Below are 144,179 nucleotides of genomic sequence, written 5' to 3' on the forward strand. Positions count from 1 at the left end.
TTTTATATTTGTGGGAAGATGCAACTAAACATGCATCACGTGAAGTATACACAATTAGACTGAGACGGCATGACCGTTTCAAAGGAAGCCTGCAAACTCTTTTCTTTTTCGTGTCTCAGTTTCACTGGCCACATGATATCTCAATGCCTAGGACCATCAATCTAACTGTAGTTTTCTTTGATTATTAGGCCCAACAGGGTTCATACACACGCCCTCTCGTGAAGCACGGAGTTACACATGCCGACTCGCATCAGCATACGACATGGCCGGCCATCCTCTTGATTGTCGTGGTGACGGTCTAAGGTGGGAATCCATCCCAGATGTCCACTAGCGCCACTCCGGCCTAGCTTGAAGCACTAGCTGGTGTGACTTCCGAAAGATTCATCATCAATATGGCGATTGTAACATTGCTTCACGTCCAGGGTAAAAAGCTTTGTCGAACTGTTTCTATCACCCCAACACAGGATCTACCACATTTGTCTTTTCTCACTAAATAGTAGGTTTCAGTACGAAAAGAGCAAGCAAAAATTTAAAATGCGTAGGGAAGTTCGGATGAGTCGACCCTTAGTGCGGTGTGATTGGTTTTACTTACTACGGAATATTTACTTTTGTAAAGTCTGTGCCACGTGCCATACCATGACCGCCGCTATGTAGTCAAAATACCAAGTTGAGAGAGGGCTTTGGAAGTCATATTTATGAATTGCCTTCCATCAAACCTGTCAAATTGCCCAGAGCCCTCACCAGGTCACCGTGTTTCAACGTATACATCACCACCGACAGCCAGCCTCCATGCTTCTGGCTCTTGAATATTGTAAAGATGTTCCGACATCTCCTTCGGGTGCGAGAGTCCAAACACACCTTACATATTACATGCAATAAATGTGTTCTTCCGGATTGTAACAAATTCTTGGTTGAACACATAAGCTCTATCGTTTTCTGATATACACGCACACACATACACACATGGTCTTCACATTTTTGTGTGGAAAAGTTTTCACATTTTCCCCAAGTAATACTGAACCGTAGGTTACGCACTTCACAAGTAACTAAGCTATTTGATTTGAAATCTAGAAGCTCTTATATTTTTTGAGAATGACAAGGGGTATAAACCCCACTGGTTGTTATATTACTCGCAGGCAGGACATGGCAGTCATACAATGTTTTTTTGGCCAGGAAGTCATACAGTGTTTTCAATGTTTTCATCCAACTGATAAAAACAACAAGGTAAAATTGCTGAGAAAAAAGAGGGAGAATATTTGCCATGCTAGATCATGGCATCGAGGAAAAAGGAGCGAACATCCATGAGCTCATCGTGTTGGGGATGTCAAAGTACTTGCCCCGGATGAGGGTGTCGCGGGCCGCCCTCCAAAGAATGTCGGAAGCACTCCAATTCGTCGTGAACTCGCGGTAGTACATATATTTCGTTGGTTATTAATTCTCTCACGGGCATGCCTCCACATGGGGCCCACCACTCCCATCGTTTCAATCCTCCCCCTCATCTTCTTATCCATTCCCCGCAGCCGCTTACTCCCTTCTCTCTCCCACCGTCCCAAAGCACGTCCAGACCCCAGATCTCCGCCGGTCCTTTTTCCTTTGGTCCATTGCCGCTCCGCAACCAGCAACTTCCTCCGGCAACCCCCTACCCACGCGAGGTGGCGCTAGCCTTCTCTCCCGCATAGCACATTGGCCTCGCCACTCCCTGTGTGTGTGTGTGTCTCCCACGAGCTACGAGGCCGATGTTGCGAGCCTCCATCGGCCGCGCTTGCGAGCCTCCATCGGCCGCGCTTGCGAGCCGGGAACCGACGCGAGAGCGCGAACTGCGGTGATGTGACCTGCACTCTACGGAGCTGCGGGCGACAACATTTTCTCGGATCAGCCGGTGAAAGTGCTGGAACCGACATGCATTAGTGTTGCGACCAGCAGGCATCATGGCGAGCTACAACCGACGATGACATTTTTTAGGCAACAATCATTGCTGCCTGCTACGAGCGGCGACGTAAATTGTTGCGTTGGCATGGCGGGATGCTGACGGGCGAGCTATAACCGATGTTGCGAACTCAGCCGCAACATGCTGGAAATGGCTATGTAGTGTTTTGGAACCGTTCGGCAATAATGCTACTCCATTCGTTCACTATTATAAGATGTCCTAACTTTTTCCTGATTCAGATGTATATATAATCGCGCCAATCAGACAGTGCACGTGCAACCGGCCGATCCCTAGTGCCGGTCGGCTGACGCCTAGCAGTGGCCTATTTCGTTTGCCTTTGCATTACATAATCTTGCAGGGTTAGTCATCCAATTTCAGAAGGCAGACCAATTTCGGATTTCAAAGTACTCGTAGTACGTAGTACAAAGCTTTTCATATATGTATGTATTCGACCACACCAGTCCGCGAATGTTCGGCTCATCTATGTGCTAAGAATGCTTGCACATTGCATGTGACAGAGAGTTCGCACGATCTCCTCGCTCAGAAGACGCAATTCCCCCACCAAACCCCTAAACCTTAGAGCCGCGGTCCACGTCCTACAGGCCACGCCATGAATGATTGATGAGGTACTCGATCGCGCCCTAGGATGATGGTGAATTCAAGATCACGACTGCTTTGGATGAGATTTCTCTGCTCCCCCTCACCCATCGTGATAGGATTGTTCAATTTGGTTCTGGAATAATCGGCAACGCTACAAAGATGGTTTCTGGGGGAGTCACTCCTAAGATTATGAGGTGCAATGGGCGCACTGAATTCTCCAATGTAAGAAGATATGACCGAGCCTGTTTGTTCCTAATTTGTTGTCCAACTATCGTGCAAAGATTTATCCTCTAAGCATGTGTTGTAGAGGCCATTAGAATTTCTTGTTTTAGGAACACGTGCTAGATAATTTCGCAGCAACCAGAGGAATTAATTTGTGGTCTGAACTACCTATGAAAGTATGAATTTATGAATATAGCCATTCAGTAACTAAAAGGATCCATAATTTCGCAGCAACCAGAGGAGGAAGATAGACTCAGCATGCTGATGGATGCCATTTTACTGTCCATCTTGTGGAGAGTCGATCTAAGCACAGCTGCAAGGACGAGCTCGTTGTCTACACAGTGGAGGCGCCTTCCTTGGTTGTTGTCTGAGATCAACATTGATGCCAAAAGTTCCCTACCAATTCCATGCCCCAACCCTATTAAGGCAAATGATATAGAGGAAGCAATGACCTCTCTAACTAAGGCAACCAGGAGTTTCTTGGTTAAGCGACATGGAGAATCCAGCATCTCAACTCTGCACCTTAGGATCTACCTCAGCAACTCTTCCTTGAGCAAAGTTGGCCCACTAGTAGGTGATGCAGTAGAGAGTGGTTTTGTGAAAGATTTGGACCTTGCCATTCTTTACAGGAGTAATATCTGGGATTGTGATGAGGAGGGTATGCTACGGCGAGGTCAAGCAATAGATGGTTTTTTCAGTGCCTATCCAAATGTGCTCCATTGCCTCACAAGGCTCTCTCTATACACTGTACACTTTGAGAAATCGGACATGCACCATGTCCTGTTTGACTGCTGCAAGCAACTGAAGCATCTAGCCCTTTACCATTGTGATATTGGTGCTAACTCTGTGTTTAAGATTGATGCGCCCAATTCAAAGCTCCTTGTTCTCGAACTCACCAATTGTCGTTTTGAGCTACTTGAGTTGGTCTGCCTTCCGAAATTGGAGAAGCTTACATGTAGCACTTGGGTATCTCGCCATGCTCCTTTGGCCTTTGATTTTGTCCGGTCTCTTGGGGAACTAGCACGCTCATGCGATGCGATACCTTGTCAAAATGAATTTAAATTAAGTGAGCTTCTGCACGGAACTACTTGCATACATACTCTCAAATTGTGTTTCAAAGGAGAAAATGTAAGTTGTAGTTTATTTCCATCAAGTATTCACATTCTTTTTTTTCCTTTTTGTAGTCACTACTTTCAGATATACACTGTATATGTATTTATCCAAGATAAATAATCAATATAGATTTATTTTATTATCTCTAACCACAGATTTATTTGATAATCTGATCAATATAATTGTGAACTATACGTTCTTATTTCTTAAATTTCTTTATCATATGATCAGCTTTGGATGCAACCTGAAATGAAGCAACTCCTCCCCGCATTCTGTAAGCTAAGGAAGCTTTCCGTGCATGGTATCTTTGTTGAATTCGACCTTTTATGGACGACAACACTTGTTTTGGCGGCTCCATGCATCGAAATATTGCATATTGAGGTGATATCTTTGTCAGTATTGTTCTCCTTAATTATATTGCCTTCTTTCCTTCTCAGCATTCAGAGCCCTATTGTAGTTCTTCATATATTTTGGTGGAAATATGTTTAAAACTTACATATGTATTGAATTGGCCACACAAACACAGGTTTGAGAACATATATGTGATGCGGATGACAAGTCCAGAAAGCTGTACACCGAGAGAAGGACCCCTCAATGGGAAATGCACTTTGACGGCCCTAAGAACAGGTTTTTGAAAGAGCTAGAATTTTCTGGCTTTAGGTCACTTGAACAACAATTTACGTTTATAAAATCCATGCTGGAGCAAGCTCCGAATTTGCAGACAATAATTCTGAAAGGAGATGAGCGATGCGATTCCTGTGATGCTCTTGATACACCTCGTCCATTGAAATTTCCAAAGAAGGATAAGCAACAAATGGTGGTCAGACGAATTCGAGATGGCATATTCTCACCACGGATAATTTTCGATGAATAAGTACTGAACTAGTTAAAGAGGGGCATATCTTAGGTGTAATGATATTCAATATTTAAGTAGTAGAAACATCATGTATGCTCCAGTTATGCAAATAAATTCTCTTTTTACCGAAAAGATGCAACTAAACACACGTGCAAAATGCGCACATGGAGAAACCACTAGTTGATTGCCCCGCAAAAATGAAAAGAAATGAGCAGTTGATTGTGTACAAAACGATTCACTAAGCCATCGAACTGGGAGCTGGACACGTGTCTGCAAAACCTTTATTTTCATGTCTCAGTTTCTTCAGGTGACTTAGGCCCGGTTTGGTTCATAAGTCCTAGTACTTTTTTTTAGTCCTAACTTATAAGTCCCAAGTCCCTAAAAAGTCCCTATCTATTTGGTTCCTGGGACTTAACATGGACTAAAAGACCATATTACAACTATAAGTCCCTATATGTCCCTCCTTGAGAGTCTTATTTCATAAGTCTCAAATGCCCACTTTAAGTCCCTATAAGTCCCTCCTGTTTGGTTTAGATGGGACTTATAAGGACTTTTTTAAGTCCCTGAGGGCATCTCCAGCCGTTGGCCCCCCAGGACGCATAAAAATTGCCCCCTGGGGGTGAGCCGGTGATACAATCAGCGCTGGGGGTGGTTTTGCGCCCAGTCGTCGCCCCCAACTCGCCCCCAGGCGCCGAAATTGGCCCACTTTGCAGCCCAAATTCGGCGAATAAACGGCCCATATGGGCGAGAATAGGCCCATATTCGGCGTGGTTTCGCCGTGTCTCGGCGTTCAATTATCAACACAATTATTTCTTATCACATATTTCATCACAGAAAAATCAAATACTTCAACAAAATAGTACAACAACAAATAGTTCAATACAAATTATATAGTTCAACAAATAAAAACTCGCATTTCATCACACGGCGTCCCCCTTGAGCCTCCATAGGTGCTCAATCAGATCTTTCTGCAGTTGATGATGCACCTGTGGGTCTCGGATCTCCTGACGCATACAGAGATAGGCAGTCCAAGTTGCCGGTAGCTGGTGATCAACTTCGGCTAGAGGACCCTGCCTGTAGTATGGTTCAGTGTCAAACACTGGGTCTTCTTGCTCGCTCTCGATGATCATGTTGTGCAAGATGACACCGCAAGTCATAATCTCCCACATTTGATCTTTGGACCAGGTCTGAGCGGGGTACCGAACAACAGCAAATCGAGATTGGAGCACACCAAATGCCCGCTCGACATCCTTCCTGCAAGCCTCCTGAAGCTTCGCAAACCAAACGTTCTTGCCTCCTGCCACAGGTTTTGAGATCGTCTTCACAAATGTCGACCATCTCAGATAGATGCCGTCAGCTAGATAGTACCCCTTGTTGTATTGGTGCCCATTGATCTCGAAGTTCACCGGAGGAGAATGGCCCTCAACGAGCTTGGCAAAAACAGGAGAGCACTGCAGCACGTTGATGTCATTGTGAGTTCCTGGCATACCAAAGAAGGAGTGCCAAATCCAAAGGTCCTGTGTGGCTACCGCCTCAAGCACCACACTGCAACCGCCTTTGACGCCTTTGTACATCCCCTGCCAACCAAATGGGCAATTCTTCCATTTCCAATGCATGCTGTCGATGCTTCCAAGCATCCCAGGAAACACTCTATATGCAAGCATCCTCAAGCACCACTAGCTAGATCCGAGCAGTGTCTTCCGCATTGGGTGTTCTCAAGTATTGTGGCCCAAACAGTGCCACCACTGCCCGACAGAACTTGTAGAAACACTCTATGCTGGTGGACTCGGCCATGCGCCCATAGTCGTCGAGTGAATCACTGGGAGCTCCATATGCAAGCATCCTCATTGCTGTCGTGCACTTCTGGATGGAGGTGAATCCAAGAGCGCCAGTGCAGTCCATCTTGCACTTGAAGTAGTTGTCGAACTCCCGGATGGAATTCACAATCCTGAGGAAGAGCTTTCGGCTCATCCGATAATGGCGCCGAAATGTTCTCTCGCCATGAAGTGGAGCATCGGCGAAGTAGTCGGAGTAGAGCATGCAGTAGCCTTGGAGACGATGCCGGTTCTTTGCTTTCATCCGCCCCAGCGCCGAGCCACCTCGCCGCGGCTTTTCATTGCTCGCCAGCAGTTGGGCGAGGGCGGCGAGCACCATGAGATGCTCTTCTTCCTGGGCGTCCATCGCCGAGACAGGAAAAACGCCGAACACCTTGCGCTCGATGGGCGTGTACCCGCCGTTAAACCGCGCCTCCGCGGCCGGAAACGGTGGCCGGAAACGCCCAGCTGCTGTAGGAGGGGCTGCCGCGGCGAAGCGCTGCTATTTTCCAGTGGGGAATGGCTATCTAGCGGAGTAGGGCGGCGGCCGTCGCCGGGATATAGCTAGTGGTGGCCGAGGACGCGGGGGGTGCGAGACGAGTCGGGGGAAGAAAACCTTGTCTTTTCCCCTGTCGGTGTGGGCCAGGCGTGCTTTTCCCTAGCGCCGGAGCCCCCAACTGCTCCCCAGCACGCCGGGCGGAAAAAAGGTCCGAACCAATGATTTTCGGCGTCCTGGGGGCGCGACTGGGCCGTTTTTTCGGCGCCGGCGCCGAAAAAGTGGCCTGGGGAGGCCTGTTGGGGGCGCGGCTGGAGATGCCCTAAATCAATAAGTCCCTGGAAACAAACACCCTCTTAATTGAGGCGTGATCCCCGTGTGTTCAGTACATGTTCTGAAGTTGTATTAAAAAGACATGTTCTGAAGTGCTAGCAGACATCAATTTTTTTAATGTATTTATAGTTTCTTGAGACTACATAGCTTGACTTGAATTGATTAGCAAAAAGCCTTGTAGGCTGCATGAAATGGCATTCATGACGTAAGAAGTCGCATGGCAATCATGCAATCAAGGCAAACATTAATCCTCCAGTTGACATTGAGTCGTTGTTTGGAACGTGGTTAGCTGGGGTTGAACATACTCTTGCAGCTCGTATTCGGATCGGAATACGTGCGCTTTTGTGGGTTATATGAACTGTCGGAATGATTTTATTTTTAACAGACAATACAATTTAACCTTTTTGCAGGTCATCTTCAGAGCTATCGCTTGGATCCGTATGTGGTCTTTACTCACTCCTATGGACTCCAGGGAGCTTTTGGTTACTAAGTGCAACCAGTGGGAGATGGTAGCACGGGCTATATTCAACCGGTTCGAGGCCAACAACAGTTTCGTACCGGTTGTGATTGTCAGCATGTACTTTTCTATTTTTCCATTTGCTTCGCTCCACTTGCGAGCTGTAAGACTTTGATGACTTTATGCTACTTTGCGAACTTTTAATAAGATGGCTGCATGCATCTTTATAATGCAGAGGCCGGGGGTAAACCTCCATTTCAAAAAAAAAAATGGCAATCGGGCAAACGAGGCCAACAACAGTTTCATAAAACGATTTCTTTTGATTGTATATTTGCTATAGTTCGTTGACTAAAGTACATTTTTAGACCCTCATCCAACCGTAAAGTGTGGTTCTCGTGAGTTTCCGTCCTTGATTGTTTTTTGGGTGCAATCTCTGTCCCTCAACTCTTAATACAAGGTAGATTTCGTCGTGTCAACGATATTCGTCCACCTAACCCTGTTTTGACTTCACGCGAAATGGTTTTGGCCACATCATGACTCTAAGTTGGCATAGGCTCTCTCTGCCCTCTGTCATCGACCTGACGACGCTCCAGCTCCCCCCACTTTAGATGTGCATCCGAACACGGGGGTCAAGGCTATTAAACAACTCCAAAATCATGCACATCCACTTTCATCCCCTTCCCTAGCCACCGAGCCCTCCACCTGAACTCCCCCGAGCGTGGCTCCCTTCATGTGCCTTGCCGTTGGGTCATGGACGCCCGCTGTTAGGTACTCTCAGGTAGGCAGCAGGATTTACTCAGCATATGGAGGTTTGAATCGAAGTACAGCCACTGGATACAAGCACAAGTGTGCTAATTAAAATGGAAGAAGCACCGCGTGACAAATGTTGTAAGTAATTCAAACTAATCCAAAAAAAATGGAAGAAGCAAGAAGAGGAAGGATCAAGAGCCGGCCGGGGGTGGGAGAGAAGGAGCCGCCGTGCCGTTTCAGGCCTGATCCTCTCGATAGTTTGCTCATTTTGTTCTTCCTCATATATGTAGTCCAAGTGTCGCTAGGGCCGGCGGTGGGTTTGGCCTTGGTCTGCTGCTGGGATGCCAAAAGGGAAGGTCCAGTTCAACAACTTTGCAAGACGGCGAAGTCCAGGCCGCCACGTCTAGCCCGATTTGTCCCACGAGACACGTTAACCCACCAGAAGAGCATCATTCGGCCGATTGGCTTCATCTAATAAGAGAGGAAAAAACCTGTTTCGAGATTGCCGAGTGTGTCATCACCAACATATATAGTCATATATAACACTCATTAATTTAGTCGTCCTGATTGTAAAAATTCCCCGGTGGATCAAGCAAGCTCTATCACTTTTCACAAAATATACTAGTATATTATTTCATGGTCTTCGCGTTTTCCCAAACAATAATGATCTAGGTTATGCAGTTCAAAAGTACCCAGGCTATTTAAATTGAAACCTATAATAAGTTCATAAAAATCATTTGTGTTTGAATTACATAGCCTTACAGGGTCGAATACGCAAATCAAATTACCTATCTTTGGAACTACAAGTACGTAGCACAAAGCTTTTAATATTTACCGATGTAAAGAAAAGCTTTTCATATTTACACTCCTCGTAAGATAGAGACCTCGCTTCTCGTTCCCCTCCGTTTCTTCTCCGACTATTTTTCAGCGCTCAAGGCGTCCTCCACCACCCACGCGCTGCCGCCTCGTCCAGCGACTACTCCCCTCCTCGTCCAAACCCTAAACCTTAGAGCCGCGCTCGACCTCCTCCACACCATCACGACTGCTTTGGATGAGATTTCTCTGCTTCCCCTGATCCATCCTGCTTGGATCGTTCTACTGTTCAACCTGGTTCTGGAATAATCGGCAAACGCTGCGAAGATGGCTTCCGGGGGAGTCCCTCCTAAGATTAGGAGGTGCAATGGGCGTACTGGATTCTCCAAGGTAAGAATATAATCATGGCCCCTTCTTGTTTCCGCTATCATCAGTTATTCTGCCATCAATGAGATCTTATTGTCCTCTTTCGTATTTGCAGGTTCACATGTCAAAATCATTGCAGGTACTACTTCAATTCAAATTTTCCTTATGCTACACTTTTTTTTGGAACAAAAAAATGTATCTGCTACAGATAAATTATTTAGCTATTCTCACTCCTACATTCTCTTATCCACATTAAATCTGTAAGCTACGGCTTTCTATCATAAGACAATGTGCTGACTACCTGTACACTGTATTTATGCAGCTACATCATCAGGGGGTGCCTTTGTTGTTCTTGTGTTGATGGTGGCTACCGCACTCTATCTTTCACTGAAGACAAGATATAACAGAGAGATACATTTGAAGGTTGAAATGTTTCTCAATACACATGGAAAATCAAAAACCACAAGGTACACTTTCGCTGAAGTTAAGAAGATGGCGAGACGGTTCAAGGTTAACTTAGGACGTGGTGGATATGGAAGTGTATACAAAGGCGAGCTACCAAATGGAGTTCCTGTAGCTGTCAAGATGCTAGAGAACTCTATAGGAGAGGGACAGGAATTCATCAATGAAGTTGCAACTATTGGACTAATCCACCATACAAATATTGTCCGCCTCCTGGGATATTGCTATGAAGGAACAAGACGGGCTCTTATTTATGAATTCATGCCTAACGAGTCACTGGAGAAATACATATTCTCTCGCGACTCTAATATTTTTCAGACTCTCTTAGTACCTGAAAAAATGCTAGATATTGCTTTAGGCATTGCACGAGGAATGGAATATCTACATCAAGGATGCAACCAGCGCATTCTCCACTTTGACATCAAGCCTCACAACATCTTGCTGGACTACAACTTCAATCCAAAGATTTCAGACTTTGGCCTAGCAAAGCTGTGTGCCAGGGACCAAAGCATCATTACATTAACTGCAGCAAGAGGCACAATGGGCTATATTGCACCGGAGCTATATTCCCGGAACTTTGGGGGCATATCCCACAAGTCAGACGTGTACAGTTTTGGCATGCTGGTGTTGGAGATGGTGAGTGGTAGGAGGAACTCAGACCCAAGGACTGGGAGCCAGAACGAGGTATACCTCCCGGAATGCATCTATGAGGAAGTTATCGCTGGCCAGGACTTGGCGCTTACAGGGGACACGGCAGAAGAAGAGAAAGAAAAGGTTAGAAAACTAGCCACAGTGGCACTGTGGTGCATCCAGTGGAACCCAAAGAACCGTCCCTCGATGACAAAGGTGGTAAACATGTTGACAGGGAGGTTCCAGAATCTACAGATGCCCCCAAGGCCTTATGTCCCATCCGAAAACCATGCTATCCCTTAAAAAACATGGAGAAAAGCATCACCATGATTTTAGTCTACATGTTGGTTGGTATTGGACAGCACAAGCATGCACCTTATTTCTATCTGTCTACTCTAGAACCTGTTGTACCAATAATCAGTTGTGACCATGTCGTAGTTGAAACATATGTGATTCATATTGAACTTATTCAGTAGTATGGTTGCTTGTCACTGTGCATGTATGCCATAGTTCTATCCTGACAGCTGAGATACAAAAAATCTGTCGATTACCTTATATTCTGTAGTTTCAGTGATATGGTAATCCCCCACATCCAATTTTTCTGCAGTGCAGTCATCCCCATGAAGAAGATGAAGGCATGACCTCGTCACTCCGGAATCTACAAAACCAAAATTCTCCCGATATAAGAAAATGTTAAGGCTGCACATGCTTTGCCTCCAAGAATACACACCTTCCGTCCCTACAATTTTTGGATCTGTAAATAAATGACACTGTAGTTTTCTAGTACTAGATCCGTACCAAACTAATACACTCTCATGGTTTGTAAAAATGGGTTTTATTGCCACCTAGTATAATAGAGCAAATTATCAGAGACTTGCCTTAGTTGTGCCCAGGCTGGCATTTCACCGAACACCTGAAGGGCGCATCGCACAGGCACAGGAGCAGAGCGGATTGATTCCCCTCGACCTCGTGCGTCGGCCGGACCCAGGGTCCGCGCGGCCTACACCGGCGGTGCCGAGTGTCGACCGGGAGGAGCGCTTGGTGCCGGAGATCATGCCGGCAACAACTACTTGAGACGGCAGCGAACGAGAGAGCTCTCTGTGTGTCGGCTCTGTTGCTGCGAGAGAGGGACGGAGTTAGGCGTACTTCAGGAATGCGCCTCCACTACTATAAGGCGTCGTCTCCCGCTGCAATAGGTGTGCAATACGTTACTACCCTTGAGATCCAGGCCTCCTAGGTCCTAGCTAGGATACTCAACAGAGCCACACTCTATCATGTATGGACTTTTTCTTGAGGAAGGAAAGTTTTGTCCATTTTAGACTACATGGACTTTTTGTTTGCGAAATATTAGGAGCTCATATCGGAATCTCTAAAAAATATTATATTTAGAAACGGATGGATGGAGTAGTTTATTTCTGCCAAGTGTTCACGTTATTTTTTTCCTTTTAGTATTATTCACTATATTGTCATAACTTTCAGACATACATTGTATATGCATTTATGCATGATAAAGAATACCCATACACGTATTTATTAGATAATCTCATTAATGCGATTGCTAACTACACATTCTTCTTTTTCTGAATTTATTTATCCTGTGATCAGCTTTGCATACAACCTGAAAGTTAGCAACTCCTCCCCGCGTTCTGTAAGCTAAGGAAGCTCAACATGCGTGGTATCTTTCTTGAATTCGACCTTTTATGGATGACAACGTTTCTTCTGGCGGCACCATGCACCGAAATATTGCATATTGAGGTGATGTCTTTCTTAGTATTTTTCTCCTTACTTATATTGCCTTTCTTTCCTTTTCAACATTTAGAGCTCAATGTAGGTTTGGGAACATATATGTGATGTGGATGACAAATCCAGACAACTGTACCCCAAAAGAAGGACCCCTCAATGGGAAATTCACTTTGACGACCCTAAGAACAGCTTTTTGAAAGAGCTAGAATTTACTGGACCTAGGTCACTAAAACAACAATTTACATTTATAAGATCCATGCTGGAGCGAGCTCTGAATTTGCAAACGATAATTCTGAAAGGAGATGAGCGATGCGAGTGCTGGCATGCTCTTGATACACCTCGACCTTCGAAATTTCCGAAGAAGGATGAGCAAGAAATGGTGGTTCAACAAATTCGAGATGGCATATTCTCAAAACAGGCTTTCGCCCCACTTTATAAAGAAATCAACAACCAAACAAAGTAAATGGTTTAAAGATACAAGATGGTGAGGTAGTCCTCTTACAAAGTTGATCCCAGGATAAACAGAAGACGCAGACAACTAGGGACTACGAGACCGAAAGATAATACATGAAGATATGAGAACCCCGCACACAACACCCTAGAACACCTAAGCTGCACGACAACGCCCTCAAGAGAGGGAAAGGCGTCAGGCGTCGCCGCCATCAAGTCCAATGGACAAGGGTTTTCACCCGAAACCCAGACACGGAGCAGAGTACCATGACAACGTCTTCAAGAAAATAACGACGCCCACAAGCGTCGCCGTCATCGACGGCCAAGCGCAGAGCTTTCACTCGGTAGCTCCCCATGCCACCATGAGGTCTTAAAGAGCGGCGTGGCGAGTCTAGATCCCCAACTCCAGTTTGGAGCGCTTCCACTACAGAAGACAAATGGTCCACCTGAGCCATCCGCCGGTACACCTCTTATTGCCCACATGACCAAGAAGTATAGCCACAACCACTGCCATGGTGCCCGCCGAAAGGCCAAGCAAGCGGACCACCTTCCAGGGCCGCCGCTCCAGCTTCCAAGCCATGAGACCCCACCCACCGTCCGCTTCACAGTGCACTAACTGCGGCAAGAGAAGCCCGGCATCACCCACCGAGCCAGGGTCAGTGCCACCATCGTCAGGGCGCCCACGCCTGCATTCCCTCCAATCCTGATGGACCGGAGGGACGTGACCCAATGGCTGCCAACAACCATCATTGAGCAACCAACTCAGACGACGCCAAGTCCGTGGCAAGAGGCACCGATCCAACCATCGACACACGGAAGCCCCGACCACCACTACCATGGACCTCCGCCGATGTTATAACGTGAGGACACCTCTCTACGGACCACAAGAACCCACCTTGGCATAGCCAGAGGCTCGTCCACGGCGCCAGTGCACTGCCAGCACACACCACAGTGAAGGCGGTCACCGGCCCAACCTATGGGGGCTGCACATGGCGGGTGGCAACTCCGGCCACCTAGCAGCCATTCCGGCAACCCCACCCCACTGCGGCTCTGCGCATAAGGTCTAGTCACCGCCGCCCACACCCAGGCCACCACCAGCCAACCACAGCCCCGGCCGCGTCCACGCTCGCGGCGAGACTCCGTAGCACTGTTGGAGTTGTGTCGAATATAGTGTACAAGTTAGGTTATAGTTGGACTCTGAGTTGTATTATGTTTAAATAGGATATGGAATCGTGTCCTACTAGGACACTTGTATCCTAGGCCTCTCATATATAGCGGCGCTAGACACACGATGTAACCTATGCCAACATAATAGCAGCGGAACGCAGGGGAAGCCGGCGGCATGTGCCGGTGTCCAGGGCGACCGGGTGCAGAATTGTAGCGGTGTCATTGGAAGGAGCGCCCATAGTCAGGCCCCGGGGATGTAGCCATATCGGTGAACCTCGTTAACAAATTTCTGTGTCGTGCTCGTGTGATTGCTTGGTCCTCGAGTGATCGACGGAGTGCCTCAGATTTATCCTAACAAGTGGTATCATGAGCTAGGTTGTTCGGAGGTCGCATTGTATGGATCTAGAGGATGAAGAAGCAGTCACGTGGTTGAATGTCTTGGCGCCGGCAAGTTGCGGGCTTTTGAGCAGCAGGTTGTTTGGTCGATTCGGTGGATCCGACGAGTTCTTGGTGAGATCGATTAATCGATTCAGGCATGGACTCGGTGTGATGCAATCGGCGGCGGCGGCGTGTCGCGCGCAGGCAGGGCAGCAGGTCGATTGATCGATCGGGGGTGCTGGCTACGCCCAAAGGCGTGTGCGTGAGCAGCGACCCAGCTAGCGGAAGCCGCAAGGCTGCAGGCGGCGAGTGGACCAAGCGGCAGATCATGCACTGGATCCGGTTGCGTACAACAGGAAAGAGCGGTCAAACTTGAGATTTGTTTTGTACACCAAAAAAAGAGGACCAAGTCCTCATGTACGTCACGGCAACAGGTAGATTTGACCGGAAGGAAAATCCATCAGACGTGATACGGCAGTACATCGGAAAGCACACACAAGGCAAAGCAATAGCAGCATCGGGAGATGAGCCAGGAGCCATCACGTGAAGACCAAAGCAATGTATTGGTTAAATTTGCTAGTACTAGTATATGTGTTTGAAGTACTTGGGCATTGCGTTTAGAAGCTCGGTTATTTTTTAAGGTCAGCCATACGAAGAATCGTGACCCCATCGGGCATCCGGTTTGAGGTGGAGAAGTTCAACAGAACTGGAACCTTGGGTTATGGCAGATATGGTTGAAAGATTGTGGGCACAACAGAGATGCTTGAAGGCGTTGCAGGAAGTCATGTGAGCTAAGATGGAATTATCATGTGATGGATGGAAATTCGTAAAACGGTTTGGGAGCCTTGAGTGTGTCGTACAATCGAACGAGTTCGGCTGGGTCGGACTAGGCAGTCTGACGGATCGACATAAGTCGGTTGGTACAGAAGACGGTGGTGAGATCGGCGACGATGACGTAGGAGCGTGATGCTGATGGTGACCGACTTCTGAGTGTGGAAACACGTGGCGCAGGCCCCGAGGGTTTGTGTGGCTTCGACAAGACTATGGCGCGGGGTTGATTCAAGACGGTGCACATGAGAGCTTGGAGTCGACGGGGCGCGGGGTGGCACGTACAACCACCATGAAGTCATGTTGAAGGTGGAGCTGGAGTCTGAAAGACTTCACTCGGTGCTGATTGAGGGGCTAAGGCGTAAGTCGACAGAGAGTCGAAGCCTATTCAGCGGGAAAAGCGAGTGACATGCAGTTCGGACTGGAGCCCAGTGGTCTGATGGAAGCGTGAAACTTGTCATCGGTCGGTGATGATCAGTGGTACTCTGCAGCGGGGTTGAGTGGTGTGGTTTCACGACCCCTGAGACTCGACCGGGACAGCGGAGGCTTGACGCGGTAATAGCGGCAAGGCGTGCGGTACGCACGGGTACCGCACGGGGCATGGAGACGGGCCAGGGCTCTGGTGGTCATACATATGGTGAGACAACTGCGAATTTGACTCGGGATGACTACACGCAATGGTGAAATTCCTTCAAGTTTCAGACAGGCGGTCAAGAAAGGAGCGGTGATGTTGAGTTCAGATAACTCTTATGTGTGACACCCAATATGTGAGTTGTTCACTTTCACGCAGATCAGTGATCAGTGTGTGATGCCGTTGGACGGATAATCTGGAAGTTGGAAGCACAAATCGAGTAACAAGGAATTTAATTTTGCTCGAGTGTTGACTGTGGTCAGGAAAAGAAGGGACTACAAGTTGCAGGTGGAGTCACATGGAGTCTTTGGAGTAGCAGCGGTACTCATGGGATAAGCTCAAGTTCAATGTACATGGAAGTTTGACGCATGGACAAATCCAGGGTGTTGGAGTATATTCGCCAAGGTGGAGTTTGTTGGAGTTGTGTCGAATATAGTGTACAAGTTAGGTTACAGTTGGACTCTGAGTTATATTGTGTTTACATAGGATATAGAGTCGTGTCCTAGTAGGACACTTGTATCCTAGGCCTCTGATATATAGCGGAGCAAGACACACGATGTAACCTATGCCAACATAATAGCAGGGGAACGCAGGGGAAGCCGGCGGCATGTGCCGGTGTCCAGGGCGACCGGGTACGGTATTGTAGCGGTGTCATGGGGAGGAGCACCCATAGTCAGGCCACGGGGATGTAGCCATATCAGTGAACCTCGTTAACAAATTTCGATGTCGTGCTCGTGTGATTGTTTTTTTTTGAGAAATCTCGCCTTCTTTACTGCTCAATAATTAAAGGTACAATGTTTTGGTCATGAGGAGACCCCAACCAAACATGACGACCTACACCTAAATTACAACCAAACTTGGCGAGATTATGCACTTCGAAATTAAAAACTCTACGTTCATGAGTGAAAGTACATGAAATCATATCATTTTTCCTAGCAATTATTTCCTGGATGATGGCACCATGATATCCTCCCGACCCTTGCTTAATGTCCTTCAACACTTCCTCACAATCTGAAGCAACGTGCATCATCTGAATTCCCAGGTCCTCTGCAAGTGCAAGAGCTTCTCTACACGCAAATGCTTCGAGAAGAGTCGGGTCAATAATATATACCTGCATACACAACAAGAGAAGAGCCCAGGTAAAGCCCGGTGCTATCCCTGCATATTGCTGCTGCCACTCCACAATGGCCATGCCGACCTACAGCTCCGTCGACATTGATCTTTGCTTTGTCCCCCATCGGAGGTAGCCACCTCTGGACTTCTACCACCCTAGGACCCGAGCTCGCACCAGGAACCCTGCTTGTTGCTGGTTTATGCAGTCCTCGCAAATCCATCAAATATGAGTTAATGAATGAATTTGTTTGACTTGGGCTCTGAAAAATAGCTTCATAGACTGCTTTCCGTCTTGTGTACCAGATAGACCATAGGGTAACAACCATAGTTGTAAACTGGTCATGGCTCAACGACTCCTGCATGTCGAAGAGAAAGTTCTTGGCACCCGGCTCCTGATTATCTCCCATACGCTGCACCACCTCTAAATCTGACAAGGCCCAAATACAACGCGCCATGGTGCAACTGATTAGTGCGTGTCTCCAAGAGTCTTCCCTCCCACACAAAGGGCATGCATCAACCGTAGACATGTTCCGTTTCTTTAGCACATCTGTTGTCGGCAGTGAGTGGTGTGCGAGTCTCCACAAGAATATTTTCACTTTAGATGGAACCGAGAACCTCCAAAGTGTAGTCCAATCTTCCTCCTGTCTTGAGTTATTCGACGCACCACTTCTCCCTTCAAGCCAGTCTTCCCGCTGCATTTTGGTTTTGATAATGAATTTGTATGCAGAGCTAACAGAGAAAACACCCTTCCTATCTGGGTGCCACGCCCAAAAATCCTCCATATTCCGTGTGCACACCGGAATTTTCAAAATAGTGTCCGCATCGACAGGCAGAAATACACTACGGATGTAGTTCACATTCCATTGTGCTGTAGCTGGAATTAACAACTCTGAAACTTTAGATGGAGGATCAGCCACACGACATAAAATTGGTCTTAGTGATGATTCTTTTGCTAGCCAATTATCTGTCCAAATATCTGTTGATTGCCCATTGCCAATCCTCTTGATGATACCTTGTTTCAAGATTTCTCTGCCATCAAGAATTGCCCGCCAAATTTGAGAGGGACGGGAACCAAGTTCTGCCGACAGAATAGACCCTTCTGGATAGTAGCCCGCCTTGAGAATCCTAGCACTCAATGATGTAGGCTCCTGCAACAACCTCCACGCCTGTCGTGATAATAATGCAAGGTTAAAAAGTTCCAAATCTCGGAAACCTAGCCCTCCCAAATACTTGGGTCTCGTCATCACTTCCCAAGAAACCCATGCAGGTTTTCTTTTTTCCTTGCTTACATCCCCACCAAAATTTCCTGATAATGCTGTTAATATGTTTGCATAGTCCCCGTGGCAACCTAAAACATGACATAGAATATACCGGGATCGCCTGTGCAACTGATTTAATCAAAACATCTTTGCCACCTGCCGATAATATCTTACCCATCCATCCTTTGACTTTATCCCAGATGCGATCACTTATATATTTGAAAGTATCCTTTTTTGAATGACCTACATCAGTGGGCATACCCAAATATTTGTCACTTAAAGATTCATTTGGTACTTGCAAATGCCCCTTCGACGCATCACGAACAATCTGTGGACAGCCTTTACTGAAAAATATAGAAGATTTTTCTCTATTCACCCTCTGTCCTGATGCCAAACAATATGTTTCCAGTAGGTTTGATACCTCCTCCGCTCCATTAACACTTGCCCTGAAAAACAGCAGGCTGTCATCCGCGAATAAAAGATGGTTCACCGACGGAGCCGATGGGGCCACCTTGATTCCACTGAGCTGTGATGACTGATTTTGAGATTTCAATAGGCACGAAAGGCCCTCCGCTGCTAACAAGAAAAGATATGGAGAGATAGGATCTCCCTGCCGAATTCCGCGAGATGGCTTAAACTCTTCTAATTTAGTTCCGTTGAACATAACAGAAAAAGAAACAGAGCTCACCAGACTCATAACAACAGAAATCAAGGGTGCAGCAAAGCCAAGTTTCTCCATCATTGCCCTCAAATAGCTCCACTCAACCCTGTCGTATGCCTTCATCATGTCCAACTTGAGTGCACAGTAGCTGTTGTTTTTCGCCCTACTTCTCTTCATAAAATGTAAGCACTCATAAGCCGAGATAATATTGTCCGTGATCATCCTCCCCAGGACAAAGGCCGACTGTTCCTCAGAAACTATTTCAGGCAAAATCTCTTTCAAGCGATTAGCCAACACCTTTGATGCTATTTTGTAGAATACATTACAAAGACTAATGGGACGAAATTGAGATAAAAGTGTTGGGTTGGATACCTTCGGGATTAGGACCAGGAGTGTGTCATTAAGCATTCCGCACTTTCCTCTCCCCGAAGAATACCAAGAATAGCATCAGTGACAGAAACGCCACAAACATCCCAGTGTCTCTGAAAGAAGTGCAGCGGGAAGCCGTCCGGCCCCGGTGATTTTGTAGGGAACATCTGAAACAAAGCTTTTTTCACCTCTTCCCGTTCATATGGCGCTGTCAACATCTCGTTCATCTCTGTCGTCACTTTAACCGGGACATGATTCAAGACCTCTCGAACTCCTTGCACTCCTTCTGACGTATAGAGCACCTTGTAAAAATCAAGTGCTAGGGCCTGCATCTCTGTCGGGTCTTCAGTCAATTGTCCGTCCGGTCCGGTGGAAAATGCACTTCGATGGATCCAGGAACTCTCTTTTGAAAGAGCTATAATTTATTGGCTTTAGGTCACTACAACATCAATTTACGTTTATAAGATCCATTCTAGAGCGAGCCCCCAACGTGCAGAGGATAGTTCTGAAAGGAGACGAGCAATGCGGATATTGTGATGCTCTTGACACGCCACCTCGTCTTTCAAAATATCCGAAGAAGAATGATGAGCAAGAAATAGTGGTTAAGCGAATTCGAGATGGCATATTCTCACCGCAGATATTTTTTGATGAATAAGAAGATGCTATAAATAGTTAAAGATGGCATATTTTCTAGCAAAAAATATTTTATATTTAGGCTGTAATAAACTCCATGTCAGGGTGGTATCATATGGTAGTGAATCCCCAAAATTTCCTGGTGTGAATTTGATTTTATATTTGTGGGAAGATGCAACTAAACATGCATCACGTGAAGTATACACAATTAGACTGAGACGGCATGACCGTTTCAAAGGAAGCCTGCAAACTCTTTTCTTTTTCGTGTCTCAGTTTCACTGGCCACATGATATCTCAATGCCTAGGACCATCAATCTAACTGTAGTTTTCTTTGATTATTAGGCCCAACAGGGTTCATACACACGCCCTCTCGTGAAGCACGGAGTTACACATGCCGACTCGCATCAGCATACGACATGGCCGGCCATCCTCTTGATTGTCGTGGTGACGGTCTAAGGTGGGAATCCATCCCAGATGTCCACTAGCGCCACTCCGGCCTAGCTTGAAGCACTAGCTGGTGTGACTTCCGAAAGATTCATCATCAATATGGCGATTGTAACATTGCTTCACGTCCAGGGTAAAAAGCTTTGTCGAACTGTTTCTATCACCCCAACACAGGATCTACCACATTTGTCTTTTCTCACTAAATAGTAGGTTTCAGTACGAAAAGAGCAAGCAAAAATTTAAAATGCGTAGGGATGTTCGGATGAGTCGACCCTTAGTGCGGTGTGATTGGTTTTACTTACTACGGAATATTTACTTTTGTAAAGTCTGTGCCACGTGCCATACCATGACCGCCGCTATGTAGTCAAAATACCAAGTTGAGAGAGGGCTTTGGAAGTCATATTTATGAATTGCCTTCCATCAAACCTGTCAAATTGCCCAGAGCCCTCACCAGGTCACCGTGTTTCAACGTATACATCACCACCGACAGCCAGCCTCCATGCTTCTGGCTCTTGAATATTGTAAAGATGTTCCGACATCTCCTTCGGGCGCGAGAGTCCAAACACACCTTACATATTACATGCAATAAATGTGTTCTTCCGGATTGTAACAAATTCTTGGTTGAACACATAAGCTCTATCGTTTTCTGATATACACGCACACACATACACACATGGTCTTCACATTTTTGTGTGGAAAAGTTTTCACATTTTCCCCAAGTAATACTGAACCGTAGGTTACGCACTTCACAAGTAACTAAGCTATTTGATTTGAAATCTAGAAGCTCTTATATTTTTTGAGAATGACAAGGGGTATAAACCCCACTGGTTGTTATATTACTCGCAGGCAGGACATGGCAGTCATACAATGTTTTTTTGGCCAGGAAGTCATACAGTGTTTTCAATGTTTTCATCCAACTGATAAAAACAACAAGGTAAAATTGCTGAGAAAAAAGAGGGAGAATATTTGCCATGCTAGATCATGGCATCGAGGAAAAAGGAGCGAACATCCATGAGCTCATCGTGTTGGGGATGTCAAAGTACTTGCCCCGGATGAGGGTGTCGCGGGCCGCCCTCCAAAGAATGTCGGAAGCACTCCAATTCGTCGTGAACTCGTGGTAGTACATATATTTCGTTGGTTATTAATTCTCTCACGGGCATGCCTCCACATGGGGCCCACCACTCCCATCGTTTCAATCCTCCCCCTCATCTTCTTATCCATTCCCCGCAGCCGCTTACTCCCTTCTCTCTCCCACCGTCCCAAAGCACGTCCAGACCCCAGATCTCCGCCGGTCCTTTTTCCTTTGGTCCATTGCCGCTCCGCAACCAGCAACTTCCTCCGGCAACCCCCTACCCACGCGAGGTGGCGCTAGCCTTCTCTCCCGCATAGCACATTGGCCTCGCCACTCCCTGTGTGTGTGTGTGTCTCCCACGAGCTACGAGGCCGATGTTGCGAGCCTCCATCGGCCGCGCTTGCGAGCCGGGAACCGACGCGAGAGCGCGAACTGCGGTGATGTGACCTGCACTCTACGGAGCTGCGGGCGACAACATTTTCTCGGATCAGCCGGTGAAAGTGCTGGAACCGACATGCATTAGTGTTGCGACCAGCAGGCATCATGGCGAGCTACAACCGACGATGACATTTTTTAGGCAACAATCATTGCTGCCTGCTACGAGCGGCGACGTAAATTGTTGCGTTGGCATGGCGGGATGCTGACGGGCGAGCTATAACCGATGTTGCGAACTCAGCTGCAACATGCTGGAAATGGCTATGTAGTGTTTTGGAACCGTTCGGCAATAATGCTACTCCATTCGTTCACTATTATAAGATGTCCTAACTTTTTCCTGATTCAGATGTATATATAATCGCGCCAATCAGACAGTGCACGTGCAACCGGCCGATCCCTAGTGCCGGTCGGCTGACGCCTAGCAGTGGCCTATTTCGTTTGCCTTTGCATTACATAATCTTGCAGGGTTAGTCATCCAATTTCAGAAGGCAGACCAATTTCGGATTTCAAAGTACTCGTAGTACGTAGTACAAAGCTTTTCATATATGTATGTATTCGACCACACCAGTCCGCGAATGTTCGGCTCATCTATGTGCTAAGAATGCTTGCACATTGCATGTGACAGAGAGTTCGCACGATCTCCTCGCTCAGAAGACGCAATTCCCCCACCAAACCCCTAAACCTTAGAGCCGCGGTCCACGTCCTACAGGCCACGCCATGAATGATTGATGAGGTACTCGATCGCGCCCTAGGATGATGGTGAATTCAAGATCACGACTGCTTTGGATGAGATTTCTCTGCTCCCCCTCACCCATCGTGATAGGATTGTTCAATTTGGTTCTGGAATAATCGGCAACGCTACAAAGATGGTTTCTGGGGGAGTCACTCCTAAGATTATGAGGTGCAATGGGCGCACTGAATTCTCCAATGTAAGAAGATATGACCGAGCCTGTTTGTTCCTAATTTGTTGTCCAACTATCGTGCAAAGATTTATCCTCTAAGCATGTGTTGTAGAGGCCATTAGAATTTCTTGTTTTAGGAACACGTGCTAGATAATTTCGCAGCAACCAGAGGAATTAATTTGTGGTCTGAACTACCTATGAAAGTATGAATTTATGAATATAGCCATTCAGTAACTAAAAGGATCCATAATTTCGCAGCAACCAGAGGAGGAAGATAGACTCAGCATGCTGATGGATGCCATTTTACTGTCCATCTTGTGGAGAGTCGATCTAAGCACAGCTGCAAGGACGAGCTCGTTGTCTACACAGTGGAGGCGCCTTCCTTGGTTGTTGTCTGAGATCAACATTGATGCCAAAAGTTCCCTACCAATTCCATGCCCCAACCCTATTAAGGCAAATGATATAGAGGAAGCAATGACCTCTCTAACTAAGGCAACCAGGAGTTTCTTGGTTAAGCGACATGGAGAATCCAGCATCTCAACTCTGCACCTTAGGATCTACCTCAGCAACTCTTCCTTGAGCAAAGTTGGCCCACTAGTAGGTGATGCAGTAGAGAGTGGTTTTGTGAAAGATTTGGACCTTGCCATTCTTTACAGGAGTAATATCTGGGATTGTGATGAGGAGGGTATGCTACGGCGAGGTCAAGCAATAGATGGTTTTTTCAGTGCCTATCCAAATGTGCTCCATTGCCTCACAAGGCTCTCTCTATACACTGTACACTTTGAGAAATCGGACATGCACCATGTCCTGTTTGACTGCTGCAAGCAACTGAAGCATCTAGCCCTTTACCATTGTGATATTGGTGCTAACTCTGTGTTTAAGATTGATGCGCCCAATTCAAAGCTCCTTGTTCTCGAACTCACCTATTGTCGTTTTGAGCTACTTGAGTTGGTCTGCCTTCCGAAATTGGAGAAGCTTACATGTAGCACTTGGGTATCTCGCCATGCTCCTTTGGCCTTTGATTTTGTCCGGTCTCTTGGGGAACTAGCACGCTCATGCGATGCGATACCTTGTCAAAATGAATTTAAATTAAGTGAGCTTCTGCACGGAACTACTTGCATACATACTCTCAAATTGTGTTTCAAAGGAGAAAATGTAAGTTGTAGTTTATTTCCACCAAGTATTCACATTCTTTTTTTTCCTTTTTGTAGTCACTACTTTCAGATATACACTGTATATGTATTTATCCAAGATAAATAATCAATATAGATTTATTTTATTATCTCTAACCACAGATTTATTTGATAATCTGATCAATATAATTGTGAACTATACGTTCTTATTTCTTAAATTTCTTTATCATATGATCAGCTTTGGATGCAACCTGAAATGAAGCAACTCCTCCCCGCATTCTGTAAGCTAAGGAAGCTTTCCGTGCATGGTATCTTTGTTGAACTCGACCTTTTATGGACGACAACACTTGTTTTGGCGGCTCCATGCATCGAAATATTGCATATTGAGGTGATATCTTTGTCAGTATTGTTCTCCTTAATTATATTGCCTTCTTTCCTTCTCAGCATTCAGAGCCCTATTGTAGTTCTTCATATATTTTGGTGGAAATATGTTTAAAACTTACATATGTATTGAATTGGCCACACAAACACAGGTTTGAGAACATATATGTGATGCGGATGACAAGTCCAGAAAGCTGTACACCGAGAGAAGGACCCCTCAATGGGAAATGCACTTTGACGGCCCTAAGAACAGGTTTTTGAAAGAGCTAGAATTTTCTGGCTTTAGGTCACTTGAACAACAATTTACGTTTATAAAATCCATGCTGGAGCAAGCTCCGAATTTGCAGACAATAATTCTGAAAGGAGATGAGCGATGCGATTCCTGTGATGCTCTTGATACACCTCGTCCATTGAAATTTCCAAAGAAGGATAAGCAACAAATGGTGGTCAGACGAATTCGAGATGGCATATTCTCACCACGGATAATTTTCGATGAATAAGTACTGAACTAGTTAAAGAGGGGCATATCTTAGGTGTAATGATATTCAATATTTAAGTAGTAGAAACATCATGTATGCTCCAGTTATGCAAATAAATTCTCTTTTTACCGAAAAGATGCAACTAAACACACGTGCAAAATGCGCACATGGAGAAACCACTAGTTGATTGCCCCGCAAAAATGAAAAGAAATGAGCAGTTGATTGTGTACAAAACGATTCACTAAGCCATCGAACTGGGAGCTGGACACGTGTCTGCAAAACCTTTATTTTCATGTCTCAGTTTCTTCAGGTGACTTAGGCCCGGTTTGGTTCATAAGTCCTAGTACTTTTTTTTAGTCCTAACTTATAAGTCCCAAGTCCCTAAAAAGTCCCTATCTATTTGGTTCCTGGGACTTAACATGGACTAAAAGACCATATTACAACTATAAGTCCCTATATGTCCCTCCTTGAGAGTCTTATTTCATAAGTCTCAAATGCCCACTTTAAGTCCCTATAAGTCCCTCCTGTTTGGTTTAGATGGGACTTATAAGGACTTTTTTAAGTCCCTGAGGGCATCTCCAGCCGTTGGCCCCCCAGGACGCATAAAAATTGCCCCCTGGGGGTGAGCCGGTGATACAATCAGCGCTGGGGGTGGTTTTGCGCCCAGTCGTCGCCCCCAACTCGCCCCCAGGCGCCGAAATTGGCCCACTTTGCAGCCCAAATTCGGCGAATAAACGGCCCATATGGGCGAGAATAGGCCCATATTCGGCGTGGTTTCGCCGTGTCTCGGCGTTCAATTATCAACACAATTATTTCTTATCACATATTTCATCACAGAAAAATCAAATACTTCAACAAAATAGTACAACAACAAATAGTTCAATACAAATTATATAGTTCAACAAATAAAAACTCGCATTTCATCACACGACGTCCCCCTTGAGCCTCCATAGGTGCTCAATCAGATCTTTCTGCAGTTGATGATGCACCTGTGGGTCTCGGATCTCCTGACGCATACTGAGATAGGCAGTCCAAGTTGCCGGTAGCTGGTGATCAACTTCGGCTAGAGGACCCTGCCTGTAGTATGGTTCAGTGTCAAACACTGGGTCTTCTTGCTCGCTCTCGATGATCATGTTGTGCAAGATGACACAGCAAGTCATAATCTCCCACATTTGATCTTTGGACCAGGTCTGAGCGGGGTACCGAACAACAGCAAATCGAGATTGGAGCACACCAAATGCCCGCTCGACATCCTTCCTGCAAGCCTCCTGAAGCTTCGCAAACCAGACGTTCTTGCCTCCTGCCACAGGTTTTGAGATCGTCTTCACAAATGTCGACCATCTCAGATAGATGCCGTCAGCTAGATAGTACCCCTTGTTGTATTGGTGCCCATTGATCTCGAAGTTCACCGGAGGAGAATGGCCCTCAACGAGCTTGGCAAAAACAGGAGAGCACTGCAGCACGTTGATGTCATTGTGAGTTCCTGGCATACCAAAGAAGGAGTGCCAAATCCAAAGGTCCTGTGTGGCTACCGCCTCAAGCACCACACTGCAACCGCCTTTGACGCCTTTGTACATCCCCTGCCAACCAAATGGGCAATTCTTCCATTTCCAATGCATGCTGTCGATGCTTCCAAGCATCCCAGGAAACACTCTATATGCAAGCATCCTCAAGCACCACTAGCTAGATCCGAGCAGTGTCTTCCGCATTGGGTGTTCTCAAGTATTGTGGCCCAAACAGTGCCACCACTGCCCGACAGAACTTGTAGAAACACTCTATGCTGGTGGACTAGGCCATGCGCCCATAGTCGTCGAGTGAATCACTGGGAGCTCCATATGCAAGCATCCTCATTGCTGTCGTGCACTTCTGGATGGAGGTGAATCCAAGAGCGCCAGCGCAGTCCATCTTGCACTTGAAGTAGTTGTCGAACTCCCGGATGGAATTCACAATCCTGAGGAAGAGCTTTCGGCTCATCCGATAATGGCGCCGAAATGTTCTCTCGCCATGAAGTGGAGCATCGGCGAAGTAGTCGGAGTAGAGCATGCAGTAGCCTTGGAGACGATGCCGGTTCTTTGCTTTCATCCGCCCCAGCGCCGAGCCACCTCGCCGCGGCTTTTCATTGCTCGCCAGCAGCTGGGCGAGGGCGGCGAGCACCATGAGATGCTCTTCTTCCTGGACGTCGGCCGCGGCTTCCTCCTCCAGCAGCGCGGCGAGCTCTTCCTCCTCATCCGAGTCCATCGCCGAGACACGAAAAACGCCGAACACCTTGCGCTCGATGGGCGTGTACCCGCCGTTAAACCGCGCCTCCGCGGCCGGAAACGGCGGCCGGAAACGCCCAGCTGCTGTAGGAGGGGCTGTCGCGGCGAAGCGCTGCTATTTTCCAGTGGGGAATGGCTATCTAGCGGAGTAGGGCGGCGGCCGTCGCCGGGATATAGCTAGTGGTGGCCGAGGACGCGGGGGGTGCGAGACGAGTCGGGGGAAGAAAACCTTGTCTTTTCCCCTGTCGGTGTGGGCCAGGCGTGCTTTTCCCTAGCGCCGGAGCCCCCAACTGCTCCCCAGCACGCCGGGCGGAAAAAAGGTCCGAACCAATGATTTTCGGCGTCCTGGGGGCGCGACTGGGCCGTTTTTTCGGCGCCGGCGCCGAAAAAGTGGCCTGGGGAGGCCTGTTGGGGGCGCGGCTGGAGATGCCCTAAATCAATAAGTCCCTGGAAACAAACACCCTCTTAATTGAGGCGTGATCCCCGTGTGTTCAGTACATGTTCTGAAGTTGTATTAAAAAGACATGTTCTGAAGTGCTAGCAGACATCAATTTTTTTAATGTATTTATAGTTTCTTGAGACTACATAGCTTGACTTGAATTGATTAGCAAAAAGCCTTGTAGGCTGCATGAAATGGCATTCATGACGTAAGAAGTCGCATGGCAATCATGCAATCAAGGCAAACATTAATCCTCCAGTTGACATTGAGTCGTTGTTTGGAACGTGGTTAGCTGGGGTTGAACATACTCTTGCAGCTCGTATTCGGATCGGAATACGTGCGCTTTTGTGGGTTATATGAACTGTCGGAATGATTTTATTTTTAACAGACAATACAATTTAACCTTTTTGCAGGTCATCTTCAGAGCTATCGCTTGGATCCGTATGTGGTCTTTACTCACTCCTATGGACTCCAGGGAGCTTTTGGTTACTAAGTGCAACCAGTGGGAGATGGTAGCACGGGCTATATTCAACCGGTTCGAGGCCAACAACAGTTTCGTACCGGTTGTGATTGTCAGCATGTACTTTTCTATTTTTCCATTTGCTTCGCTCCACTTGCGAGCTGTAAGACTTTGATGACTTTATGCTACTTTGCGAACTTTTAATAAGATGGCTGCATGCATCTTTATAATGCAGAGGCCGGGGGTAAACCTCCATTTCAAAAAAAAAAATGGCAATCGGGCAAACGAGGCCAACAACAGTTTCATAAAACGATTTCTTTTGATTGTATATTTGCTATAGTTCGTTGACTAAAGTACATTTTTAGACCCTCATCCAACCGTAAAGTGTGGTTCTCGTGAGTTTCCGTCCTTGATTGTTTTTTGGGTGCAATCTCTGTCCCTCAACTCTTAATACAAGGTAGATTTCGTCGTGTCAACGATATTCGTCCACCTAACCCTGTTTTGACTTCACGCGAAATGGTTTTGGCCACATCATGACTCTAAGTTGGCATAGGCTCTCTCTGCCCTCTGTCATCGACCTGACGACGCTCCAGCTCCCCCCACTTTAGATGTGCATCCGAACACGGGGGTCAAGGCTATTAAACAACTCCAAAATCATGCACATCCACTTTCATCCCCTTCCCTAGCCACCGAGCCCTCCACCTGAACTCCCCCGAGCGTGGCTCCCTTCATGTGCCTTGCCGTTGGGTCATGGACGCCCGCTGTTAGGTACTCTCAGGTAGGCAGCAGGATTTACTCAGCATATGGAGGTTTGAATCGAAGTACAGCCACTGGATACAAGCACAAGTGTGCTAATTAAAATGGAAGAAGCACCGCGTGACAAATGTTGTAAGTAATTCAAACTAATCCAAAAAAAATGGAAGAAGCAAGAAGAGGAAGGATCAAGAGCCGGCCGGGGGTGGGAGAGAAGGAGCCGCCGTGCCGTTTCAGGCCTGATCCTCTCGATAGTTTGCTCATTTTGTTCTTCCTCATATATGTAGTCCAAGTGTCGCTAGGGCCGGCGGTGGGTTTGGCCTTGGTCTGCTGCTGGGATGCCAAAAGGGAAGGTCCAGTTCAACAACTTTGCAAGACGGCGAAGTCCAGGCCGCCACGTCTAGCCCGATTTGTCCCACGAGACACGTTAACCCACCAGAAGAGCATCATTCGGCCGATTGGCTTCATCTAATAAGAGAGGAAAAAACCTGTTTCGAGATTGCCGAGTGTGTCATCACCAACATATATAGTCATATCTAACACTCATTAATTTAGTCGTCCTGATTGTAAAAATTCCCCGGTGGATCAAGCAAGCTCTATCACTTTTCACAAAATATACTAGTATATTATTTCATGGTCTTCGCGTTTTCCCAAACAATAATGATCTAGGTTATGCAGTTCAAAAGTACCCAGGCTATTTAAATTGAAACCTATAATAAGTTCATAAAAATCATTTGTGTTTGAATTACATAGCCTTACAGGGTCGAATACGCAAATCAAATTACCTATCTTTGGAACTACAAGTACGTAGCACAAAGCTTTTAATATTTACCGATGTAAAGAAAAGCTTTTCATATTTACACTCCTCGTAAGATAGAGACCTCGCTTCTCGTTCCCCTCCGTTTCTTCTCCGACTATTTTTCAGCGCTCAAGGCGTCCTCCACCACCCACGCGCTGCCGCCTCGTCCAGCGACTACTCCCCTCCTCGTCCAAACCCTAAACCTTAGAGCCGCGCTCGACCTCCTCCACACCATCACGACTGCTTTGGATGAGATTTCTCTGCTTCCCCTGATCCATCCTGCTTGGATCGTTCTACTGTTCAACCTGGTTCTGGAATAATCGGCAAACGCTGCGAAGATGGCTTCCGGGGGAGTCCCTCCTAAGATTAGGAGGTGCAATGGGCGTACTGGATTCTCCAAGGTAAGAATATAATCATGGCCCCTTCTTGTTTCCGCTATCATCAGTTATTCTGCCATCAATGAGATCTTATTGTCCTCTTTCGTATTTGCAGGTTCACATGTCAAAATCATTGCAGGTACTACTTCAATTCAAATTTTCCTTATGCTACACTTTTTTTTGGAACAAAAAAATGTATCTGCTACAGATAAATTATTTAGCTATTCTCACTCCTACATTCTCTTATCCACATTAAATCTGTAAGCTACGGCTTTCTATCATAAGACAATGTGCTGACTACCTGTACACTGTATTTATGCAGCTACATCATCAGGGGGTGCCTTTGTTGTTCTTGTGTTGATGGTGGCTACCGCACTCTATCTTTCACTGAAGACAAGATATAACAGAGAGATACATTTGAAGGTTGAAATGTTTCTCAATACACATGGAAAATCAAAAACCACAAGGTACACTTTCGCTGAAGTTAAGAAGATGGCGAGACGGTTCAAGGTTAACTTAGGACGTGGTGGATATGGAAGTGTATACAAAGGCGAGCTACCAAATGGAGTTCCTGTAGCTGTCAAGATGCTAGAGAACTCTATAGGAGAGGGACAGGAATTCATCAATGAAGTTGCAACTATTGGACTAATCCACCATACAAATATTGTCCGCCTCCTGGGATATTGCTATGAAGGAACAAGACGGGCTCTTATTTATGAATTCATGCCTAACGAGTCACTGGAGAAATACATATTCTCTCGCGACTCTAATATTTTTCAGACTCTCTTAGTACCTGAAAAAATGCTAGATATTGCTTTAGGCATTGCACGAGGAATGGAATATCTACATCAAGGATGCAACCAGCGCATTCTCCACTTTGACATCAAGCCTCACAACATCTTGCTGGACTACAACTTCAATCCAAAGATTTCAGACTTTGGCCTAGCAAAGCTGTGTGCCAGGGACCAAAGCATCATTACATTAACTGCAGCAAGAGGCACAATGGGCTATATTGCACCGGAGCTATATTCCCGGAACTTTGGGGGCATATCCCACAAGTCAGACGTGTACAGTTTTGGCATGCTGGTGTTGGAGATGGTGAGTGGTAGGAGGAACTCAGACCCAAGGACTGGGAGCCAGAACGAGGTATACCTCCCGGAATGCATCTATGAGGAAGTTATCGCTGGCCAGGACTTGGCGCTTACAGGGGACACGGCAGAAGAAGAGAAAGAAAAGGTTAGAAAACTAGCCACAGTGGCACTGTGGTGCATCCAGTGGAACCCAAAGAACCGTCCCTCGATGACAAAGGTGGTAAACATGTTGACAGGGAGGTTCCAGAATCTACAGATGCCCCCAAGGCCTTATGTCCCATCCGAAAACCATGCTATCCCTTAAAAAACATGGAGAAAAGCATCACCATGATTTTAGTCTACATGTTGGTTGGTATTGGACAGCACAAGCATGCACCTTATTTCTATCTGTCTACTCTAGAACCTGTTGTACCAATAATCAGTTGTGACCATGTCGTAGTTGAAACATATGTGATTCATATTGAACTTATTCAGTAGTATGGTTGCTTGTCACTGTGCATGTATGCCATAGTTCTATCCTGACAGCTGAGATACAAAAAATCTGTCGATTACCTTATATTCTGTAGTTTCAGTGATATGGTAATCCCCCACATCCAATTTTTCTGCAGTGCAGTCATCCCCATGAAGAAGATGAAGGCATGACCTCGTCACTCCGGAATCTACAAAACCAAAATTCTCCCGATATAAGAAAATGTTAAGGCTGCACATGCTTTGCCTCCAAGAATACACACCTTCCGTCCCTACAATTTTTGGATCTGTAAATAAATGACACTGTAGTTTTCTAGTACTAGATCCGTACCAAACTAATACACTCTCATGGTTTGTAAAAATGGGTTTTATTGCCACCTAGTATAATAGAGCAAATTATCAGAGACTTGCCTTAGTTGTGCCCAGGCTGGCATTTCACCGAACACCTGAAGGGCGCATCGCACAGGCACAGGAGCAGAGCGGATTGATTCCCCTCGACCTCGTGCGTCGGCCGGACCCAGGGTCCGCGCGGCCTACACCGGCGGTGCCGAGTGTCGACCGGGAGGAGCGCTTGGTGCCGGAGATCATGCCGGCAACAACTACTTGAGACGGCAGCGAACGAGAGAGCTCTCTGTGTGTCGGCTCTGTTGCTGCGAGAGAGGGACGGAGTTAGGCGTACTTCAGGAATGCGCCTCCACTACTATAAGGCGTCGTCTCCCGCTGCAATAGGTGTGCAATACGTTACTACCCTTGAGATCCAGGCCTCCTAGGTCCTAGCTAGGATACTCAACAGAGCCACACTCTATCATGTATGGACTTTTTCTTGAGGAAGGAAAGTTTTGTCCATTTTAGACTACATGGACTTTTTGTTTGCGAAATATTAGGAGCTCATATCGGAATCTCTAAAAAATATTATATTTAGAAACGGATGGATGGAGTAGTTTATTTCTGCCAAGTGTTCACGTTATTTTTTCCTTTTAGTATTATTCACTATATTGTCATAACTTTCAGACATACATTGTATATGCATTTATGCATGATAAAGAATACCCATACACGTATTTATTAGATAATCTCATTAATGCGATTGCTAACTACACATTCTTCTTTTTCTGAATTTATTTATCCTGTGATCAGCTTTGCATACAACCTGAAAGTTAGCAACTCCTCCCCGCGTTCTGTAAGCTAAGGAAGCTCAACATGCGTGGTATCTTTCTTGAATTCGACCTTTTATGGATGACAACGTTTCTTCTGGCGGCACCATGCACCGAAATATTGCATATTGAGGTGATGTCTTTCTTAGTATTTTTCTCCTTACTTATATTGCCTTTCTTTCCTTTTCAACATTTAGAGCTCAATGTAGGTTTGGGAACATATATGTGATGTGGATGACAAATCCAGACAACTGTACCCCAAAAGAAGGACCCCTCAATGGGAAATTCACTTTGACGACCCTAAGAACAGCTTTTTGAAAGAGCTAGAATTTACTGGACCTAGGTCACTAAAACAACAATTTACATTTATAAGATCCATGCTGGAGCGAGCTCTGAATTTGCAAACGATAATTCTGAAAGGAGATGAGCGATGCGAGTGCTGGCATGCTCTTGATACACCTCGACCTTCGAAATTTCCGAAGAAGGATGAGCAAGAAATGGTGGTTCAACAAATTCGAGATGGCATATTCTCAAAACAGGCTTTCGCCCCACTTTATAAAGAAATCAACAACCAAACAAAGTAAATGGTTTAAAGATACAAGATGGTGAGGTAGTCCTCTTACAAAGTTGATCCCAGGATAAACAGAAGACGCAGACAACTAGGGACTACGAGACCGAAAGATAATACATGAAGATATGAGAACCCCGCACACAACACCCTAGAACACCTAAGCTGCACGACAACGCCCTCAAGAGAGGGAAAGGCGTCAGGCGTCGCCGCCATCAAGTCCAATGGACAAGGGTTTTCACCCGAAACCCAGACACGGAGCAGAGTACCATGACAACGTCTTCAAGAAAATAACGACGCCCACAAGCGTCGCCGTCATCGACGGCCAAGCGCAGAGCTTTCACTCGGTAGCTCCCCATGCCACCATGAGGTCTTAAAGAGCGGCGTGGCGAGTCTAGATCCCCAACTCCAGTTTGGAGCGCTTCCACTACAGAAGACAAATGGTCCACCTGAGCCATCCGCCGGTACACCTCTTATTGCCCACATGACCAAGAAGTATAGCCACAACCACTGCCATGGTGCCCGCCGAAAGGCCAAGCAAGCGGACCACCTTCCAGGGCCGCCGCTCCAGCTTCCAAGCCATGAGACCCCACCCACCGTCCGCTTCACAGTGCACTAACTGCGGCAAGAGAAGCCCGGCATCACCCACCGAGCCAGGGTCAGTGCCACCATCGTCAGGGCGCCCACGCCTGCATTCCCTCCAATCCTGATGGACCGGAGGGACGTGACCCAATGGCTGCCAACAACCATCATTGAGCAACCAACTCAGACGACGCCAAGTCCGTGGCAAGAGGCACCGATCCAACCATCGACACACGGAAGCCCCGACCACCACTACCATGGACCTCCGCCGATGTTATAACGTGAGGACACCTCTCTACGGACCACAAGAACCCACCTTGGCATAGCCAGAGGCTCGTCCACGGCGCCAGTGCACTGCCAGCACACACCACAGTGAAGGCGGTCACCGGCCCAACCTATGGGGGCTGCACATGGCGGGTGGCAACTCCGGCCACCTAGCAGCCATTCCGGCAACCCCACCCCACTGCGGCTCTGCGCATAAGGTCTAGTCACCGCCGCCCACACCCAGGCCACCACCAGCCAACCACAGCCCCGGCCGCGTCCACGCTCGCGGCGAGACTCCGTAGCACTGTTGGAGTTGTGTCGAATATAGTGTACAAGTTAGGTTATAGTTGGACTCTGAGTTGTATTATGTTTAAATAGGATATGGAATCGTGTCCTACTAGGACACTTGTATCCTAGGCCTCTCATATATAGCGGCGCTAGACACACGATGTAACCTATGCCAACATAATAGCAGCGGAACGCAGGGGAAGCCGGCGGCATGTGCCGGTGTCCAGGGCGACCGGGTGCAGAATTGTAGCGGTGTCATTGGAAGGAGCGCCCATAGTCAGGCCCCGGGGATGTAGCCATATCGGTGAACCTCGTTAACAAATTTCTGTGTCGTGCTCGTGTGATTGCTTGGTCCTCGAGTGATCGACGGAGTGCCTCAGATTTATCCTAACAAGTGGTATCATGAGCTAGGTTGTTCGGAGGTCGCATTGTATGGATCTAGAGGATGAAGAAGCAGTCACGTGGTTGAATGTCTTGGCGCCGGCAAGTTGCGGGCTTTTGAGCAGCAGGTTGTTTGGTCGATTCGGTGGATCCGACGAGTTCTTGGTGAGATCGATTAATCGATTCAGGCATGGACTCGGTGTGATGCAATCGGCGGCGGCGGCGTGTCGCGCGCAGGCAGGGCAGCAGGTCGATTGATCGATCGGGGGTGCTGGCTACGCCCAAAGGCGTGTGCGTGAGCAGCGACCCAGCTAGCGGAAGCCGCAAGGCTGCAGGCGGCGAGTGGACCAAGCGGCAGATCATGCACTGGATCCGGTTGCGTACAACAGGAAAGAGCGGTCAAACTTGAGATTTGTTTTGTACACCAAAAAAAGAGGACCAAGTCCTCATGTACGTCACGGCAACAGGTAGATTTGACCGGAAGGAAAATCCATCAGACGTGATACGGCAGTACATCGGAAAGCACACACAAGGCAAAGCAATAGCAGCATCGGGAGATGAGCCAGGAGCCATCACGTGAAGACCAAAGCAATGTATTGGTTAAATTTGCTAGTACTAGTATATGTGTTTGAAGTACTTGGGCATTGCGTTTAGAAGCTCGGTTATTTTTTAAGGTCAGCCATACGAAGAATCGTGACCCCATCGGGCATCCGGTTTGAGGTGGAGAAGTTCAACAGAACTGGAACCTTGGGTTATGGCAGATATGGTTGAAAGATTGTGGGCACAACAGAGATGCTTGAAGGCGTTGCAGGAAGTCATGTGAGCTAAGATGGAATTATCATGTGATGGATGGAAATTCGTAAAACGGTTTGGGAGCCTTGAGTGTGTCGTACAATCGAACGAGTTCGGCTGGGTCGGACTAGGCAGTCTGACGGATCGACATAAGTCGGTTGGTACAGAAGACGGTGGTGAGATCGGCGACGATGACGTAGGAGCGTGATGCTGATGGTGACCGACTTCTGAGTGTGGAAACACGTGGCGCAGGCCCCGAGGGTTTGTGTGGCTTCGACAAGACTATGGCGCGGGGTTGATTCAAGACGGTGCACATGAGAGCTTGGAGTCGACGGGGCGCGGGGTGGCACGTACAACCACCATGAAGTCATGTTGAAGGTGGAGCTGGAGTCTGAAAGACTTCACTCGGTGCTGATTGAGGGGCTAAGGCGTAAGTCGACAGAGAGTCGAAGCCTATTCAGCGGGAAAAGCGAGTGACATGCAGTTCGGACTGGAGCCCAGTGGTCTGATGGAAGCGTGAAACTCGTCATCGGTCGGTGATGATCAGTGGTACTCTGCAGCGGGGTTGAGTGGTGTGGTTTCACGACCCCTGAGACTCGACCGGGACAGCGGAGGCTTGACGCGGTAATAGCGGCAAGGCGTGCGGTACGCACGGGTACCGCACGGGGCATGGAGACGGGCCAGGGCTCTGGTGGTCATACATATGGTGAGACAACTGCGAATTTGACTCGGGATGACTACACGCAATGGTGAAATTCCTTCAAGTTTCAGACAGGCGGTCAAGAAAGGAGCGGTGATGTTGAGTTCAGATAACTCTTATGTGTGACACCCAATATGTGAGTTGTTCACTTTCACGCAGATCAGTGATCAGTGTGTGATGCCGTTGGACGGATAATCTGGAAGTTGGAAGCACAAATCGAGTAACAAGGAATTTAATTTTGCTCGAGTGTTGACTGTGGTCAGGAAAAGAAGGGACTACAAGTTGCAGGTGGAGTCACATGGAGTCTTTGGAGTAGCAGCGGTACTCATGGGATAAGCTCAAGTTCAATGTACATGGAAGTTTGACGCATGGACAAATCCAGGGTGTTGGAGTATATTCGCCAAGGTGGAGTTTGTTGGAGTTGTGTCGAATATAGTGTACAAGTTAGGTTACAGTTGGACTCTGAGTTATATTGTGTTTACATAGGATATAGAGTCGTGTCCTAGTAGGACACTTGTATCCTAGGCCTCTGATATATAGCGGAGCAAGACACACGATGTAACCTATGCCAACATAATAGCAGGGGAACGCAGGGGAAGCCGGCGGCATGTGCCGGTGTCCAGGGCGACCGGGTACGGTATTGTAGCGGTGTCATGGGGAGGAGCACCCATAGTCAGGCCACGGGGATGTAGCCATATCAGTGAACCTCGTTAACAAATTTCGATGTCGTGCTCGTGTGATTGTTTTTTTTTGAGAAATCTCGCCTTCTTTACTGCTCAATAATTAAAGGTACAATGTTTTGGTCATGAGGAGACCCCAACCAAACATGACGACCTACACCTAAATTACAACCAAACTTGGCGAGATTATGCACTTCGAAATTAAAAACTCTACGTTCATGAGTGAAAGTACATGAAATCATATCATTTTTCCTAGCAATTATTTCCTGGATGATGGCACCATGATATCCTCCCGACCCTTGCTTAATGTCCTTCAACACTTCCTCACAATCTGAAGCAACGTGCATCATCTGAATTCCCAGGTCCTCTGCAAGTGCAAGAGCTTCTCTACACGCAAATGCTTCGAGAAGAGTCGGGTCAATAATATATACCTGCATACACAACAAGAGAAGAGCCCAGGTAAAGCCCGGTGCTATCCCTGCATATTGCTGCTGCCACTCCACAATGGCCATGCCGACCTACAGCTCCGTCGACATTGATCTTTGCTTTGTCCCCCATCGGAGGTAGCCACCTCTGGACTTCTACCACCCTAGGACCCGAGCTCGCACCAGGAACCCTGCTTGTTGCTGGTTTATGCAGTCCTCGCAAATCCATCAAATATGAGTTAATGAATGAATTTGTTTGACTTGGGCTCTGAAAAATAGCTTCATAGACTGCTTTCCGTCTTGTGTACCAGATAGACCATAGGGTAACAACCATAGTTGTAAACTGGTCATGGCTCAACGACTCCTGCATGTCGAAGAGAAAGTTCTTGGCACCCGGCTCCTGATTATCTCCCATACGCTGCACCACCTCTAAATCTGACAAGGCCCAAATACAACGCGCCATGGTGCAACTGATTAGTGCGTGTCTCCAAGAGTCTTCCCTCCCACACAAAGGGCATGCATCAACCGTAGACATGTTCCGTTTCTTTAGCACATCTGTTGTCGGCAGTGAGTGGTGTGCGAGTCTCCACAAGAATATTTTCACTTTAGATGGAACCGAGAACCTCCAAAGTGTAGTCCAATCTTCCTCCTGTCTTGAGTTATTCGACGCACCACTTCTCCCTTCAAGCCAGTCTTCCCGCTGCATTTTGGTTTTGATAATGAATTTGTATGCAGAGCTAACAGAGAAAACACCCTTCCTATCTGGGTGCCACGCCCAAAAATCCTCCATATTCCGTGTGCACACCGGAATTTTCAAAATAGTGTCCGCATCGACAGGCAGAAATACACTACGGATGTAGTTCACATTCCATTGTGCTGTAGCTGGAATTAACAACTCTGAAACTTTAGATGGAGGATCAGCCACACGACATAAAATTGGTCTTAGTGATGATTCTTTTGCTAGCCAATTATCTGTCCAAATATCTGTTGATTGCCCATTGCCAATCCTCTTGATGATACCTTGTTTCAAGATTTCTCTGCCATCAAGAATTGCCCGCCAAATTTGAGAGGGACGGGAACCAAGTTCTGCCGACAGAATAGACCCTTCTGGATAGTAGCCCGCCTTGAGAATCCTAGCACTCAATGATGTAGGCTCCTGCAACAACCTCCACGCCTGTCGTGATAATAATGCAAGGTTAAAAAGTTCCAAATCTCGGAAACCTAGCCCTCCCAAATACTTGGGTCTCGTCATCACTTCCCAAGAAACCCATGCAGGTTTTCTTTTTTCCTTGCTTACATCCCCACCAAAATTTCCTGATAATGCTGTTAATATGTTTGCATAGTCCCCGTGGCAACCTAAAACATGACATAGAATATACCGGGATCGCCTGTGCAACTGATTTAATCAAAACATCTTTGCCACCTGCCGATAATATCTTACCCATCCATCCTTTGACTTTATCCCAGATGCGATCACTTATATATTTGAAAGTATCCTTTTTTGAATGACCTACATCAGTGGGCATACCCAAATATTTGTCACTTAAAGATTCATTTGGTACTTGCAAATGCCCCTTCGACGCATCACGAACAATCTGTGGACAGCCTTTACTGAAAAATATAGAAGATTTTTCTCTATTCACCCTCTGTCCTGATGCCAAACAATATGTTTCCAGTAGGTTTGATACCTCCTCCGCTCCATTAACACTTGCCCTGAAAAACAGCAGGCTGTCATCCGCGAATAAAAGATGGTTCACCGACGGAGCCGATGGGGCCACCTTGATTCCACTGAGCTGTGATGACTGATTTTGAGATTTCAATAGGCACGAAAGGCCCTCCGCTGCTAACAAGAAAAGATATGGAGAGATAGGATCTCCCTGCCGAATTCCGCGAGATGGCTTAAACTCTTCTAATTTAGTTCCGTTGAACATAACAGAAAAAGAAACAGAGCTCACCAGACTCATAACAACAGAAATCAAGGGTGCAGCAAAGCCAAGTTTCTCCATCATTGCCCTCAAATAGCTCCACTCAACCCTGTCGTATGCCTTCATCATGTCCAACTTGAGTGCACAGTAGCTGTTGTTTTTCGCCCTACTTCTCTTCATAAAATGTAAGCACTCATAAGCCGAGATAATATTGTCCGTGATCATCCTCCCCAGGACAAAGGCCGACTGTTCCTCAGAAACTATTTCAGGCAAAATCTCTTTCAAGCGATTAGCCAACACCTTTGATGCTATTTTGTAGAATACATTACAAAGACTAATGGGACGAAATTGAGATAAAAGTGTTGGGTTGGATACCTTCGGGATTAGGACCAGGAGTGTGTCATTAAGCATTCCGCACTTTCCTCTCCCCGAAGAATACCAAGAATAGCATCAGTGACAGAAACGCCACAAACATCCCAGTGTCTCTGAAAGAAGTGCAGCGGGAAGCCGTCCGGCCCCGGTGATTTTGTAGGGAACATCTGAAACAAAGCTTTTTTCACCTCTTCCCGTTCATATGGCGCTGTCAACATCTCGTTCATCTCTGTCGTCACTTTAACCGGGACATGATTCAAGACCTCTCGAACTCCTTGCACTCCTTCTGACGTATAGAGCACCTTGTAAAAATCAAGTGCTAGGGCCTGCATCTCTGTCGGGTCTTCAGTCAATTGTCCGTCCGGTCCGGTGGAAAATGCACTTCGATGGATCCAGGAACTCTCTTTTGAAAGAGCTATAATTTATTGGCTTTAGGTCACTACAACATCAATTTACGTTTATAAGATCCATTCTAGAGCGAGCCCCCAACGTGCAGAGGATAGTTCTGAAAGGAGACGAGCAATGCGGATATTGTGATGCTCTTGACACGCCACCTCGTCTTTCAAAATATCCGAAGAAGAATGATGAGCAAGAAATAGTGGTTAAGCGAATTCGAGATGGCATATTCTCACCGCAGATATTTTTTGATGAATAAGAAGATGCTATAAATAGTTAAAGATGGCATATTTTCTAGCAAAAAATATTTTATATTTAGGCTGTAATAAACTCCATGTCAGGGTGGTATCATATGGTAGTGAATCCCCAAAATTTCCTGGTGTGAATTTGATTTTATATTTGTGGGAAGATGCAACTAAACATGCATCACGTGAAGTATACACAATTAGACTGAGACGGCATGACCGTTTCAAAGGAAGCCTGCAAACTCTTTTCTTTTTCGTGTCTCAGTTTCACTGGCCACATGATATCTCAATGCCTAGGACCATCAATCTAACTGTAGTTTTCTTTGATTATTAGGCCCAACAGGGTTCATACACACGCCCTCTCGTGAAGCACGGAGTTACACATGCCGACTCGCATCAGCATACGACATGGCCGGCCATCCTCTTGATTGTCGTGGTGACGGTCTAAGGTGGGAATCCATCCCAGATGTCCACTAGCGCCACTCCGGCCTAGCTTGAAGCACTAGCTGGTGTGACTTCCGAAAGATTCATCATCAATATGGCGATTGTAACATTGCTTCACGTCCAGGGTAAAAAGCTTTGTCGAACTGTTTCTATCACCCCAACACAGGATCTACCACATTTGTCTTTTCTCACTAAATAGTAGGTTTCAGTACGAAAAGAGCAAGCAAAAATTTAAAATGCGTAGGGATGTTCGGATGAGTCGACCCTTAGTGCGGTGTGATTGGTTTTACTTACTACGGAATATTTACTTTTGTAAAGTCTGTGCCACGTGCCATACCATGACCGCCGCTATGTAGTCAAAATACCAAGTTGAGAGAGGGCTTTGGAAGTCATATTTATGAATTGCCTTCCATCAAACCTGTCAAATTGCCCAGAGCCCTCACCAGGTCACCGTGTTTCAACGTATACATCACCACCGACAGCCAGCCTCCATGCTTCTGGCTCTTGAATATTGTAAAGATGTTCCGACATCTCCTTCGGGCGCGAGAGTCCAAACACACCTTACATATTACATGCAATAAATGTGTTCTTCCGGATTGTAACAAATTCTTGGTTGAACACATAAGCTCTATCGTTTTCTGATATACACGCACACACATACACACATGGTCTTCACATTTTTGTGTGGAAAAGTTTTCACATTTTCCCCAAGTAATACTGAACCGTAGGTTACGCACTTCACAAGTAACTAAGCTATTTGATTTGAAATCTAGAAGCTCTTATATTTTTTGAGAATGACAAGGGGTATAAACCCCACTGGTTGTTATATTACTCGCAGGCAGGACATGGCAGTCATACAATGTTTTTTTGGCCAGGAAGTCATACAGTGTTTTCAATGTTTTCATCCAACTGATAAAAACAACAAGGTAAAATTGCTGAGAAAAAAGAGGGAGAATATTTGCCATGCTAGATCATGGCATCGAGGAAAAAGGAGCGAACATCCATGAGCTCATCGTGTTGGGGATGTCAAAGTACTTGCCCCGGATGAGGGTGTCGCGGGCCGCCCTCCAAAGAATGTCGGAAGCACTCCAATTCGTCGTGAACTCGTGGTAGTACATATATTTCGTTGGTTATTAATTCTCTCACGGGCATGCCTCCACATGGGGCCCACCACTCCCATCGTTTCAATCCTCCCCCTCATCTTCTTATCCATTCCCCGCAGCCGCTTACTCCCTTCTCTCTCCCACCGTCCCAAAGCACGTCCAGACCCCAGATCTCCGCCGGTCCTTTTTCCTTTGGTCCATTGCCGCTCCGCAACCAGCAACTTCCTCCGGCAACCCCCTACCCACGCGAGGTGGCGCTAGCCTTCTCTCCCGCATAGCACATTGGCCTCGCCACTCCCTGTGTGTGTGTGTGTCTCCCACGAGCTACGAGGCCGATGTTGCGAGCCTCCATCGGCCGCGCTTGCGAGCCGGGAACCGACGCGAGAGCGCGAACTGCGGTGATGTGACCTGCACTCTACGGAGCTGCGGGCGACAACATTTTCTCGGATCAGCCGGTGAAAGTGCTGGAACCGACATGCATTAGTGTTGCGACCAGCAGGCATCATGGCGAGCTACAACCGACGATGACATTTTTTAGGCAACAATCATTGCTGCCTGCTACGAGCGGCGACGTAAATTGTTGCGTTGGCATGGCGGGATGCTGACGGGCGAGCTATAACCGATGTTGCGAACTCAGCTGCAACATGCTGGAAATGGCTATGTAGTGTTTTGGAACCGTTCGGCAATAATGCTACTCCATTCGTTCACTATTATAAGATGTCCTAACTTTTTCCTGATTCAGATGTATATATAATCGCGCCAATCAGACAGTGCACGTGCAACCGGCCGATCCCTAGTGCCGGTCGGCTGACGCCTAGCAGTGGCCTATTTCGTTTGCCTTTGCATTACATAATCTTGCAGGGTTAGTCATCCAATTTCAGAAGGCAGACCAATTTCGGATTTCAAAGTACTCGTAGTACGTAGTACAAAGCTTTTCATATATGTATGTATTCGACCACACCAGTCCGCGAATGTTCGGCTCATCTATGTGCTAAGAATGCTTGCACATTGCATGTGACAGAGAGTTCGCACGATCTCCTCGCTCAGAAGACGCAATTCCCCCACCAAACCCCTAAACCTTAGAGCCGCGGTCCACGTCCTACAGGCCACGCCATGAATGATTGATGAGGTACTCGATCGCGCCCTAGGATGATGGTGAATTCAAGATCACGACTGCTTTGGATGAGATTTCTCTGCTCCCCCTCACCCATCGTGATAGGATTGTTCAATTTGGTTCTGGAATAATCGGCAACGCTACAAAGATGGTTTCTGGGGGAGTCACTCCTAAGATTATGAGGTGCAATGGGCGCACTGAATTCTCCAATGTAAGAAGATATGACCGAGCCTGTTTGTTCCTAATTTGTTGTCCAACTATCGTGCAAAGATTTATCCTCTAAGCATGTGTTGTAGAGGCCATTAGAATTTCTTGTTTTAGGAACACGTGCTAGATAATTTCGCAGCAACCAGAGGAATTAATTTGTGGTCTGAACTACCTATGAAAGTATGAATTTATGAATATAGCCATTCAGTAACTAAAAGGATCCATAATTTCGCAGCAACCAGAGGAGGAAGATAGACTCAGCATGCTGATGGATGCCATTTTACTGTCCATCTTGTGGAGAGTCGATCTAAGCACAGCTGCAAGGACGAGCTCGTTGTCTACACAGTGGAGGCGCCTTCCTTGGTTGTTGTCTGAGATCAACATTGATGCCAAAAGTTCCCTACCAATTCCATGCCCCAACCCTATTAAGGCAAATGATATAGAGGAAGCAATGACCTCTCTAACTAAGGCAACCAGGAGTTTCTTGGTTAAGCGACATGGAGAATCCAGCATCTCAACTCTGCACCTTAGGATCTACCTCAGCAACTCTTCCTTGAGCAAAGTTGGCCCACTAGTAGGTGATGCAGTAGAGAGTGGTTTTGTGAAAGATTTGGACCTTGCCATTCTTTACAGGAGTAATATCTGGGATTGTGATGAGGAGGGTATGCTACGGCGAGGTCAAGCAATAGATGGTTTTTTCAGTGCCTATCCAAATGTGCTCCATTGCCTCACAAGGCTCTCTCTATACACTGTACACTTTGAGAAATCGGACATGCACCATGTCCTGTTTGACTGCTGCAAGCAACTGAAGCATCTAGCCCTTTACCATTGTGATATTGGTGCTAACTCTGTGTTTAAGATTGATGCGCCCAATTCAAAGCTCCTTGTTCTCGAACTCACCTATTGTCGTTTTGAGCTACTTGAGTTGGTCTGCCTTCCGAAATTGGAGAAGCTTACATGTAGCACTTGGGTATCTCGCCATGCTCCTTTGGCCTTTGATTTTGTCCGGTCTCTTGGGGAACTAGCACGCTCATGCGATGCGATACCTTGTCAAAATGAATTTAAATTAAGTGAGCTTCTGCACGGAACTACTTGCATACATACTCTCAAATTGTGTTTCAAAGGAGAAAATGTAAGTTGTAGTTTATTTCCACCAAGTATTCACATTCTTTTTTTTCCTTTTTGTAGTCACTACTTTCAGATATACACTGTATATGTATTTATCCAAGATAAATAATCAATATAGATTTATTTTATTATCTCTAACCACAGATTTATTTGATAATCTGATCAATATAATTGTGAACTATACGTTCTTATTTCTTAAATTTCTTTATCATATGATCAGCTTTGGATGCAACCTGAAATGAAGCAACTCCTCCCCGCATTCTGTAAGCTAAGGAAGCTTTCCGTGCATGGTATCTTTGTTGAACTCGACCTTTTATGGACGACAACACTTGTTTTGGCGGCTCCATGCATCGAAATATTGCATATTGAGGTGATATCTTTGTCAGTATTGTTCTCCTTAATTATATTGCCTTCTTTCCTTCTCAGCATTCAGAGCCCTATTGTAGTTCTTCATATATTTTGGTGGAAATATGTTTAAAACTTACATATGTATTGAATTGGCCACACAAACACAGGTTTGAGAACATATATGTGATGCGGATGACAAGTCCAGAAAGCTGTACACCGAGAGAAGGACCCCTCAATGGGAAATGCACTTTGACGGCCCTAAGAACAGGTTTTTGAAAGAGCTAGAATTTTCTGGCTTTAGGTCACTTGAACAACAATTTACGTTTATAAAATCCATGCTGGAGCAAGCTCCGAATTTGCAGACAATAATTCTGAAAGGAGATGAGCGATGCGATTCCTGTGATGCTCTTGATACACCTCGTCCATTGAAATTTCCAAAGAAGGATAAGCAACAAATGGTGGTCAGACGAATTCGAGATGGCATATTCTCACCACGGATAATTTTCGATGAATAAGTACTGAACTAGTTAAAGAGGGGCATATCTTAGGTGTAATGATATTCAATATTTAAGTAGTAGAAACATCATGTATGCTCCAGTTATGCAAATAAATTCTCTTTTTACCGAAAAGATGCAACTAAACACACGTGCAAAATGCGCACATGGAGAAACCACTAGTTGATTGCCCCGCAAAAATGAAAAGAAATGAGCAGTTGATTGTGTACAAAACGATTCACTAAGCCATCGAACTGGGAGCTGGACACGTGTCTGCAAAACCTTTATTTTCATGTCTCAGTTTCTTCAGGTGACTTAGGCCCGGTTTGGTTCATAAGTCCTAGTACTTTTTTTTAGTCCTAACTTATAAGTCCCAAGTCCCTAAAAAGTCCCTATCTATTTGGTTCCTGGGACTTAACATGGACTAAAAGACCATATTACAACTATAAGTCCCTATATGTCCCTCCTTGAGAGTCTTATTTCATAAGTCTCAAATGCCCACTTTAAGTCCCTATAAGTCCCTCCTGTTTGGTTTAGATGGGACTTATAAGGACTTTTTTAAGTCCCTGAGGGCATCTCCAGCCGTTGGCCCCCCAGGACGCATAAAAATTGCCCCCTGGGGGTGAGCCGGTGATACAATCAGCGCTGGGGGTGGTTTTGCGCCCAGTCGTCGCCCCCAACTCGCCCCCAGGCGCCGAAATTGGCCCACTTTGCAGCCCAAATTCGGCGAATAAACGGCCCATATGGGCGAGAATAGGCCCATATTCGGCGTGGTTTCGCCGTGTCTCGGCGTTCAATTATCAACACAATTATTTCTTATCACATATTTCATCACAGAAAAATCAAATACTTCAACAAAATAGTACAACAACAAATAGTTCAATACAAATTATATAGTTCAACAAATAAAAACTCGCATTTCATCACACGACGTCCCCCTTGAGCCTCCATAGGTGCTCAATCAGATCTTTCTGCAGTTGATGATGCACCTGTGGGTCTCGGATCTCCTGACGCATACTGAGATAGGCAGTCCAAGTTGCCGGTAGCTGGTGATCAACTTCGGCTAGAGGACCCTGCCTGTAGTATGGTTCAGTGTCAAACACTGGGTCTTCTTGCTCGCTCTCGATGATCATGTTGTGCAAGATGACACAGCAAGTCATAATCTCCCACATTTGATCTTTGGACCAGGTCTGAGCGGGGTACCGAACAACAGCAAATCGAGATTGGAGCACACCAAATGCCCGCTCGACATCCTTCCTGCAAGCCTCCTGAAGCTTCGCAAACCAGACGTTCTTGCCTCCTGCCACAGGTTTTGAGATCGTCTTCACAAATGTCGACCATCTCAGATAGATGCCGTCAGCTAGATAGTACCCCTTGTTGTATTGGTGCCCATTGATCTCGAAGTTCACCGGAGGAGAATGGCCCTCAACGAGCTTGGCAAAAACAGGAGAGCACTGCAGCACGTTGATGTCATTGTGAGTTCCTGGCATACCAAAGAAGGAGTGCCAAATCCAAAGGTCCTGTGTGGCTACCGCCTCAAGCACCACACTGCAACCGCCTTTGACGCCTTTGTACATCCCCTGCCAACCAAATGGGCAATTCTTCCATTTCCAATGCATGCTGTCGATGCTTCCAAGCATCCCAGGAAACACTCTATATGCAAGCATCCTCAAGCACCACTAGCTAGATCCGAGCAGTGTCTTCCGCATTGGGTGTTCTCAAGTATTGTGGCCCAAACAGTGCCACCACTGCCCGACAGAACTTGTAGAAACACTCTATGCTGGTGGACTAGGCCATGCGCCCATAGTCGTCGAGTGAATCACTGGGAGCTCCATATGCAAGCATCCTCATTGCTGTCGTGCACTTCTGGATGGAGGTGAATCCAAGAGCGCCAGCGCAGTCCATCTTGCACTTGAAGTAGTTGTCGAACTCCCGGATGGAATTCACAATCCTGAGGAAGAGCTTTCGGCTCATCCGATAATGGCGCCGAAATGTTCTCTCGCCATGAAGTGGAGCATCGGCGAAGTAGTCGGAGTAGAGCATGCAGTAGCCTTGGAGACGATGCCGGTTCTTTGCTTTCATCCGCCCCAGCGCCGAGCCACCTCGCCGCGGCTTTTCATTGCTCGCCAGCAGCTGGGCGAGGGCGGCGAGCACCATGAGATGCTCTTCTTCCTGGACGTCGGCCGCGGCTTCCTCCTCCAGCAGCGCGGCGAGCTCTTCCTCCTCATCCGAGTCCATCGCCGAGACACGAAAAACGCCGAACACCTTGCGCTCGATGGGCGTGTACCCGCCGTTAAACCGCGCCTCCGCGGCCGGAAACGGCGGCCGGAAACGCCCAGCTGCTGTAGGAGGGGCTGTCGCGGCGAAGCGCTGCTATTTTCCAGTGGGGAATGGCTATCTAGCGGAGTAGGGCGGCGGCCGTCGCCGGGATATAGCTAGTGGTGGCCGAGGACGCGGGGGGTGCGAGACGAGTCGGGGGAAGAAAACCTTGTCTTTTCCCCTGTCGGTGTGGGCCAGGCGTGCTTTTCCCTAGCGCCGGAGCCCCCAACTGCTCCCCAGCACGCCGGGCGGAAAAAAGGTCCGAACCAATGATTTTCGGCGTCCTGGGGGCGCGACTGGGCCGTTTTTTCGGCGCCGGCGCCGAAAAAGTGGCCTGGGGAGGCCTGTTGGGGGCGCGGCTGGAGATGCCCTAAATCAATAAGTCCCTGGAAACAAACACCCTCTTAATTGAGGCGTGATCCCCGTGTGTTCAGTACATGTTCTGAAGTTGTATTAAAAAGACATGTTCTGAAGTGCTAGCAGACATCAATTTTTTTAATGTATTTATAGTTTCTTGAGACTACATAGCTTGACTTGAATTGATTAGCAAAAAGCCTTGTAGGCTGCATGAAATGGCATTCATGACGTAAGAAGTCGCATGGCAATCATGCAATCAAGGCAAACATTAATCCTCCAGTTGACATTGAGTCGTTGTTTGGAACGTGGTTAGCTGGGGTTGAACATACTCTTGCAGCTCGTATTCGGATCGGAATACGTGCGCTTTTGTGGGTTATATGAACTGTCGGAATGATTTTATTTTTAACAGACAATACAATTTAACCTTTTTGCAGGTCATCTTCAGAGCTATCGCTTGGATCCGTATGTGGTCTTTACTCACTCCTATGGACTCCAGGGAGCTTTTGGTTACTAAGTGCAACCAGTGGGAGATGGTAGCACGGGCTATATTCAACCGGTTCGAGGCCAACAACAGTTTCGTACCGGTTGTGATTGTCAGCATGTACTTTTCTATTTTTCCATTTGCTTCGCTCCACTTGCGAGCTGTAAGACTTTGATGACTTTATGCTACTTTGCGAACTTTTAATAAGATGGCTGCATGCATCTTTATAATGCAGAGGCCGGGGGTAAACCTCCATTTCAAAAAAAAAAATGGCAATCGGGCAAACGAGGCCAACAACAGTTTCATAAAACGATTTCTTTTGATTGTATATTTGCTATAGTTCGTTGACTAAAGTACATTTTTAGACCCTCATCCAACCGTAAAGTGTGGTTCTCGTGAGTTTCCGTCCTTGATTGTTTTTTGGGTGCAATCTCTGTCCCTCAACTCTTAATACAAGGTAGATTTCGTCGTGTCAACGATATTCGTCCACCTAACCCTGTTTTGACTTCACGCGAAATGGTTTTGGCCACATCATGACTCTAAGTTGGCATAGGCTCTCTCTGCCCTCTGTCATCGACCTGACGACGCTCCAGCTCCCCCCACTTTAGATGTGCATCCGAACACGGGGGTCAAGGCTATTAAACAACTCCAAAATCATGCACATCCACTTTCATCCCCTTCCCTAGCCACCGAGCCCTCCACCTGAACTCCCCCGAGCGTGGCTCCCTTCATGTGCCTTGCCGTTGGGTCATGGACGCCCGCTGTTAGGTACTCTCAGGTAGGCAGCAGGATTTACTCAGCATATGGAGGTTTGAATCGAAGTACAGCCACTGGATACAAGCACAAGTGTGCTAATTAAAATGGAAGAAGCACCGCGTGACAAATGTTGTAAGTAATTCAAACTAATCCAAAAAAAATGGAAGAAGCAAGAAGAGGAAGGATCAAGAGCCGGCCGGGGGTGGGAGAGAAGGAGCCGCCGTGCCGTTTCAGGCCTGATCCTCTCGATAGTTTGCTCATTTTGTTCTTCCTCATATATGTAGTCCAAGTGTCGCTAGGGCCGGCGGTGGGTTTGGCCTTGGTCTGCTGCTGGGATGCCAAAAGGGAAGGTCCAGTTCAACAACTTTGCAAGACGGCGAAGTCCAGGCCGCCACGTCTAGCCCGATTTGTCCCACGAGACACGTTAACCCACCAGAAGAGCATCATTCGGCCGATTGGCTTCATCTAATAAGAGAGGAAAAAACCTGTTTCGAGATTGCCGAGTGTGTCATCACCAACATATATAGTCATATCTAACACTCATTAATTTAGTCGTCCTGATTGTAAAAATTCCCCGGTGGATCAAGCAAGCTCTATCACTTTTCACAAAATATACTAGTATATTATTTCATGGTCTTCGCGTTTTCCCAAACAATAATGATCTAGGTTATGCAGTTCAAAAGTACCCAGGCTATTTAAATTGAAACCTATAATAAGTTCATAAAAATCATTTGTGTTTGAATTACATAGCCTTACAGGGTCGAATACGCAAATCAAATTACCTATCTTTGGAACTACAAGTACGTAGCACAAAGCTTTTAATATTTACCGATGTAAAGAAAAGCTTTTCATATTTACACTCCTCGTAAGATAGAGACCTCGCTTCTCGTTCCCCTCCGTTTCTTCTCCGACTATTTTTCAGCGCTCAAGGCGTCCTCCACCACCCACGCGCTGCCGCCTCGTCCAGCGACTACTCCCCTCCTCGTCCAAACCCTAAACCTTAGAGCCGCGCTCGACCTCCTCCACACCATCACGACTGCTTTGGATGAGATTTCTCTGCTTCCCCTGATCCATCCTGCTTGGATCGTTCTACTGTTCAACCTGGTTCTGGAATAATCGGCAAACGCTGCGAAGATGGCTTCCGGGGGAGTCCCTCCTAAGATTAGGAGGTGCAATGGGCGTACTGGATTCTCCAAGGTAAGAATATAATCATGGCCCCTTCTTGTTTCCGCTATCATCAGTTATTCTGCCATCAATGAGATCTTATTGTCCTCTTTCGTATTTGCAGGTTCACATGTCAAAATCATTGCAGGTACTACTTCAATTCAAATTTTCCTTATGCTACACTTTTTTTTGGAACAAAAAAATGTATCTGCTACAGATAAATTATTTAGCTATTCTCACTCCTACATTCTCTTATCCACATTAAATCTGTAAGCTACGGCTTTCTATCATAAGACAATGTGCTGACTACCTGTACACTGTATTTATGCAGCTACATCATCAGGGGGTGCCTTTGTTGTTCTTGTGTTGATGGTGGCTACCGCACTCTATCTTTCACTGAAGACAAGATATAACAGAGAGATACATTTGAAGGTTGAAATGTTTCTCAATACACATGGAAAATCAAAAACCACAAGGTACACTTTCGCTGAAGTTAAGAAGATGGCGAGACGGTTCAAGGTTAACTTAGGACGTGGTGGATATGGAAGTGTATACAAAGGCGAGCTACCAAATGGAGTTCCTGTAGCTGTCAAGATGCTAGAGAACTCTATAGGAGAGGGACAGGAATTCATCAATGAAGTTGCAACTATTGGACTAATCCACCATACAAATATTGTCCGCCTCCTGGGATATTGCTATGAAGGAACAAGACGGGCTCTTATTTATGAATTCATGCCTAACGAGTCACTGGAGAAATACATATTCTCTCGCGACTCTAATATTTTTCAGACTCTCTTAGTACCTGAAAAAATGCTAGATATTGCTTTAGGCATTGCACGAGGAATGGAATATCTACATCAAGGATGCAACCAGCGCATTCTCCACTTTGACATCAAGCCTCACAACATCTTGCTGGACTACAACTTCAATCCAAAGATTTCAGACTTTGGCCTAGCAAAGCTGTGTGCCAGGGACCAAAGCATCATTACATTAACTGCAGCAAGAGGCACAATGGGCTATATTGCACCGGAGCTATATTCCCGGAACTTTGGGGGCATATCCCACAAGTCAGACGTGTACAGTTTTGGCATGCTGGTGTTGGAGATGGTGAGTGGTAGGAGGAACTCAGACCCAAGGACTGGGAGCCAGAACGAGGTATACCTCCCGGAATGCATCTATGAGGAAGTTATCGCTGGCCAGGACTTGGCGCTTACAGGGGACACGGCAGAAGAAGAGAAAGAAAAGGTTAGAAAACTAGCCACAGTGGCACTGTGGTGCATCCAGTGGAACCCAAAGAACCGTCCCTCGATGACAAAGGTGGTAAACATGTTGACAGGGAGGTTCCAGAATCTACAGATGCCCCCAAGGCCTTATGTCCCATCCGAAAACCATGCTATCCCTTAAAAAACATGGAGAAAAGCATCACCATGATTTTAGTCTACATGTTGGTTGGTATTGGACAGCACAAGCATGCACCTTATTTCTATCTGTCTACTCTAGAACCTGTTGTACCAATAATCAGTTGTGACCATGTCGTAGTTGAAACATATGTGATTCATATTGAACTTATTCAGTAGTATGGTTGCTTGTCACTGTGCATGTATGCCATAGTTCTATCCTGACAGCTGAGATACAAAAAATCTGTCGATTACCTTATATTCTGTAGTTTCAGTGATATGGTAATCCCCCACATCCAATTTTTCTGCAGTGCAGTCATCCCCATGAAGAAGATGAAGGCATGACCTCGTCACTCCGGAATCTACAAAACCAAAATTCTCCCGATATAAGAAAATGTTAAGGCTGCACATGCTTTGCCTCCAAGAATACACACCTTCCGTCCCTACAATTTTTGGATCTGTAAATAAATGACACTGTAGTTTTCTAGTACTAGATCCGTACCAAACTAATACACTCTCATGGTTTGTAAAAATGGGTTTTATTGCCACCTAGTATAATAGAGCAAATTATCAGAGACTTGCCTTAGTTGTGCCCAGGCTGGCATTTCACCGAACACCTGAAGGGCGCATCGCACAGGCACAGGAGCAGAGCGGATTGATTCCCCTCGACCTCGTGCGTCGGCCGGACCCAGGGTCCGCGCGGCCTACACCGGCGGTGCCGAGTGTCGACCGGGAGGAGCGCTTGGTGCCGGAGATCATGCCGGCAACAACTACTTGAGACGGCAGCGAACGAGAGAGCTCTCTGTGTGTCGGCTCTGTTGCTGCGAGAGAGGGACGGAGTTAGGCGTACTTCAGGAATGCGCCTCCACTACTATAAGGCGTCGTCTCCCGCTGCAATAGGTGTGCAATACGTTACTACCCTTGAGATCCAGGCCTCCTAGGTCCTAGCTAGGATACTCAACAGAGCCACACTCTATCATGTATGGACTTTTTCTTGAGGAAGGAAAGTTTTGTCCATTTTAGACTACATGGACTTTTTGTTTGCGAAATATTAGGAGCTCATATCGGAATCTCTAAAAAATATTATATTTAGAAACGGATGGATGGAGTAGTTTATTTCTGCCAAGTGTTCACGTTATTTTTTTCCTTTTAGTATTATTCACTATATTGTCATAACTTTCAGACATACATTGTATATGCATTTATGCATGATAAAGAATACCCATACACGTATTTATTAGATAATCTCATTAATGCGATTGCTAACTACACATTCTTCTTTTTCTGAATTTATTTATCCTGTGATCAGCTTTGCATACAACCTGAAAGTTAGCAACTCCTCCCCGCGTTCTGTAAGCTAAGGAAGCTCAACATGCGTGGTATCTTTCTTGAATTCGACCTTTTATGGATGACAACGTTTCTTCTGGCGGCACCATGCACCGAAATATTGCATATTGAGGTGATGTCTTTCTTAGTATTTTTCTCCTTACTTATATTGCCTTTCTTTCCTTTTCAACATTTAGAGCTCAATGTAGGTTTGGGAACATATATGTGATGTGGATGACAAATCCAGACAACTGTACCCCAAAAGAAGGACCCCTCAATGGGAAATTCACTTTGACGACCCTAAGAACAGCTTTTTGAAAGAGCTAGAATTTACTGGACCTAGGTCACTAAAACAACAATTTACATTTATAAGATCCATGCTGGAGCGAGCTCTGAATTTGCAAACGATAATTCTGAAAGGAGATGAGCGATGCGAGTGCTGGCATGCTCTTGATACACCTCGACCTTCGAAATTTCCGAAGAAGGATGAGCAAGAAATGGTGGTTCAACAAATTCGAGATGGCATATTCTCAAAACAGGCTTTCGCCCCACTTTATAAAGAAATCAACAACCAAACAAAGTAAATGGTTTAAAGATACAAGATGGTGAGGTAGTCCTCTTACAAAGTTGATCCCAGGATAAACAGAAGACGCAGACAACTAGGGACTACGAGACCGAAAGATAATACATGAAGATATGAGAACCCCGCACACAACACCCTAGAACACCTAAGCTGCACGACAACGCCCTCAAGAGAGGGAAAGGCGTCAGGCGTCGCCGCCATCAAGTCCAATGGACAAGGGTTTTCACCCGAAACCCAGACACGGAGCAGAGTACCATGACAACGTCTTCAAGAAAATAACGACGCCCACAAGCGTCGCCGTCATCGACGGCCAAGCGCAGAGCTTTCACTCGGTAGCTCCCCATGCCACCATGAGGTCTTAAAGAGCGGCGTGGCGAGTCTAGATCCCCAACTCCAGTTTGGAGCGCTTCCACTACAGAAGACAAATGGTCCACCTGAGCCATCCGCCGGTACACCTCTTATTGCCCACATGACCAAGAAGTATAGCCACAACCACTGCCATGGTGCCCGCCGAAAGGCCAAGCAAGCGGACCACCTTCCAGGGCCGCCGCTCCAGCTTCCAAGCCATGAGACCCCACCCACCGTCCGCTTCACAGTGCACTAACTGCGGCAAGAGAAGCCCGGCATCACCCACCGAGCCAGGGTCAGTGCCACCATCGTCAGGGCGCCCACGCCTGCATTCCCTCCAATCCTGATGGACCGGAGGGACGTGACCCAATGGCTGCCAACAACCATCATTGAGCAACCAACTCAGACGACGCCAAGTCCGTGGCAAGAGGCACCGATCCAACCATCGACACACGGAAGCCCCGACCACCACTACCATGGACCTCCGCCGATGTTATAACGTGAGGACACCTCTCTACGGACCACAAGAACCCACCTTGGCATAGCCAGAGGCTCGTCCACGGCGCCAGTGCACTGCCAGCACACACCACAGTGAAGGCGGTCACCGGCCCAACCTATGGGGGCTGCACATGGCGGGTGGCAACTCCGGCCACCTAGCAGCCATTCCGGCAACCCCACCCCACTGCGGCTCTGCGCATAAGGTCTAGTCACCGCCGCCCACACCCAGGCCACCACCAGCCAACCACAGCCCCGGCCGCGTCCACGCTCGCGGCGAGACTCCGTAGCACTGTTGGAGTTGTGTCGAATATAGTGTACAAGTTAGGTTATAGTTGGACTCTGAGTTGTATTATGTTTAAATAGGATATGGAATCGTGTCCTACTAGGACACTTGTATCCTAGGCCTCTCATATATAGCGGCGCTAGACACACGATGTAACCTATGCCAACATAATAGCAGCGGAACGCAGGGGAAGCCGGCGGCATGTGCCGGTGTCCAGGGCGACCGGGTGCAGAATTGTAGCGGTGTCATTGGAAGGAGCGCCCATAGTCAGGCCCCGGGGATGTAGCCATATCGGTGAACCTCGTTAACAAATTTCTGTGTCGTGCTCGTGTGATTGCTTGGTCCTCGAGTGATCGACGGAGTGCCTCAGATTTATCCTAACAAGTGGTATCATGAGCTAGGTTGTTCGGAGGTCGCATTGTATGGATCTAGAGGATGAAGAAGCAGTCACGTGGTTGAATGTCTTGGCGCCGGCAAGTTGCGGGCTTTTGAGCAGCAGGTTGTTTGGTCGATTCGGTGGATCCGACGAGTTCTTGGTGAGATCGATTAATCGATTCAGGCATGGACTCGGTGTGATGCAATCGGCGGCGGCGGCGTGTCGCGCGCAGGCAGGGCAGCAGGTCGATTGATCGATCGGGGGTGCTGGCTACGCCCAAAGGCGTGTGCGTGAGCAGCGACCCAGCTAGCGGAAGCCGCAAGGCTGCAGGCGGCGAGTGGACCAAGCGGCAGATCATGCACTGGATCCGGTTGCGTACAACAGGAAAGAGCGGTCAAACTTGAGATTTGTTTTGTACACCAAAAAAAGAGGACCAAGTCCTCATGTACGTCACGGCAACAGGTAGATTTGACCGGAAGGAAAATCCATCAGACGTGATACGGCAGTACATCGGAAAGCACACACAAGGCAAAGCAATAGCAGCATCGGGAGATGAGCCAGGAGCCATCACGTGAAGACCAAAGCAATGTATTGGTTAAATTTGCTAGTACTAGTATATGTGTTTGAAGTACTTGGGCATTGCGTTTAGAAGCTCGGTTATTTTTTAAGGTCAGCCATACGAAGAATCGTGACCCCATCGGGCATCCGGTTTGAGGTGGAGAAGTTCAACAGAACTGGAACCTTGGGTTATGGCAGATATGGTTGAAAGATTGTGGGCACAACAGAGATGCTTGAAGGCGTTGCAGGAAGTCATGTGAGCTAAGATGGAATTATCATGTGATGGATGGAAATTCGTAAAACGGTTTGGGAGCCTTGAGTGTGTCGTACAATCGAACGAGTTCGGCTGGGTCGGACTAGGCAGTCTGACGGATCGACATAAGTCGGTTGGTACAGAAGACGGTGGTGAGATCGGCGACGATGACGTAGGAGCGTGATGCTGATGGTGACCGACTTCTGAGTGTGGAAACACGTGGCGCAGGCCCCGAGGGTTTGTGTGGCTTCGACAAGACTATGGCGCGGGGTTGATTCAAGACGGTGCACATGAGAGCTTGGAGTCGACGGGGCGCGGGGTGGCACGTACAACCACCATGAAGTCATGTTGAAGGTGGAGCTGGAGTCTGAAAGACTTCACTCGGTGCTGATTGAGGGGCTAAGGCGTAAGTCGACAGAGAGTCGAAGCCTATTCAGCGGGAAAAGCGAGTGACATGCAGTTCGGACTGGAGCCCAGTGGTCTGATGGAAGCGTGAAACTCGTCATCGGTCGGTGATGATCAGTGGTACTCTGCAGCGGGGTTGAGTGGTGTGGTTTCACGACCCCTGAGACTCGACCGGGACAGCGGAGGCTTGACGCGGTAATAGCGGCAAGGCGTGCGGTACGCACGGGTACCGCACGGGGCATGGAGACGGGCCAGGGCTCTGGTGGTCATACATATGGTGAGACAACTGCGAATTTGACTCGGGATGACTACACGCAATGGTGAAATTCCTTCAAGTTTCAGACAGGCGGTCAAGAAAGGAGCGGTGATGTTGAGTTCAGATAACTCTTATGTGTGACACCCAATATGTGAGTTGTTCACTTTCACGCAGATCAGTGATCAGTGTGTGATGCCGTTGGACGGATAATCTGGAAGTTGGAAGCACAAATCGAGTAACAAGGAATTTAATTTTGCTCGAGTGTTGACTGTGGTCAGGAAAAGAAGGGACTACAAGTTGCAGGTGGAGTCACATGGAGTCTTTGGAGTAGCAGCGGTACTCATGGGATAAGCTCAAGTTCAATGTACATGGAAGTTTGACGCATGGACAAATCCAGGGTGTTGGAGTATATTCGCCAAGGTGGAGTTTGTTGGAGTTGTGTCGAATATAGTGTACAAGTTAGGTTACAGTTGGACTCTGAGTTATATTGTGTTTACATAGGATATAGAGTCGTGTCCTAGTAGGACACTTGTATCCTAGGCCTCTGATATATAGCGGAGCAAGACACACGATGTAACCTATGCCAACATAATAGCAGGGGAACGCAGGGGAAGCCGGCGGCATGTGCCGGTGTCCAGGGCGACCGGGTACGGTATTGTAGCGGTGTCATGGGGAGGAGCACCCATAGTCAGGCCACGGGGATGTAGCCATATCAGTGAACCTCGTTAACAAATTTCGATGTCGTGCTCGTGTGATTGTTTTTTTTTGAGAAATCTCGCCTTCTTTACTGCTCAATAATTAAAGGTACAATGTTTTGGTCATGAGGAGACCCCAACCAAACATGACGACCTACACCTAAATTACAACCAAACTTGGCGAGATTATGCACTTCGAAATTAAAAACTCTACGTTCATGAGTGAAAGTACATGAAATCATATCATTTTTCCTAGCAATTATTTCCTGGATGATGGCACCATGATATCCTCCCGACCCTTGCTTAATGTCCTTCAACACTTCCTCACAATCTGAAGCAACGTGCATCATCTGAATTCCCAGGTCCTCTGCAAGTGCAAGAGCTTCTCTACACGCAAATGCTTCGAGAAGAGTCGGGTCAATAATATATACCTGCATACACAACAAGAGAAGAGCCCAGGTAAAGCCCGGTGCTATCCCTGCATATTGCTGCTGCCACTCCACAATGGCCATGCCGACCTACAGCTCCGTCGACATTGATCTTTGCTTTGTCCCCCATCGGAGGTAGCCACCTCTGGACTTCTACCACCCTAGGACCCGAGCTCGCACCAGGAACCCTGCTTGTTGCTGGTTTATGCAGTCCTCGCAAATCCATCAAATATGAGTTAATGAATGAATTTGTTTGACTTGGGCTCTGAAAAATAGCTTCATAGACTGCTTTCCGTCTTGTGTACCAGATAGACCATAGGGTAACAACCATAGTTGTAAACTGGTCATGGCTCAACGACTCCTGCATGTCGAAGAGAAAGTTCTTGGCACCCGGCTCCTGATTATCTCCCATACGCTGCACCACCTCTAAATCTGACAAGGCCCAAATACAACGCGCCATGGTGCAACTGATTAGTGCGTGTCTCCAAGAGTCTTCCCTCCCACACAAAGGGCATGCATCAACCGTAGACATGTTCCGTTTCTTTAGCACATCTGTTGTCGGCAGTGAGTGGTGTGCGAGTCTCCACAAGAATATTTTCACTTTAGATGGAACCGAGAACCTCCAAAGTGTAGTCCAATCTTCCTCCTGTCTTGAGTTATTCGACGCACCACTTCTCCCTTCAAGCCAGTCTTCCCGCTGCATTTTGGTTTTGATAATGAATTTGTATGCAGAGCTAACAGAGAAAACACCCTTCCTATCTGGGTGCCACGCCCAAAAATCCTCCATATTCCGTGTGCACACCGGAATTTTCAAAATAGTGTCCGCATCGACAGGCAGAAATACACTACGGATGTAGTTCACATTCCATTGTGCTGTAGCTGGAATTAACAACTCTGAAACTTTAGATGGAGGATCAGCCACACGACATAAAATTGGTCTTAGTGATGATTCTTTTGCTAGCCAATTATCTGTCCAAATATCTGTTGATTGCCCATTGCCAATCCTCTTGATGATACCTTGTTTCAAGATTTCTCTGCCATCAAGAATTGCCCGCCAAATTTGAGAGGGACGGGAACCAAGTTCTGCCGACAGAATAGACCCTTCTGGATAGTAGCCCGCCTTGAGAATCCTAGCACTCAATGATGTAGGCTCCTGCAACAACCTCCACGCCTGTCGTGATAATAATGCAAGGTTAAAAAGTTCCAAATCTCGGAAACCTAGCCCTCCCAAATACTTGGGTCTCGTCATCACTTCCCAAGAAACCCATGCAGGTTTTCTTTTTTCCTTGCTTACATCCCCACCAAAATTTCCTGATAATGCTGTTAATATGTTTGCATAGTCCCCGTGGCAACCTAAAACATGACATAGAATATACCGGGATCGCCTGTGCAACTGATTTAATCAAAACATCTTTGCCACCTGCCGATAATATCTTACCCATCCATCCTTTGACTTTATCCCAGATGCGATCACTTATATATTTGAAAGTATCCTTTTTTGAATGACCTACATCAGTGGGCATACCCAAATATTTGTCACTTAAAGATTCATTTGGTACTTGCAAATGCCCCTTCGACGCATCACGAACAATCTGTGGACAGCCTTTACTGAAAAATATAGAAGATTTTTCTCTATTCACCCTCTGTCCTGATGCCAAACAATATGTTTCCAGTAGGTTTGATACCTCCTCCGCTCCATTAACACTTGCCCTGAAAAACAGCAGGCTGTCATCCGCGAATAAAAGATGGTTCACCGACGGAGCCGATGGGGCCACCTTGATTCCACTGAGCTGTGATGACTGATTTTGAGATTTCAATAGGCACGAAAGGCCCTCCGCTGCTAACAAGAAAAGATATGGAGAGATAGGATCTCCCTGCCGAATTCCGCGAGATGGCTTAAACTCTTCTAATTTAGTTCCGTTGAACATAACAGAAAAAGAAACAGAGCTCACCAGACTCATAACAACAGAAATCAAGGGTGCAGCAAAGCCAAGTTTCTCCATCATTGCCCTCAAATAGCTCCACTCAACCCTGTCGTATGCCTTCATCATGTCCAACTTGAGTGCACAGTAGCTGTTGTTTTTCGCCCTACTTCTCTTCATAAAATGTAAGCACTCATAAGCCGAGATAATATTGTCCGTGATCATCCTCCCCAGGACAAAGGCCGACTGTTCCTCAGAAACTATTTCAGGCAAAATCTCTTTCAAGCGATTAGCCAACACCTTTGATGCTATTTTGTAGAATACATTACAAAGACTAATGGGACGAAATTGAGATAAAAGTGTTGGGTTGGATACCTTCGGGATTAGGACCAGGAGTGTGTCATTAAGCATTCCGCACTTTCCTCTCCCCGAAGAATACCAAGAATAGCATCAGTGACAGAAACGCCACAAACATCCCAGTGTCTCTGAAAGAAGTGCAGCGGGAAGCCGTCCGGCCCCGGTGATTTTGTAGGGAACATCTGAAACAAAGCTTTTTTCACCTCTTCCCGTTCATATGGCGCTGTCAACATCTCGTTCATCTCTGTCGTCACTTTAACCGGGACATGATTCAAGACCTCTCGAACTCCTTGCACTCCTTCTGACGTATAGAGCACCTTGTAAAAATCAAGTGCTAGGGCCTGCATCTCTGTCGGGTCTTCAGTCAATTGTCCGTCCGGTCCGGTGGAAAATGCACTTCGATGGATCCAGGAACTCTCTTTTGAAAGAGCTATAATTTATTGGCTTTAGGTCACTACAACATCAATTTACGTTTATAAGATCCATTCTAGAGCGAGCCCCCAACGTGCAGAGGATAGTTCTGAAAGGAGACGAGCAATGCGGATATTGTGATGCTCTTGACACGCCACCTCGTCTTTCAAAATATCCGAAGAAGAATGATGAGCAAGAAATAGTGGTTAAGCGAATTCGAGATGGCATATTCTCACCGCAGATATTTTTTGATGAATAAGAAGATGCTATAAATAGTTAAAGATGGCATATTTTCTAGCAAAAAATATTTTATATTTAGGCTGTAATAAACTCCATGTCAGGGTGGTATCATATGGTAGTGAATCCCCAAAATTTCCTGGTGTGAATTTGATTTTATATTTGTGGGAAGATGCAACTAAACATGCATCACGTGAAGTATACACAATTAGACTGAGACGGCATGACCGTTTCAAAGGAAGCCTGCAAACTCTTTTCTTTTTCGTGTCTCAGTTTCACTGGCCACATGATATCTCAATGCCTAGGACCATCAATCTAACTGTAGTTTTCTTTGATTATTAGGCCCAACAGGGTTCATACACACGCCCTCTCGTGAAGCACGGAGTTACACATGCCGACTCGCATCAGCATACGACATGGCCGGCCATCCTCTTGATTGTCGTGGTGACGGTCTAAGGTGGGAATCCATCCCAGATGTCCACTAGCGCCACTCCGGCCTAGCTTGAAGCACTAGCTGGTGTGACTTCCGAAAGATTCATCATCAATATGGCGATTGTAACATTGCTTCACGTCCAGGGTAAAAAGCTTTGTCGAACTGTTTCTATCACCCCAACACAGGATCTACCACATTTGTCTTTTCTCACTAAATAGTAGGTTTCAGTACGAAAAGAGCAAGCAAAAATTTAAAATGCGTAGGGATGTTCGGATGAGTCGACCCTTAGTGCGGTGTGATTGGTTTTACTTACTACGGAATATTTACTTTTGTAAAGTCTGTGCCACGTGCCATACCATGACCGCCGCTATGTAGTCAAAATACCAAGTTGAGAGAGGGCTTTGGAAGTCATATTTATGAATTGCCTTCCATCAAACCTGTCAAATTGCCCAGAGCCCTCACCAGGTCACCGTGTTTCAACGTATACATCACCACCGACAGCCAGCCTCCATGCTTCTGGCTCTTGAATATTGTAAAGATGTTCCGACATCTCCTTCGGGCGCGAGAGTCCAAACACACCTTACATATTACATGCAATAAATGTGTTCTTCCGGATTGTAACAAATTCTTGGTTGAACACATAAGCTCTATCGTTTTCTGATATACACGCACACACATACACACATGGTCTTCACATTTTTGTGTGGAAAAGTTTTCACATTTTCCCCAAGTAATACTGAACCGTAGGTTACGCACTTCACAAGTAACTAAGCTATTTGATTTGAAATCTAGAAGCTCTTATATTTTTTGAGAATGACAAGGGGTATAAACCCCACTGGTTGTTATATTACTCGCAGGCAGGACATGGCAGTCATACAATGTTTTTTTGGCCAGGAAGTCATACAGTGTTTTCAATGTTTTCATCCAACTGATAAAAACAACAAGGTAAAATTGCTGAGAAAAAAGAGGGAGAATATTTGCCATGCTAGATCATGGCATCGAGGAAAAAGGAGCGAACATCCATGAGCTCATCGTGTTGGGGATGTCAAAGTACTTGCCCCGGATGAGGGTGTCGCGGGCCGCCCTCCAAAGAATGTCGGAAGCACTCCAATTCGTCGTGAACTCGTGGTAGTACATATATTTCGTTGGTTATTAATTCTCTCACGGGCATGCCTCCACATGGGGCCCACCACTCCCATCGTTTCAATCCTCCCCCTCATCTTCTTATCCATTCCCCGCAGCCGCTTACTCCCTTCTCTCTCCCACCGTCCCAAAGCACGTCCAGACCCCAGATCTCCGCCGGTCCTTTTTCCTTTGGTCCATTGCCGCTCCGCAACCAGCAACTTCCTCCGGCAACCCCCTACCCACGCGAGGTGGCGCTAGCCTTCTCTCCCGCATAGCACATTGGCCTCGCCACTCCCTGTGTGTGTGTGTGTCTCCCACGAGCTACGAGGCCGATGTTGCGAGCCTCCATCGGCCGCGCTTGCGAGCCGGGAACCGACGCGAGAGCGCGAACTGCGGTGATGTGACCTGCACTCTACGGAGCTGCGGGCGACAACATTTTCTCGGATCAGCCGGTGAAAGTGCTGGAACCGACATGCATTAGTGTTGCGACCAGCAGGCATCATGGCGAGCTACAACCGACGATGACATTTTTTAGGCAACAATCATTGCTGCCTGCTACGAGCGGCGACGTAAATTGTTGCGTTGGCATGGCGGGATGCTGACGGGCGAGCTATAACCGATGTTGCGAACTCAGCTGCAACATGCTGGAAATGGCTATGTAGTGTTTTGGAACCGTTCGGCAATAATGCTACTCCATTCGTTCACTATTATAAGATGTCCTAACTTTTTCCTGATTCAGATGTATATATAATCGCGCCAATCAGACAGTGCACGTGCAACCGGCCGATCCCTAGTGCCGGTCGGCTGACGCCTAGCAGTGGCCTATTTCGTTTGCCTTTGCATTACATAATCTTGCAGGGTTAGTCATCCAATTTCAGAAGGCAGACCAATTTCGGATTTCAAAGTACTCGTAGTACGTAGTACAAAGCTTTTCATATATGTATGTATTCGACCACACCAGTCCGCGAATGTTCGGCTCATCTATGTGCTAAGAATGCTTGCACATTGCATGTGACAGAGAGTTCGCACGATCTCCTCGCTCAGAAGACGCAATTCCCCCACCAAACCCCTAAACCTTAGAGCCGCGGTCCACGTCCTACAGGCCACGCCATGAATGATTGATGAGGTACTCGATCGCGCCCTAGGATGATGGTGAATTCAAGATCACGACTGCTTTGGATGAGATTTCTCTGCTCCCCCTCACCCATCGTGATAGGATTGTTCAATTTGGTTCTGGAATAATCGGCAACGCTACAAAGATGGTTTCTGGGGGAGTCACTCCTAAGATTATGAGGTGCAATGGGCGCACTGAATTCTCCAATGTAAGAAGATATGACCGAGCCTGTTTGTTCCTAATTTGTTGTCCAACTATCGTGCAAAGATTTATCCTCTAAGCATGTGTTGTAGAGGCCATTAGAATTTCTTGTTTTAGGAACACGTGCTAGATAATTTCGCAGCAACCAGAGGAATTAATTTGTGGTCTGAACTACCTATGAAAGTATGAATTTATGAATATAGCCATTCAGTAACTAAAAGGATCCATAATTTCGCAGCAACCAGAGGAGGAAGATAGACTCAGCATGCTGATGGATGCCATTTTACTGTCCATCTTGTGGAGAGTCGATCTAAGCACAGCTGCAAGGACGAGCTCGTTGTCTACACAGTGGAGGCGCCTTCCTTGGTTGTTGTCTGAGATCAACATTGATGCCAAAAGTTCCCTACCAATTCCATGCCCCAACCCTATTAAGGCAAATGATATAGAGGAAGCAATGACCTCTCTAACTAAGGCAACCAGGAGTTTCTTGGTTAAGCGACATGGAGAATCCAGCATCTCAACTCTGCACCTTAGGATCTACCTCAGCAACTCTTCCTTGAGCAAAGTTGGCCCACTAGTAGGTGATGCAGTAGAGAGTGGTTTTGTGAAAGATTTGGACCTTGCCATTCTTTACAGGAGTAATATCTGGGATTGTGATGAGGAGGGTATGCTACGGCGAGGTCAAGCAATAGATGGTTTTTTCAGTGCCTATCCAAATGTGCTCCATTGCCTCACAAGGCTCTCTCTATACACTGTACACTTTGAGAAATCGGACATGCACCATGTCCTGTTTGACTGCTGCAAGCAACTGAAGCATCTAGCCCTTTACCATTGTGATATTGGTGCTAACTCTGTGTTTAAGATTGATGCGCCCAATTCAAAGCTCCTTGTTCTCGAACTCACCTATTGTCGTTTTGAGCTACTTGAGTTGGTCTGCCTTCCGAAATTGGAGAAGCTTACATGTAGCACTTGGGTATCTCGCCATGCTCCTTTGGCCTTTGATTTTGTCCGGTCTCTTGGGGAACTAGCACGCTCATGCGATGCGATACCTTGTCAAAATGAATTTAAATTAAGTGAGCTTCTGCACGGAACTACTTGCATACATACTCTCAAATTGTGTTTCAAAGGAGAAAATGTAAGTTGTAGTTTATTTCCACCAAGTATTCACATTCTTTTTTTTCCTTTTTGTAGTCACTACTTTCAGATATACACTGTATATGTATTTATCCAAGATAAATAATCAATATAGATTTATTTTATTATCTCTAACCACAGATTTATTTGATAATCTGATCAATATAATTGTGAACTATACGTTCTTATTTCTTAAATTTCTTTATCATATGATCAGCTTTGGATGCAACCTGAAATGAAGCAACTCCTCCCCGCATTCTGTAAGCTAAGGAAGCTTTCCGTGCATGGTATCTTTGTTGAACTCGACCTTTTATGGACGACAACACTTGTTTTGGCGGCTCCATGCATCGAAATATTGCATATTGAGGTGATATCTTTGTCAGTATTGTTCTCCTTAATTATATTGCCTTCTTTCCTTCTCAGCATTCAGAGCCCTATTGTAGTTCTTCATATATTTTGGTGGAAATATGTTTAAAACTTACATATGTATTGAATTGGCCACACAAACACAGGTTTGAGAACATATATGTGATGCGGATGACAAGTCCAGAAAGCTGTACACCGAGAGAAGGACCCCTCAATGGGAAATGCACTTTGACGGCCCTAAGAACAGGTTTTTGAAAGAGCTAGAATTTTCTGGCTTTAGGTCACTTGAACAACAATTTACGTTTATAAAATCCATGCTGGAGCAAGCTCCGAATTTGCAGACAATAATTCTGAAAGGAGATGAGCGATGCGATTCCTGTGATGCTCTTGATACACCTCGTCCATTGAAATTTCCAAAGAAGGATAAGCAACAAATGGTGGTCAGACGAATTCGAGATGGCATATTCTCACCACGGATAATTTTCGATGAATAAGTACTGAACTAGTTAAAGAGGGGCATATCTTAGGTGTAATGATATTCAATATTTAAGTAGTAGAAACATCATGTATGCTCCAGTTATGCAAATAAATTCTCTTTTTACCGAAAAGATGCAACTAAACACACGTGCAAAATGCGCACATGGAGAAACCACTAGTTGATTGCCCCGCAAAAATGAAAAGAAATGAGCAGTTGATTGTGTACAAAACGATTCACTAAGCCATCGAACTGGGAGCTGGACACGTGTCTGCAAAACCTTTATTTTCATGTCTCAGTTTCTTCAGGTGACTTAGGCCCGGTTTGGTTCATAAGTCCTAGTACTTTTTTTTAGTCCTAACTTATAAGTCCCAAGTCCCTAAAAAGTCCCTATCTATTTGGTTCCTGGGACTTAACATGGACTAAAAGACCATATTACAACTATAAGTCCCTATATGTCCCTCCTTGAGAGTCTTATTTCATAAGTCTCAAATGCCCACTTTAAGTCCCTATAAGTCCCTCCTGTTTGGTTTAGATGGGACTTATAAGGACTTTTTTAAGTCCCTGAGGGCATCTCCAGCCGTTGGCCCCCCAGGACGCATAAAAATTGCCCCCTGGGGGTGAGCCGGTGATACAATCAGCGCTGGGGGTGGTTTTGCGCCCAGTCGTCGCCCCCAACTCGCCCCCAGGCGCCGAAATTGGCCCACTTTGCAGCCCAAATTCGGCGAATAAACGGCCCATATGGGCGAGAATAGGCCCATATTCGGCGTGGTTTCGCCGTGTCTCGGCGTTCAATTATCAACACAATTATTTCTTATCACATATTTCATCACAGAAAAATCAAATACTTCAACAAAATAGTACAACAACAAATAGTTCAATACAAATTATATAGTTCAACAAATAAAAACTCGCATTTCATCACACGACGTCCCCCTTGAGCCTCCATAGGTGCTCAATCAGATCTTTCTGCAGTTGATGATGCACCTGTGGGTCTCGGATCTCCTGACGCATACTGAGATAGGCAGTCCAAGTTGCCGGTAGCTGGTGATCAACTTCGGCTAGAGGACCCTGCCTGTAGTATGGTTCAGTGTCAAACACTGGGTCTTCTTGCTCGCTCTCGATGATCATGTTGTGCAAGATGACACAGCAAGTCATAATCTCCCACATTTGATCTTTGGACCAGGTCTGAGCGGGGTACCGAACAACAGCAAATCGAGATTGGAGCACACCAAATGCCCGCTCGACATCCTTCCTGCAAGCCTCCTGAAGCTTCGCAAACCAGACGTTCTTGCCTCCTGCCACAGGTTTTGAGATCGTCTTCACAAATGTCGACCATCTCAGATAGATGCCGTCAGCTAGATAGTACCCCTTGTTGTATTGGTGCCCATTGATCTCGAAGTTCACCGGAGGAGAATGGCCCTCAACGAGCTTGGCAAAAACAGGAGAGCACTGCAGCACGTTGATGTCATTGTGAGTTCCTGGCATACCAAAGAAGGAGTGCCAAATCCAAAGGTCCTGTGTGGCTACCGCCTCAAGCACCACACTGCAACCGCCTTTGACGCCTTTGTACATCCCCTGCCAACCAAATGGGCAATTCTTCCATTTCCAATGCATGCTGTCGATGCTTCCAAGCATCCCAGGAAACACTCTATATGCAAGCATCCTCAAGCACCACTAGCTAGATCCGAGCAGTGTCTTCCGCATTGGGTGTTCTCAAGTATTGTGGCCCAAACAGTGCCACCACTGCCCGACAGAACTTGTAGAAACACTCTATGCTGGTGGACTAGGCCATGCGCCCATAGTCGTCGAGTGAATCACTGGGAGCTCCATATGCAAGCATCCTCATTGCTGTCGTGCACTTCTGGATGGAGGTGAATCCAAGAGCGCCAGCGCAGTCCATCTTGCACTTGAAGTAGTTGTCGAACTCCCGGATGGAATTCACAATCCTGAGGAAGAGCTTTCGGCTCATCCGATAATGGCGCCGAAATGTTCTCTCGCCATGAAGTGGAGCATCGGCGAAGTAGTCGGAGTAGAGCATGCAGTAGCCTTGGAGACGATGCCGGTTCTTTGCTTTCATCCGCCCCAGCGCCGAGCCACCTCGCCGCGGCTTTTCATTGCTCGCCAGCAGCTGGGCGAGGGCGGCGAGCACCATGAGATGCTCTTCTTCCTGGACGTCGGCCGCGGCTTCCTCCTCCAGCAGCGCGGCGAGCTCTTCCTCCTCATCCGAGTCCATCGCCGAGACACGAAAAACGCCGAACACCTTGCGCTCGATGGGCGTGTACCCGCCGTTAAACCGCGCCTCCGCGGCCGGAAACGGCGGCCGGAAACGCCCAGCTGCTGTAGGAGGGGCTGTCGCGGCGAAGCGCTGCTATTTTCCAGTGGGGAATGGCTATCTAGCGGAGTAGGGCGGCGGCCGTCGCCGGGATATAGCTAGTGGTGGCCGAGGACGCGGGGGGTGCGAGACGAGTCGGGGGAAGAAAACCTTGTCTTTTCCCCTGTCGGTGTGGGCCAGGCGTGCTTTTCCCTAGCGCCGGAGCCCCCAACTGCTCCCCAGCACGCCGGGCGGAAAAAAGGTCCGAACCAATGATTTTCGGCGTCCTGGGGGCGCGACTGGGCCGTTTTTTCGGCGCCGGCGCCGAAAAAGTGGCCTGGGGAGGCCTGTTGGGGGCGCGGCTGGAGATGCCCTAAATCAATAAGTCCCTGGAAACAAACACCCTCTTAATTGAGGCGTGATCCCCGTGTGTTCAGTACATGTTCTGAAGTTGTATTAAAAAGACATGTTCTGAAGTGCTAGCAGACATCAATTTTTTTAATGTATTTATAGTTTCTTGAGACTACATAGCTTGACTTGAATTGATTAGCAAAAAGCCTTGTAGGCTGCATGAAATGGCATTCATGACGTAAGAAGTCGCATGGCAATCATGCAATCAAGGCAAACATTAATCCTCCAGTTGACATTGAGTCGTTGTTTGGAACGTGGTTAGCTGGGGTTGAACATACTCTTGCAGCTCGTATTCGGATCGGAATACGTGCGCTTTTGTGGGTTATATGAACTGTCGGAATGATTTTATTTTTAACAGACAATACAATTTAACCTTTTTGCAGGTCATCTTCAGAGCTATCGCTTGGATCCGTATGTGGTCTTTACTCACTCCTATGGACTCCAGGGAGCTTTTGGTTACTAAGTGCAACCAGTGGGAGATGGTAGCACGGGCTATATTCAACCGGTTCGAGGCCAACAACAGTTTCGTACCGGTTGTGATTGTCAGCATGTACTTTTCTATTTTTCCATTTGCTTCGCTCCACTTGCGAGCTGTAAGACTTTGATGACTTTATGCTACTTTGCGAACTTTTAATAAGATGGCTGCATGCATCTTTATAATGCAGAGGCCGGGGGTAAACCTCCATTTCAAAAAAAAAAATGGCAATCGGGCAAACGAGGCCAACAACAGTTTCATAAAACGATTTCTTTTGATTGTATATTTGCTATAGTTCGTTGACTAAAGTACATTTTTAGACCCTCATCCAACCGTAAAGTGTGGTTCTCGTGAGTTTCCGTCCTTGATTGTTTTTTGGGTGCAATCTCTGTCCCTCAACTCTTAATACAAGGTAGATTTCGTCGTGTCAACGATATTCGTCCACCTAACCCTGTTTTGACTTCACGCGAAATGGTTTTGGCCACATCATGACTCTAAGTTGGCATAGGCTCTCTCTGCCCTCTGTCATCGACCTGACGACGCTCCAGCTCCCCCCACTTTAGATGTGCATCCGAACACGGGGGTCAAGGCTATTAAACAACTCCAAAATCATGCACATCCACTTTCATCCCCTTCCCTAGCCACCGAGCCCTCCACCTGAACTCCCCCGAGCGTGGCTCCCTTCATGTGCCTTGCCGTTGGGTCATGGACGCCCGCTGTTAGGTACTCTCAGGTAGGCAGCAGGATTTACTCAGCATATGGAGGTTTGAATCGAAGTACAGCCACTGGATACAAGCACAAGTGTGCTAATTAAAATGGAAGAAGCACCGCGTGACAAATGTTGTAAGTAATTCAAACTAATCCAAAAAAAATGGAAGAAGCAAGAAGAGGAAGGATCAAGAGCCGGCCGGGGGTGGGAGAGAAGGAGCCGCCGTGCCGTTTCAGGCCTGATCCTCTCGATAGTTTGCTCATTTTGTTCTTCCTCATATATGTAGTCCAAGTGTCGCTAGGGCCGGCGGTGGGTTTGGCCTTGGTCTGCTGCTGGGATGCCAAAAGGGAAGGTCCAGTTCAACAACTTTGCAAGACGGCGAAGTCCAGGCCGCCACGTCTAGCCCGATTTGTCCCACGAGACACGTTAACCCACCAGAAGAGCATCATTCGGCCGATTGGCTTCATCTAATAAGAGAGGAAAAAACCTGTTTCGAGATTGCCGAGTGTGTCATCACCAACATATATAGTCATATCTAACACTCATTAATTTAGTCGTCCTGATTGTAAAAATTCCCCGGTGGATCAAGCAAGCTCTATCACTTTTCACAAAATATACTAGTATATTATTTCATGGTCTTCGCGTTTTCCCAAACAATAATGATCTAGGTTATGCAGTTCAAAAGTACCCAGGCTATTTAAATTGAAACCTATAATAAGTTCATAAAAATCATTTGTGTTTGAATTACATAGCCTTACAGGGTCGAATACGCAAATCAAATTACCTATCTTTGGAACTACAAGTACGTAGCACAAAGCTTTTAATATTTACCGATGTAAAGAAAAGCTTTTCATATTTACACTCCTCGTAAGATAGAGACCTCGCTTCTCGTTCCCCTCCGTTTCTTCTCCGACTATTTTTCAGCGCTCAAGGCGTCCTCCACCACCCACGCGCTGCCGCCTCGTCCAGCGACTACTCCCCTCCTCGTCCAAACCCTAAACCTTAGAGCCGCGCTCGACCTCCTCCACACCATCACGACTGCTTTGGATGAGATTTCTCTGCTTCCCCTGATCCATCCTGCTTGGATCGTTCTACTGTTCAACCTGGTTCTGGAATAATCGGCAAACGCTGCGAAGATGGCTTCCGGGGGAGTCCCTCCTAAGATTAGGAGGTGCAATGGGCGTACTGGATTCTCCAAGGTAAGAATATAATCATGGCCCCTTCTTGTTTCCGCTATCATCAGTTATTCTGCCATCAATGAGATCTTATTGTCCTCTTTCGTATTTGCAGGTTCACATGTCAAAATCATTGCAGGTACTACTTCAATTCAAATTTTCCTTATGCTACACTTTTTTTTGGAACAAAAAAATGTATCTGCTACAGATAAATTATTTAGCTATTCTCACTCCTACATTCTCTTATCCACATTAAATCTGTAAGCTACGGCTTTCTATCATAAGACAATGTGCTGACTACCTGTACACTGTATTTATGCAGCTACATCATCAGGGGGTGCCTTTGTTGTTCTTGTGTTGATGGTGGCTACCGCACTCTATCTTTCACTGAAGACAAGATATAACAGAGAGATACATTTGAAGGTTGAAATGTTTCTCAATACACATGGAAAATCAAAAACCACAAGGTACACTTTCGCTGAAGTTAAGAAGATGGCGAGACGGTTCAAGGTTAACTTAGGACGTGGTGGATATGGAAGTGTATACAAAGGCGAGCTACCAAATGGAGTTCCTGTAGCTGTCAAGATGCTAGAGAACTCTATAGGAGAGGGACAGGAATTCATCAATGAAGTTGCAACTATTGGACTAATCCACCATACAAATATTGTCCGCCTCCTGGGATATTGCTATGAAGGAACAAGACGGGCTCTTATTTATGAATTCATGCCTAACGAGTCACTGGAGAAATACATATTCTCTCGCGACTCTAATATTTTTCAGACTCTCTTAGTACCTGAAAAAATGCTAGATATTGCTTTAGGCATTGCACGAGGAATGGAATATCTACATCAAGGATGCAACCAGCGCATTCTCCACTTTGACATCAAGCCTCACAACATCTTGCTGGACTACAACTTCAATCCAAAGATTTCAGACTTTGGCCTAGCAAAGCTGTGTGCCAGGGACCAAAGCATCATTACATTAACTGCAGCAAGAGGCACAATGGGCTATATTGCACCGGAGCTATATTCCCGGAACTTTGGGGGCATATCCCACAAGTCAGACGTGTACAGTTTTGGCATGCTGGTGTTGGAGATGGTGAGTGGTAGGAGGAACTCAGACCCAAGGACTGGGAGCCAGAACGAGGTATACCTCCCGGAATGCATCTATGAGGAAGTTATCGCTGGCCAGGACTTGGCGCTTACAGGGGACACGGCAGAAGAAGAGAAAGAAAAGGTTAGAAAACTAGCCACAGTGGCACTGTGGTGCATCCAGTGGAACCCAAAGAACCGTCCCTCGATGACAAAGGTGGTAAACATGTTGACAGGGAGGTTCCAGAATCTACAGATGCCCCCAAGGCCTTATGTCCCATCCGAAAACCATGCTATCCCTTAAAAAACATGGAGAAAAGCATCACCATGATTTTAGTCTACATGTTGGTTGGTATTGGACAGCACAAGCATGCACCTTATTTCTATCTGTCTACTCTAGAACCTGTTGTACCAATAATCAGTTGTGACCATGTCGTAGTTGAAACATATGTGATTCATATTGAACTTATTCAGTAGTATGGTTGCTTGTCACTGTGCATGTATGCCATAGTTCTATCCTGACAGCTGAGATACAAAAAATCTGTCGATTACCTTATATTCTGTAGTTTCAGTGATATGGTAATCCCCCACATCCAATTTTTCTGCAGTGCAGTCATCCCCATGAAGAAGATGAAGGCATGACCTCGTCACTCCGGAATCTACAAAACCAAAATTCTCCCGATATAAGAAAATGTTAAGGCTGCACATGCTTTGCCTCCAAGAATACACACCTTCCGTCCCTACAATTTTTGGATCTGTAAATAAATGACACTGTAGTTTTCTAGTACTAGATCCGTACCAAACTAATACACTCTCATGGTTTGTAAAAATGGGTTTTATTGCCACCTAGTATAATAGAGCAAATTATCAGAGACTTGCCTTAGTTGTGCCCAGGCTGGCATTTCACCGAACACCTGAAGGGCGCATCGCACAGGCACAGGAGCAGAGCGGATTGATTCCCCTCGACCTCGTGCGTCGGCCGGACCCAGGGTCCGCGCGGCCTACACCGGCGGTGCCGAGTGTCGACCGGGAGGAGCGCTTGGTGCCGGAGATCATGCCGGCAACAACTACTTGAGACGGCAGCGAACGAGAGAGCTCTCTGTGTGTCGGCTCTGTTGCTGCGAGAGAGGGACGGAGTTAGGCGTACTTCAGGAATGCGCCTCCACTACTATAAGGCGTCGTCTCCCGCTGCAATAGGTGTGCAATACGTTACTACCCTTGAGATCCAGGCCTCCTAGGTCCTAGCTAGGATACTCAACAGAGCCACACTCTATCATGTATGGACTTTTTCTTGAGGAAGGAAAGTTTTGTCCATTTTAGACTACATGGACTTTTTGTTTGCGAAATATTAGGAGCTCATATCGGAATCTCTAAAAAATATTATATTTAGAAACGGATGGATGGAGTAGTTTATTTCTGCCAAGTGTTCACGTTATTTTTTCCTTTTAGTATTATTCACTATATTGTCATAACTTTCAGACATACATTGTATATGCATTTATGCATGATAAAGAATACCCATACACGTATTTATTAGATAATCTCATTAATGCGATTGCTAACTACACATTCTTCTTTTTCTGAATTTATTTATCCTGTGATCAGCTTTGCATACAACCTGAAAGTTAGCAACTCCTCCCCGCGTTCTGTAAGCTAAGGAAGCTCAACATGCGTGGTATCTTTCTTGAATTCGACCTTTTATGGATGACAACGTTTCTTCTGGCGGCACCATGCACCGAAATATTGCATATTGAGGTGATGTCTTTCTTAGTATTTTTCTCCTTACTTATATTGCCTTTCTTTCCTTTTCAACATTTAGAGCTCAATGTAGGTTTGGGAACATATATGTGATGTGGATGACAAATCCAGACAACTGTACCCCAAAAGAAGGACCCCTCAATGGGAAATTCACTTTGACGACCCTAAGAACAGCTTTTTGAAAGAGCTAGAATTTACTGGACCTAGGTCACTAAAACAACAATTTACATTTATAAGATCCATGCTGGAGCGAGCTCTGAATTTGCAAACGATAATTCTGAAAGGAGATGAGCGATGCGAGTGCTGGCATGCTCTTGATACACCTCGACCTTCGAAATTTCCGAAGAAGGATGAGCAAGAAATGGTGGTTCAACAAATTCGAGATGGCATATTCTCAAAACAGGCTTTCGCCCCACTTTATAAAGAAATCAACAACCAAACAAAGTAAATGGTTTAAAGATACAAGATGGTGAGGTAGTCCTCTTACAAAGTTGATCCCAGGATAAACAGAAGACGCAGACAACTAGGGACTACGAGACCGAAAGATAATACATGAAGATATGAGAACCCCGCACACAACACCCTAGAACACCTAAGCTGCACGACAACGCCCTCAAGAGAGGGAAAGGCGTCAGGCGTCGCCGCCATCAAGTCCAATGGACAAGGGTTTTCACCCGAAACCCAGACACGGAGCAGAGTACCATGACAACGTCTTCAAGAAAATAACGACGCCCACAAGCGTCGCCGTCATCGACGGCCAAGCGCAGAGCTTTCACTCGGTAGCTCCCCATGCCACCATGAGGTCTTAAAGAGCGGCGTGGCGAGTCTAGATCCCCAACTCCAGTTTGGAGCGCTTCCACTACAGAAGACAAATGGTCCACCTGAGCCATCCGCCGGTACACCTCTTATTGCCCACATGACCAAGAAGTATAGCCACAACCACTGCCATGGTGCCCGCCGAAAGGCCAAGCAAGCGGACCACCTTCCAGGGCCGCCGCTCCAGCTTCCAAGCCATGAGACCCCACCCACCGTCCGCTTCACAGTGCACTAACTGCGGCAAGAGAAGCCCGGCATCACCCACCGAGCCAGGGTCAGTGCCACCATCGTCAGGGCGCCCACGCCTGCATTCCCTCCAATCCTGATGGACCGGAGGGACGTGACCCAATGGCTGCCAACAACCATCATTGAGCAACCAACTCAGACGACGCCAAGTCCGTGGCAAGAGGCACCGATCCAACCATCGACACACGGAAGCCCCGACCACCACTACCATGGACCTCCGCCGATGTTATAACGTGAGGACACCTCTCTACGGACCACAAGAACCCACCTTGGCATAGCCAGAGGCTCGTCCACGGCGCCAGTGCACTGCCAGCACACACCACAGTGAAGGCGGTCACCGGCCCAACCTATGGGGGCTGCACATGGCGGGTGGCAACTCCGGCCACCTAGCAGCCATTCCGGCAACCCCACCCCACTGCGGCTCTGCGCATAAGGTCTAGTCACCGCCGCCCACACCCAGGCCACCACCAGCCAACCACAGCCCCGGCCGCGTCCACGCTCGCGGCGAGACTCCGTAGCACTGTTGGAGTTGTGTCGAATATAGTGTACAAGTTAGGTTATAGTTGGACTCTGAGTTGTATTATGTTTAAATAGGATATGGAATCGTGTCCTACTAGGACACTTGTATCCTAGGCCTCTCATATATAGCGGCGCTAGACACACGATGTAACCTATGCCAACATAATAGCAGCGGAACGCAGGGGAAGCCGGCGGCATGTGCCGGTGTCCAGGGCGACCGGGTGCAGAATTGTAGCGGTGTCATTGGAAGGAGCGCCCATAGTCAGGCCCCGGGGATGTAGCCATATCGGTGAACCTCGTTAACAAATTTCTGTGTCGTGCTCGTGTGATTGCTTGGTCCTCGAGTGATCGACGGAGTGCCTCAGATTTATCCTAACAAGTGGTATCATGAGCTAGGTTGTTCGGAGGTCGCATTGTATGGATCTAGAGGATGAAGAAGCAGTCACGTGGTTGAATGTCTTGGCGCCGGCAAGTTGCGGGCTTTTGAGCAGCAGGTTGTTTGGTCGATTCGGTGGATCCGACGAGTTCTTGGTGAGATCGATTAATCGATTCAGGCATGGACTCGGTGTGATGCAATCGGCGGCGGCGGCGTGTCGCGCGCAGGCAGGGCAGCAGGTCGATTGATCGATCGGGGGTGCTGGCTACGCCCAAAGGCGTGTGCGTGAGCAGCGACCCAGCTAGCGGAAGCCGCAAGGCTGCAGGCGGCGAGTGGACCAAGCGGCAGATCATGCACTGGATCCGGTTGCGTACAACAGGAAAGAGCGGTCAAACTTGAGATTTGTTTTGTACACCAAAAAAAGAGGACCAAGTCCTCATGTACGTCACGGCAACAGGTAGATTTGACCGGAAGGAAAATCCATCAGACGTGATACGGCAGTACATCGGAAAGCACACACAAGGCAAAGCAATAGCAGCATCGGGAGATGAGCCAGGAGCCATCACGTGAAGACCAAAGCAATGTATTGGTTAAATTTGCTAGTACTAGTATATGTGTTTGAAGTACTTGGGCATTGCGTTTAGAAGCTCGGTTATTTTTTAAGGTCAGCCATACGAAGAATCGTGACCCCATCGGGCATCCGGTTTGAGGTGGAGAAGTTCAACAGAACTGGAACCTTGGGTTATGGCAGATATGGTTGAAAGATTGTGGGCACAACAGAGATGCTTGAAGGCGTTGCAGGAAGTCATGTGAGCTAAGATGGAATTATCATGTGATGGATGGAAATTCGTAAAACGGTTTGGGAGCCTTGAGTGTGTCGTACAATCGAACGAGTTCGGCTGGGTCGGACTAGGCAGTCTGACGGATCGACATAAGTCGGTTGGTACAGAAGACGGTGGTGAGATCGGCGACGATGACGTAGGAGCGTGATGCTGATGGTGACCGACTTCTGAGTGTGGAAACACGTGGCGCAGGCCCCGAGGGTTTGTGTGGCTTCGACAAGACTATGGCGCGGGGTTGATTCAAGACGGTGCACATGAGAGCTTGGAGTCGACGGGGCGCGGGGTGGCACGTACAACCACCATGAAGTCATGTTGAAGGTGGAGCTGGAGTCTGAAAGACTTCACTCGGTGCTGATTGAGGGGCTAAGGCGTAAGTCGACAGAGAGTCGAAGCCTATTCAGCGGGAAAAGCGAGTGACATGCAGTTCGGACTGGAGCCCAGTGGTCTGATGGAAGCGTGAAACTCGTCATCGGTCGGTGATGATCAGTGGTACTCTGCAGCGGGGTTGAGTGGTGTGGTTTCACGACCCCTGAGACTCGACCGGGACAGCGGAGGCTTGACGCGGTAATAGCGGCAAGGCGTGCGGTACGCACGGGTACCGCACGGGGCATGGAGACGGGCCAGGGCTCTGGTGGTCATACATATGGTGAGACAACTGCGAATTTGACTCAGGATGACTACACGCAATGGTGAAATTCCTTCAAGTTTCAGACAGGCGGTCAAGAAAGGAGCGGTGATGTTGAGTTCAGATAACTCTTATGTGTGACACCCAATATGTGAGTTGTTCACTTTCACGCAGATCAGTGATCAGTGTGTGATGCCGTTGGACGGATAATCTGGAAGTTGGAAGCACAAATCGAGTAACAAGGAATTTAATTTTGCTCGAGTGTTGACTGTGGTCAGGAAAAGAAGGGACTACAAGTTGCAGGTGGAGTCACATGGAGTCTTTGGAGTAGCAGCGGTACTCATGGGATAAGCTCAAGTTCAATGTACATGGAAGTTTGACGCATGGACAAATCCAGGGTGTTGGAGTATATTCGCCAAGGTGGAGTTTGTTGGAGTTGTGTCGAATATAGTGTACAAGTTAGGTTACAGTTGGACTCTGAGTTATATTGTGTTTACATAGGATATGGAGTCGTGTCCTAGTAGGACACTTGTATCCTAGGCCTCTGATATATAGCGGGGCAAGACACACGATGTAACCTATGCCAACATAATAGCAGGGGAGCGCAGGGGAAGCCGGCGGCATGTGCCGGTGTCCAGGGCGACCGGGTACGGTATTGTAGCGGTGTCATGGGGAGGAGCACCCACAGTCAGGCCACGGGGATGTAGCCATATCGGTGAATCTCGTTAACAAATTTCGATGTCGTGCTCGTGTGATTGTTTTTTTTTTTGAGAAATCTCGCCTTCTTTACTGCTCAATAATTAAAGGTACAATGTTTTGGTCATGAGGAGACCCCAACCAAACATGACGACCTACACCTAAATTACAACCAAACTTGGCGAGATTATGCACTTCGAAATTAAAAACTCTACGTTCATGAGTGAAAGTACATGAAATCATATCATTTTTCCTAGCAATTATTTCCTGGATGATGGCACCATCATATCCTCCTGACCCTTGCTTAATGTCCTTCAACACTTCCTCACAATCTGAAGCAACGTGCATCATCTGAATTCCCAGGTCCTCTGCAAGTGCAAGAGCTTCTCTACACGCAAATGCTTCGAGAAGAGTCGGGTCAATAATATATACCTGCATACACAACAAGAGAAGAGCCCAGGTAAAGCCCGGTGCTATCCCTGCATATTGCTGCTGCCACTCCACAATGGCCATGCCGACCTACAGCTCCGTCGACATTGATCTTTGCTTTGTCCCCCATCGGAGGCAGCCACCTCTGGACTTCTACCACCCTAGGACCCGAGCTCGCACCAGGAACCCTGCTTGTTGCTGGTTTATGCAGTCCTCGCAAATCCATCAAATATGAGTTAATGAATGAATTTGTTTGACTTGGGCTCTGAAAAATAGCTTCATAGACTGCTTTCCGTCTTGTGTACCAGATAGACCATAGGGTAACAACCATAGTTGTAAACTGGTCATGGCTCAACGACTCCTGCATGTCGAAGAGAAAGTTCTTGGCACCCGGCTCCTGATTATCTCCCATACGCTGCACCACCTCTAAATCTGACAAGGCCCAAATACAACGCGCCATGGTGCAACTGATTAGTGCTTGTCTCCAAGAGTCTTCCCTCCCACACAAAGGGCATGCATCAACCGTAGACATGTTCCGTTTCTTTAGCACATCTGTTGTCGGCAGTGAGTGGTGTGCGAGTCTCCACAGGAATATTTTCACTTTAGATGGAACCGAGAACCTCCAAAGTGTAGTCCAATCTTCCTCCTGTCTTGAGTTATTCGACGCACCACTTCTCCCTTCAAGCCAGTCTTCCCGCTGCATTTTGGTTTTGATAATGAATTTGTATGCAGAGCTAATAGAGAAAACACCCTTCCTATCTGGGTGCCACGCCCAAAAATCCTCCATATTCCGTGTGCACACCGGAATTTTTAAAATAGTGTCCGCATCGACAGGCAGAAATACACTACGGATGTAGTTCACATTCCATTGTGCTGTAGCTGGAATTAACAACTCTGAAACTTTAGATGGAGGATCAGCCACACGACATAAAATTGGTCTTAGTGATGATTCTTTTGCTAGCCAATTATCTGTCCAAATATCTGTTGATTGCCCATTGCCAATCCTCTTGATGATACCTTGTTTCAAGATTTCTCTGCCGTCAAGAATTGCCCGCCAAATTTGAGAGGGACGGGAACCAAGTTCTGCCGACAGAATAGACCCTTCTGGATAGTAGCCCGCCTTGAGAATCCTAGCACTCAATGATGTAGGCTCCTGCAACAACCTCCACGCCTGTCGTGATAATAATGCAAGGTTAAAAAGTTCCAAATCTCGGAAACCTAGCCCTCCCAAATACTTGGGTCTCGTCATCACTTCCCAAGAAACCCATGCAGGTTTTCTTTTTTCCTTGCTTACATCCCCACCAAAATTTCCTGATAATGCTGTTAATATGTTTGCATAGTCCCCGTGGCAACCTAAAACATGACATAGAATATACCGGGATCGCCTGCGCAACTGATTTAATCAAAACATCTTTGCCACCTGCCGATAATATCTTACCCATCCATCCTTTGACTTTATCCCAGATGCGATCACTTATATATTTGAAAGTATCCTTTTTTGAATGACCTACATCAGTGGGCATACCCAAATATTTGTCACTTAAAGATTCATTTGGTACTTGCAAATGCCCCTTCGACGCATCACGAACAATCTGTGGACAGCCTTTACTGAAAAATATAGAAGATTTTTCTCTATTCACCCTCTGTCCTGATGCCAAACAATATGTTTCCAGTAGGTTTGATACCTCCTCCGCTCCATTAACACTTGCCCTGAAAAACAGCAGGCTGTCATCCGCGAATAAAAGATGGTTCACCGACGGAGCCGATGGGGCCACCTTGATTCCACTGAGCTGTGATGACTGATTTTGAGATTTCAATAGGCACGAAAGGCCCTCCGCTGCTAACAAGAAAAGATATGGAGAGATAGGATCTCCCTGCCGAATTCCGCGAGATGGCTTAAACTCTTCTAATTTAGTTCCGTTGAACATAACAGAAAAAGAAACAGAGCTCACCAGACTCATAACAACAGAAATCAAGGGTGCAGCAAAGCCAAGTTTCTCCATCATTGCCCTCAAATAGCTCCACTCAACCCTGTCGTATGCCTTCATCATGTCCAACTTGAGTGCACAGTAGCTGTTGTTTTTCGCCCTACTTCTCTTCATAAAATGTAAGCACTCATAAGCCGAGATAATATTGTCCGTGATCATCCTCCCCAGGACAAAGGCCGACTGTTCCTCAGAAACTATTTCAGGCAAAATCTCTTTCAAGCGATTAGCCAACACCTTTGATGCTATTTTGTAGAATACATTACAAAGACTAATGGGACCAAATTGAGATAAAAGTGTTGGGTTGGATACCTTCGGGATTAGGACCAGGAGTGTGTCATTAAGCATTCCGCACTTTCCTCTCCCCGAAGAATACCAAGAATAGCATCAGTGACAGAAACGCCACAAACATCCCAGTGTCTCTGAAAGAAGTGCAGCGGGAAGCCGTCCGGCCCCGGTGATTTTGTAGGGAACATCTGAAACAAAGCTTTTTTCACCTCTTCCCGTTCATATGGCGCTGTCAACATCTCGTTCATCTCTGTCGTCACTTTAACCGGGACATGATTCAAGACCTCTCGAACTCCTTGCACTCCTTCTGACGTATAGAGCACCTTGTAAAAATCAAGTGCTAGGGCCTGCATCTCTGTCGGGTCTTCAGTCAATTGTCCGTCCGGTCTCTGTAATGCTTTAATGAGGTTTTTCCTTCTCCTCATCGAGGCCCTGAGCTGAAAAAAACGTGTATTCCTATCTCCTTCTGAGAGCCACTGAATCCGAGACCTCTGTCTCCACATCAACTCTTCGCGAAGATAAAGCTCAATGAGCCTGTCATTTACTTTTATTTCGACATGTGTTGGACCCGTCCTAGCTGGGTCGTTTCTCAACCTGTCCAGATCGCTTTTTAGTTTCTTTATTTCTCCTCTGACACTTCCAAACGTGCACTTACTCCACTCCCCCAAGTTGCTAGCTAGGGACGCTAGCTTAGCACGTAATGCACCGGCCGATGAGTTTTGACCATTTAAGTTCCATGCAGCATCTACGGCTTGCTTCAAGTCTGGGTGGGAGTCCCACATAACCTCGTACTGGAACCTCTTCTTCGATCGTCGGGCTGGCACATCTAATTGGAGCAGTACTGCCGAGTGATCCGAGGTTGCCGTAGTAAGATGTTCCACCATGGAGAGAGGGAATTGAGCGCACCATTCAGCCGACCCAAGAGCCCATGACTTTTTTCTCAAAAATCCAAGGCCTTCCCTGGAACCCCAGGTCTACCAGTCCACATATATCAACCGCGTCGTGGAAACCTTGAATCTGAGTCCGACTCCTCTGGCCAACGCCGTCGTGCTCGTCAAAACGCAACACCTCATTGAAATCTCCAAGGCACGACCATGGAAGATTGTTTAAGGTAGCCAAGTTCTTCATAGTGTCCCAGGTATTATATCTCAAGTGTGTTTGAGCTTCCCCATAGAAAAAAGACACCCAACACGGGGTATCACCCAGATCACTGATTTTTGCATCTATGTGGTACTTGGAATAACCCAAAATCTCAATTTTTATTTCATTGTTCCAAAATATAGCTAAACCACCACTTCTACCGGTGGCGTCCACAGCAAAAGAGCAATCATAACCTAGAGTGCTAGATAGATTTTCAGCTCTAACTCTATCAATTTGAGTCTCCACAATACAAAGCACTTTAGGGGCAAACTTAGTCGCGATCTCGGGTAGCTCTTGAACTGTCGGGGCGTTGCCTATCCCTCGACAGTTCCAGCAAACTAGACTCATTGCGCCCGGCGGTCCTTCGCCGAGGAGGCCGCCGCTTGTGTGATTGCTTGATCCTTGAATGATCGACGGAGTGCCTCGGATTTATTCTAACAAGCACAACCCCAGGCCGTCGGCCGCTGACCAGGAGCCCAAGCCCATCGGCGAAACCGCAAGCAGCGGCACCGGAGCCAGCCAGACCGAGGCCAGCCCGTGCTTGCCACCCATGGCTCCCCCGACGGAAGCTTGGATCCACCGGGGTGACCGCGCCACTCCCCTCATCCACTACAAAGGAGGGATGCCCGCAGAACATGCATGCCCCCTCACCACCCAGCTTCCCCGCCGCCACTGTCGTGCCGCCCGTGTGCAGCCGGCCGGACATGACCCCGATCTGGATCGAGAGTCCCAAGCCCGCCGCACCGCGTAGGCACGCACCACCTGCCCGCGCAGCCACCGTAGCAAGCACGCACGCCTACACCGCCAACGCACCCTACGCACCTCACCGCCGCCGCGCCCCACGCCGAGCACAGCGCCCCCGCCGACCACTGCGTTCCATGCCACACATTGCCAAACGAGGAGGAAGGAGAGCCCCACCGCCGCCGATGCGGACTAGGCTTTGCCCGGCTGCACCCTCCGATGGCTGCGAGGGGAAGGGGAGGCGGAAGGTGGACTAGGGCCAGCAGCGCCTAGGGCTTCGCCCCTCGCAGGAGCGGACGGGACAAAGCGGGTTTTTTCTCTCGGCTAAAGCTATCGTGTTGTAGAGATGGCATATTCTCGCCATGGATAATTTCTATGAATAAAGGGCTGTACTAAACTAGTTAAAGAGGGCATATCTCAGGTGAAATGATATTCAATATTTATGTAGTACTGTAAGAAACATTATGTATGCTCTAGGTGTGCAAATGAATTTTCATTTACTGAGTACATGCAACCAAACACGCTCGTGCGAAATGTAATGCAATAGGCACATGGGGAAGTCACTAGTAGATTCCCCCGCAAAAAATGAAAAGAAACCAGCAGATGATTGTCTGCAAAACGATTCACTAAGCCATCGAAATGAGAGCTGGACACGTACTTTGATAAGGCAGTCTGCAAAAACTTTATTTTGTTGTCCCTGCTAGCACTGACCGGGCACTCCCCATATATTTAACTATGTCCACAACTTTAGAACCCATATCCCCACACTCAAATCCATACAAGTCATGCAACAACGTAAAACGTAGATCAACACCACAAACAAGTTCATCAAACAGAGAAATATAGATAGATTCAGGCATAGATAGTTCATCCGACAAACTAATCGGACCCAAAATAGAGAAAGTTCAATGGATTAAACTAGATCAAATAAAAAAGACCATGCCGAGGGTGATATTACCACTTCTTGGCAGGGCCCTTGCCCTTGCGGTCGGCGACGGGAGGATCGTCGTTGCCGTCTGAGCTGGTGGTGCCGCTCTCCGACACGGAGGAGATGTAGTCCGCCAGACGATGGAAGGTGCTGCCCTGCTCCCAGGTGTGGCGTGCTGCCATTGCCTTGGCGCTCTCCTTCTCCCTCGCGAGGCACTCCGAAGCCTCGAGCTCTGTCAAACAATAGAATTGGGGGAACCGGCTCAACCCTCTAGGGGTGGCCTATCTCATATATATAATGAAGGGGTACAAGTTACATCATACGTACATATACGTATACAACTACAGAAGCTATACAGTCTAACATCCTTCCTCAATCTTAGCCACTTCCTAAAGAATCTAGAAGGGTAAGATTGCGCCGACAAGTCTCGAACTGTGGAAGAGGTAATGACTTGGTGAAGATGTCTGCAAGTTGATCCTTGGAAGAGATGAACTTGATCTGTAGTTGCTTCTGAGATACCCGTTCCCGTACAAAATGATAGTCCACTTCGATGTGTTTCGTTCGGGCATGGAATACCGGATTAGCAGATAGGTATGTAGCACCGATGTTATCACACCAAAGAATAGGAGACTGTGATTGAGATATACCCAATTCCTGAAGCAAAGACTGTACCCAGATAATTTCTGCAGTTGCATTAGCCACAGCCTTATACTCAGCTTCAGTACTGCTACGTGAAACAGTAGCCTGTTTCCGAGCACTCCAGGCGATCAAGGTAGAACCAAAGAACACAGCATAGCCGCCCGTGGATCGCCTATCATCCGGACTGCCAGCCCAATCCGCATCAGAATACGCCGAAATGACTCCAGAGGGATTCGGTCGAATGTGCAAACCATAGGACAACATGAAGCGAATGTAGCGCAAGATGCGCTTCACCGCAGACCAATGAGTGTCATGAGGTGCCTGAAGATACTGACATACTCTGTTAACAGCAAAGGATATATCTGGACGTGTGATCGTCAAGTACTGCAGCCCACCAACAATACTCCTGTACTGTGTCGCATCAGCAGAAGGCAGGAGGTCACCATCAACAGTAGTAATCCTATCAGTGGCAGACATTGGTGTAGTAGTCGTTTTGCACTTAAGCATCCCAGCCGCTGCAACAAATCCAAAGAGTACTTCTTTTGCATCATAACAAGACCATTGGGAACAGAAGCAACTTCCACACCGAGGAAGTAGTGAAGCTGCCCAAGATCTTTGACCGCAAAGTCAGCACCAAGAGACCGAACAAGAGCAGCAGCGACCGACTGAGAGGAACTGACGAGGATAATATCATCCACATAGACCATCAGATACATGGTAACTTCGGGCCTTTGTAGAAGAAATAACAAAGAGTCGGCAGCTGATGATGCAAAACCATGAGCACGAAGGGCTGTCGCAAGACGAGCATGCCAAGCACGAGGAGCTTGCTTCAGACCATAGAGTGCTTTAGTGAGCCGACACAGATAATCAGGACGATCAGGATCAGAGAACCCAGGGGGCTGCCGCATATATACCTCCTCTTCCAGAACACCATGGAGAAAAGCATTCTGCACATCAAGCTGACAAAGAGACCAACCCCGAGTAACTGCAATAGAGAGAAGAAGCCTGATAGTAGTAGGTTTAACCACTGGACTGAAGGTGTCTTCATAATCAAGACCATAACGCTGCCGAAAACCTCTAGCAACCAGCCGCGCCTTGTAGCGCTCGATAGAACCATCAGAATGCTTCTTCACTTTGAAAACCCATTTAGAATCAATGACATTAACACGGGGTGGTGGCGGAACAAGGGTCCATGTCTGGTTACGAAGAAGAGCATGATACTCCTGCTCCATGGCCTCTCTCCAATGAGGTATACTGATAGCAGCTTGATACGTACGAGGCTCAGAGGTAGGATCCGCACGAGCAGCAGCCAGACATGCAGTCAACCAAGCAACAGTACCATCAATGCGCTGTTTGGGCTGAAAAACACCACTGCGACTCCGTGTGTGTGGTCGTTGAGGAACCATAGGAGCCACAGAAGCCGGAGATGACTCAGGTAATGAAGACGGCGAGGGCGATGACGACTCGGCCAGCGACGGGGAGGCCTCAGAGAGCACCTGTGAGAGCACACTGGAGGCAGGTGAGCTCGGCCCGGGCGAGGACGGCCCAGGCAAAACCGGCGAGACGGGCCGAGAAGGCGATGGGGCCGGCGTGACCGAGCGAAGCGGCGAGGCCGGCTCAGGGGCCAGGGGCGCCGAGGCCTGTGGAGCCGAGCGAAGCGGCAAGACCAGCTCAGGGTCCAGGGGCGCCAAGCCGGTCGGCCCAGCCAGCGACGCAGGCAGCCCAGAGGCTCGGGGGGCCGAAGCACACGACGCGGTGGGCAGCTCGACCGAACGTGCATGGGCACGAGGATCGAAGCCATGCAGGGGAACACCCTGATCGTTGTGAGCCACTGGTAAGACCAGCGAGGGAGGCGATGGCGCCTCCAAAATTTGCAAACGAGCCCCACGTCCAGTGCCTGCACCATGGTTAGGCAACAAAATAGGAGAGTATGCAATATCATCAAATTGGTCAGATGCAACAGAGGATGAATGCAAAGATGGTGGTTCAGCAGTGGACACAGGGAGCTTGGCAAAGAGGAAAACATGCTCATCAAACACAACATCCCGAGATATATAGACACGATTTGTGGGAACATGAAGACATTTGTATCCTTTATGAAGAGAGCTATAGCCAAGAAAGACACACTTCTTGGAATGAAACTCAAGCTTGCGCTTGTTATATGGGTGAAGATGTGGCCAGCAAGCACACCCAAAAACCTTAAAAAAGGTATAATCAGGTTGTTCATTAAGGAGAACCTCAATGGGAGTCTGCATGTTCAAAACACGAGTGGGAGTACGGTTTATGAGAAAACATGCAGTGGTGAGAGCATCAGTCCAGAATCGAAACGGAACCGATGCATGGGCCAAAAGAGTAAGACCATTTTCAACAATGTGACGATGCTTACGTTCCACAGAACCATTCTGTTGATGTGTATGTGGACATGCTAAACGGTGAGCGATCCCAAGCGACTGAAAGAAGGAGTTGAGGTTGTGATATTCGCCCTCCCAGTCCGACTGAACATGAACAATTTTGTGCTTGAGAAGGCGTTCAACATGTTTTTGAAACTGAACAACAATGTCAAACACATCAGATTTGCGTTTAATAAGATAAAGCCAGGTAAAACGACTATAAGCATCAACGCAACTGATATAATAATTCTGACCACTGACAGAAGTCTGAGCAGGACCCCATACATCTGAAAACACAAGTTCTAAAGGATGTTTCACCTCACGACTAGACTCCGAAAAAGGAAGTTGATGACTCTTCCCCTGCTGACAAGCATCACACACTGCTACATCTTCATTACTAGACATGCTAGGAAGCTCATGACGACGCAAAACATGACGAACGATAGGTGTGGCCGAGTGACCAAGACGAGCATGCCACTGTGACGGAGATACCCGAACTCCACTGAAAACACGAGCGACACTAGGATGCTCCAGACGATAGAGTCCCTGGCACAACCGCCCGCTAAGAAGAATGTCCCTCGTGCCCCGATCCTTAATAAAAAGATCAAGAGGATGAAATTCACAAAGCACATTATTATCACGTGTGAGTTTAGGAACAGAAAGAAGATTACGTGTCACAGAGGGAACTCTAAGCACATTACGAAGTTGAAGACTCCTATTTGCATGCCTAGTGAGAAGAGATGCTTGAACAATATGAGATATATGCATACCTGCTCCATTGGCGGTGTGGATCTTGTCGGAGCCATGGTAGGGTTCGCGAGTATGGAGCTTGCCCATCTCACTCGTCAGATGCTCCGTGGCCCCAGAGTCCATGTACCAGTGGGGATCAACAGAGTAGGACTGAGTGTGCCCTTGGTGTTTCGTGGACACCGGCCGATCTACCATGGCCACCTAACGCGCAAAGTCGCACGTCCTTACCATCATTGCCGAGACCCAGGAAACTCTTCTGAAAGTGTTTGTGACACTTAGAGGACCAATGCCCTTCAATGCCATAGAGCTGACACACACGCTTACCGCCAGCCCCTGGTAATGTCGCGGTAGCAGGGGGGCCGAGGCAGGCAGCGGTGGTAGCCCCGAAGGGGTCCCGGATGATGAAGAAGAGCGGCCACCCTTGGTGGCGGCGTTGGCCGAGAGAGAGCCCCCACTGACCCTGGAGCGGCGCGACTCAACCCGCTGTTCTGTGAGAAGGAGACGAGAAAGAGCCCGCAGAGTAGACTGCCGGAGGCGTATACGCCGTAGAGGCAGAGACCGCGGTTGCAGCCACAGTCGCGGCCGTGGGTGTCGTAGTCGCGGGAACGAACGACGAGGGGGCCGAGCCTGAGGCAGCGAAGCCAGCCATCAGGGCCGACAAGGACGTCGTCAGCGCGAAGGACTGGCCCCCACTAGACGGGGCGATCGGCGCATCGCTGAAGGAGGCGGACGAAGGGGCGCCCGCTGTGGCACCAGCAGGATACGGCACGATCGCATGACCCGACGACGAGGAGAAAAGGGACCCGAGGCTCCTTGTCCCGATCGGAGAGGTTGAAGCCGTGGTGGAGTCGAGAGGTCGGGAGAGAAGAGCCGCGAGGGAGGCCGGCAAGAAGCTAGCCGTGGAGGAGCCAGATGCGGCAGGGCCCGACATGGCGACGGCGACGCGATCGCAGAGATGGCGGCGGCACGGCGCAAGCGATAGGAAACCGCGGCGGCGGCGGGTTGGAGGGTTTGGGCGGAAGCGTGTTGACCTAGGCTGATACCATGTCAAACAATAGAATTAGGGAACTGGCTCAACCCTCTAGGGGTGGCCTATCTCATATATATAATGAAGGGTACAAGTTACATCATACGTACATATACGTATACAACTATAGAAGCTATACAGTCTAACAAGCTCAAGGCAGATCACCTTCGCGTTCTTCCGCTAGAGCTCTTGTGTCGGTCTCCACTGTGGTGAGCGAGCGTCGCATCAGCCCACAGAGGAGCGCCTCCTCCAGATCCACCGGCACGGAGCATGCACGCTGTCGGGACAAGTCGGGCTTCGTCATGGCCGCCACCCGTTGCCGCTCGCGACGGGTAGCCTTCGCCTCCGACTCCGGCATGCGCATGCGCACCGGAGCCGCAGGCACAAGCACCCAACGCTGCCCGGGCGGTGCTGGAACCGAAGGGGAATGAGCCGCCCTACTCTAGATCTGGAGCAGGGCAGAGCAAGAAAGGCAGCCACGGGCAGTTTTGCGGCGACGTGACCTAGAGGAGCTGGCGATGGAAGCCACTAAGCTTGAGTTTTCGCCGGTGTCTAATCGTGACCGCTCGATGGAGATGCGGAGCGCGAGCTCCTTGTAGTCGGGGTGCATCGTTGTGGGAGTGCTCATCCTTCATGAGGTTGTCCCAATCCATTGGATTGGACTCGCTACCGGGTGTCGTCGGAGTTGGCCCTGGCAGAGGAGACGGAGATATTCGGGTGAGAGAAGTGGAGAAGACGAGAGGAAAGCAGAGAGTGGGAGTGGACTAAGAGTTGCTAGGGTTCATCCGAGAGTGTGGGGACAGTGGTGGGGCAATGCAGGCCATAGCGAGCCAGGCTTATGTGGCGGGCGTGCCCCGACGCGTCCTGGTGTCCCCATATCCGCCCCAGATATGGGCCGAATATGGAGAGTGTCCGTTAGTCCAAGCATTTAAGCTGGATATGGGTAGACCAGTTGGGTGTTTTTTTTGATCTGGACAATGACCGCGCAGCCCGTCTGGGCGTTTATGGTGGGTATGGGTCCGGTTTGTAGATGCTATTATGCAGTTCAAAAGTACGTAGGCTATCTGATTCCGATGAGAGTGGACGACCACATGAATAATGCACTCACCAAACCATTCACTGAAACAGAAGTTAGTGATGCTCTCTTCCAGATTGGCCCTCTAAAGCCCTGGACCGGATGGATTCCCGGCCCAGTTTTTTCAGAAGAATTGGGGCGTGTTGAAGGAGGAAGTGATTCAGGGCGTCCTAAACTTTTTTGCTGATGGAATTATGCCGGAATGTATCAATGAGACTACCATCGTCTTGATCCCGAAGAGCATCAAGGATTACCGCCCAATAAGCCTATGCAACGTCATTTATAAGGTCATCTCGAAGGTGCTGGTCAATAGGTTACGCCCCTTCCTTGATGAACTGATTTCTGAATCACAGAGCGCTTTCATCCCCGATAGAATGATCACTGACAACGCCATTATCGCATTCGAATGCTTCCATAAAATTCAGCACAGTAAAAATCAGAGAGATACATATGTAGCGTACAAGTTAGACCTCGCAAAAGCCTACGGTCGAGTCGGCTGATGTTTTTAGAAGGTGTTCTAAACAAGATGGGCTTTGATGAGAGGTGGACGAAGTGGGTGATTACATGTGTCCGAATGGTCACGTTCTCGGTCAATTGCAATGGAGATATGTTGGAATCCTTCACTCCCTCTAGAGGCCTCAGACAAGGTGACCCACTGAGTCCTTATTTATTTCTCTTTGTGGCCGATGGTTTAGCTACCTTGTTGGACGGAGAGGTAAGAGCTGGGCGTATCACGCCCCTGAAGGTGGCTCGGGGCAGCCCGGGGATCTCAAATTTGCTTTTTGCCGATGATAGCCTCCTCTTTTTCAAGGCGTCGGTAGACCAAGCTGCGAGGGTGAAGGAGGTTCTGGATGAGTTCCAATTGGCCACTGGCCAGCTGCTAAGCAGAAACAAATGTTCTATCATATTCTGCGAAACGAGCCGGCTACAGGATAGAGAGGACATTAAAGAGGTCCTAGGCGTGGAGACGGCTTCTTTCGAGAGCAAGTATTTGGGACTTTCTACGTCGCAAGGTAGAATGAAGAATGGTAGTTTTCAGCCTATAATGGATAGATTTGGAAAAAGGTGCAACCTCTGGAACGAGAGGTTCATGTCTCAGGCGGCAAAGGAAGTAAATGTCAAGACAGTGGCGCAATCTCTCCCCACCTACGTAATGGGTGTCTTCAAATTAAATCAGAGCTTATGCGATAATTATGAGAAAATCATCAGAGATTTTTGGTGGGGGGACAAGGATGAGAAACGGAAGGTCCATTGGATGTCATGGGAGAATATGACGAAACCGAAGAGAGATGGTGGCATTGGATTTCGAGACATGCATATGTTTAACCAGGCCCTCCTAGCAAGTCAAGGTTGGAGGTTGGTTCAGAAACCTGAGAGCCTGTGTGCTAGGGTTCTCAAATCCAAGTATTATCCTAATGGTAACCTACTGGACACGGTTTTCTCTTCCGATGCCTCTTCGGCCTAGAGAGGAATTGAGTTTGGCTTGGAACTCCTGAAGAAAGGGCTCATTTGGCGCATTGGTGATGGAAAGAAGATTCAAATCACAAGAAATCAATGGATTCCAAGATCAGACGGCTTGAAAGTAGCTTCTTTTATCAAAAGAACGAGACTAAGGTGGGTTAACCAATTGATCGACCCGGAGACCAAAGAATGGAAAACAGAGCTAGTGAAACAGATTTTCCATGTTCGATGCGGAAGAGATCTGCCACCTTAAAATTCCAAAGTCTAATATGGAGGATTCAGTGGTTGGCACTATGAAAAATCTGGTGTATTCACAGTTAAAAGTGCATACAAGTTAGCAGATTCACTTAAAAGAGATAGCAACAGCTCGGCATCTAGCTCTATTAGTGAGCCTGGAAATCGAAATATTTGGGACGTCATTTGGAAGTTAAATGTACCGGAGAAAGTAAAAATCTTTGGATGGAGGGTCGCCACTAATTCCCTGGCCACCAAGCACAATACCTTCAGACGGACAATTACTGTTGATAACACCTGTGATATTTGCGGAGTAGAAAAGGAGGATGAATACCATGCTGTTGTATAATGCACAAGGAGCATGGCGTTGAGACATGCAGTGAGAGCACATTGGAATCTCCCAAAGGAGCCGGAGCTCAGGTGTACTGGCCCTGACTGGTTGCAGATGCTGCTCCTTGTCAATGCCAAAGAAGTCAGAGATAAAATCATGCTAATTTTGTGGCCGGCATGGAGTCTTAGAAATAATGTGATTCATGGGGATAGGAAGGACACAGTAGCAGGATCTGTGCAGTATCTATTACAGCTACATGATGAGATGTTTGTGGCTGCAAGTAATCCGGTGATGGATGCAGACAAAGGAAAACTGTCATTGTCGCCGACCAAACCGTCAATGCCACCATCCCCAGAGGACAATCTCTGGGTCGCCCCCCCTCCGGGTATGGTCAAGTTAAATTTTGATGCTGCTTTCCTAGGGGAATCTGGAGACTCGTGGGGGGAAGCTGTGGCAAGGAACCATATGGGGATGGTGCTCATGTCCACTGGACGGCGCCTAGATCGGTGCAGATCAGTGGAAGAGGTGGAAAGCGCCACGATCTTGATGGGACTGTCGGAGTTTGTGAAGCTATATAGTGGACAGATGATTCTAGAAACTGACTGTGCCTTTGTTGGGGATGAGCTGCAGCCTGGGAGTCATAGCAAGTCTGGATGCCGTGCTATTATGGCAGATGCAAGGAAGTTGCTTGCTGGTTTTGCCTCCTCAGAGATCAGCAATGTAAGCAGGAGTAGGAACAAATGGCCCATGAGCTCGCTGCCTATGCTAGAAGTTCTGGCGATTTCCTTATAATCGTGGACGTCCCAGCGAACGCTAAACATGTAATGACAAAGGAGTGCATTCCCAGCGTGGTCTAAGTTGTAGCCATGGTTTCCTCAATATATATATATATATATATATATATATATATATATATGTATATATATAAGTTCATAGAAATCGTTTGTTTTTGAATTACATAACCTTACATGGTCGGATATCCGAATCAAATTATCAATGGAACAACAAGTACAAAGCTTTTCATACCTACACTCCTCACAATTGAACAATTGGACCCACCTCGCTTCTCCTTGCTCTCCTCTTCTTCTCCGACTCTGCTTCAGCGCTCAAGGCGTCCTCCTCCTCTTCTCGGACTCTGCTTCAGCGCCGCCACCTCGTCCGGCGACCTCTCCCCTCTTGTCCCACTCCCACAAGTGCAATTACCCAACCAAACCCTAAACCTTACTACAGTGCTCGACCTCCTCCACACCATCACGACTAGATCACGGCTGCTTTGGATGAGATTTATCTGCTTCCCCTGAACCATACTCCTGATCCTTATACTGTTCAACTTGGTTCCAGAATAATCAGCGACGTTGCCAAGATGGTTTCTGGGGGAGTCACTCCTAAGGTAAGAATATGATCATGGCCCCTTCTTCTTTCCGGCTATCATCACTTGTTCGCCGAGCCTCTTTGTTCAAAATTTGTTGTCCAACTCCCGTACTAGATTTATCCTATGTAGAATTTCCTAGGAACACACAAAGATACAAACAACCTTTTCTGTTCTTAGCAACTGGTGTTTTTTGAACTACTTATGTATTGATGGATATAGACATTCATTAACTAAATAGATCCATAATTTCGCAGCAACCAGAGGAGGAAGATCGACTCAGCATGCTGATGGATGACATTTTACTGTCCATCTTGGGGAGAATCGATCTAAGAACAGCTGCCAGGACAAGTGCGTTGTCTACACGGTGGAGGTGCCTTCCTTGGTTGCTGCCCGAGCTTAGCATTGATGCCAAAAATTTCCTATCTATTCCACACCCGAAGCCTATCGAGGAGAAGGATATGGATGAAGCAACTCGGAGCTTCTTGGTTAACCGACATGGAGAATCCAGCATCTCAACTTTGCAACTTAAGATCTACTTGATCAAGAATTTCTTGTGCGAAATCGGCCAACTGGTAGGTGATGCACTTGATAGTCGTTTGTTGAAAGAATTAGATCTCGCTATTCTTGATATTCGGGAGAGGAACTCTAGTGAGGAGTATATGCAACAGCGAGCCTGACAAATAGATGAGTTTTTCAGTGCCTACCCTATTGTGCTCCATTGCCTCACAAGGCTGTCCCTATACAATGTACGCATTGACAAATTGGATGCGCACCATCTTCTGTTTGATTGCTGCAAGCAACTTAAGCATCTAAGCCTCTTTCTGTGCATTGGTGATGGCTCCTTGTTTAAGATTGATGCATCCAATTCAAAACTCCGTGTTCTAGAAATCATCAATTGTGGTTTTGAGAGACTTGAATTGGTCTGCCTTCCAAAATTAGAAAAGTTCACTTGGGATAATTGGGTGTCTTACTGTGTGCCATGGGCCGCCTTTGTTTTTTTTTGAGACAAACTGCAAAGCTTTATTATGTCCTCACAATATTTACAGGGACAAAACCAAGATCGTTGGGCTGGCCTAACCAAACATGACGGCCAACCCTAAGAGATAAAGCGTGCTTTGCTAGTTTGTGAGCCTCAATATTCGTGCTCCTAAATTCATGAAGTATATTACAAGCCTCAAATTCAGACCTATGTTGTATAATTTCATGCGCAATTGCCCCGTAGCTTCCTTTGTTTCGCTGTTAGATGTCATCGACGGCCACTTTACAATCAGAAGCAATATGTACCCTTCTTACATATATGTCATCTGCCAACGCCAGAGCCTCCCTAATTGCGAGCATCTCCAAGGTGCCGGGATCTGAAAGATGGGAGAAAACCACCGCCGAAGCTCCCAAGAAAGTTCCATCTCGGTCTCTACAGATTGCTCCCGCTGCACCTCACGCCCGGCCTACTGCGGCATCTACATTGATCTTGACCATCCCCAATGGCGGTGCAATCCAGTGATTAACTCGATTTTGTGGCGCCCTAATGCCAGCCAACCCCGGCTCCTTGAGGGCCTTGAGTTCTGCATTGTAGGAATTTACGAACCCACTGATGGCATAAGGTGTTTGGAAGATATCCTTGTACATTGCCTTCCTTCGAGCACCCCATAGCGCCCATAGGGTGACGACAAAGACATGAAAATCATCTTGGTTGAGCGCTTCGTGCATGACGAACAACCATCTTTTTGCGTTTTCCTCTCTGCATGTGCTCATTTTGTCAAGGATCGCCTCTGAAGACAGTGCCCAAGTGCTCGTAGAGACCGTGAAGTCCACTAGAGCATGGCACTAGGTGTCAACAGCCCCGCAAAGACAACAAGCTCGTGAAGTTGACATATTCCGATGATGGAGTAACGCTGCTGTGGGGACAGAATGCTTGGCGAGCCTCCATAAGAAGAATTTCAGCTTTGAGGGAACCTTGATCCGCCACAATTCGGTCCAACCCTGGTCAGCACCTAGGGAGTCGGAAGAGGACCCATCTTCATCCAACCATGCCTCGCGACTTAGCTTTGTTCGCTGGATCTTCCGGTACGCCTATCACACAGAAAACATGCCCTTCCGCTCCTCGGACCAAGCCCAGAAATCGCCAGTCTGGCGTGTACAAAGGGGTATTTGCAATATGGCTGCTGCATCTATCGGTATAAACACCGTCCGGACCAGATCCTCCTTCCAGGATGATGAAGTATGGTCTATCACCTCAGCCACTCTCATTGGTGGGTCCTGAATTAGAGAAGTGATCGGCCTCTTCATGTTTGGTCTCGGCAACCAATTATCCTCCCATATATTTGTCGTTTCACCGTCTCCAATTCTGCGCACCAGTCCCTGAACCATGATATTTCGTCCATCCAAAATGGCCCGCCAAATCTGCGAGGGGTGAGACCCTAGTGTTGCGCCAAATATGTCCGAGTTAGGGTGATATACTGCTTTCAAGATCCTCGCACTCAGAGACAGGGGGTTTTGCAGCATACGCCAGGACTGCCGTTCTAGCAGGGCCAGGTTGAACATCTCCATATCCCGAAAACCAAGACCTCCAAGATGCTTTGGTAAGATCATCACATCCCATGCCACCCAACTCGGTTTTCGTTTCCCCTGCTTGCTCCCCCACCAGAATTGTCTGATTAGCGAAGTAATGCTTTGACATAGTCCCCGTGGGAGCCGGAAACATGCCATCGAATATACTGGAATTGCTTGAGCCACTGCTTTAATCAGTACCTCTTTCCCTGCTGAAGATAATAGCTTTCCATCCATCCTTTAACCTTTTCCCAAACTTGATCCCTCAAATATTTAAAGGTCCCGTTCTTCGAGTGACCGACCTCTGTTGGCATTCCCAAATACCTGTCACTGAGGGACTCATTATGCACATTCAGAACATTTTTCATATCCTCTCTTACCGCTTGTGGGCAACCTCTGCTGAAGAAAATCGAAGACTTATCATGATTTATCCTCTGTCCCGAAGCCAAGCGGTACGTTTCCAGTAGGTTTGATACCGCTACTGCCCCCTCATTCCCTGACTTAAAAAGCAGCAGGCTGTCATCTGCGAAAAGAAGGTGGTTAACGGCCGGAGCCGTGGGTGCCACCTTTAGTCCAACAATATGTGATGACGAAGAACTGGTTTTCAGGAGGCACGAAAGGCACTCTGCTGCAATTAAGAAGAGATAGGGGGATATCGGATCTCCATGCCTTATACCTCTGCTCGGCATGAAATGATCAAGCCTTTCACCATTAAAAAGCACTGAAAAGGATACAGACCGCACCATGCTCATGATTGTTTTTATCCAAGGGGAGGCAAAACCGAGTTTTCCCATGATTGCCTCCAAATAGTCCTATTCCAGTCTGTCATATGCCTTCATCATATCGAGCTTAAGTGCACAATATTAGGCCGCCTTTGGTTTTATCCCATTTCTTGGCAGGGGCCGGGCCCATAGTGGTGCCAAATGTGCGACCCGCACAGGACCCATAATTTTAGGGGGCCCTAATTTTTTTATATAGACCTAGTATTTCTGAAAAAAAATGTGTAGCAGCTGCCGCACTAGGCCGCTAGGCGCTAGAGCTGGGTCTGAGTCGAGGCCATCGAGCGCTGGAGCTCGTCGGCTCGTCGCTTGACTCGATCAATCTTAGAAAAAAGGAAAGTGCTCTGTAGCGATGGAAACGGGATCGTAGGTAAAAAAAAAAGGATCGCTATAACAGTCAACCAGGATCGCCTCGATCGGAAAACTAAGGCCCTGTACAACGGCAGGTGCTTACATATGTGCCTGAAAAAAACCCGGTTTTTTTCCTAAAAATGGATTACACTGGTGCTTAGGTCAGGTGGCAGAAGCAAAGTTTTGCTTCCGGTGCCAGCCGATGCTTACAAAAAATTACCGCTCATTCAAGTCACGATGCCTTGGCTGAGTGCCTCCATCGGCAGGAAAAAAAAATGGCCCAGCTAGCACCCATACCAAGCACTACGCTTTGTGGATCAAAGAAATTGTCTAGGCGCGACGCAGCTAGCACCGATCTCCAAGCACCAGCATTGTACAAGGCCTAACAGGCCAACAACAGCCCCATCGGCGCCGCTACAAGAGTCAGGAAACGAAAAAAAGAGACGAGATCGTCTCGTCGGTCGTCGCCTTTGCCTCATCAGAGCGATCGGATTCAGGCCGTTGTCGTTGCCTTCCTAGCTTCCTCTCCTAATTTTCAGACTCGTCGTCTCGTCGGATCAATCCTGCCCGAATGACCGACTCAGCCTCCAAGTGCTTAGCGAATCCTTTAGTTCATACTCCTAAATTCTAATTCTTAATTTCCTAATTAATTTTTGGCAGGGATCATTACTTCGTTAGAGATTGTTTCTTACCTCCTCGATTAAAGATCACACTGTAGCAGTTCAACCAGACAAGACCCAAAACTAGGTGAGTTAGATGATTCGTCTAATTGCAAAACATTGACATTTTATTATTTACATTATAAAAAAATTCGTGAGATATATATACATTATAGTTGCTCGTTAATTTTCCCCGCAATTTTCTTGTGCTTGTTAGTTCTTTTTTAGCGAGATAGGGCCCGATTTTTTGTTTCGCACAGGGCCCCGGATTTTGCCGGCCCGGCCCTGTTTCTTGGAGAGCTGGTACTCTCACATGATGCGGTATGTGGTCAATGCGAATTTAAATTAAGCGAGGTTCTACGTGGAACAACTTCCATACATACTCTCTCATTGGATTTCAAAGGGGAAAATGTTTTTTCGATAAAGGGCGCTTTTATTATCTTGAAATGTAGCATCAAGCGGATACAAAGCATTATGAGTAACACCCGGCCTCTGCGCATAACTACGATGCACACAGCCAAACACGTAAAGTCTGACAAAATGAAAGAAAAAAAAATGACAAAGGGGAAAATGTAAGTGGTTTATTTATGCCAAGTATTCACATCCTTTCCTACTTCCGTGTTCATTATGTTTGTCATTATTTTCAAAGATCGATTGTATATGTGTTTATCCATGCACTAGTAGAAAAAGGGCCTTTAGTCCCGGTTCGTAAGGGCCTTTAGTGTCGGTACTAACGCCCTGACCCTTTAGTCCCGGTTCAAACCAGAACCGGGACTAAAGGCCCTCCACGTGGCCGGTCCACCTTTAGTCCCAGTTGGTAACACCAACCGGTACGTTTTCTGATTGTTTTTGAATTTTTTTTATTTTCAAATTTCTGAATTATTTTAACCTCTAATCTCTAATCATCCCTCATCACTGCTCAATTTAATCTCTAATCACCCCTCATCATTTCAAATCATCTAACTTCCCGGACGGTCACCCATCCTCCCACTCCCCCAGCCTGAGCACGCTTAACTTCCGGGTTCTATTCTCCCTCGTTTTCAAGTCTGCACTCGTTGTTTTCCTGATAATAGTAAGATGTCAATCCTATTAACCCTCAGGAGTTTAGCTTGAGCATGAAGTCACACATTTCACTGTTTGAGTTTGAAACTATTGTTCTAAAAAACAATAATTTTTAATATTTCTTGAATAAGTAGTTTGACCATTGTTTGACCACAGTTTGACCATAGTTTGACCAGATTTGACCAAAATTCAAAAAAACTGAAATAATTATTTAATAACACTAATATTCTTGAATAATTATTTAGTAACACTAATACTTCTTGAATAAGTAGTTTGACCATAGTTTGACCAGATTTAATGAAAATTTAAAAAAACTGAAATTTGAGCATAACTTTTTTTCCTTTTGGAATTTGAGGATTCTACAAATTTGCAAACAGGTCGTAGGCGGTCTCCATCGGATGTAACTTTTCGAGTAGATGATTTTTCGTATAAAAAACTTTTTAATCCGAGTTCGTATGCAAAAGTTATGCCCATTTTACAAATTCCAGAGAGATTTTGTAAATAAAGTCGAAATTCATATTTGTAAATTTTCCCAACAACTAGACCACATATCACATGGGAAACTTATTTTATTTTATTTTTTTGACATTTCCATCATTTTCTTTTGTTTTTTCTAAAACTGAAAAGGCGGTCCACGAGGGAGGGGGGGAGTTTGAAAATGGGACCTTTAGTACCGATTCGTGCCATGAACCGGTACTAATGCCTCAAAGCCCATTAGTCCCGATTGATGGCACCAACCGGTACTAAAGGTCTAACCTTTAGCATCAACCCCTTTAATACCGGTTGGTGCCACCAACCGGGACTAATGGGCATCGCACCCTTTAGTCCCGGTTCGTGGCACGAACCGGGACTAAAGGGCCCAGGTGAACCGGGACTAATGCCTTAGCCGCACGAATCGGGATAAATGCACCCATTGGTCCCGGTTCTGGACTGAACCGGGACTAATGGGCTTACCCGGCCTGGACCAAAGCCCCCTTTTCTACTAGTGATGGTCGACAATCAACATAGCTAATTCTTTTTTTATAATATCATCACCCTTCTTGTATATTATACATTCTTTTTTATATCCTCTGATCAGCTTTGGATTCAACCTGAAATGAAGCAACTCCTCCCCGAATTCAGTAAGCTAAGAAAGTTGTCCGTACGTGGTATCTTTGTTGAATTCGACCTTTTATGGACGACAATGCTTCTTGTGGCGGCACCATGCATCGAAGTATTACATATTGAGGTGAAGTATTTTCTCCTTAATTATATTGCCTTCCTTTCCTTATCAACATTTAAGGCTTGTTGTAGTTCTTCACATATTTTTGAAAGAAAGATGTTTAAAACCTACATACGCTTACTACTGAACCTAGTAATCACATCTAGCCTACAGTGATACAACATGGATACGGGCGACTCCACGGGCGGCGGCCGCGCGTCCCCGACGCCACCAATTCTGCCGGAGCCGCCGCTGGTGATCTCAACGGCGGACGGGGCAGGGTTGGGGGCCAACGGGAAGGGGAGATCCTCACTGCCGCTCCACCCGGTTGTCATGTCCCGCGGAGAAGATCTTCCGCCACCGTCGTCTCTGCGACTTTCGCCGGATCCGCTCCTACCCGATGAGTGGCGGCCGGCGTCGGTGGCGGCACCCGATCTTCTTCCTTCCACGTCGTCCAGCCCGGATCCCTCGATGGCAGATCGGGATTGGGAGTTCTTGAATCATTCAAAATGGTACGTGCGTTTTCACGATGATAGAAAGGCGGGGCGATGGATCAATGGCCTGATCTACTCGCATCCGTCCCGTTGGATGACGATCCGTGACGAAGACGGAGACATATTGGCCGGACGACATCTCAACGTTGGCGAAGATATTGCGATTGGTAGGAGTTTTATTATCGATGTTTTCCATATCGAGGTTCTTGAGTGTGTGCAGGCACCCATAGAATGCGAGGAGCAAATTGAGGTCGTGGATCTTACGAAGGACGCCGAGGAACCCAAGCCTACGCAGCGGGTTGGGGGACATTTTTGGATTCTAGCTGATGAAGATGAAGACGATGATGATCTGCCGGAAGCGACGGTTCGGCTACCATCTACACTTGGCATGGCTACATCTACCTCGGGGTCTAAATCTACGGTGAGTACTAAGAAATCGTGTTCGCTGGGTACTCCGGTTCCTTCGCAGAAGTCGAAGGTGAAACCATGGAGGGGACCGTTGCCAAAGGACGGGCCGTCGGCCATCACGTTGTACGATTTTTTCCGTCCCGAGTGCTGGACGAGAGTGACCCGGCGAAAGAAGAAAGATGGTTCTTTGGTGTCACAGCGATCGCTGGCGGTGGCCGTGCCGTGTGACATTTGGGCGGCCCGATCTGAGCGTTTGAATGATCTATTGGGCTCAGTTGGGCTGCCTGTGGATGCCTGCGACGTAGGCTTGGTTAGTACTGGGCTAGAGGCCCAGGGGGCTGGCCAGGCAAGCAACGCAGCGGGTGCGGGCAATGTGCATGAGGAGGCCTCGGTTCGGTCGCCCCTACATGCACGTTCTCCCTCTCCCCCACCGCCTGTTTCTGCTAGGGTTCGGCGTCGCGGGAGAGTTGGTTTCCCATCGCCTCCTCGCGCCGTTCTTCCATGCGTTTTGCCGGAGCCGACCGGCGCCCGCCACCTGTTTCGCTTCTGCTGGCCATGCGGCCCAAACCGCCTCCGCCACGGGTGCCGCCGGTGGTGAGGAACCAGACCGGAGCCGCGGGCGGCTCGGCCACTCCGGCTGCGGGTGCTGCTGCGCCGGGCCCTGCGCGTGCGGCACCTCCACCCCAGGCGGTTCCACCGCCGCCTCGGGGGACGCCTCCACCGCTGCCAGCTAGGGCCTTGCCTCTGCCGCCTCAGCAGCCTAGGGCTGATCCGCCGCTGCCGCCTAGGGCCGAGCTACAGCCGAACCAAAGGCCATGGCCGCGGCAAATGGCGGGCGGCCGCGGTGGCCCTGGCCAAGGCTCGATCGGCCGTGGGGCGGGTGCGTCAGCGGGAGATGATCGGAATCCTCCGCGTGGTCAGTGGGGCGATGATGGGTATGACGCTTACGGTGTTGGGCTACATCGGGGTTCTTCGTCTTCCGGCGGTGGCCGTGGATATGTTTGGACGGACAACGGCCATGCCAACCGGGGTTTTCAGGGGCCACCCGGTAACTTTGTGGAGGGGGCGGTCGCCCCTAATAACCGCTCTTTCCGGGGCCGTTTCCGCGGAGGTCGGGGCAGGAACAGGCGGAACTATCTGCCTAGGCATCCGAAGACTACGGTTGAGACTGAGGTGGTGGCCGACGGGGGATTGGTTCTACCGCAGGTGGCGGTGGAGACGGTTCAAGCCCTGGCTGAAGTCACGTTGCCGGAGCCCATGCAGACTGGTGATTCTGCTTCTGAGCAAGGTACGGATAAACCAGAGGCTGACAAGGTGTCCAAGTGGGCGGCGAAGAAGAAGAAGCTCACTTGTTTCCGCTGTGGTGACACGGGACACTTTATGGCTGATTGCACTGCGGAATTATGTGACATGTGCCGGAAACCTAAACATACCGCTGCCGAGTGTCCTCTTATGCTTGGGCCTAAGCCTACTGTTCAGATTTACGGGGTCTGCTGCTCGGAGTTGATGTTCTTCGAGTCTCCCAGTGTGGCACCCTTGGCACCAGCGGTAGAGACCTCTTTCCCCGGGGTGGTGAAGGTAGTTCATGGACCGTTGACCGAGGCGCAAATTATTCAGCAGTTGCGGGAACTCGCTCCGGGTAATTTTCAGTGGTCGTTGCTCAAGCTAAATGATACATCCTACAAAGTTGATTTCCCATCTAAGGAGGATCAGATGAGAATCCTCAAGTTCGGTATGAGCAGGGTCACAGGCACTAGTTTTGTGTTGCAGTTTGATGAGTGGAAAAAGAAGGAGCCGCAGGGCACGCCGTTGCGGCAGATTTGGGTTCGTTTCTCCGGGGCTCCATCTGATACCCTGGACAGCTTTTTGGTGACGTGGAGCTTGGGGTCTTTGATTGGCAAGACTGAGCAGGTGGATATGCCCTTCACTCAGGCTAACGGGGTGGCACGTTTACTTGTCAGTGTTGCTAATATTGAGTTCATACTGAACGTGGTGCCTTGGACTTATGAAGGTGTTCTGTATCAGATAGACATTCAGTATGAGGATCCTAATTTGTTCGATGATTTTGAGGATGATAATCCTATGGACACGTCTGAGGGAGGAGGTTGTGACGCCCCCAATTTGACCGTACACTAATCATACACGCAAACGTGTACGATCAAGATCAGGGACTCACGGGAAGATATCACAGCACAACTCTAAAATAAAATAAGTCATACAAGCATCATAATACAAGCCAGGGGCCTCGAAGGCTCGAATACAAGTGCTCGATCATAGACGAGTCAGCGGAAGCAACAATATCTGAGTACAGACATAAGTTAAACAAGTCTGCCTTAAGAAGGCTAGCACAAACTGGGATACAGATCGAAAGAGGCGCAGGCCTCCTGCCTGGGATCCTCCTAAACTACTCCTGGTCGTCGTCAGCGGGCTGCACGTAGTAGTAGGCACCTCCGGTGTAGTAGCAGTCGTCGTCGAAGGTGGTGTCTGGCTCCTGGGCTCCAGCATCTGGTTGCGACAACCAGGTAGAATGGAAAGGGGGAAAAGAGGGAGAAAAGCAACCGTGAGTACTCATCCAAAGTACTCGCAAGCAAGGAGCTACACTACATATGTATGCACTGGTATCAAATGGAATAAGGGTATCATATGTGGACTGTACTGCAGAAAGCCGGAATAAGAGGGGGATAGCTAGTCCTATCGAAGAGTACGCTTCTGGCCACCTCCATCTTGCAGCATGTAGAAGAGAGCAGAAGGTAAACCCACCAAGTAGCATCGCATCGCATAGCATAATCCTAACCGATGATCCTCCCCTCGTCGCCCTATTAGAGAGCGATCACCGGTTGTATCTGGCACTTGGAAGGGTGTGTTTTATTAAGTATCCGGTTCTAGTTGTCATAAGGTCAAGGTACAACTCCAAGTCGTCCTGTTACCGAAGATCATGGCTATTCGAATAGATTAACTTCCCTGCAGGGTGCACCACATAACCCAACACGCTCGATCCCATTTGGCCGGACACACTTTCCTGGGTCATGCTCGGCCTCGGAAGATCAATACGTCGCAGCCCTACCTAGGCACAACAGAGAGGTCAGCACGCCGGTCTAAATCCTATGGCGCAGGGGTCTGGGCCCATCGCCCTTTGCAAACCTGCACGTTGCGAACGCGGCCGGAAGCAGAACTAGCCCCCTTAATACAAGAGCAGGCTTACGGTCCAATCCGGCGCGCGCCGCTCAGTCGCTGACGTCATGAAGGCTTCGGCTGATACCACGACGTCGAGTGCCCATAACTGTCCCCGCGTAGATGGTTAGTGCGTATAGGCCAGTAGCCAGACTCAGATCAAATACCCAGATCTCGTTAAGCGTGTTATTTTGAAGTAACCGCGAACGCCGACCAGGGCCAGGCCCACCTCTCTCCTGGGTGGTCTCAACCTGCCCTGTCGCTCCGCCACAAAGTAACAGTCGGGGGCCGTCGAGAACCCAGGCCCACCTCTACCGGGATGGAGCCACCTGCCCCTTCAGCCCCCATCTCCAAACAGTATCACCGATAATGTAACAGTGTAAAGTATATAGTATATGCCCGTGATCACCTCCCGAGTGATCATGGCACGATAGTATAGCATGGCAGACGGACAAGAATGTAGGGCCACTGATGATAAACTAGCATCCTATACTAAGCATTTAGGATTACAGGTAAGGTATCAACAGCTGGAGCAACAATGACATGCTATGCATCAGAATAGGTTTAACGGAAAGCAGTAACATGCTACACTACTCTAATGCAAGCAGTAGAGAGAAGAGTAGGCGATATCTGGTGATCAAGGGGGGGCTTGCCTGGTTGCTCTGGCAAGAAGGAGGGGTCATCAACACCGTAGTCGAACTGGGGTTCGCTGGCAGTCTCAAGGTCTACCGGAAAGAAGTAACGGAGGGGGAACACAATAAATAACAAAGCAGTCAAAGCATCACAAAGTATAACATGGCATTACGCGGTGCTAGAGGTGACCTAACATAGTAGTAGGTGCTACTGGCGAAGGGGAAAAACATCCGGGAAAGTATTCCCGGTGTTTGATGTTTTTGGACAAACGAATTGGAGGGTTATTGTTGCACGTTCACTATGTTAGGGATGTGTGGCGGATGAACGGACTGCGTATTCGTATTCGTCTCATCGTTCTGAGCAACTTTCATGTACAAAGTATTTTCATCCGAGTTATGGTTAATTTCCTATGATTTTCCAAAGTTTTAACTATTTTCTGAAATTTCTGGATTTATTATATTTAGTTTAATCCGAATTGACCAAGTCAATTTGACTAGTCAAAAGGGCATGTGTGGCCCACATGTCAGACTATTTTCCTAAACAAATAAATAAACCTAACTTATCTAAATGAGGACCCACATGTCATCTACTACTAAAATAACTTAGCACTAATTAAATACTAGTACTAGCTAAACATCAAAAGTAATCCTAAAACTAATCTATCTAATTAAATTAGACCTAAACTAATTTGGGGCAGCCCCACACACGGCCACACACACACGCTGTACACACATCACACACACCTACAGAACACACACAATGCTAGGGAGTAAATCTATTCCTTTTAACACAAGATAGCATTTTGTGTTTTTTGTTGGATTTAATTCATGCCTTATTTGAATTTGGTCAAATGGGGTAACTTGGAGCTTGTCAAGTGTACTACACGCCCACATAAAATCTTATAATAAAATTTGTTTTGCTGTTGTTTTGCAGCCAAACAGAAGGCTAAACAGCGTTATTGCAGCAAAGCTAGCCAGCGCTACAGTGAAGTTTAGTTCACTGTAGCAGCGACAGCAACAAAACGGCAGTAGCAGCAGCGCTGCGCGGCGACGAGGGGCTTCGAGCGCGGGGCGAGGCGTAAACCCAGGGCGCGCACTAGGTGGCCAGGGCGCTGTCCAGTGGCGGTGGCAAGGCCACGGCGGGGCGTGCGTGCGCGGCAGCAGCGGTCTAAGGCGCGCATGCGAGGCGAGCAACAGCAGACGAAGTCGTAGCAGCAGTAGTGGTGCAGTAGCAGCATCAGCAGGCAGTGGCGGGAGTAACTAGCAGCAGCACGACAAAGCAACATCAGCGACAAAGCAGTAGCCGAGCAGGGCACGCGTATCACGACACGGCCATGGACGGGATGGAGGCGGCAAGGAGCATCGGCGAGGACAGGGGGCGCGCGCAGGTGCGGCGTGGGCGCGGAGGCCGCACGCACGGGCGGGCGCAGGGCACACTAGGGGAGTGGACTGGACGCGGGCTGGGTGGTGGGCGCGGTCGCCATGACCGCGGCCACTGGAAGGAACGTAGACGGCACGGGGCGGCGTAACAGAGCACGAGCTGGAAAACAGAGGAGGGGGAGAGTGGATGCTCACCGAGGAGCGCGCGATGGCTCGGTGGAAGCTTAGGAGCTGCAGGGGTGGTGGATCGTCGAGGTTGACGGCGGCGACCGAAGGTAGGGGATGAGTTCGATCCCGACGGTGGAGGGGCTCCGAGCTCGAACTTGTGGACGGAGAGGAAGTAGCAGACGCTGGTGGTGCTGGCGGATGCGGTCCCAGGGCGCGGGGAGGCCGGAGAGCGCGCGGCCGAGGGCATCCATGGTGACGGCGGCAGCGGTTGCGTGTTGTGGGGAGAAGAGGGACGAGAGCAGGGGAAAAGAGGGCGCCAGGGTTTGCAAGGGAGTCGGAGGCGACCTATAGGGCGCCGATGGCCTCTGGATGGCTGCCCTGTGGCAGATCCATGCCGTGGACGTGCCGTCGGCGTCCACCGCACCATGATGAACAGGGGGAAGGAGAAGGCCCCCTTGGTGGGCTGGGTTGCTCCTGTAGCGAGCAGACTAAGTGCACAGTGTTTGACTTGCATTACTTCTTTTCTTTTGCCTTTTTCTTTTATTTTAGCTTATGTTTTCTGTTAGTTTTTAATCAATTTTTGATTTATAAATTATACGGTAAATTCCTATATTGGTGTTATAACATAACCCGCGGCCACAAAAGTTCTACCCTAGAATAAATATTTTAGTATTTTATAAAATACAAAAGGCAATTATTTAATTGTTTTAACTACTGTTTTAATTGTCTAAGTGCATTTAATTGATTTATAAAAATGTGGTTTCTCCATCATAATTACTTCAGATTTATTTGTCACATTTGTCACATTTTGTTTTAATGTTTGAAAGATTTTGTTGTTTGCCTTTAATTCAAAGTTGAATTTGGATCGGTTCTGAACTAACGCGCGATTAGCAACAGTAACCGAGGTGACGTGGCATCATTAGCGTGGAGTTACTGTAGCTTAATTATCCGGGCGTCACAGAGGTGCCCCGGGGAACCAGGATGATTCGGCTAAGGGTGATGATGATAAGGCCAAGGAGCCGGCGGGTCCGTCGGATTCTAGTGACATTGCTCCTGTTCGGTCTTCTGGTGTGGCTCCGACATCCACCTTGCAGCTTGGGTCCTTGGGACCGTTCTCTGCTCCGCCTCGGCTTCGGGGTGTCTGTCCGGGTTCCGTGGATCCTGTGGTTCCCATTTGTGCGTCGGCGGTACTTGAGTTGGGAGATACCGAGGGGCAGGTGGCCCTTCCCACATCTCCTACCTCTCCTATGACCATCGTGGATGGAGCTGCGTTTGTGGCTATGGCTAGAGGTGACTGGCAGGAGGCCCGGTCCTCTGAGGTGCTGACGCCGATGGCGCCCACGGCGGGCTCGGCGTTCCTCTCCACGTCACCGCACGCATGCGGAGGAGTGGTCGTGCAGGAGGCCGCCGTCACACCGTGCCCCGTTGTGGTGGGTGGGTCGGGTGGCGCGGCCGTCTCACCGGCTTCCTCTCCGGAGCACCGCGCGATGGTTTCCCCGGTCCCTGCTGTCGGCGGGTCGCCCGTGGACAGGCCGCGGGAGTCGTCACCGTTTTCTTCTGCTGCCCCGGTGGCTTCGGCCCCTGGCGCCGCTATTGGAGGACGGGCAGGAGGCCTTTCCCCTAGAAGAGCTTCACGCGAGGAGGTCATCGCCTTTGGCGGTATCCCGGATCCTATCTCCCAGGGGAGGCGGATCAGCGGGAGGCTGCAGGAGCAGCCTGACATTGATGGCATGCAGCTGAGGTGTGCCATGAGGGCTGCCAAGTTGCGTGACGTCGAGATCTCCACTGGTATGTCTGTTAATAATTCGAATTCCATTTTGCATTTTACCGATGATGAAATTATTCATAATTCAAATCAAATAGGAGTTTCACTTGGTAATAATGATATTGAGATATCTAGGTCGGTTAACGACATTCTTGATTTGGAAGCTGAACGAGCGGTAGATATGATTCGTCACATTGCTGTCGTTAAACCTATGAACGACTCGAAGATTGATGCGCTTGGGGTTAGGTTTCTTGATGGCTTGTGTGCCGATCTTGACCCTGCGTTACATGAGACGGAGGAGGACGAGGGGTGTACCAATCCTGAGACGTCTCTTCATGTAGATGGGTCCTTGGTGATTGAAGCAGAGAATGTGTTGTGACCAAGCTAATGGTCACATTAAGCCAAAACGGACTTGGAAACGGAAGGTTTATCCAGTCTCGGCAGCGCGTAGGATTGCTAGGATCCGTACCGCCAAAAAATTTCATGCTGAACTATGAGAGGCATTTTCTGGAATAGCAGAGGTCTTAGAGACTTGGCTAAAAGAAGGTTTCTAGCGGATGCTTCTCTTGAACATCATTTGGATTTTATTGCTTTGTCTGAGACTGGAAGAAGCAACTTCACTTCACAATTTCTTACCACTTTGTCCGCGGGGGGGGGGGGGGGGGGGTAGATTTTGACTGGCATTGCCTCCCCCCTCGAGGAAGATCCGGTGGGGTTTTACTTGGGGTTAAGTGCGAAACTTTGGAAGTTCGGAGTGTAGTTTTGGGAGAGTTTGTTGTCAAGTTTCGAGTTAGAACTAATGCAGATGGGTTTGATTGGGCTTTGGTGGCGGTTTACGGAGCTGCGCAACCAGAGCTCAAGCCAGATTTTTTGGCGGATCTGGTTTTCATTTGCGGTAACGAGCATCTCCCTCTCTTAGTGGGGGGGGGGGATTTCAATATTATCCGAATAAAAGAGGAAAAGAATGATGACAATTTTTACGGCAGATGGCCGTTTATGTTCAACACTATTATCGAAAGCTTGGATCTCAGAGAGATAGAGCTCTCGGGTAGGAAATTCACTTGGGCTAATTCGTTACCGGTACCGACGTTTGAGAAACTTGACCGTGTTCTAGCTAGTGTCGAATGGAAACAGAAGTTTCCTTTGGTAACTGTGCAGGCATTGACACGAGGTGTCTCTGATCACACACCGTTACTAGTCGACTCGAGCGTTCAAACATTTGTGGGCAACAAGAACATCTTCTCTTTTGAACTTGCCTGGTTTGAAAGAGAAGGGTTCCTCGAGTTGTTAGCTCGGGAGTGGGCTAAAGACTCAGGAGGAAGGACGCCTATCGAGCGATGGCAATGCAAGATTCGTCATCTCCGAAGGTTCCTTCGTGGATGGGCTAAGCACACACATGGTATTTATAAGGCAGAGAAGGAGAGACTTCTTCTACTTATTCAAAACCTTGAAGTTAAAGCAGAAACTTCTATGTTGGATTCCAGTGAGTTGGAAACGAAGATAGAGGCGGAGATGCGACTTAAAAAGCTTCTTCGCGAGGAGGAATTGAAGTGGGCGTTGCGAGCTAAGGTTCGCAAAATAGTACAAGGCGAGGATAATACTCAATTCTTTCATATGATTGCTAATGGGAAGCATCGTAAAAAGAGAATTTTCCAACTAGATCAAGACGAAGGGACGATAGTTGGTCAAGACAATCTGAAATTCTACATTACCAATTATTATAAGCAGTTGTTTGGTCCTCCGGAAGAGAATTTTGTGTCGTTAGATGAGTCTAGGGTTGACGATGTTCCTCAACTTGAGACTGACGAGAATGAGATCTTGACTGCTCCTTTCACAGAGAAAGAGGTGTTTGAGGCCATTGCACAAATGGAGAATAATAAGGCTCTAGGACCGGATGGGTTTCCGGCGGAGTTCTCTAAAAAGTGCTGGCATTTTATTAAGGGAGATTTGATGCCCATGTTTCAGGAGTTTTTTGAGGGACAACTTCAGTTGTTTAAGCTGAATTTTGGAACGATAACTCTTCTTCCTAAGAAGACAGAGACTGTTCGCATTGAGCAGTTTAGGCCTATATGTCTGCTTAACGTGAGTTTCAAAATATTCACCAAGGTCGGGACGAACAGACTTACGTAGATTGCGCACTCTGTAGTTCATCCGTCCCGGACTGCTTTCATGCCTGATAGAAATATCCTGGAAGGGGTTGTTGTCTTGCATGAGACGCTCCATGAGATTCACTCAAAAAAGCTTGATGGCGTAGTTTTTAAAGTGGATTTTGAAAAAGCATATGATAAAGTTAAATGGCCTTTCCTTTCAACAAGCTTTGCGTATGAAAGGTTTTGATCCGGCCTGGAGAAACCAGATTGATTCCTTTACGCAAAAAGGGAGTGTAGGGATTAAAGTGAATGACGACATAGGACACTATTTCCAGACACACAAGGGGCTAAGGCAAGCAGACCCGATGTCACCGATCCTGTTCAACATAGTGGCTGATATGCTGACTATTTTAATAGGACGGGCAAAAGATGCAGGGCAGGTAGGTGGCCTGGTTCCACATCTAGTTGACGGAGGGATTTCCATTCTTCAGTATGCTGATGATACTATCATCTTTATGGAGCACGACTTGGCGAAAGCAAGAAACATGAAGCTGCTGTTATGCTTATTTGAACAATTGTCCGGGCTCAAAATTAACTTCCACAAGAGCGAATTGTTTTGCTTCGGAAGAGCTAATGATGACCAGGAGGCGTATAAACAATTGTTCGGCTGTGAATTGGGCTCATTACCGTTTACGTACTTAGGTATACCCATTCATCATCGTGAGCTGACTAACATAGAGTGGAAATGCATCAAGGATAGTTTTGAAAAGAAACTGAGCTGTTGGAAAGGGAAGCTCATGTCATACGAAGGACGATTGATTCTGATTAATTCGGTCCTTACCAGTATGCCTATGTTTCTCCTATCCTTTTTCCAGGTTCCGGTGGGTGTCAGGAAAAGGTTAGAATTCTACCAATCTCGATTCTTTTGGCAGAGTGATGAGCTTAATCGAAAGTATAGGCTTGCTAAGTGGGATATAATCTGTAGGCCGAAGGACCAAGGGGGTCTAGGTATTGAAAATCTGGAAGTCAAAAACATATGTCTCCTTAGCAAGTGGCTATTTAAACTTTCGTCTGAGACGGAGGCTACTTGGGCACAGATTCTGCGTAATAAGTATCTTTATGCTAAAACCTTGGCCCAGGTGAATGTGAGGCCTTCCGACTCACCTTTTTGGAAGGGTTTGATGAGAGTTAAACAACTTTTTTTCAACAAGACAAAATTTATTGTCGGGAATGGAGCTACTACGAGGTTCTGGGAGGATACGTGGCTTGGGGAGACCCCCCTTGCACTTCAATATCCTACTTTGTACAACATTGTTCGACGTAGAGAAGCCTACATTGCAACTGTTTTACAATCCACTCCCCTCAATATTAGTTTTCAGAGGACGCTAGTTGGAAATCGTTGGGAGGCCTGGCTCCATCTTGTAAGACGTTTAATGGTAGTCCAGCTGTCCCAGCAGGCAGATCAGCTGTATTGGAAACTTACTAAGAACGGTGTGTTCTCGGTCAAATCCATGTATCTGGATGTCATTAACTCTAGCGTTATCCCTTCCTCGATACACGTTTGGAAAGTAAAGGTACCCTTACAGATCAAAGTGTTTATGTGGTTTGTGCATAAACAAGTCATTTTGACTACGGATAACCTGTCAAAACGCAACTGGGTGGGTTCTTCTAGGTGTAGTTTTTGCGATCATAACGAAAACATCAAACACCTCTTTCTTGATTGTCCGTTGGCTAAGATTCTGTGACGGTCGATTCATATTGTGTTTAATATTAATCAGACCACCTCTATCAACATGTTATTTGGAACATGGCTTGATGGGGTTGATTCCGATACTGCGAGACACATTCGTGTTGGCGTTTGTGCTTTATTTTGGGCAGTATGGAACTGCAGAAATGATTTAATTTTTAACAGATCAATAAACATTCACTTCTTGCAGGTTATCTTCAGGGCCACGGCGTTCATCCGTATGTGGTCGCTACTCACTCCGACGGAGGCCAGGAAGCGTTTGGTTACTGCGTCTACCCGATGGGAGATGGTAGCTCGGTATATTTTCAACCGGTTTGGATGGCGGTCATGTAATAGGATAGGCATGTAGTGCTCCTATTTTATTTGCCAGCCGGTTGTGGCTTTGGGCTTTAGCTCTTATGAGCTTTTGTTTATTTTCGCACTTCGATACTTGGAGACTTTGTTGCTGGATTTCCTTTTTAATAATATGATCCGTATGCATCTTTCTGATGCAGAGACTGGGGTAAACCCCCTTTTCAAAAAAAAACATATGTAATGAATTGCTCACATAAATACATGTATGGGAACATACATGTGATGTGGAGGACAAGTTCAAGCAGCAGTATACTGAAAGAAGAACCCCTCAATGGAAAATGCACATTGACGGCTCCAAAAATTTGCTTTTGAAGGAGCTAAAATTCACTGGATTTAGGTCACTAGAACATCAATTTACATTTGTAAGAGCCATGCTAGAGCGAGCTCCCAACTTGCAGCTGGTAGTTCTGACAGGAGATGAGCAATGTGACAACTGTGATACCCTTGATACACCACAGTGTCCTTCGAAATTTCCAAAGAAGGCTGAGCAAGAAATGGTGGCTAGACGAATTCAAGATGGCAAGTTCTCGCCACAGATAGTTTTTGATGAATAAGAAGCTGCTATCAAATAGTTAGGGATGGCATATTTCAGGAAAAATAATATTCAATATTTAAGCTGTAACCATATATGCTAGTGAAGCTCCCAAATTCCCTGGTGCAAAATTGACTTTATATTTATGAAAACATGCACCATGTGAAATCTGATGGTCGGTCTCAGCAATCAGATTGAGAAGGCAGGACCGCTATAAGGCAGCCTGCAAAACTTCCTTTCTCGTGTCTCAATATCCTTATGTAACTAAATTCTTAATTCTGATGTCTGTGTAATACATGTTCTAGACTAGCACACATGATTTCTTCGTATATATGTTACTTATTACTTTAGGCTTTGCACAACTAGCAAGAATTGATGAGAAAAAAGTGTGCAAAGCCTTGGAGGTTGCCTGAAAGTGGTCATCTTCTCATCTTTGATGTCCTGAAGTTTAGATGGCATCTTGGCAAACAAGGCCAGCAAAAAATTAAAAGACCAGTCACGGTTTCCAAAATAATTTCAGCTGATTAATATTGATATAATTCGTTGAGCAAAATACATACTCCCTCCATCACATAATATAAGACGTTTTTGCAAACTAATATAGCTTGCAAAAACATCTTACATTACGGGACGGCCATATATGTTCTCAATCACACTAATCCCGGATGTACCAGATTCTGATAGATATAGCTAGACTGGCTTCATCTAAAGATAAGTTCATAGGCCTGACATAATTGTAGTGCATCATCATCATACTAGTGCATTTCAGTATAAGCTACGTTCAACATCTAGACTCTGATGAATACGGCATCCAGACCCCATCCTGGGTGCCCCAGAATATGTCAGCCGGTGAGAGGTAGAGAGACGACGAGCGGAGGGCCGCCGCCGCTCGCAGGGCGTCCTCCTCGTCGGGGTCCAGGCACGGAGGAGGCAGGTACGTCGACAGCAACTCGTAGCGGCCACCATCGGTCGGGTCCCACGTCGAGTATCCGAAGGGGTTGGTGAGCTCGTTATCCTCGAACGCCAGCTGCGCGGGTTCTGGTTCTGGGCAGGGGAAGCCGCCGTTGCCCTCGCCGAGCCCCATGTCGACGGCTGGCAGCGACAAGTCGTCGTCGTCGTCGTCGTCATGGATGACCATGGGCTGCTTCATCGTGCCGCAGCCGTTCTTGGACAGCGGCTGGTCGCTGTGGAGGATGGTGGTCTTAGCCTCGGCGCGTACGCGTGTCCAGTCGTTCATGGACACCGCCGCGTCGCCGAGTTCAACAACTTGTTCAGATGACGAAGCCGAGGGCACCACGGCGCGCACGATTTGTCCCGCGAGGCATGCCAATGTGCCATTGTCTTGCTGGACTCCTCGCTGCCGCGCGACGGGCCGGTCCGCCGCCTCCCGGAGGTGGGTGGATACTTTCCTCTTGTGGCCGGAGTTAGACACCATCCACGACTCCGGCGCGGTGGAGTGGACGCCCACGCCGCCGTGGACGAATGTGGCGTCGGGCTGGCCGGCGATCATTGGGCGGCGGGAGTCGTGCGTGGCGTCGGGGAGGTGTGTGTAGCGAGGAGGACGGGAGGCGTAGAGTGCTCCGCCCAGATGATCAGCTTCGCCGGTGTGAAGCATCACGGTCGAGGGGAATAACCGATCGAATTGGTGTGTCGTCGGTGCCCCCGGCCCGCTCTATATCAGCTGGGAGAGGCGCGTGCATCATGGTAACTCGAAGCGGGGTACGAGTCGATGCAGAGCCGGATTAAGCCAGACACAGACGCGCGCACGTACGCGCGCGCTAGCTTTTTCAGCTTTCCTACTAATAACAACATGGACATACAATCGGTTTCAGTTTCCGATTGTGTAGCAATTGCACAGAACTCATCAAGTTCGAAGCCAACACATGTCGCAGAAGAACATTCAACTTTGGTCTCTCCGTATTCAAGGGATATGACTGTTCGTAGGCCCTACTTTTCAAGATCTAATGTACTCAATTGCTCCTGGATCGTCCAGGTTGCGAGCCGTCCAATCTATGATACTCACCGTACGATCTCTCTTCTTTGTTTCCCTCATTGCAATAAGACCGCTGTTGCAATTGCAACATGATCTTTGTTGAGAAGCATCTCTAGCTTGTAGCCGTCAACGTCGTCATTGCAAAAAGAGGCTTGTTACAGTGGCAAGATGACCCTTGCTGCAAAAAGTATTTCCGGCCATTGTAACGGGACCCTTCCTTAACCTAGGCACCTTCCCTGCAGATCATGAGCGTTGCCGGTTCGATTGGCTGCTTCGGAGACCCTGCCATCGGGCTCGTCTTCTCCGGTGACGATGTGGATTGTTGTGGGCTGTAGGATCAAAGGCATATCGAATTGTAATGGAGGCGGTTGTTCACGTTGACTACGAGACGTTGATGACTTCGTTAATCTAAAGATGTTGTGTCCGTTTAGAATCCCGGAGGTGTTTATACGGATAGGGTATGCGTGCGTGCATTCATATGGATGAGTATATATACGTATATGTGACCATCTGCAATTGTACTGTGTTAAAGAAAATAGAAAAGTGAGGTTTGTGTATGATGTAGAACAACATGTTATAACAGCATGAATTTTCAAAGTTGAAACAAAACCCATTTTTTAGATCAAGTTAAAACATAATTTAAGAAAGCAAAATGCATGGTAGACAAAACGAGTGTCAAGAATGGTCTTCTTGTGCAGGTTCTTCCTAGTGTTCAAACGAATAAGATAGAATAGCCAGCCGAAGATCATAACTTTTTCTTGGAACTCTTGAGTCCCATATTCCTGTAAGCATCCTCATTAAGCAGCCACCTAGTGTCCTGTACCTGGGAGGGTGTAGCAACCTGCAACAAAGAGTTTATTAATACTAAAAAGACAGAATTACTACGTCCGAGCGGTACGATTCGAAGGTGGTAGAGGGCGTGTACAACGGAAAATGCCAGCGGAGGCCGAGCACCAGTGAGCTTGTTTTCAATTTTTATTTTTTTGGTGCGTGAAAAATTCCAAATTTATTTTTTGAACACACATGCACATGTATACTATGTATATGCAAAATTTCACAGTATTATACTTTACATATGGCGTACAGGAAAAACACAAAATACACATTTTCTAATGGGCTTTTTTTGTTATTGGGCCAGAAATTTATTATTTTTGTACAGCCTACAAATCACAACATTTTTCGACGAAATTTAACACGTTCTTGCAGAATACATATAAGTTTTCAATGTTTTTTTTCAGAATTTTTTGGAACTTTTAAATACGCTTTTTGATTTTTTTATCAAAATACCGAGCTCACTGGAGCTCGGTCTCCAAAAATCCGCACTCGCGTGTACAAAGAGTACTATCCCGGTAATATCATTTAAAGCGGTGATCTACTTTTTCATCACGGCGCCAAAAAGGCGCACATTTGTAGCTTTACTCGGGGCTGTTTCACAAAGGACAAAAAAGGTCTACTCACTCAGACCCAGGGGTCACCACTCACCAGTGAGGCGCCTCCCCGCTAGAAACTCTAACGAATTTTTGGTGAAAATGAATGGAAAATGAAGCTTACGAGGGAGGAGAGATAATAAGGATATCTTGTGAATGATAAGAGTGCTTGTGCTCCCTAAGCATAGGCATGCTGGGAACGATAGAGGCATATAGGGCTCAGCAAGACATGTCATATTGAAGGGAATGCTATGCCAAGTTCTCCACTCTTTCCATCTCAACTACAAATAGAACTCCGACCTCTCCAGCTCAACAAGTTCGGTGCATACTGGTTTGATAAGGGCATATACAATGGTGCTATCTTAGAAGTGATACGTATAATAAATGATGAGGTGGAGGAGAGAGAACTCGTAAGAAAATGCTTGTTCCTCTTATTTAAGAGAAAACAAGAAATGGTCTCTTAACACAATATGTCTCACCACATTTTTAGGAATAGCTAGTTATTGAAGATAAGGCTAAAAAATAATCCATTGTAAACATCTTTTTTTGTCATCTCTAAATTACATACAAAACTTAAGATAAGACTATCTTACATTGTACATGCCCTAAGGCGTTGTGATATCACTCGCTGGCATATGATAATAATACTCAAGTAACTCAACTTCATTGTTTTGAATTTCTACATGCTCAAAATACTTCTTGCGGGACACCTCAAAGCCCATGAAAAATAAGTTATACTTGATAAACCAATCTACAGAATCAAGGGATAACTACCACGACAAGGATTCAGGAGGTAACTACCGCGAGAAGGAACAAAGCCAGTATATGTCATAATGGAACGACTAGCAGTTATACCCCCAAAATTCCATGATTAAAGAAGCAATGCTCCCTCCGAATTTTTGATAAAGGGCGCTTTATTATTTTAAATATTTAAGCATTACACCAGGCCTCTGCATAACTAAAATGCACACAGACAAACCAAGTTTAAGCACAAAAATAAAAACGGCAAAATACAAGTGCTAGTAATGGATGTAGAACGCCTAAGCCGGAGGAGGGCCAATCCTGAGATCATGATGTCATTCACGTTGGAAAAAAGTATCCCTCGCCATGTTCTCCAACCTGTATATAGCTCCATAAACAGATCTTAATACTCCACACATTGTAGAGATATCCATAAAAAAAGCGTATTGGTACACCTGTAGATAACTCAAAAAAGAGAAGTTCTCTTATCGTTAAAAACCTTGTCATTTCTGGATAGCCATATCGACCAAATAATTAACAGCGAGCGCTCTCACCCCGAGAATATGTTATCAATCACATGTATCGAAGGGCCAGCGGCCGAATTATATTAGAAAGAAAGAGAGTACAACAGCGATCGACAGTCTAGGCGATCTAGAGCTGTTAATCGGCAGAGCCGAAGCTCCGAACAGAGAAGAAACAAACTAAAAAAAGAAACCCAGCAAGGGCCCAACATCAGTACACATCGCCTACACAACCGGCCGATCTCCAGACAGCAATATCTTAGCAACACATGTAACCAGTTACCAAATATATTAGCAACACTACATGGAGGATACAGGCCAAAAGCTACTTGCATGACATTGGAAGAACAAATGCTTTATTGTTTCGTCATGATGACAAAAACACACTGTGCAGTTCCATGCCAATTCTGCTTAATAAAATTATCTTTGGTAAGAATGACTCATCAACAAAGATACCACACAAACATTTTATTCTTAAGCGGTATTCATAAGATTTTATTCTTAACTTTGAGTTTGTTTTATTTAACGATTATTAGTTGTCTGGATTTCATCAACGACACATCTCTGCTGAATCCCAGCAGTTGCCGAGGGCTGTAGCCGGACAACCTGTGCTTCGGAACTCGGGGAAAGCTTAAGCACTCGCACAGATGGATTTCCTGTAGTGGCTAGTGAAGCTCCTGAATTTCAGTGAGTGGTAGAGAGAGGACGAGCAGAGTGCCGCCGCGGTCCGCAGGGCGTCCTCCTCGTCGGGATCCAGGCGCAGCAGGGGCACGTACATCTCCAGCAACTCGTAGCGGCCACCGTCAATTGGGTCCCACGTTGAGTACTGGAAGTAGAAGGGCGTGGTGACCTCGTTTTTCTCTAACGCCACCGGCGTGGGTTTTGATTCTTGTTGTGCTCGCTGAACATTGCGTCGACGGCTGGAAGTGAAGGGTGGTCGTCGTGGATGACAATTGTCAGCGCCGTCCTGTGGTCACCGTTAATGGGCTCCGGCTTGTCGATGTGGAGGATGGCGCTCTTAGCGTCGGCATTGATGCTAAACCCAGAATCATGATAAACCAGTTTGGGGATACTAATTCCAAGCGGGGTAAGATACAGACTCGGTTAAGAAGTTGGAATCGAACACAAGACCATGGCATTTAAAACGTAAAATGATAAATCCTGGACGTTCAGAATTTGACCATGACAAGTTGAACGTTTTTTACGCAAATTCTAGTGACGCGAGAATGGCAAATTTAGTTGACACGCACGGTAATTTTCTGGCAAAAATATACTGAGCACGGAGTTGTCATGGTTGCCAACTTTTTTTTTAAGATCAATGTTGCCGCTTTTATTTAACCAATTGCATTCGGAATGTCATCTGAGATTACATCAAGCACAAAGTTTGGGGTAACCCCCAACGATACCTTACACAGTTCGTCTCCAACACCTACTTTAGCTAATCTATCCGTGTCAACATTAGCAGAACGACGGACCCAAGTAACCTTAAACCTAGTGAAAGACTGAAGCATCGTCTTGATCTCCTGTATCAGTGGTCCAGCGGTTGACATCTCCTTCCGTGGATGATTTAACATCTGTACCACCCTTTGAGAGTCTAGCTCGACGTGTATCTTCTCCGTATTTATTTCCTGAGCCACTTGTAGGGCGCGCCTACGGGCCAAGATCTCCAGCATCTCAGGATCCACAATGCCAACAAAATGGTGACATAGTCCAGCCCGGAATGCCCCATTGTGGTCCCTAAGTACAGCTCCTGCTCCTCCCTTTCCTCCTGTCTTTGAGACTGCTCCATCTGAGTTATATTTAATCCATCCTTCCTCCGGAGGTTGCCACCGCTGCTTGACCTGAGCTTTCTCAGTCGCGTTTTCCCAGCATGAACAGCCCTCCATTCACTCAAATGAGACACTACCTTGTGGCGGATCGATCTTCTTGTCATCTCTAGCGTCGTTCCGTGCTAGCCCACTAGTAGAAAAAGGGTCTTCTGTCCCGGTTGGTAAGTGTCTTTTGTCCCGGTTTTTGAACCGGGACTAAAGGGTCGTTACTAATGCCCTGGCCCTTTAGTCCCGGTTCAAACAAGAACCGGGACAGATGGGCCTCCACGTGGCCGGTGCGCCGAGTCCAGGCAGGAGAGCCTTTGGTCCCGGTTGGTGGCACCAACCAGGACCAATAGGCATCCACGCGTCAGCATTTCAGGGGCTGAGATTTTTGTTTTTTTGCCTTTGGTCCCGGTTGGTGGCATCAACCGGGACCAATAGGCATCCACGCGTCAGCATTTCAGGGACTGAGGTTTTTGTTTTTTTGAAGGGTTGGGGTGGGGGTTTTGGGAGGTTAATTTAGGTGTTTCATATATTGTGTTAGCTAGCTAATTAATAGAGAGGAGTGTCCTCTCTTATGTCCGTGCTTGGTCGACGCTACGTACTATATACGTATGAAGAGGACTAGACACGCTAGCTAGCTAGTAAGAAAATGAAGGAAACAGAAGATCGTCATGAACATATATGCATACAGAGAGAAGTGATATCGACCACCTCTCCTTCTCCGAGAGATTGGTCGAGCAATAAGTTCTCGTATATCTATCCGACACTACCGGCTACATATACACAATAATTATCTCTTACAATATAATCTCCTAATTATATACAAACACAGGATCCACATAGTATTCTCCGTCTTCAGCGATCACGTGGTCAAGGAAGAATGCCGCCAATTCCTCTTGAATTGCTCGCATACGAGCTGGTGCTAGGAGTTCATCCCGCATCCGAAAGATCTAATTTGAAGAAGGGGGTCAATACATACATACATATATATATATATGAATAAATGAAACTCAACACAAATGATGGTAATAAAATAAAATTGTGAATATTATTGCTTACGCACTTCATATTGTTCGTCAGAGTACCCTCGTTCACAGGTCGTGTGGCGGATGGACTCGCAAACATAGTATCCACAGTAATCATTCCCTTGTTCCTGCCACAACCACTTTATAAGAAATAGAGGTCAAACAAACTGATAAGCAAGCATGCCAAATGGTATTGATGAAACTAGCGCTTGAATCACTAGGAGATGCGCGGAACATGTTACTATAGTACTTACTTTCGGGTGTCTAAATTGCAGCTTCTTCGGCAGTCCCGAAGCTATTTTGGTGAATTTTCTCCAAACCCTGCCAGACAAAGAAAACAATTACTTGATATCAGGAAATGAACAAAGTTGTTGATATGATGGATAATGATCGATTTAATTTACTCCTCGAGCATTTGAGTCATGTCCGCATAGTCCTGGGGATCTTTTCGTCTCGAGTCTAAGACGGTTACTAGTCCCTACTCAAGCTTAATCTTTAGGAGAATATAGTGGAACCTGTGCACGCATGCATAACTCATCAGTTACATTACTATAACCTGGACTAATAAGGGAAACCGAATATGCACAATACAGTAACACTCACTTGAAGTTGTAAGGAAAGAGTATTATATCTTTGTTTTCATTTATTACCAACGATCGTAGCAAGTTGGCCTCGGTATCATCGGCATGATATTTAACCTCAGTTGCATCTATGAGATTTGTGTTAATGAACTCAATATCACCTATCTGTCTTCTCTTCAATTCGGCGATCTTCAATCTGCATAATATAGTGAGGATAATTATAAATACATGCAATGAAAGAGCTGACCTATATAGAAAGACTTAATGACAGAAGTAGTACTACTTACAGACAGTAGCAAGTGACCGTTGCTTTATCGAGGGCCTTTTGATTGAAAAACTGGAAGAACTCCTCAAATGGAACATTCAACAGTTCAATTCCAACGAGGTCATGCTCCTCTCTAACTCTCAGCGTCAAAGTATTCCTCCCCCCAGACTCTCTGCAGGTTTTCATGTACCAATCATGGAATCTTCACATCATCGTTGTTAGAGATCTTTCATCTTTGACGAGAGGCTTCCCATACTCGTATTTGTGTTCCTCTACTTCCAAGAACTCATAATGTACATCGTCGGGTAGGTAATCTCCAAGATTGCTATAACCGGGCACCATCCTCGGATCATTAGTAGGCACCTTGAGTGGGGGGCACGATTGGTTCGCTTGTTCGCCGAGCTGGGGAATTTTTTTCCCAGCTCGTCGTTCTTTTAACCTTTGATCGCTGACAGTACTTCCCGACCGCTCCGCTTCGACAAATGACTTTTTAATAATGCGCTCATAGTTGCCTTTCGGCGGAGACTTTGCTGGTTTTTTCAGGACAGCCAGAGTGCGCTTCGCTTTCACCGGATCTACCTTCTCCTCCGGAGGTGGATGTTTCTTTGCTTTCACCCCTTAAAAGAAGTTCCTCACTTCTTCTCGCGCAATCTCGGCGTTCTCCTCCGGGGTCCTCTCATATGGTAACTTCTCTGGAGTCTTCAGAGAAGGACCGAATCTGTTTGTCTCCCGCCTCTGGCTGTACTGCTAGATGTCGGCAGAGCAGACGAAGCGGCTGCGACTGTCTTCTTTCCTTGCTTACGAGGAGGAGGAGAAGGACTACGACGCGCCGGAGCAGCCGGAGCGGCGGCGGGTCTCTTCCGCCCTTGCTGACGAGGCGGAGAAGGAGGAGGCTGGTTGCTCGGGCGCGCCGGCGCAGGCAGAGAAGGAGGCGGAGTGCCGCCACGCGCCGGAGAAGGAGGCCGAGTGCCCTGATCGTCACTCACTGGAGGAGGAGGCGGTGGAGGACGGAGTGCCCTGACTCGCCGGAGGAGGAGGAGGAGGCAGAGGCGTCCAGTTCGGAAGGTTGATGAGCTCCTTCCGCCATAGGCATGGAGTCTTCAGAGCAGAACCCAGCCGAGTCTCCCCTTCACCGGTAGGGTGGTCAAGATGGAGGTCCTCAAATCCCTCCGTTATTTCATCCACCATCACCCTAGCATATCCTTCTGGAATCGGCCGGCAGTGAAAAGTTGCGCCGGGTTCAGTAGGAAAAACAGAGCCAACAGCCGCCTTGACTTTCAAATTCATCCATTGCGTTATAAGGCGACAATTTTGAGACTCCGTGATAGCATCCACGGGATAGCTGGCAGGAGCCGTCAAGACATGCTCCACTTAGATGGCGGGGTAGCTTCGGGGGAAGTTCGGTGATACATCTCCAACGTATCTATAATTTTTGATTGCTCCATGCTATATTATCTACTGTTTTGGACTATATTGGGCTTTATTTTCCACTTTTATATTATTTTTGGGACTAACCTATTAACCGGAGGCCCAACCCAGAATTGCTGTTTTTTGCCTATTTCAGTGTTTCGGATAAACAGAATATCAAACGGAGTCCAAACGGAATAAAATCTTCGAGAACGTGATTTTCTCACCGAACGTGATCCAGGAGACTTGGACCCTACTCCAGGGGGTCAAAGAGGAGGTCACGAGGGTGGGGGGCGCCCCCCCTAGGGCGCGCCCCACTGCCTCGTGGGCCCCTCAGTGCTCCACCGACGTACTTCTTCCTCCTATATATACACACGTACCCCCAAACAATCAGAACAGGAGCCAAAAATCTAATTCCACCGCCACAACTTTCTGTATCCACGAGATCCCATCTTGGGGCCTGTTCCGGAGCTCCGCTGGAAGAGGGCCGTCATCACGGAGGGCTTCTACATCATCCTAGCACCTCCGATGAAGTGTGAGTAGTTTACCTCAGACCTTCGGGTCCATAGTTAGTAGCTAGATGGCTTCTTCTTTCGTTTTGGATCTCAATACAAAGTTCTCCCCCTCTCTTGTGGAGATCTATTCGATGTAATCTTCTTTTTGCGGTGTGTTTGTTGAGATCGATGAATTGTGGGTTTATGATCAAGTCTATCTATGAATAATATTTGAATCTTCTCTGAATTCTTTTACGTATGATTGGTTATCTTTGCAAGTCTCTTCGAATTATCCGTTTGGTTTGGCCAACTAGATTGGTAGCTCTTGCCATGGGAGAAGTGCTTAGCTTTGGGTTCGATCTTGATCTTGTGGTGTCCTTACCCAGTGACAGAAGGGGCAGTAAGGCACGTATTGTATTGTTGCCACCGAGGATAACAAGATGGGGTTTATTTCATATTGCATGGATTTATCTCTCTACATCATGTCATCTTGCTTAAGGCGTTACTCTGCTTTTAACTTAATACTCTAGATGCATGCTGGATAGCAGTCGATGATTGGAGTAATAGTAGTAGATGCAGAATCGTTTCGATCTACTTGTCACGGACGTGATGCCTATATACATGATCATGCCTAGATATTCTCATAACTATGCTCAATTCTGTCAATTGCTTAACAGTAATTTGTTCACCCACCGTAGAATACTTATGCTCTTGAGAGAAGCCACTAGTGAAACCTATGGCCCCCGGGTCTATTCTCATCATATTAATCTCCATCACTTTAATCTTACTTTCCTTTTTTTACTTTTCCTTTACTTTTTACTTTGCATCTTTATACCAAAAATACCAAACATATTATATCTATCAGATCTCACTCTCGTAAGTGACCGTGAAGGGATTGACAACCCCTAATCACGTTGGTTGCGAGTAGCTATCGTTTTGTGCAGGTACGAGGGACTTGAGCGTGGCCTCCTACTGGATTGATACCTTGGTTCTCAAAAACTGAGGGAAATACTTACGCTACTCTGCTGCATCATCCCTTCCTCTTCGGGGAAGACCAACGCAAGCTCAAGACGTAGCAAGAAGGATTTCTGGCGCCGTTGCCGGGGAGTCTATGCAAAAAGTCAACATACCAAGTACCCATCGCAATCCCTATCTTTCGCATTACACTATTTGCCATTTGCCTCTCGTTTTCCTCTCCCCCCCAATTCACCCTTGCCGTTTTATTCACCCTCTCTCTCTCTATCCTCCCTCTCTATTTGCCTCTTGTTTGCTCGTGTGCTAGTTTGCTTGCTTGTCGTTATGTCTGAAATTGGGGAAGTTATCGCCAATATGGGCGATAACAACATCATGGAAAATTCTGATGCTCCTGCTGAAGAACCCCCTACCTACCATATAAAAAGATTTCGAATCGGTAGTGGTAATATTATTGGAAAATGAGTTATTCAAGATTTCTTTGCTTGTGCCGGTGCTTTGCCCTCTATGGTCGGTTCTATTCTCCATAGAACTAGTAGTCTTGCGGACGCTATTGCCATGCTTATCGTTGAACTTGAAAGGCAATTTATGCATATGCACCCATCTATACAAAGAGTTTTCCTAGAATTTTCTAATATCGAGCATTCCTCTGTTAAGCGTGCCGCTACTATCTTTTTGGCTCATGAATTCAGATTTATAATAAAAGAAGCCAAAGAAATCTTTGTGTACCATAGGGTAGACGCTGGTCGTCCTCCCATAGAATCTATCCTCTTCGATCAAGAAGAAAGTATGCGCTTTCAATCTCCTGACTATGTTGCTTTTAATGAAAACCTTAGAAAAAAGGTGCCAACCAATATTTTAATTGGTAGAATCTCTGAACTTAATGATGATTTGGCTATTCGAAATAATGAGCTAGCATACTCTCTTGAGTCTAGGCTCACAAAGATCTGTCAAAAGAATGCTTATAATGATGAATTGATTGTACATTACGAAGGGCCAAAAGAAGAACCTATACCTCCTAAAATTGATCTTGGGGACTTCTGTCCTATTAAATTTAGCCCTTTTGATTAATTTTGCTTGCCTCAAAGAAAACTTGCTGCTGAACGTAGAGAATATGAAATGAGCTTCACCGATCTATCTTATTACTATGGCAATACCTAGATCTATCCTCGCTTTTATGCCTAGCTAGGGACGTTAAACGATAGCGCTTGTTGGGAGGCAACCCAATTTTATTTTTATTCCTCACTTTTTTGCTCCTGCTTAGTAATAAATAAATTATTTAGCCTCTGTTTTGGTTGTGTTTTTTGTGTTTAATTAGTGTTTGTGCCAAGTAGAACCGTTGGGAAGACTTGGGGAAAGTCTTGTTGAACTTGCTGTAAAAAACAGAAACTTTAGCGCTCACGAGAACTGCTGTCATTTTTATTTGAAGAGTGCTATTTAGTTAATTCTTTTTGAAGATGATTAATAGATAAATCCTCACGTCCAGCAATTTATTTTAGAATTTTTGGGGTTCCAGAACTTCGCTAGCTACAGATTACTACAGACTGTTCTGTTTTTGACAGATTCTGTTTTTCGTGTGTTGTTTGCTTATTTTGATGAATCTATGGCTAGTAAAATAGTTTATAATCCATAGAGAAGTTGGAATACAGTAGGTTTAACACCAATATAAATAAAGAATGAGTTCATTACAGTACCTTGAAGTGGTCTTTTGTTTTCTTTCGCTAACGGAGCTCACGAGTTTTCTATTTTGAGTTTTGTGTTGTGAAGTTTTCAAGCTTTGGGTGAACTCTTTTGATGGATCATGGAACAAGGAGTGGCAAGAGCCTAAGCTTTGGGGATGCCCATGGCACCCCCAAGATAATCCAAGGACACCAAAAAGTCAAAGCTTGGGGATGCCCCGGAAGGCATCCCCTCTTTCGTCCACTTCCATCGGTAATTTACTTGGAGCTATATTTTTATTCACCAACATGATATGTGTTTTGCTTGGAGCGTCTTGTATTATTTGTGTCTTTGTGTATTAGTATGCCACAATCATCCTTGCTGTACACACCTTTTGAGAGAGCCATACATGAATTAAAATTTGATAGAATACTCTATGTGTTCCACTTATATCTTTTGAGCTATGTAGTTTTGCTCTATGTGCTTCACTTATATCTTTTGAGCTAAGTAGTTTTGCTCTATGTGCTTCACTTATATCTTTTGAGCTATGTAATTTTGATCTATGTGCTTCACTTATATCTTTTGAGCGTTATAATTTTGCTCTATGTGCTTCACTTAGATCTTTTAGAGCACGGTGGTGGATTTGTTTTAAAGAAACTATTGATCTCTCATGCTTCACTTAAAATATTTTGAGAGTCTCTTAATAGCATGGTAATTTGCTTAATAATAATATGCTTGGTATTCAAGATTTGTGGAACTTTCTTTTGAGTGTGTTGAATACTAAGAAAAGATTGAAGCATGATAATTGTTTTGCGATATGGAGGTGATAATATTAAAGTCATGCTAGTTGAGTAGTTGTGAATTTAAAGAATACTTGTGTTAAAGTTTGTGATTCCCATAGCATGCACGTATGATGAACCGTTATGTGACGAAGTCAGAGCATGATTTATTTATTGATTGTCTTCCTTATGAGTGGCGGTCGGGGACGAGCGATGGTCTTTTCCTACCAATCTATCCCCCTAGGAGCATGCGCGTAATACTTTGCTTTGATAACTTCTAGATTTTTGCAATAAGTATATGAATTCTTTATGAATAATGTTGAGTCCATGGATTATACGCACTCTCACCCTTCCACCTTTGCTAGCCTCTCTAATACCGCGCACCTTTCGCCGGTATCATACACCTACCATATACCTTCCTCAAAACAGCCACCATACCTACCTATTATGGCATTGATGACCCACAAGTATAGGGGATCTATCGTAGTCCTTTCGATAAGTAAGAGTGTCGAACCCAACGAGGAGTAGAAGGAAATGATAAGCGGTTTTCAGCAAGGTATTCCCTGCAAGTACTGAAATAAGTGGTAACAGATAGTTTTGCAATAAGGTAAATTGTAACGAGCAACAAGTAACAAAAGTAAATAAGGTGCAGCAAGGTGGCCCAATACTTTTTGTAGCAAAGGACAAGCCGGAACAAACTCTTATAATAGGAAAAGCGCTCCCGAGGACACATGGGAATATCGTCAAGCTAGTTTTCATCACGTTCATATGATTCGCGTTCGATACTTTGATAATTTGATATGTGGTTGGACGGGTGCTTGGGTGCTGTTCTTACTTGAACAAGCATCCCACTTATGATTGACCTCTATTGCAAGCATCCGCAACTACAACAAAAGTATTAAGGTAAACCTAACCATAGCATGAAACATATGGATCCAAATCAGCCCCTTACGAAGCAACGCATAAACTAGGGTTTAAGCTTCTGTCACTCTAGCAACCCATCATCTACTTATTACTTCCCAATGCCTTCCTCTAGGCCCAAATAATGGTGAAGTGTTATGTAGTCGACGTTCACATAACACCACTAGAGGCTAGACAGCATACATCTTATCAAAATATCAAACTAATACCAAATTCACATGACTACTAATAGCAAGACTTCTCCCTTGTCCTTGGGAACAAACGTAGTTACTCACAAAGCATATTCATGTTCATAATCAGAGGGGTAATAATATGCATAAAGGATCTGAACATATGATCTTCCACCAAATAAACCAACTAGCATCAACTACAAGGAGTAATCAACACTACTAGCAACCTACTAGCACCAATCCCGGACTTTGAGACAAGAATTGGATACAAGAGATGAACTAGGGTTTGGAGATGAGATGGTGCTGGTGAAGATGTTGATGGAGATTGCCCTCTCCCGATGAGAGGAGCGTTGGTGATGACGATGGTGATGATTTCCCCCTCCCGGAGGGAAGTTTCCCTGGCAGAACAGCTCTGCCGGAGCTCTAGATTGGTTCCGCCTCGGTTCCGCCTCGTGGCGGCGGAGTCTCATCCCGAAAGGTTGCTTCTTATTTTTTTTCTCATTGAAAGACTTCATATAGGAGAAGATGGACGTCAGAGACCCACCAGGGGGCCCACGAGGTAGGGGGCGCGCCCTAGGGGGGGCGCCCCCCACCCTCGTGAGAAGGATGTGGGCCCCCTGGCCTTCATCTTTGGCATGGATTTTTCTTTATTTCTTTTAAGACGTTCTGTGGAGTTTCAGGACTTTTGGAGTTGCGCAGAATAGGACTCTAATATTTGCTCCTTTTCCAGCCCAGAATTCCAGCTGCCGGCATTCTCCCTCCTTATGTAAACCTTGTAAAATAAGAGAGAATAGCCATAAGTATTGTGATATAAAGTGAAATAACAGTCCATAATGCGATAAATATCGATATAAAAACATGATGCAAAATGGACGTATCAACTCCCCCAAGCTTAGACCTCGCTTGTCCTCAAGCGCAAAGCCGATAACAATAAATATGTCCTCATGTTTAGAGGTAGAGGCGTCGATAAAAATAAAATACGGACATGCAGGCATCATGATTATTCTTATAACAGCAACATATATAGATTTTTTTCATATGATTACTTATGTTCAAGCGATGATCTATTCACAATGCAAAAGTATGAATCATAAACCTTATTGGGCTCCAACAAACTATAATCTCAGTCATCGAAACAATTGCAATTTATCATAACATCGGAAAGAGTCTATGTCAGAGCTTAAAAGCAAGTCCACATACTCAACTATCATTTAGTCCTCCATAATTGCTAACACTCACGCGATACTTGTGGTTACAGAGTTTTAATCGGACACAGAGAAAGATAGGGGCTTATAGTTTTGCCCCACAACCTTTTACCTCAAGGGTAATGTCAACAATAATGGTTCATGCTCCCCTACATCCAATTAGATATATATATATATATATATATATATATATATATATATATCATGTTCTTTCCAACATGCTGAGCTTGCCAAAGGATAAAATGAAAAAGGAAAGGTGAAGATCACCGTGACTCTTGCATAAGGTAGAAGACAATAATAAAGGATAGGCCCTTCGCAGAGGGAAGCAGAGATTGCCATGTGCTTTTATGGTTGTATATATAAAATCTCAGTGTGAAAGAATGTCACTTTATATTGCCCCTTGTGATGTGAACCTTTATTATGCAGTCCGTCGCTTTTATTACTTCCACATCACAAGATCGTATAAAGCTCTCCCAGACCAATCAATCATACATATTTAGAGCAATTTTTATTGCTTTGCACCGATGACAACTTACTTGAAGGATCTTACTCAATCCATAGGTAGATATGGTGGACTCTCATGGCAAAACTGGTTTAGGGATATTTGGAAGCACAAGTAGTATTTCTACTTGGTGCTAAGAATTTGGCTAGCATGAGGGGGAAAGGCAAGCTCAACAAGTTAGAGGAACCATGACAACATACTTTATCTCAGATATAAGAAAGACATAACTCATTACGTTGTCTTCCTTGTCCAATATCAACTCTTTAGCATGTCATATTTTGATGAGTGCTTACAATCATAAAAGATGTCAATGATAATATATCTATATGTGAAAACCTCTCTTTCCTTATTACTTCCTATTAATTGCAACAATGACCAAAGCTATGTCTACCAATTCCCAAGAACTTTTAATCATCATACTCTTTCTATGTGAAGTCATTACTCTCAATAAGATCAATATGAACTTGTTGTTTCTTTTTGTTCTTTTTCTCTTTTCTTTTATTCACCCAAGATCATGGCAAAGTAATCAGGCCCTTGACTCAACACTAATCTTTATTATATATAACTCACGGACTCGATTACATAGAGAGATCATAAAACAAGACTCAAAACTAGATCATGCCATAAACTTTATTCTACTAGATCAAGATACTACTAATAGGATCGAACTAAGAAAAGCGGTAAAGATAGGAGATGTGATTGTGATACGATACCGGGGCACCTCCCCCAAGCTTGGCAGTTGCCAAGGGGAGTGCCCATACCCATGTGATTATATCTCCTTGGTCGGTGAAGAAGGTGGTGGTGATGGATAATCGCGCATCGAGCATAAGAGGTCCTCCATGGCCTTCTTGATCCTTTCATCCTTGTTGACCTTTGTGGGTTCTTCCCCCTTCAGATCTATCCTCATTAGCCAAGCATCGTTGTCACCATTGTTGGAGGAGGGGGACGACATGATGCCTGGCCTTGAAAACCCTGACAGAAAACAGCTCGAAACAAGAACAGAGGAGATTTGCGTGCTACGGGAGTCAAAGCCTTCGGGAGAATATATAATGAATTTTTACCGGCCAAAATACGTAACGTGCAAGAAAACGGAGTCCGGAAGGCACATTCCGGAAAGTGTCCCTTATGTATTCCTCCGGGGTTACGGTTTTAATAATATTGGTTTCAACATTTATGGGATTACCTGAGATATAATGTTTAATTCTTTGACCGTTTACCACCTTCGGATTTGTGCCTTCGAAGTTGTTGATTTTTATTGCACTGGAACGATAGAGCTCCTCCATAACATAGGGGCCTTCCCATTTAGAGAGAAGTTTTCCTGCAAAAAATCTTAAACGAGAGTTGTATAGCAATACATAATCACCTACATTAAACTCACGCTTTTGTATCCTTTTGTCATGCCATCTTTTAACTTTTTCTTTAAATAACTTGGCATTTTCATATGCTTGTGTTCTCCATTCATCAAGTGAGCTAATATCAAACAACCTCTTCTCACTGGCAAGTTTGAAATCATAATTGAGCTCTTTAATAGCCCAATATGCCTTATGTTCTAGTTCGAGAGGTAAGTGACATGCTTTTCCATAAACCATTTTATATGGAGACATTCCCATAGGATTTTTATATGCAGTTCTATAAGCCCATAATGCATCATCAAGTTTCTTAGACCAATTCTTTCTAGACCTATTAACAGTCTTTTGCAAAATTAATTTGAGCTCTCTATTGCTCAATTCTACTTGACCACTAGACTGAGGATGATAAGGGGACGCAATTCTATGATTAACATCATATTTAGCAAGCATTTTACGGAAAGCACCATGAATAAAGTGTGAACCACCACCAGTCATTAAATATCTAGGGACTCCAAACCTCGGAAAAATAACTTCCTTAAGCATTTTAATAGAAGTGTTATGATCAGCACTACTAGTTGGAATAGCTTCTACCCACTTAGTAACGTAATCAACAGCAACTAAAATATGTGTGTAACCATTAGAGGCAGGAAAAGGTCCCATATAATCAAAGCCCCAAATATCAAACGGTTCAATAACAAGAGAATAATTCATAGGCATTTCTTGATGTCTACTAATATTACCAATTCTTTGACATTCATCACATGAAAAGACAAACTTACGGGCATCCTTGAAGAGAGTAGGCCAATAAAAACCAGATTGCAATACCTTATGTGCAGTTCTATCTCCAGCGTGGTGTCCTCCATAAGACTCGGAATGACACTTGCGTAGGATCTGTTCCTGTTCATGCTCAGGTACACAACGTCTAATAACACCATCTACTCATTTACAAAGATGTGGGTCATCCCAAAAGTAATGTCTCTAGTCATAGAAGAATTTTTTTTCTTTTGCTGGTATGTGAAGCAAGGTGGTATAAACTTAGCAACAATATAATTAGCATAATCAGCATACCATGGAGTACTATTAGAAGTACTTAGAACATTTAATTGTTCATTAGGAAAGTCATCATTAATAGGTAGTGGGTCATCAAGAATATTTTCTAACCTAGATAAGTTGTCTGCAACGGGGTTCTCAGCTCCCTTTCTATCAACAATATGCAAATCAAATTCTTGTAGCAAGAGAATCCATCTAATAAGTCTAGGTTTAGCATCTTTATTTTCCATAAGGTATTTAATAGCAGCATGATCAGTGTGAATAGTTACTTTAGAATCAACAATATAAGGTCTGAACTTATCACAAGCAAATACAACTTCTAAAAGCTCTTTTTCAGTAGTAGCATAATTTCTTTGAGCATTGTCTAGAGTCTTACTAGCATAATGAATAACATTTAATTTCTTATCAACTCTTTGCCCTAGAACAGCACCTACAGCATAATCACTAGCATCGCACATAATTTCAAAGGGTAAATTCCAATCAGGTGGCTGAACAACATGTGCAGAGACTAATGCTTTCTTAAGTATTTCAAATGCTTCTACACAATCATCATCAAAGACAAATGGTATATCTTTTTGCAATAAATTAGTCAGAGGCCGAGAAATTTTTGAGAAGTCCTTAATGAACCTCCTATAAAATCCAGCGTGACCAAGGAAACTTCGTATACCTTTGACGTCCTTGGGACATGGCATCTTTTCAATAGCATCAACCTTGGCTTTATCAACTTCAATACCTCTTTCAGAAACTTTGTGCCCCAAGACAATACCTTCATTAACCATAAAGTGGCACTTTTCCCAATTCAAGACAAGATTAGTTTCTTCATGTCTCTGCAAAACTCGATCAAGATTGCTCAAGCAATCGTCAAAAGAAGAACCATAGACCGAAAAGTCGTCCATGAAAACCTCACAAATCTTTTCACAAAAGTCAAAGAATATAGCCATCATGCATCTTTGAAAGGTAGCAGGTGCATTACATAAACCAAAAGGCATACGTCTATAAGAAAAAGTACCAAAAGGGCATGTAAAAGTAGTCTTTGATTGATCTCTAGCCGACACAGGTATTTGAGAGAAACCAGAATAACCATCTAGAAAGCAATAATGTGTATGTTTGCATAATCTTTCTAGTATTTTGATCAATAAAAGGTAAGGGGTAATGATCTTTCTTAGTAGCTTTATTTAATTTGCAGAAATCAATTACCATCCTATAACCTGTGATAATTCTTTGTGGAATCAATTCATCTTTATCATTAGGAACAACAGTAATACCTCCCTTCTTAGGGACACAATGGACAGGACTTACCCACTCACTATGAGCAACGGGATAAATTATACCTGCCTCCAGAAGCTTAAGTATTTCTTTTCTTACCACTTCTTTCATTTTAGGATTCAGACGTCGTTGAGGATCACGAACTGGTTTGGCATCTGCTTCCAAATTTATTTTATGTTGACATAGAGTGGGACTGATGCCCTTAAGATCATCAAGAGTATATCCAATAGCAGCATGATGCTTCTTCAGAGTTTTCAATAATCTTTCTACTTCATGCTCTGAAAGGTTAGCACTAATAATAACAAGATATATCTTCTTTTCATCAAGATAAGCATATTTAAGATTATCAGGCAACGGTTTAAGCTCAAAAACGGGATCACCCTTGGGTGGAGGAGGATCTCCTAAAATTTCAACAGGCAAATTGTGTTGCAGAATAGGTTCCTGTTTAAAGAATACTTCATCTATTTCCCTTCTTTCATTCATGAACATATCATTTTCATGGTCTAGCAAATAGTGTTCTAAAGGATCACTAGGAGGTACGGCAATAGAAGCAAGACCAATAATTTCATCCTTACTAGGTAATTCTTCCTCACAATGTTGTTTACTAAATTTAGAGAAATTAAACTCATGAACCATATCATCCAAACCAATAGTAACAATATTCTTAGTGCAGTCTATGGTAGCATTGACAGTATTTAAGAAGGGTCTACCAAATATAATGGGACAAAAGCTATCTTGTGGAGAAGTAAGAACAAGAAAATCAGCAGGATATTTAGTTTTCCCACACAAGACTTCAACATCTCTAACAATTCCAATTGGTGCAATAGTATCTCTATTAGCAAGTTTAATAGTAACATCAATATCTTCTAACTCAACAGGTGCAATTTCATTCTTAATTTCTTTGTATAAGTCATGAGGTATAACACTAGCACTAGCACCCATATCACATAAGCCATGATAACAATGATCTCCTATTTTAACAGAAATAACAGGCACGCCTACCACAGGTCTATGTTTATCCTTATCACACGGTTTAGCAATTCTAGCAGTTTCACCTTCGAACTGAATAACATGCCCATCAATATTATCAGACAAGAGATCTTTAACAATAGCAATATTAGGTTCTACTTTAACTTTCTCAGGAGGTGTATAAGTTCTAATATTGCTTTTACGAACAACAGTTGAAGTTTAGCATGATCCTTTATTCTAACAGGGAAAGGTGGTTTCTCAATATAAGAAGTAGGAACAATAGGATCATTATAAGTGACAGTCTTTTCTTCAACTTTAATAGGTGCAGCTACTTTTACTTCTATGGGAGGATGATATTTAAACCACTTCTCCTTAGGGAGATCAACATAGGTAGCAAAAGATTCACAGAAAGAAGCTACTATCTCAGAATCAAGTCCATATTTAGTGCTAAACACGGAAAATATCGGTATCCATAAAAGATTTAACACAATCAAACTTAGGTGTCATACCTGACTCCTTACCTTCGTCGAGGTCCCAATCTTCAGAGTTGTGTTTAATTCTATCCAATAAGTTCCATCTGAATTCAATAGTCTTCATCATAAAAGAGCCAGCACAAGTAGTAGCAAGCATGGTTTGATTATTATGAGAAAGCCGAGCATAAAAACTTTGCATAATTATTTCTCTTGGGAGCTCATGATTGGGGCATGAATATAACATTGATTTAAGCCTCCCCCAAGCTTGAGCGATGCTTTCTCCTTCGCGAGGCCAGAAATTATATATATAATTGCGATCACGATGAACAAGATGCATAGGGTAATACTTTTGATGAAATTCCAATTTCAATCTTTTATAGTCCCACGATCTCGTATCACATAGCCTATACCATATCAATGCGTCTTCCTTCAAAGATAAAGGAAAGACCTTCGTCTTAGCAACATCATCGGATACACCTGCAAGCTTAAATAATCCACAAACTTCATCCACATATAATAAGTGCTCATCGGGATGCTTTGTTCCATCTCCTGTAAAAGGATTAGCGAGCAGTTTTTCCATCATAGCCACAGGAAATTCAAAAGGAGTTCCATTAATAGGTTCAGTAGGTTGAGGAGCAACTCTTTGCTCTACTGGATAGGGTGAAGATACCCTGAACAAGCCACTCAGAGAATTACTTTCCATAGTAACAAGTGACAGTAAATTTCAGCACACTATATAAATTTTTCCTTACCAAATTCCACTTACCAAAGGCGCTACACTCCCCGGCAACGGCGCCAGAAAAGAGTCTTGATGACCCACAAGTATAGGGGATCTATCGTAGTCCTTTTGATAAGTAAGAGTGTCGAACCCAACGAGGAGCAGAAGGAAATGATAAGCGGTTTTCAGCAAGGTATTCCCTGCAAGTACTAAAATAAGTGGTAACAGATAGTTTTGTAATAAGGTAAATTGTAATGAGCAACAAGTAACAAAAGTTAATAAGGTGCAGAAAGGTGGCCCAATCCTTTTTGTAGCAAAGGACAAGCCGGAGCAAACTCTTATAATAGGAAAAGCGCTCCTGAGGACACATGGGAATATCGTCAAGCTAGTTTTCATCATGTTCATATGATTCGCATTCGATACTTTGATAATTTGATATGTGGGTGGACCGGTGCTTGGCTGCTGTTCTTACTTGAACAAGCATCCCACTTATGATTAACCTCTATTGCAAGCATCTGCAACTACAACAAAAGTACTAAGGTAAACCTAACCATAGCATGAAACATATGGATCCAAATCAGCCCCTTACGAAGCAACGCATAAACTAGAGTTTAAGCTTCTGTCACTCTAGCAACCCATCATCTACTCATTACTTCCCAATGCCTTCCTCTAGGCCCAAATAATGGTGAAGTGTTATGTAGTCGACGTTCAGATAACACCACTAGAGGCTAGACAACATACATCTTATCAAAATATCAAACGAATACCAAATTCACATGACTACTAATAGCAAGACTTCTCCCTTGTCCTCAGGAACAAACGTAATTACTCACAAAGCATATTCATGTTCATAATTAGAGGGGTAATAATATGCATAAAGGATCTGAACATATGATCTTCCACCAAATAAACCAACTAGCATCAACTACAAGGAGTAATCAACACTACTAGCAACCTACTAGCACCAATCCCGGACTTTGAGACAAGAATTGGATACAAGAGATGAACTAGGGTTTGGAGATGAGATGGTGCTGGTGAATATGTTGATGGAGATTGCCCTCTCCCGATGAGAGGAGCATTGGTGATGACGACGGTGATGATTTCCCCCTCCCGGAGGGAAGTTTCCCCGGCCGAACAGCTCTGCCGGAGCTCTAGATTGGTTCTGCCTCAGTTCCGCCTCGTGGCGGCGGAGTCTCATCCCGAAAGGTTGCTTCTTATTTTTTCTCATCGAAAGACTTCATATAGGAGAAGATGGACGTCGGAGACCCACCAGGGGGCCCACGAGGTAGGGGCGCGCCCTAGGGGGGCGCGCCCCCCACCCTCGTGAGAAGGGTGTGGGCCCCCTGGCCTTCATCTTTGGCATGGATTTTTCTTTATTTCTTTTAAGACGTTCCGTGGAGTTTCAGGACTTTTGGAGTTGCGCAGAATAGGTCTCTAATATTTGCTCTTTTTCCAACCCAGAATTCCAGCTGCCGGCATTTTCCCTCCTTATGTAAACCTTGTAAAATAAGAGATAATAGCCATAAGTATTGTGATATAAAGTGAAATAACAGTCCATAATGCGATAAATATCGATATAAAAGCATGATGCAAAATGGACGTATCAGGCATTTCCATAGCCATTCTGAGATATATTGCCATGCAACTTTCCACCATCTAGCTCATCATGACACATTCATCATTGTCATATTGCTTAGCATGATCATGTAGTTGACATAGTATTTGTGGCAAAGCCACCGTTCATATTTTTTTCATACTTGTCACTCTTGATTCATTGCATATCCCGGTACACCGCTGGAGGCATCCATATAGAGTCATACTTTGTTTTAGAATCGAGTTGTAATCATTGATTTGTAAATAAATAAAAGTGTGATGATTATCATTCAATAGAGCATTGTCCCAATAAAAAAAGAGAAAGGCCAAAGAAAAAAAGAAGGCCCAAAAAAAGGGGCAATGCTACTATCCTTTTTTCCACACTTGTGCTTCAAAGTAGCACCATGATATAGCGAGTCTCATATATTGTGCTTCAAAGTAGCACCATGTTCTTCATATAGAGAGTCTCATCTGTTGTCACTTTCATATACTAGTGGGAATTTTACATTATTGAACTTGGCTTGTATATTCCAATGATGGGCTTCCTCAAAAGGTCTTCGTGAGCAAGCAAGTTGGATGCACACCCACTAGTTTCTTTTGTTGAGCTTTCATACATTTATAGCTCTAGTGCATCCGTTGCATGGCAATCCCTACTCACTCACATTGATATCTATTGATGGGCATCTCCATAGCCCGTTGATACGCCTAGTTGATGTGAGACTATCTTCCCCTCCTTTTTGTCTTCTCCACAACCACCATTCTATTCCACCTATAGTGCTATATCCATGGCTCACGCTCATGTATTGCGTTAAGATTGAAAAAGTTAGAGTATGAAACAATTGCTTGGCTTGTCATCGGGGTTGTGCGTGATTTAAATACTTTGTGTGGTGAAGATGGAGCATAGCCAGACTATATGATTTTGTAGGGATAACTTTCTTTGGCCATGTTATTTTGAGAAGACATAATTTCTTTGTTAGTATGCTTGAAGTATTATTATTTTTTATGTCAATATAAACTTTTGTCTTGAATCTTTCTAATCTGAATATTCATACCACAATTAAGAAGATTTGCATTGAAATTATGCCAAGTAGCACTCCGCATCAAAAATTCTTTTTTTATCATTTACCTACTCGAGGACGAGCAGGAATTAAGCTTGGGGATGCCTGATACGTCTCCAACGTATCTATAATTTTTGATTGCTCCATGCTATATTATCTACTATTTTGGACTATATTGGGCTTTATTTTCCAATTTTATATTATTTTTGGGACTAACCTATTAACCGAAGGCCCAGCCCAGAATTGTTGTTTCTTGCCTATTTCAGTGTTTCGGATAAACAGAATATCAAACGGAGTCCAAACGGAATAAAATCTTCGGGAACGTGATTTTCTCACCGAACATGATCCAAGAGACTTGGACCCTACTCCAGGGGGTCAAATAGGAGGTCACGAGGGTGGGGGCGCCCCCCCTGCCTCGTGGGCCCCTCGGTGCTCCACCGACGTACTTCTTCCTCCTATATATACACACGTACCCCCAAACGATCAGAACAGGAGCCAAAAACCTAATTCCACCGCCGCAACTTTCTGTATCCACGAGATCCATCTTGGGGCCTGTTCCGGAGCTCCGCCGGAAGAGGGCCGTCATCACGGAGTGCTTCTACATCATCCTAGCCCCTCCGATGAAGTGTGAGTAGTTTACCTCAGACCTTCAGGTCCATAGTTAGTAGCTAGATGGCTTCTTCTCTCTTTTTGGATCTCAATACAAAGTTCCCCCCCCCTCTCTTGTGGAGATCTATTCGATGCAATCTTCTTTTTGCGGTGTGTTTGTTGAGACCGATGAATTGTGGGTTTATGATCAAGTCTATCTATGAATAATATTTGAATCTTCTCTGAATTATTTTATGTATGACTGGTTATCTTTGCAAATCTCTTCGGATTATCCGTTTGGTTTGGCCAACTAGATTGGTAGCTCTTGCCATGGGAGAAGTGCTTAGCTTTGGGTTCGATCTTGCGGTGTCCTTACCCAGTGACAAAAGGGCAGCAAGGCACGTATTGTATCGTTGCCATCGAGGATAACAAGATGGGGTTTATTTCATATTGCATGAATTTATCTCTCTACATCATGTCATCTTGCTTAAGGCATTACTTTGTTTTTAACTTAATACTCTAGATGCATGCTGGATAGCGGTCGATGAGTGGAGTAATAGTAGTAGATGCAGAATCGTTTTGATCTACTTGTCACGGACGTGATGCCTATATACATGATCATGCCTAGATATTCTCATAACTATGCTCAATTCTGTCAATTTCTCAACAGTAATTTGTTCACCCACCATAGAATACTTATGCTCTTGAGAGAAGCCACTAGTGAAACCTATGGCCCCGGGGTCTATTCTCATCATATCCATCTCCATCACTCTAATCTTGCTTTGCTTTTTTACTTTGCCTTTACTTTTTACTTTGCATCTTTATACCAAAAAGACCAAAAATATTATATCTATCAGATCTCGCTCTTGTAAGTGACCGTGAAGGGATTGACAACCCCTAATCGCGTTGGTTGCGAGTAGCTATCGTTTTGTGCAGGTACGAGGGACTTGAGCGTGGCCTCCTACTGGATTGATACCTTGGTTCTCAAAAACTGAGGAAAATACTTACGCTACTCTGTTGCGTCATCCCTTCCTCTTCGGGGAAAACCAACGCAAGCTCAAGACGTAGCACTCGGTGGTTCGTTTGCTGCGATTTGCTTCTCGTTCCTCTATCGCTTGTACCCTTGCGTGCAGCGCCTGCATTTGGGTCTGCTGCACTTTTTTCCTCCTCTCTTGGCATTTGTAACCGCCTGCGTCCGGAAAACCAGCCCTCCACAGAATGGAGCCTGGTGTGCCTCGTGTCCGTCCAGGGTGCTCAGGATTCCCGAGGGCCATTGTGAGCTCGTCATTCTCTCTGTCTGGAACGAATGTCCCTTGCTGCGCTGCATCGATATAGTGCTTTAGCTTCTTGACTGGTATGTTCATTTGCTCGTCCGTCCAAACGCATTTCCCTGATACAGGGTCCACGGTTCCGCCAGCCCCGAAGAACCAAGCCCGGCAACGGTCTGGCCAGTTCATTGTCTCTGGTTCGATCCCTTTATCAAGCAGATCATTCTCAGCCTTGGCCCACTTAGGCCGGGCTTTGAGGTAGCCACCTGACCCCGTGCGATGGTGAAGCTTCTTCTTTGCAGCATTTTTCTTGTTTGTCGCCGACATCTTCTTACTCTTTTCCGATGTCTTGTAGGCCACAAATGCAGGCTAGTGATCTCTGATCTTCTCATATCTGCCGATGAATTCTGGTGTCTCTTCATTGTTGACAAACATTTTCAGCTCATTCTTCCACCTCCTGAATAGCTCTGCCATCTTCTTAAGAGCATGAGACTTGATTAATTGCTCTTTAACTAGCTTCTCCGGATCCTCCTCTGGCGGTAGGGTGAAATTTGCCTTCAGCTCAGTCCAAAGATTATCTTTCTGCATATCATTGACATAAGACACCTCGGGGCCGGTCTTCATTCTTAGGCTTATACCATTGCTGGATGCTGATCGGGATCTTGTCCCTAACAAGAACCCTGCACTGAGCAGAAAATGCTTCCTTTGTCCGGATGGGTTCAATCGGCATGCCATCGCGCGCGATTTCTGTGATCTCAAACCTTTCATCCGAGCGCAACTTTTCTTCGGGCCTCGTCTCTTTACCGAAGTTGTGCTCGATCCGGAGTGTTAGAAAAAAGAAGAATTAGACAAGAGTTAATTAATATGTGTACATACCAAAACAATGAATGCATCAATTAGCTAGTCATCACAGGCTTAACTAATATATTTACCTGAACGGACTCTGTTCGGTCACCGGAGCCGTCACCATGGGCTCCTTCTTACACCAGCATTGGGTCACCGGAGCCATCATAATCTTGTGTTTCCTCCTCCATTCTTCGATCACCGTAGCCTGCTTCTTCTTCACCTTGTCACTACTAGGAAAAGGGCTAAAGATGGAATTGACACTAATGGTGCACCAGAGAAGTGGTGCGCCACTACTATATACTAATGGCGCACCATGTGGGGATGCGCCATTAGTGTGGAAGACACTAATGGCGCACCAGGCACACGGTGCACCACTAGTAACAAAATGTTTTTTTTCATTTTTCAAACATACTAATCGCGCATCCGGGCAGAGTGCACCATTAGTAGTTAGAACTACTAATGGCGCACCAGCCATAGAGTGCGCCACTACTGTATTTTTTTTCTTTTTTGCAAAACTACTAATGGCGCACTGTTGCATAGTGCGCCATTACTAGTTTAAACTAGTAATGGCACTAGTAATGGCGCACTGTGCAACGGTGCGCCATTAGTATAAAAATTATTTTTTTTACTTTTTTGCAAAACTACTAATGGCGCATGTCTGTGTGGTGTGCCATTAGTATGTTGGGTTACTAATGGCATGTCTGTGTGGTGCGCCATTAGTAACCTAGGACCAGCTAGATATTTTTGGACAGCCACACCTACACACTCACTTTCCCAACTTCATTCCCCCCACCTCCTTCTCTAAGCTTGTCGGCTGCCTCCTCCTCCTCACCTCATTTGCACCATAGATTCATCAAAATTAAGTGTTGAAATTGCCATTTTTTTGATAGGTAAGTAAGGGGAAAGCTATCTTCATGTTGTAGATCTACTTTTTTCTCCCTAGCTCGCTCCAACAACGTGCACATGCACTTTTTGTGGCCTAGCTAGATCTATGTATGTTTGTGGTGTTGCATATGTTTGTGGTGTTGCATATATGTTTGTGTTTGCAGGTACCGGTATTTAAAATGCGATAGTTGCCAATATTTTGCCGGAATGTTGATTCATTTCCGTTTCGGCGAGAATTTTGGCACTATGCATTCTTTTTGGTCCTATTTTTAGGGAAAGTCATGCCAAATTTTTTCTTGGTTCTAAAATATCATTTTTCTCTACCCCGCAGGCGACCATGGTCCGCACGATGACCGAAGGCATCATGAATAGGTTTTTGAGCTCCGCGAAGGCCGAGATGCTTCAAAAGAACGAGGCGGAGATAAGATGTCCGTGTCGAAGATGCAAGCTAAAGAGCCTTATTGCGGACCCGAATTCCGGGTAGGTGCGGGACCACCTGCTCTTGTGTGGTTTCATGGATGGCTATCGGTGGCAAGGTGATGAAGATGACTATGAAGTCGTCCATGGGAGCCGGGCAAGAAATGAGGAAGGGCAGCAAGACAACCACCGCGGCTCGAGCAGGCGAGAAGACGAAGAATCTCCAGGACATGATCACGACGGTGATGCTGTACACATTCATCATGTAGAAGATGCCGGACATGATGATGAGGAAGATGCCGGAGCAGACGAAGGGCATGATCATGAAGATCTAGATGCCGGAGGAGCAGACGACGATGGACCATCGATGGGCTGGGTGCAGGACCCTCATATTCAAGAGCTGCTTCTCAAGCAGACGGATAACGCAAGAGCTGCCGCCCGAGAGAAAGTCAAGCTGGATCAACTGGAGATAGACGCGGTTACTCCATTGTATGAAGGATGCAGACCCGAGGATACCCGCCTGAAAGTAATGCTCATGGCTTTGGAGATGAAGGTAAAACACAAAATGACCGACACATGCTTCGACAAGAACATGTCATTCTGGCACGAACGTCTTCCCAAGGGGAACAAGTGCCCGACCAGTTTCGAGGAGGCGAAGAAAGTCGTGTGTCCTCTGGATTTACCGCACGTGAAATACCATGTGTGCATGAACAATTGCATCATTTATCGGGTGAGCACGCGGAGTCTACCATATGCCCGGTGTGCGGCGTCACTCGATACAAGAAGAGGAATAAAGCTCCTCGAAAAGTGGTATGGTACTTTCCGATCACTCCTCGTATGCAGCGGTATTTCGCGGACCCTAAGGTAGCAAAGCTCCTGCGTTGTCATGCGGATAGGGAGGAGAAGTAGCGAGAAGATGACGCAAATGATCCGGAGATAAATAAAAAATACAAGATGCTGGGTCACCCTAAGGATGGGAGCCAGTGGCAAGCGTTGAACTTCAAACACCCAGAATTTGGGAAGGATCCAAGGAACATCGTGTTCGGCGCGAGCACCGATGGAGTCAATCCGTTTGGCAGCCAGAGAAGCACACATAGCACCTGGCCTGTGTTTGTGTGGATGTACAACCTTCCCCCCTAGTTGTGCATGAAGAGAAAGTACATTCACATGAGTATGCTAATTGAAGGGCCGAAACAATCAGGGAACGACATCAATCTGTATCTGGGGCTGCTGAAAGAGGAGCTAGACACGCTGTGGAAAATGCCAGCCAATACGTGGGACGCCGTAGAGAAAGAATATTTCCCTATGAGAGACGCACTGCTCACGACGGTGCACGACTATCTCGGTTATGGATATCTCGTGGGGCAGGTGGTCCACGGATTTTCTGGATGCGTCAGGTGCATGGATGACACAACGTATCGCCAGCTAGATAGAGATCCCAGGTCTTCGAAAACCGTGTTCATGGGACATCGAAGGTGGCTTCGCGACGATGACCCGTGGAGGAAATGCAAGGATCTGTTCGATGGTGAAACCGAACTCCAAAGTCGCCCGCGTACGAGGAGCGGCGAGCAAATAGATGGGCTATTGAAAAATTGGAAAGATTGCCCACTGCTGGGAAAGAAGCAAAAGGCGCCAGAGCCGGGAAAGAAGCGAAAGGCGCTAGAGCCGCTGCTGAAGGTATGGAAAACGAGGTCTGTTTTCTGGGACTTGCCGTACTGGAAGATCCACCGTGTGCCTCACAGCCTTGATGCCATGCATATCACGAAGAACGTGTGCGAGAGTCTGCTTGGTACCCTGCTCAACATGCCAGAGAGGACCAAAGATGGGCCGAAAGCAAGGGCAGACTTGAAATCAATGGGCATCAGGCAGGAGCTTCACGCTAATGATGATGATGATGATGATGATGATGATGAGGTGAAGCAGGACACAGAAAGTCGTCGCAAAGGCAAAAAGTCCAAGAAGACCGGAAATGACTACCCTCCCGCGTGCTTCACTCTAAGTCAGGAGGAGATCGAGCAGTTTTTCACCTGCCTCGTAGGAGTAAAACTTCCTTACGGTTACGCGGGGAAGATAAGCAGATACCTAGACCCAGCGAAGCAGAAGTTCAGCGGGATGAAGTCTCACGACTGTCACGTGCTGATGACGCAGATACTTCCAGTTGCAATCCGTGGGATCATGGACGCGCACGTCCATGGAACGCTATTTGGCCTATGCAACTTTTTCGACGTCATCTCTCGGAAGTCGGTTGGCGTGAGGCAACTCAGAAGGCTACAGGAAGAGATCGTGGTGATACTATGCGAGCTTGAGATGTACTTCCCGCCCGCATTCTTCGACGTTATGGTGCATCTGCTGGTCCATATCATGGAGGATATCATCCAACTCGGGCCGACGTTCCTGCACAGCATGATGCCGTTCGAAAGGATGAATGGTGTCATCAAAGGATACGTTCGCAACATGTCACGTCCAGAGGGAAGTATAGCCAGGGGCTTTCTGACCGAAGAGTGCATCTCCTACTGCACGAATTATCTAGGCATCGAGAACCCCGTTGGTCTGCCCGTCAACAGGCACCTCGGCAGGCTCGCTGGATGGGGTCACCATGAGGGTCGCCGCGAAATGCATGTCGACTTCGAGGGTCGACTCGCCGACTTTGAAAGAGCAAACCTAGTCGCGCTACAACACATAGACGTGGTCGATCCTTGGGTGGTAGAGCACAAAACTTTTATTGAGAAGACGTACAATGACTGAGGCCAACAGAGGACGGACGGAGATATAATCAAAGAGCACAACTCATGTTTCACGTGTTGGTTCAAGCAGAAGCTTCTGTCGTACCCTTTACATGAGGATTCTTCCGCGGAAGAACAACTCATATTCGCCTTGTCACAGAGCGCCGAGCACAACCTGATGACCTATGAGGCGTACGATATCAACGGCTACACATTCTACATCGAGGACAAGGACATGAAGAGCGATGGTTATCAGAACTCTGGGGTAACGATGGAATCCTACACCAGTAACGACAAGGACAGATACTACGGAAGGATCGAGGAGATCTGGGAGCTGAGCTACGCTGGAGAGAAGGTCCCGATGTTCCGTGTCAGATGGGCCAAGAGCGTCCTAAAAGAAGACCGGTATTTCACCACCATGGTTATACTCGAAGCCAAATCCAAGACCGCGGGCACAAACGTCACCGCGAAAAATGAGCCATGGGTACTGGCTTCCCAAGTGTACCAATGCTTCTTCATTACCGACCCGTCAAAGCCCAGTCGTGTTGTCGTGAGGAGAGGCAAAAGGAAGATCATCGGAATGGATGGAGTAGCCAATGAGCAAGACTTCGACAAGTACGGCGACCCGAAGATCGAACATGACGACGATGATGAAGTAGCAGCATAGACCACAAGAAGAAGCAGGACCACCTTACCTAAAGGACGTCCGTTCCACAGAAGAACTCCATTTGCGAAAAAGAAGGGCAAGAAGATTATGAACAGATAGCTAGCTAAGATCGACTGTATTTAAATCGTAGTCTTCATTTCTCGGTTGTATTTCATGGGCACTTTTTGATATCATGAATATTTTTAAATTTCATGGGCACTTTTTGAATTCATGAATATTT

General features: G+C 46.5%; 9 pseudogenes; all 9 read left to right on the forward strand.

The window, feature by feature from the left end:
• Positions 1-2,686: 2,686 nt before the first annotated feature.
• On the forward strand, positions 2,687-20,093 carry LOC147977032 (uncharacterized; annotated as a pseudogene).
• LOC125539266 (rust resistance kinase Lr10 pseudogene) lies at positions 9,809-11,290 on the forward strand (annotated as a pseudogene).
• A 2,795-nt stretch (positions 20,094-22,888) lies between the features above and the next one.
• On the forward strand, positions 22,889-40,348 carry LOC147977033 (uncharacterized; annotated as a pseudogene).
• Positions 30,065-31,546, forward strand: LOC147977034 (rust resistance kinase Lr10 pseudogene; annotated as a pseudogene).
• Positions 40,349-43,143: 2,795 nt separating the features above from the next.
• LOC147977035 (uncharacterized) lies at positions 43,144-60,604 on the forward strand (annotated as a pseudogene).
• Positions 50,320-51,801, forward strand: LOC147977036 (rust resistance kinase Lr10 pseudogene; annotated as a pseudogene).
• A 2,795-nt stretch (positions 60,605-63,399) lies between the features above and the next one.
• Positions 63,400-65,449, forward strand: LOC147977037 (uncharacterized; annotated as a pseudogene).
• Positions 65,450-70,575: 5,126 nt separating this feature from the next.
• LOC147977038 (rust resistance kinase Lr10 pseudogene) lies at positions 70,576-72,057 on the forward strand (annotated as a pseudogene).
• A 20,207-nt stretch (positions 72,058-92,264) lies between these two features.
• On the forward strand, positions 92,265-111,635 carry LOC147977039 (putative F-box/LRR-repeat protein At3g58880; annotated as a pseudogene).
• Positions 111,636-144,179: the final 32,544 nt, after the last annotated feature.

Source organism: Triticum urartu, chromosome 4A (genome assembly GCF_056163025.1).
Source record: "Triticum urartu cultivar PI428250 chromosome 4A, HENAU_Tu73, whole genome shotgun sequence".
Lineage (NCBI taxonomy): Eukaryota > Viridiplantae > Streptophyta > Magnoliopsida > Poales > Poaceae > Triticum > Triticum urartu.